The sequence below is a fragment of the Heloderma suspectum genome, chromosome 3 (assembly GCF_057233095.1).
Source record: "Heloderma suspectum isolate Gila_16-S chromosome 3, 16-S_ref, whole genome shotgun sequence".
Lineage (NCBI taxonomy): Eukaryota > Metazoa > Chordata > Lepidosauria > Squamata > Helodermatidae > Heloderma > Heloderma suspectum.
Window position 1 is genome coordinate 327,051,181 of NC_139460.1, and position 144,179 is coordinate 327,195,359.

General features: G+C 47.9%; 1 protein-coding gene across 1 annotated transcript; it reads left to right on the forward strand.

The window, feature by feature from the left end:
- Window positions 1-462: 462 nt before the first annotated feature.
- TPRG1 (tumor protein p63 regulated 1) lies at window positions 463-66,477 on the forward strand. Its single transcript, XM_084847803.1, has 6 exons — window positions 463-572; window positions 17,769-17,978; window positions 21,720-21,811; window positions 27,206-27,382; window positions 55,381-55,534; window positions 64,722-66,477. The coding sequence occupies exons 2-6, from the start codon at window positions 17,778-17,780 to the stop codon at window positions 64,914-64,916; spliced, it is 819 nt and encodes a 272-aa protein (XP_084703929.1). The 5' UTR covers window positions 463-572; window positions 17,769-17,777; the 3' UTR covers window positions 64,917-66,477.
- Window positions 66,478-144,179: the final 77,702 nt, after the last annotated feature.

Below are 144,179 nucleotides of genomic sequence, written 5' to 3' on the forward strand. Positions count from 1 at the left end.
AAAGGGGGGGAGCAAGCAGAGCTGGCTATGACGGTGGTGAGAAGGTCGATCCAGCGAGTCAGGGGGCCCACTGGGGGAGTCTTGCCCAAGGGCCTCCCAAAACCTGGGGCCAGCACTGACTTTGGCTGCCTGCTGTCTGCACGGCGAGAGCAATATTGCAAAGGTGCGCTCGCTGAGAAGACCTATGGACATTTACATGCAAACACCCTTCAGCTGGTAGAAACCAGGACGTTGCTTTCTGTTGCTCCTGAACTCCACCCTGCAAACTAAACAGACCGACTCGGGTTCCGCCCTTTCCACTTATGGCCCATGATGCACCCCGGCTGTCAGTAAGGCCTTTAGCACTTGCGGAGCTTTCAAAAAGAAAGTGAGAAAGGCAAACACTCCTCCCTCCTGGCTGCGAGATAACAGCCCACCCCGCCCATTCCCAGCAGTTTCTGCACTTCTTCCTCTGGCCTCCCTGACCAGACAGCGCGGTCGGGCCAGGTAACCTGAGCCTTTGTCCTGCTGTGTGGGGGGTCAACGCTGTGCTAGGGGCTTGCAAAGAATCCCCTCGAGTGCATCTGAGACAGGTAAGGGCTGCCTGGAACCCTCGTCCTTGCGATTGCTGTGCAAGGACTTCTCCCACGGCAGGGGGAAACTGGCTCAAAGTTAGTAGGGAAAGGGGGGAGTGTGTGTGCGTGAGCGAGAGACCTGTTTCAAAAGCACCGCAGTCTTCACTCTGATCCTGGAACAGCTGTCGCTACATGGATTCTCCCCTCCCAATACATTTATTTGTAATGGGGTTATTTTCTTTTCTCCTCACAACGACCCAGTGAGCTCGGTTAAGCTGAGATACAGTGGGTTATGCTGAACCCACACCATGAGGTTCCATGAAAGTTGTCTAGGCAGCTCTGTTGGTCCGTCAGAGGGGGGAAAATACCCAAATCTACAGTAGGATAATACCTTTCTTAGGATCAAGGAAAATGCCATAAAGTAATAAGCAAGCTTCTGAGTTCCCCAGAGCTCTTCTTCAGACTGTTTATTATGCAAAACGGGAAATGCTCGGGGTGGGGAAGGAAAAGCTAAGCATGGTGGAAAGTTCTGCAGTTTGTAAAAGTCCTAAGATGGGGTGCAGGATATGTTATGCAGAAGTAATTAAGTTAGACCGAGCTGGGTGCAAAAGCTAGGGTGGCTGTATGTCCTTCTTTATACAGGACGGTCCTCTGTTTGAAGGGCTGTCCAGTCTGAGTCTGGTTTAAACTAGGGATATACGAAAGTCACTTACCTTTCCCTGGATTCTGTTCATGGTGGGGGGGGAGGCATTCCGTCCCTCCCCCCGGAATCCTGGATGGGGGGGAGGCGATCTGGTCCTCCCCCCCAAAATCCTCGACGGACGGCTGTGCTCCATGGCGGCTTCGCTGACCTGCCGGCCAGGCCAGGGCTGTCCACAGCCGGATTTCCGGCCGCAGTGGCAGCTGGGTAAACAAAAAACGGAGTACGCAAATGGCGGCGGCTACGGCTGCCTCAATTTGCGTTCCTTATTTTTCGCCGTCTTAGTCTACGTAAATATTTACGTAGACTATGATGGCGAAAATAAAGGGGAATGCAAATAGCGTAGTGGGTGCTATTTGTGTCCCTTTTTGATTCGCCGTCTTAGTCTACGTCAATATTTATGTAGGCTAAAATGGCAAATCAGAAAGGGACGCAAATAGCACCCACTACGCTATTTGCATTCCCCTTTATTTTCGCCGTAATAGTCTCCATAAATATTTACGTAGACTAAGACGGCAAAAAATAAGGACCGCAAATGGAGGCGGCCGTAGCCACCGCCATTTGCGTACTTTTTTTTTTTACCGGGATGTGATAGGCTACGTAAGTCTTTACGTAGCCTATCACGTCTCTGTAAAAAAAAAAAACCCAAACGCCAAACTGCAAATGGCAGCGGCAGCTGGTCGGAAGACCAGCCACTGAAGCCGCCACTGCCAGAGCCGCTGCCGGAGCCGCCGCCACCACCGCCCGGAACATCCGCCCCAGGTAAGTCTCATCCTGGGGGGGATCCACGGAGGGGCAGCTGGGTGGCAGGCCGTTCCGCCACAGATTTTGGGGGGCCGAATGCACTGGCATTTGGCCTCACTGAGATCCGTGGCGGAATTCTCTGACATCCCTAGTTTAAACTCAAAGAACCATAAGGAGGGAGAGCAGAGCAGGGCCTTGAATGTGCCCATCATCAGTTAGCACACAGGTCACCTGGTCACAATTCCCACACTGTGGTGAGATGTACTGTATTTGTGTATTTCTATATCTATTTAAATTATAATAATTTTTTATAAATTTGCATCGATGCATATAAATGAGCAAATGCAAATGGGTGTCATCTTTCTTGGTGATACATACCTTCTTTTGGGGTGACTTTCAAGTAGCCACGCTATGGAAATATGGTTTTTCACCAATCAGCAAAGTTAGTAGCTGAGTGGGGATTTGAATATGGGTCTTCCCGGTCCAAAAAATTTGGAGCACCAACTCTTGTCCTGTGCAGGTCTTCTTTTTAACTTTAAGAACAAAGGTACAGGCTGGCCAACTTGAGATCATGTGTCTAAAATGGCTCCATTCTGCTCGCAACATACTCTATTGCTGTCATTGGTTTCCAGCTCATGTGAAGATGGTTCCAGTTGGGGGGGTGCCCTCTGTGAGGGGACTGTGTCTCTGTTGGGTTCTTTACAGCGGAAGCTGTAGCTAGTTCCCAAAACAGACATTAGATGCTTGCAGGCTGGGTCTGACTAGGTCTTGGTTTTGTCCCGAAGCATAACATTGCTGCCCCAAACTTTGCACAAGTGATGGGGACATTGATTGGAGTCCAAAGCATGGAACCAATATGCCTTCTCCTTGTGCAGCACTTGCTGCCACAACTGATGTCATTGTGGCCACCACCATTTTCATGCTCCCCGAAATGCTTCCCTCCATACACCTGCTCACCGAACACTTTGATCCTACTCTTGCTATGCTAAGGTATGAAGATGGCATACCCCTCAATTATTCACAGTCTTCCCCCATGGTGGCCTGAGGTACCAGGATCATAACACCTGACCCCCGTGTTCCTCAGGGCTCATGAACCGGGATGTGCGAATAGCAGCAGGGGAGAAATTCATTCAGTTTGCATTTTAGTACAAATTTATGTAATTTTGAACTTTTAAACCACAATGCAAACCAAAAGTATGTTATCCGAAAATCACCCTTCTCTGAATTTTGCAACAAGAGTTTTCCAATTTAAAAAAATGCTTACCAAAATGTGAAAATAACATTCAAATGTAGTGAAAATAATATTTAAAAATACATTATATTAGGAAACAGGCTAGCAAAAATGTGTGTATTAGGCAAAAATGCATACCAAAGTTCATGTATGAGGATCACTATGCACCAAAATGCATGAAGTTTCATTCCAACTGTAAAAAAAAGAAAAGAAAAAAAAGACCTCTCAACATTCAGGACAAACCAAAGTTATGACTGGAAGAAAGGGAAACTGAGATAAAGTGAAATTGACAGATTCATCCAATCCTTGGTTCTCCAGAGCAGAATTACGGCTTCAAGGGGGAAGTGGGCTTCTCGCCCTGCAGGGGGGGAAGGAGGCAGGGGGACAACCTGTGAGGGAGGGCAGCAGGGCTCCTGAGCCAGCGTGGCGTAGCGCTCGGAGTGCTGGCCTACGGGTGGCGGGACTCCGAGGCCTGGCTCCAAAGTGCCAGATAGCTATGATGCTTACCTGGTGCCTTGCTCTACTTGCTGTCTCTCTGACTGTCTCTAACTGACCTCACAGGGTTGTTGTGAAGATTAAAGGGAGGGTCCATGTAGGCCCACCTGCCTTCAGGATTAAAATGTAATAAAGTAAATACATTTAATGTAATAATTTAATTGTATAAAAGACAGCTATTCCAGGAAATGCAGCTTTTCACACACACCTGCGTGAGAAGCTGCAGTGCTTAGAATTCCCCCTTTGACAGAGTTCATCATCAGGGCTGCAATAGTAACTGACCTCCGGGCTTTTATTCCTCTCCCTGGGCCCACCAGGGCCCAAGGGGCAGGGCTGTGACCCAGCACCTCCAGGACCACTCCCAGCCATCAGCTGTCGTGCAGGATGCACGGGGGGCAAGGCGAGGAGAATCCGTGGGTATCTTAGCCCCTACCCTGTAGCCGCACTTCCATAAGCAGGCCCATCTGAACCCAAAGGCGCAGGTCTTCTCTCTTGAATTCCACGTTCTTTCGGCAGGAGGAGGCCAGATTGCCTTGTCAGGAGCTCACTCTTGCCAAGCCCGGGATGCCCTGTGCATTGAATATTAACTAATGGGAGCAAAATGTTGCTGCCCGTCCTCCCTAGGCAATATCGCTAAGTAGTTCCCCTCCAGGGTCCCAGCGAGTGCCAGGGGAGCCTGTGGGGAGGTCAGTGCGACTTTGCAGCAATGGTCCCCGAGCGATGCCCAGAAGACCCACCCTGCTCCTCAGGAGCAGCGAAATCATTGACTGAGGGTGGTCTCCTTAGGAATGCACGGGGAGGGGACGGAGGGGAGGGGCGCTGCCTCTCACCTGGCCGGGTTGTTATGGAGCTGTGGCCTGCAACAGGCGAGACAGTGAGGGTGGCCAGGACAGGTGCCCTACTTTATGGAGGGCCGTCCGCTGTTTGAAGAGCTATATAATAGAGGGCAGTCCTATAATAGAGGAGGGCAGTCCTCTGTTTGAAGGGCTGTCCAGTCCAAGTCCTGTTTAAAGTAAATAAAAACCAAACACACAACACACCAAAACACCCCCCCACACACACACACACACATACACACAAACACACATGAGGGGAGAGCAGCAGGGGCCTTGGAGGTGCCCATGAACAGTTAACACCCGGACAACAGCAGACTGAGCAAGGTGCAGAGGTCAGCTGGTCACAGTCTTCCACATTATGGTGGGATGCATTATGTTTCTATTTAAATTATAGCCATACTTCCTAAATTTGCATATACACATGTGTGCAAATGTTATTCAAAGTCGTGTCCTCTTTTGCCCTCTTTTTCTAGTGGCCACTCGAAGAAGAAGGGTTCTTGTTTTCTATGCGCAGGGAACATTTGTGTCCTGCATGCCCTTACTTGCAGGCCGAAGGGTACAACCCAGAGTGAGAACTGGGTTCTGGTTTAGCACCAACAGAGCACTCCTATGACACATGTATGGTGTAGAAGTGAGGGAGACCTATGCTGGGCTGTGCAGGGGGGGGGGGATCTTTTAAATGATTAAAATGGGCAGCTGTTAGAGGAGGCGGGAAATGAGGTTGAGCCCCAGAACCTATTTTCACTGTGCCAGGACTCAGCTATGGAATGTGGAGGGGGAATCATAGGGAGGGTGACAGCACCCCAGAGCAGGTGCAGAGTGCCTTGTCAGTGTGGCTAAGCGAGCCCACTGGGTAGGGAGGACTCCCAGTTCAAAAGGTGTAGGTTCAGCAAATAACCACTGGGATAGAAGCTCACTGTTTACCCCAGGGGTAATCAACTCCCAAGGGATGGAACCGGATCAACTAAGAACCTTGCCAATGAAGGGCTTGTAATGATGACCGAGGACACCCGAGGCTCCCGATTTAGTTCCCCGGGTGCAGCCTCTTGCTCCCTGTTTCAGGTGTGCCTACAGAGAATGATGGAGTTCAGCCCTCTCTGTGTGCCTAGCCGGGTCCTCAAGTGAGGCCACTGATAGGACGAGAGACATCATGACGTATGAAGCGTTCCCATCGCCTGAGATGCTGGGGCTGAACCTGAGCCCTTCTGCATGCAAAGCAGATGTGCCTTGAAATGCGAGTAAGAACAGAGGCGTCGTTGTCTTCTGTTCTGTGTAGCTTTAGTCAGAGTCATGTGCCCTGGAGCAAGAACAAGCTGATTTCTATAAACTGAATAGACGATGGAAAAACAAACACTGCATATATTTTGGTCATTATGTGTTTGCTGGCCACAGGATGGGCAAGAATCAATGGGCCGCACAACTGCCTCGCCACCACCCTTGGCCACCGTAAACCCTGCTCAATCTGTCACCAGGCTTCTGAAGACTTCACCAGGCATTGCCATCAGTTGCTAAGTTTCTGGCCCATGAGGACTAGAAGCATTTGTGAAAAAGCCAAAATGGTAATAGAAACATCTACAGTTGTGTGGCAGGACTGCAGCAATGTGGAATTTGCATGATATTGATTTAGTCTCCTGTAGCCTGTAAGCAGATTAGAAAGCGCAGCACATTAAGTGGTTGATCACGTAAATAAAGTTGTTGAAATAAGCAAATGGTGGTATTCTGCCAGCCACTGAAACAGGGGCTGGAAGTGAGACTGCAACTGACCTTGATGCACTTAAACAGTGGAGTGCACATTAATATGAGCATACATAATACTGGCTCTTATAGAATAAATCAGGGGGTACAAGATTAAGTGCGCCTATATCCTTCTAATCCACTATCCTTTTCTCCCAGTGAGTTTGGCCTATCCACATGTAATCCGTGCTACTGTCTCTTTAAAATAGCGGGCAATCAGTTTATTTCCTTGTTTTCAGACAGGGTAGGGATGGGGGAGATGGCTGTTTGATCTGCAGTGCATCAGAGAGCAAGCGAGTCATGGCGCATGGCAGTGTGAACGCTACTCCCATATTATCAACCTCCTCAGCCAGCTCAGCTGGTTGCAGCAAAAGGAGCAAGCCACGCACGGGAGGGGGCCTGAGGCCCGGAGCCTGTTGCCTGGCATTGCTGCTGACTTGTTTGCAGGGCTACAGCTTCATGGGAAATGCAGCAGTGAGAGGAACCACACCCAGTGTGGTGAGCAACAATAGGTGTACTCACCCGAGCTCACAAGTGTCGGATTTTCCATTGTGGCACCCCAGTTGTTAAACGCTCCTCTCCCCAAGAAAGGCTTGCTTGATGCCCGCATTGTGGTCTTTTTGGTGTCCGGTGAGGACCTTCTTATTCTCCCAGGCATTTTAGGCTTTCAGTTTTTGCTGTTTTTAAATCTGTCATTGTGTTTTTAAATGGTTGCACAGCTGCTGGTTTTTACTTTGGTTTTTAGACTGTAGTTTAAACTTTTAAATGTTTAAATTATGTTTAATTGTGCTGCATTTCCTGGTTTTAGAACTGCTCAAGAGCTTCGGCTATTGGGCAGCATAGAAATCTAAGAAATAAATAAAACAAACTGAGCCTCCTTCCCCACCCCTGAAATATTGGAGGGAAAATAGCACAGTTTTTCCAAACCCAATTCTGAATTCTGCGACCCTTCCTGTGCTTCTAATGGCATTCTGAAGGGCGCAAGGAGGTTTCTAAGTCCTCGCACCCACGAGACTCCAGACACTTCCCCTTCCCCTTGCTCTTCCCTGGCATGTCCTGGCAGCAGTACGACCCGAGGCCCGCTCTCCCAGGGATGCTACATCCCTTTCAGCTCTCCCTCACCACTGCCACTTTTGCTGCAGCGGCTCCGGGCGGCCCTACCCCTAGGCAGAGCGAGACAGAGGGGAGGATGCTGTCCATCGCCAGTGCTAGAGAAAGATTCGGCTCCCAGGCCAGCCAGCTTTTGCACATGGCATGCAAGGGGCGCCATCTTGTTCTTCACCTCAGGCAGAAAAATGGCCTGGGCTTTGCTGTGTTGACACAAAACCAGGGGACAAGCAGGCATCTTTTCACTTTTTTTTAACATGGGGGGTGGGGTGCGCTGTCACCTCAGGAAACCAGTGGCAAAAACTGTTTAAATAAAAGCAAGGATGGGAAAAAGTTGAAAAACAAGAAAAAGGAGAAGCCTCGACTGCTACTCTCTGCTAAAAATCTAGGTCCCCCACCCCTGAAAGACCTTCAGAGTTTCTCCAACTCACCTGAGAATGTGAAGAAAGTGTTCCTGCCCGTTCTCAGCTTGAGAATGTGGCTGAGAAAGTGGGGAGGCATTTCTTGATCAACCTGAACAAGTTGGGAAAATGTGTATCCTGAATTTCACTGGCATCACTAGTTAGGAGAGGAGAAAATGGTTTGCATTGTCGTTCATCGTCGCTAAGCCTTCGCGCTGGATATTGAGTATGCCGGGTCTCCCTCTGTTAGAATTTTCTGCACGTTCTTTGAAAGGGGAGTACTAACATCCATAGGATTGCACCTAAGTGTTTCATTTTAAATAAGAGAGCCAGTCTGGTGTAGTGGTTCGAGTGCTGGACTGGGAGCCAGGAGAGCCGGGTTCTAGTCCCCACTTGGCCATGGAAGCTCACTGGGTGACTTTGGGCCAGTCACAGACTCTCAGCCCAACCCACCTCACAGGGTTGTTGTTGTGAAAATGGAGAGGAGGAGGATAATGTAAGCTGCCTTGGGTTCCTTGCAAGAGGAAAAAAGGTGGGATACAAATGCAATAAATAAATAAATAATGATAATAATAATAGACCTAGTTTTCTATGCTGGGCAGGATGATGGTGATCTGGGTGTGGAGGAACTTTCTGTTATTCCATTGTCATGGACAGATCACTACCTGGTGGGTTTAGACTCACTGGAACCCAGCGCCTCTGCAGGGGTGGGGGTCCACCCCAGGAGGCTGATGGATCCGGATGGTTTCCTGATGGCTCTCGGGGATTTTCCTGCTGCCTCGGCAGGCGATCCTGTCGAAGCCCTGGCGGATCTCTGGAACAGGGAAATGGCCAGGGCGGGGGCACAATCGCGCCTGAGCGCCCCCTCTCACGGAGCGGAGCCAGACCAGCGCCCTGGCTCTCCGGGGAACCGCCGGCGATGAAGCGAAGGAGGCGGAGACTGGAGCGACATTGGCGGAAAACCCAGAATGGGTGCGATCGAACACGGGCTAGAGCTTACCTGAAAGCCTACTCCGTGGCAGTGAGGGCAGCAAAGAAGTCTTTCTTTTCTGCCACCATTGCATCTGCAGGGAGCTGGCCAGCGGACCTGTTTCGAGTGGCCAGGGGTCTTCTACATCCTGGCCCATGTGATGAAAATGCCGACCACTCGACAGCCTGCTGTGAACAATTTGCCCAGCACTTTGCTGATAAAATCGCTCAGATCCATTCTGACTTGGATGCTGTAGTTGATGCAGATCCTGTGGATGTCACTTTGGCTCCTGCTTGTTCGGTGTTGATGGATTCTTTTCAATTTGTACAGCCCGAGGATGTGGACAGGATTCTTGGAGCAGTGAGAGCCACCACGTGTATGCTGGGTCCTTGCCCCTCCTTGCTTATTAAAGAGGCCAGAGGAGGACTGGCTGAGTGGACAACGGGAGTGGTTAATGCCTCTCTGGAACAAGGCATTGTTCCGTTATGCTTAAAAGAGGCGGTTGTGAGACCTCTGTTGAAGAAGCCTTCCCTGAATCCCACCGTACTCGATAACTATTGTCCAGTCCCTAATGTACCATGTTTGGGCAAGGTATTAGAGCGTGTGGTGACCTCCCAGCCCCAGGGGTTCCTGGATGAAATGGATTATCTTGATCCATTTCAATCTGGTTTCAGGCCTGGGTGTGGGATAGAGACAGCTTTGGTCGCCTTGGTGGATGACCTACACCGGGAACTGGACAGGGGGAGTGTGTCCCTGTTAGTTCTGCTGGGCCTCTCAGCGGCATTCGATACCATCAACCATGGTATTCTTCTGGGATGCCTCACTGGGATGGGACTTGGGGGTACTGTTTTACAGTGGCTCCATTCCTTCCTAGCAGGACGAACTCAGACGGTGGCGTTGGGGGATGCCTGTTAGACTACGTGGCCGTTAGCTTGTGGGGTCCCTCAGGGTTCTGTTCTGTCCCACATGCTATTTAATATCTACATGAAACCGCTGGGGGAGGTTGTCCAGAGTTTTGGAGTTCGGTGCCACCAATATGCTGATGACGCCCAGCTCTACTTCTACTTTCCATCAGATTCCAAGGAAGCTGTTTCTGTCCTTAACCAGTGCTTGGCATCAGTAATGGACTGGATGAGGGAGAATAAATTGAAGCTTAATCCAGACAAGGCAGAGGTGCTCCTGGTCAGTCAAAAGGCAGATCAGGGAAGAGGGATTCAGCCTGTGTGGGATGAGGTTGCACTCCCCGAAGACTCAGGTTCGCAGTTTGGGGTGCTCCTGGATTCAGCCCTAAGCTCAGGTTTCAGCGGTGGCCAGGAGTGCTTTTGCACAGTTACAACTAGTGCACCAAGTGTGCCCGTTGCTGGAGATGTCTGATCTGGCCACGGTGACACGTCTAGGGATGGTGGAGAATTCCGCCACGGATTCCAGTGAGGCCAGATTCTAAAGAATATTTACGTAGGCTAGAACAGCGAAAAATAAAGGAACGCAAATAGTGTCCACTATGCTATTTGCATTCCCCTTTTTTTTTGCCGTTTTATTTTACATAAATATTTATGTAAGATAACTCAGCGAAAAATAGGTAACGCAAATGGCAGCCGCCGTAGCCGCTGCCATTTGCGTACGCTGCGTGTTTTTGTTTTTGTTTTTCAGGTTAGCCGTGATAGGCTACGTAAATTCTTACATAGCCTATCATGGTTGTCTGGCTGGATGCAAAAGGCAGCCGCTATGACGGCCGCCATTTGCGTCCGCACCGGGCCGTCCACGGCTGGAAATCCGGCTGCGGACGGCCCTGGCTGGCTGCTCTGCAGCCTGGCCGCAGAGCGGAGCCGGCCGTCAAGGATTCCGGGGGGGGGGGGGAGGACCAGATCGCCTCCCTCCCCGTCAAGGATTCCGCGGGGAGGGACGGAGCAAAGGTAAGTGAGTTTCGTACATCCCTAGACACGTCTTAGTTACATCCTGTTTGGATTTCTGCAATACGCTCAATGTGGGACTGCCTATGAAGAGTGTTCGGAAACTGCAGTTGGTCCAAAGAGCTGCTGCCAGACTGTTGACTGGGGCTGGCTACAGGGAGCATACAACTCCCTTGTTAAAACAGCTTCACTGGCTTCCAGTCTGTTCCAAGGCACAATTCAAAGTGCTGGCTATGACCTATAAAGCCCTATACGGCTCCAGTCCAGCTTATCTGAAAGACCGTATCCTCCCTTATGAACCTGCCCATGTCCTAAGATCCTCTGGGGAGGCCCTTCTCTCAGTCCCACCACTGTCACAGGCATGTTTGGTGGGAACCCAGGAGAGGGCCTTCTCAGTGGCTGCCCCATGCCCTTCCCAGGGAGGCTGTGATGGCTCCCTCCTTGATGTGTTTCCAGAGGCAGGCTAGAACATTCTTGTTCCAGCAGGCCTTTGGGAAATAGTTGGAACCCGGGGGTGAGCTGCTAAAATATTGTTTTAAAACACTGTTTTAAAATGCTGTTTTGATGTTTTTAATATAATTTTCATTGTATTGTTGTTTAATTATATTTTAACTTTGCATATTTTCATATGTTTTAATGTTTGTAAGCTGCCTTGTGTCCCAGTATTGGGGAAAAGGCAGGGTATAAATATAATAATAATAATAATAATAATAATGCTGAAGTGCGGGTTCTCGTCCTGACAGTCTCCCTAGCCATTACCATGCCCCCAAGTGGAGTCCAAATATGCAGGCAGCCGAGTCGATCCATATCAATAAAGCAGTTCTAGCTGTTTTCATTTCTAGCAGGAGCAGGTCTTCGGAAAAGCGAACGGATGTCAATTGCCCATTCAAGACCAGGCCACCCCAGCATGACAACAGGGAACAATGCCTCGTTACTGGGAAAATTCATTTCCCCCCAGCTGCTCTGAGAATTGCAGCTGAGCTCAGAGGGAACAGGGAAGTCTGGCAGGGGTGGCAGATGGCCTCAGCGTCCCTGCTGTATTGCTCTGGGGTCCTCATTCTGTCACAGCCCAGTCAAAATAGATACTTTTAGATTAAACAAAGCCACGCATTTATTTATTTATTCATTCATTCATTCATTCATTTCATTTCTATACTGCCTAATAGCCGAAGCGCTCTGAGTGGTTCACAGAAATTAAAGCCACAGAGTGCAACATAAAACAAGATAAAATATAAAATCTTAAAACCACAGTATAACAATACAACCAGAATAAAACCTAGCAGCAATGCAGAGATTTAAAATACAGATTAAAAACACCAGAGCTCAAAGACCAAGAAGCTAAAATGCTAAAATACGGGGAGAATAAAAAGGTCGTCTCCTGGTGCCGGAAGGAGAACAATTTGTGCAAAAGGATGGCCGTTTATTGATACAAAATGGATGCCGAATATTTATGTAAAGAAAGCTCACATCTCTTTCCAGCTAACCTAGGTGTCATAGCTGGGTATCTATTGGGGGGCCCATAATAGACAGAAGCCGTTCCTAGGGCCACAAAAGTTTCTCCAGGCCAGCTGTGAAGCGAGACCAAATTGACTGCATTGTTCTCAAGCTTATACAGCCCTTCTTGAAGGTTCTCAAAGCATCCCAGCCTGGGAAACTAATTGCCTCTCCTGCGAGTAGGGATGTACGAAAGTCACTTACCGTTTTGCAGATCTGCTTCACGGTGGGGGGGGGGAGGCGCTCCATCCCTCCCCCCGGAATCCTCGACCGGCCGGCTGTGCTCCGTGGCAGCTCCGCGGAGCAGCCGGCCAGGCCCAGGCCAGAGCCGTCCACAGCTGGATTTCTGGCCGCGGAGGGCTCTGGGTAAAACAAAAAAACCCGCGTACGCAAATGGCAGTGGCTACAGCCGCCACCATTTGCGTTCCTTATTTTTGGCCATCTTAGTCTACGTAAATATTTACGTAGACTATTACGGCGAAAATAAAGGGGAACGCAAATAGGGCCTGCTACGTTATTTGCGTTCCAATTTATTTTGGCCGTAATAGTCTACGTAAATATTTACACAGACTAAGACGGCCAAAAATAAGGAATGCAAATGGCAGCAGCCATAGCCGCTGCCATTTGTGTACGCGTTTGTTTGTTTTTTAGCCTGCTGTGATAGGCTACGTAAATACTTATGTAGCCTATCATGGCCTCCGCAGGGACGCAAAAGGCGCCCTTGCGTTAGCCGTGATAGGCTACGTATGTATTTACGTAGCCTATCACGGCATGAAAGAGGAAGCGAATGGTGGCCGCAGGGCAGCCGCCATTCTCAAGCCCGTGCCGACGGGAGCAGGTAAGTGCTCCATTTCGCACTATTTTCATGGGGTGGGGGCTTCGTGCCGCCCGACTTTCGTGGGTTGGGGGAGGCGGGGGCTTCGTTCCACAATGGATTTCAGGGGGCCGAATGCACAGTGCATTCGGCCTCACCAAGATCCGTTGCGGAATTCTCTGACATCCCTACCTGCGAGAGAGAGGCCTCAACACTCCAACTTTGGAGTGAAAACCCCCCAGCTCATGGGTGAGATAAGACACTACTCCCCATCTCAGAAGGGTGATGTAACCAGGCGTATGTACTTTTGTTGACATATGGAACTGCACTTACTTGATATCAGTTAAAACTATACAAGAGGCCCCATCAGGAGCCTACCTTTTGGTTAGCTAAAATCCGCTCACTATGTTAGCCTACACAGGTCTCTATTTAACACACTATACAAGACACAACCATGGCAGCTCACTAAGCCTCTCACCAGCTCTTCTGGCCAAAGCCACTATACCTGCTAATCAAAAACCTGTTAGTGCTGTGTCATAAGAACATAAGAATGTAAGAACATAAGAATGTAAGAACATAAGAAGAGCCACGCTGGATCAGACCAAGGGTCCACCTAATCCATCATTCTGTTCACATAGTGGCCAACCAGCTGTCGACCAGGAAGCCACAAGCACGGCATGAGTGCAACAGCTCCCTCCCACCATGTTCCCCAGCAACTGGTGTACACAGGCTCACTGCCTCTGGTACTGGAGGGAGCACATAGCCATCAGGACTAGTAGCCAGTGATAGCCTTTTCCTCCAGGAATTTGTCCAATCCCTTTTTACAGCCATCTAAGTTGGTGGCCATCACTGTATCCTGAGGTAGCGAATTTCATAGTTTAACGATGTGCTGTGTGAAGAAGCCCTTCCTTTTATCTGTCCTGAATCTCCCACCAATCAGCTTCATAGGATGACCTCATTGGGTTCTAGTATTTTTACAGAGGGAGAAAAATGTCTCCCTCTCCACATTCTCCACACCATGCATAATTTTGTAGACCTCTATCATGCCTCCCCTTACCCTCCTTTTCTCCAAGCTGAACAATCCCAGCTGTTGTAACTAGGGATGTTGGAAAAATCCTCCATGGACCCCAATGAGGGGTCCCTCCATGGACCCCATGATCCCGAAGTCCGTGGAGGATCGGATCTCCTACCTTGTCCGGCAGGGCGAAGTCGTCGCCGGTGGATCCTCCCTGCCGCCGGCTCCGAAGCCCCAGCGATATGGCCACCATGGCCGTATTGCTGGCTGCACGGATTGACTGAGGATGCAAATGGCGTTTGGGACGCCATTTGTGGCCGTGAAGGCATTAGTTTAAGGCAAATACAGCCATTTACAGCTGCATTTACCTTAAACTAAGGCCTTTACGGCCGCAAATGGAGTCCCGCATGCCATTTGCATCTGGAGACTCACCCTGCCTACCCCAGTGATACAGCCAAGGCGGCCGTATCGCTGGGGCTTTGGAGCCGGCCGGTGGCTCTGCGGAATCACTGCAGAGTGGAGCCGGCCGAAGAGGATTCTGGGGGGGAGGAATGGATCACCTCCCCCCCTGCGGACCCCCCCCCCTCGGAATGGCAGGTAAGCGTTCCGGCCATCCCTAGTAGCAGCCTTCCCTCATAGGGGAGATGCTCCAGCCCCTCGATCATTTTAGTGGCCCTTTTTTTTGTGTTCCTGTGAGCTCTGCCTCCCCTAGACCACTGGTCATCTACCACCGCCACTACCCTGTTGCCTCTGAGTTTAGCCGCAATCCTCACAGTATCTCGAGGGGTGGGCATGGATTCTCCCAGCAACAATGTATTGCTCCCTGTTGTAATGCAAAGTATTTTGGGGTGGCTTGGTCTGGAATGGGCAATTAAGACCATGAGGTTTACAAAAGACCTACCCCTGGTGGGGATGAAAACTCCTAAACCTGGTTTGTTGATGGTGAGATAAAATGTTTCTCCCTGGTGCAGGGAACAGAAACTCCTGTGGAAACTCCTGAGCTGGGAGCTTGAGATGATAAACAAACAAACAAATAAAAAATAAGAAATAAGAAATAAAAAATAAAAAAATAAATTCTCATGCTATCTCAGCCAAAGTCCAACATGCTAACCATTTCACTGCCTTTTGCCAGCTCACTATTCTATCACTGTCAGCTGATCCTAATAAATTGGGTACGATGCTATATAGACACACAAACATAAATGTGGATCAACAGAGCTGCCTGGGGCTTTGGACTCTCCTTGTGCGGCTAGCTATAGGGATTGATAGAATTAGATTGACTCTTCCAACCTTTCCTCTGCCTCTAAACTGCTGCATGTAACATGGCAGTAAGGTTGGACAGACTCAACCTCTGTCCGTGGTCGTCGCTGGCTGTTCGCCAAGCCAATGGCCATGCCCACTCACCGCAGCGCGTGTGAGCCCCTGGACCATTCACACCTGTAATGTTGAGTAAATGGCCCCTTTATGGCTGCCTTTTACTCAACAGTACTTTTGCAGAGAAATCCAAGCTGCCATTTTTATGCAAAGTGCCGGCTCACTGAGGGAACAGGCAGCCACCGGGTGCTCACCTACCATGTGAGCACCCAGCAAACAGGTCTGTTAAGTGGCCACAGCTTGGCGAGCAGGATCCAGGAGGGCAAGCAGGAGGAGTCCACCACACTCTACCCCGCTCTCGGACTCCCGCAACATTCCTACATTGCAGCCGTGCTGGGTGGAGTGTGCACACTTGACAGAGAACTACCGCCAATCTTCAGTGTGCCTGTATTATACATTGCTCTCCAAATATTTTTGTCTCATCCACAGATTTTCATTGTCCTTTGGAAAAAAAAAAGTAATATGTGAATAAGCCTTAGGAATGCAATCCTCTGCATGTTTATGCATAAGCAAGTCCCACTCTGTCCAATGACACTTATCCCAGATAACTATGCATACGATTTCAGCCTTGCACACTAGTTTATATACCTGCCCAAGCTGGAAAATGTAAAAGATGTCCCCTTCTCCCTTTGTCAGTATTTTTGTTGTCACTTGCTCATTCAGCATCAGGCAGGGACTTAAGGAAAATACATTCAGCAAGCAATTTAGCAGAAGCAATTTAGTGGTCAGGGTGGAGGTTAAGCATTTTTTTTCTAAACTGTTTTGCTTGTGTGTGTGGGTGGGTGTGGGTGTGTATGAAAGTGGGACTAAATGTTTCCCCCGACCCCAACCACCACTTATGGATGCTGCTGGATTTAGCATGGCTGGCTGGGGCGTGCTGGGAATTATAGGCCTTTTTTTCTGTCTAAACATGCATAGGATTGTGCCTTTAGACATTTAGAAAAATTAAGAGAAAACACTGCATTTAGCAAGCTAATTCATAATGTTTCTTCAAGTTGTAACTGTTCCTGCATACTACATTTTATAATAGAAAACTGAAAATAGCAAAATTCCAGATCGCTATTTTAAAAATAACAACCTGATTGCCTGATTTTCTAATGGATAAATTCTGTATTGGCTCTGCCAATGATACAAAAAAGTGTAACTTAAAAATTGGGGAGATCAGAGGCAAGTGAATCCTTGACTTACCCATTTGTCTCTTTGCTTCCTGTGTCCCTTTGCTGTCCTGTCCTCGAAGGACGTTCCCGGTGGGGGGGAGGCGCTTCACTGGTCCCCCCGCGAAGTTCCGGCTGGGGGGGGGAGGCTTCCCGCCTCGGCCCAGCCGAAATTCAGGCCAGGGGGGAGGCTTCCCGCCACGCCCGGCCGCGAACGCGAAAGTTAAAAAAACAAACAAAACGCCCCCTGATAGGCTACGTGACGATTCACGTAGCCTATCACGGCTAGATCTGCAAAGTCAGCCGTGATAGGCTACGTCAATCGTCACGTAGCCTATCACGGGTGACTTTTAAAAAAAAAAGGAAAAAGTGTGTACGGATAATGGCGGCCCCCATAGGGAGCCGCCATTCGCGTTCCTTATTTAGTCGCTGTAGTCTACGTAAATGTTTACGTAGACTACGGCGAAAATAAGGGCAACGCAAATAGCGTTGCCCTTATTTAGTCGCCGTAGTCTACGTAAATCTTTACGTAGACTACAGCGACCAAATAAGGAACGGGAATGGTGGCTCCCTATGGGGGCCGCCATTATCCGTACACACTTTTTTCTTTTTTTTTTAAAGTCACCCGTGATAGGCTACGTGACGATTGACGTAGCCTATCACGGCTGACTTTGCAAATCTAGCTGTGATAGGCTACGTGAATCGTCACGTAGCCTATCAGGGGGCGTTTTTTTTTCTTTCATTGCAATGGCGGCGGCGGCAGCCGGTCGAAAGACCGGCTGCCGCTCCCGCCCCGCTCGAACACCCGCCGAACCGCCGGCCGGACCCGCCGCCGGGAGGGACATTCGGCGAAGGTAAGTCCCGTCCCGGGGGGGTGCGGGGGGCGGGGGGGCGGAGGATTTCTCCCCGAAACGTGTTCGGGGGGCCGAACACGTTGGCGCTCGGCCCCCCGAAGTTTCGGGGAGAAATTCTCCGCCAACCCTAGGGTAGAGAACACTTTTCAGCTGGAGAGCTCATGGCTAATCTTCCGGGGCACATGCCAGTGGTGGCTGTGGCCAAAGCATGCACTCATATACCCATACATGTACACCCATACATACTTATGCACACAATCATAGACATCCTCACATAACATCCAGCGTCTCACACATAAAGCACACAGATAAACAGACTGCCAGTGGAGGCAGGTGAGGTAACCATGTTAACCTTTGGGGCTGCTTTTGCTTGGCTTTAAGGCTGTCAAAATGTCAGCTGGTGGAAACGACCAGGAGTTCCAGACCGTGGAAATGCAAAAGGATCTGGAAGAGAGGGACAAAGGGAATCATGGTGCTAAAAATCTTGCAGCAGCAACTCCCATCAATGCTCCATCATCTACTTCTAAGACCATTCTCTACCCACGACGTTGTGCTGACCCATACGACTCAAGGAAGTATTTTGTCTCAAGGGTGAGTCAAGCCAATGGCACTAATGGTCCTACTTAGGCCTGCACAACAAGGCAGAGAAGAGAAAGGTGAAAGAATGCTGCTCTAGATGCCACTGTTGCAGGGATGTTCTGCCTTCTGTTTTGCATGGTCTGCTCTTATTTGGGACCAGTCAACTCATGATCCACCAATGTGTTTTAAATTTACAAAGTCAGAATGCACACACACAGTCTTTGCAAAGTTAAGACGTAACTTGTTTGGTGTTAAGCGCTCCTGAATTTGAACTCTTGCTTAAGAAGATAAGAAGTCAGGGCCAGCTCTACTATTAGGCAGAGTGAGGTGGCTGCTGAGGCAGTTGATCTTGGGTATCATTAAAAGGCAGCAAACTGATACATAATTTATTATCATTATATTTTTACTGCTAGGGAAGGGGAGATGGGTTTGTGGGATCTTCTGCCTCAGATGCCAAAAGAAGCTGGCTGGCCTTGGGGGCAGGAGGCACTATTTGCTGCTCTCCCTCAGGCAGCAAATCTCTGAGATCAGCCCTGTAATAAGCATGTTGTGGAATCCAAGCTCCACAAAGATAGACACATATCTAAAGCAGCCTTCTCCAACCTTGGGTCCCCAGAAGTAGTTGGACTATGACCCCCATCATCTGTGACCATTGGCCTTGCTGGTGGGGATGATGGGAGTTGTAATCCAATGACCACTCAGGTCCCAAGGTTGGGAAAGTCAGGCGTAAAATGTTGTGATGTGGATGTGGCTTTGACAGACATGCGCTGCATTCTGAGAAGCGATGTCCATTGCTATGAAATCTGGCCCTTTGGGGCTCACTGGGCTTCCATGGTGTGCCTGACTCAGCTTACTTTTGCAAACTGAACGATGCAGTTTCCCAAATTTATATTATTTGCGAAAATTTCAGCTGAAAATTGTGCAAATGTGTGCAATTACAGCTGAAATTTGTGCAGAAAAATTTACACAAAAAAGGTAATCCTGCCAGCTGGCCCAGCTCATTCCTGAACAAGTCAAGCCAGCTGGCGAAGACAGAATGGAGTGTGGGGGGCCAAGATGATGAAAGCTCATGGAGCTCCACCCCTAACTGGATTCCTCTGACATCCCTAATTCTGAGACATTTGTTTTCAGGGCAGCATGTATATGTCAAGACCACTTCCATCACACCTGGAAGGTCCATCTGTCTTTGCGAGCAATGGGCGAGCCCCCTAGGGATGGGTGAAGGAGCGATGCTCGAGGTTGCCCAGATTCTCTGGTCTTGCTGCTCATCTCATGCCCGATTCCCTTTTGTGTTTGCGATCGCAGCTCCCTCTGCATGAATGGGAAAATTAAATTGCACAGATCAAGCAGCGATCGAATGTGAAATTTGCTCAACTTTCCCCAGGTCTTTCCCTTAAACTTATGCAAATATCCTAAATGTACGCACATTTCCTAAATTTCCTCCGTAGACTACAGTGGGCCTGATTCAGTCTAGGGGGGAAATTTGCTCCAATTACAAAAACCGCGCAAATGAACATGAGCACATGTTTGGAAATTTAGGAACATTTTCGGCAGACCCATGCTTACATTTGAAGTTGCGAACAGAGCATACTCACATATTTTGTGAGCAAAAAGGAAATCCTCCTACATCACTAGAATCACCGCCTCACAAGCCATTCCTTGCAAGTACTCAAAAATCCCTTGAGAGGTTTTGTGAGTATTCCCTAGGAGTGCTTGTAAACACTGAGATGGCATATTGTTAGATGAACAGAGCCCTTCACAAGCAATGCCCGCTCCCCCAAAAACCCTTACTGGTGTGAGGGAGGGGGGTGACTGGTGGTGGCAGGGAGTCCAGGTCACTGCCAAATGGCAGGCAGGCCCATGGGCCAGATCCAGAATGTGAAAGCAAGGCTCTGAAGACGCTAGTTGGAACAGTTATTTCCTGCTACATCAAGGGAGTTGTAGTTTCCTTTGGGACTGGCAGAGCTGGGCAATCTTTCCCACTTTTGGTGATCCCTTCCTGCGATGGTAAGTGTGATGAGGGTTTCTTGAAAAATGGTGGGGGGAACTGGCAAAGGAAGGGGCCTCTGCAACCCTTTTTCAGGGATCAATCAGACTTAGTTCTTCTGGGCTGACACAAAATAGGTCAGACTCCCCCCACCCATTGGTGGGGTATAATTTTTGAGCCCCTGTCTGCAACTTGAGTACTCGCTCCTGCCTGGTCATAATGTAGCTTTCTTGGCAAGGAAGGACCCCATTAGCCAGCAGTTTCTTAGTTTCTTGTCCCCTCCCCAACCTTCTACCTGCCCAAAAGCAGTTTGGAGGTTACAGCTGTAGCTGCTGCCTGCCACTATTGTAAATAGCCAGAGGACACCTAGAATTAAGCCAGGGTGGGTCACTTTTGGCCAACAACTCCCATCAGCCCTAGCAAACCAAACCAATAGTGAGGGGTCATTACAGAGGTTGGCTCTAAACTGGGGAGTGGGCCATAGTCATTACCCTAAGATCATAGAATCATAGAATAGTAGGGTTGGAAGGGGCCTACAAGACCATCAAGTCCAACCCCCAGAAGGGTGTGAAATTCATTGGGTTCATATTTTAATGCAAGATTACCTAATTCTCACCTCCCAGAACCAAACGCAGCCCTGAATGCAAGCTGACGTTGGAAATCCACACATTTCTGAGTTTGTGATTGTGTTTCGCAAAACAACAAAATGTGTGTGACAACATGTACACACTTGGAAAGTGTGCAAAGAAAAATGTGTGCATTTCTAAAACGCACTCTGCTCAGTGGGTGCATATGTTCAAAATGCATACATCTCAAAATAAAATGAGAATGGATACAAATTTCTGTGTGGTGAGAAAGAAAAGCTCCCACAAGAACTCTGACAAGATCGAACTTGAGAGATTCACCCATTCCTACCTCATTCTTATGAGCCCCACCATACACAGTCCTCCCCTAGGGGCTTCCCGACCCAATGTAGCTTGCAAACAGCTCCTCTGAGAAAGGACGGCATCAGATCCCTGCTCTTTGCAGCACCTCAAGCAATTCCGAAACTGTATACATTTAAAAGCCCAGTAGCAGGATTTTAGCAGAGGCCATTTGGCCTGCTTCATGACAAAGGGCAGGGGGGTTGCAGCTAGGGATGGCAGCGGCATGCTGGTTGTGGAGTACTAACTCAGGGTTGCTCCTTTATGTAGGTATGTATGAGAATTTTATTTTTGCTCCCCAGAATTGAAGCATGCCCTGTTTGAAGCTCTGAGGGCGAGCACATGTCCACCAAAAATATTTGCAAATTGTCAAACACGTGCTCGCGTTCATCTTGTTCCCGATTCCCAGTTAGATTTGCACAAATTTCCTCTGTAGACTGATTTAGCATCTGGAGGAAAGTTATGCAAATTAGGAAATGTGCATAAATGTGGGAAAACTTGCGTAAATCTCCCATCTGATTGCTGTTTGATTTGTGCAAGTTTCCTGGGCTCACAGAGTGAGCAGTGATCACAAACATGAACAGAAATTGGGCACAAGACAAGTGGTGAGACTATGTTAGGAGAATCTTGGCCATCTTGAACATCACTCATTCACCCATCTCTACCTTTATGCTGCCTTCTTCTCCACAGTGGGCAGTCTGTACTGGTAAAGGCCAGTAGTGGCACGAGGGGAAAAATGTGGGACATGGGCTGGCCCCAACAAAAGAAAAGAAACCATGTTCTTCACTCTTGCATTCTTTTCCTCTAGTCCCCTTTCTCATCTTCCTTTCCCTTATTTTTTAGCCTGGAGCCTTTGACCAAGCTATGGATGATCTGAAGGCCCATGTGGTTGCGAACATGGGAGAAACAGCTCACAGCTTCTGGTTATTGACTGAGTAAGCACCTTTGGGAATGTTCTTGTTAAAAAAAAAATCCCCTACCAAAGCACTTTTTCAACATTTGCAGATTTTTACCCCCTGCATCCAGTGTTGCCAACCAACTAGACTATTCCCAGTTTGACCAGTAACTAGGGATGTCAGAGAATTCCACCATGGATCTCGGTGAGGCCGAAAGAATGCCAGTGCATTCGGCCCCCCAAACTCCATGGCGGAATGGCCTGCCCCCCCGCCCCCCCGCAGATCCCCCCCGGGACAAGACTTACCTGTGGCGGATCTTCCGGGCAGCGGTGGCTCCGGCAGCGGCAGCTGGTCTTCTGACCGGCTGCCGCCACCGCCATTTCCAGGCTTGTGTAAAAAAAAAAAAAAAAAAAGACGTGATAGGCTACGTAAAGATTTACGTAGCCTATCATGGCTAGGTTAAAACAAAAACAAAAACGACGTGATAGGCTACGTAAATCTTTACGTAGCCTATCATGGTTGGGTGGGTTAAAAAAAAAAAAACCGCGTACACAAATGGTGGCAGCTACGGCCGCTGCCATTTGCGTTCCTTCTTTTTACCGTCTTAATCTACGTAAATATTTACATAGACTATGACGGCGAAAATCAAGGGGAACGCAAATAGCGTAGCGGGCGCTATTTGCGTCCCCTTTTGATTCGCTGTTTTAGCCTATGTAAAGATTTACGTAGGCTAAAACGGTGAATGAAAAAGGGATGCAAATACCGCCCGCTACGCTATTTGAGTTCCCCTTTATTTTCGCCGTCATAGTCTACGTAAATATTTACGTAGATTAAGATGGCCAAAAAGAAGGAACGCAAATGGCGGTGGCCGTAGCCACCGCCATTTGCATACGCGTTTTTTTGTGTTTTTTTTACCCAGAGCCCTCCGCGGCCGGAAATCCAGCTGCGGACGGCTCTGGCCTGGCTGGGCCTGGCCGGCTGCTCTGCGGAGCTGCCGCGGAGCACAGCCGGCCGTTCGAGGATTCCGGGGGGAGGGACGGAGCACCTCCCCCCCCGGCGAGGATTCCGGGGGAAGGGATGGAACGCCTCCCCCCCCACCATAAACATAATCCACAAACAGGTAAGTCACTTTCGTACATCCCTACCAGTAACAGCTAGGTTGTGTCAGATGTTCAGGACTCTGATCTTCAGCTCTGCTTTGTCTTTGATCAACCACCATATCCTGCCTTTACAGTTTTGCCAGATTATCAATTTGGAATCGCCTCTCCCTACATCACACACCCAAGTCATTTTGCTCAGAGCTCCTGAGTTTTTTTGCTCACATGGTGGGGAAAGGAATTTGCAGGGGTGTTGCTGACAGCCCATCTCCACACTCTACGCCTCCCACCCCTTAATCTATACAGATGTATGTAAGCATCATGGCACATCTGATTCTTCCATGGCCTGTCAAAAATAATTTAGCGATGGAATTAGAAAGGGCTTCAATGCCATGGTACATAAGTCAACTACGAGGCTGAGGTAAAGAATTTTAGGACACCATTTTAAATCAGCCCTAAATTACACTCTCTTTTTGCCCACCTCCATACACAGACAAAGGTACACACACACACACACACACACACACACAGATATGCGCACGCACATACGTGCGCGCACACACACGCACACCAGACATACATGAGTCTAAATTTAGCTTGTAAGCTCCTTGGGGCTGAGACCAGTGTATAGAAAGTATATGACCCACTGTGTCTATCCATTTGATTACTAAGTATGGACTCCATATATACTTATATATGGAGTCTATACTTAGACTCCATATATAATATATATGTATATAATTATATACTCCATATATACTTATACTTTAATATATACTTATATTAAAGTATAACACCATGCTTTGTTATATTTTCATCTCATCCCTTCCCTTCAGTATCTTTCCCTCCCCTACACCGTCTAAATTTAGATGTTAAGCTCCTCAGGGAAGCTGCTGTTCTTGCTTCTGTTACTATGCAGAGAGGCACGTAAACTCTCTGCAGAGTAAATAATATGAATAACAAAAATAAATAATAAAAATCCCCCCCAACTATATGATCTTCTTATGGTACCTGCAAAACTCCTCAGTGATGCACAGTTGTTATTGCTGATTTTTGTTGTTTTTAATTAAAATTTAGCAGTTTCCTTTCTACAGGAAACAAGTCCTCAAGGCAATGTACAACAACGATTAGAAGGAACACCTTCGGAGCTGTGTTTTCTCCGAAGACCATGTAATTATAAACCACACACATCTCAAACGGTCACACATAACGAGATACAAAAAGGGCAGTAGATATGTACCAGGTGTAAAAGCTGACGGTAGGCTTGTAGGATTCCTTGCCGTCTAAAATTCTCTCTCTGCGCTGCCACCTAGTGGCTACATAGTGAGTTTGGTCTTAGAAGTAAGAACCGAAGGTTCTGCTATTTTACACGCATGCCGATGAGTTTGAATTGTGCTTCCGACGTCTGAATTTTATAAGGCAGAAGTAAAGAAGAACTTGAATTCCTGGAAAAATGAGCTTTCATTAAAAAGAAAGAAAAGGATTTTAGTAATATCTGCATCCTTGATTAACATAATAATAATAATGATGACGATGATGAAAAATGTGCCATCGGTGTGCATGGCACTTTGCAGAGTGATACAGGGATGGGGAAATGAGTGATGTCCAAGATCTCTAGGGTTCTTTAAACGTGATCTTGCCACTCACCTCGTGCCTGATTTTCCAAAAGGAAAATTGCACAAACTGAGCAGTGATCAAACATGAAATTTCTCGCAAATGTCCCCCAAATTGCGTAAATTAGGAAATTTTGCACAAATATCCTCAAATTGTGCAAATTGCCTAATCTGTGCAACTTTCCATCATAGATTAAAGCAAGACCGATTCAATCTGCAGGGGAAATATGTGCCAATTAGGAAATTTGCACAAAATCACACTGGGAAGTTGCGCAAATCAAACATGAGCACATGTATGGCAATTTGTGAATATTTTCGGCAGACATGTGCTCGTGATTGAAACTGGGCTTTGAAAAGGGCATGCTCACATATTTTGTGAGCAAAATAAAATTCGCATACATCCCTAGAGTGATAAAAGCAAAGGTTAGGCTCCTGCCCCAGTGAAATTACAATCTGAATTTCAGTGGAGGGGGAAGGTAAGAGGCAAGAGAAAGAGCACAAGCAGATTCAGCTTACACATATACACATTTTGTTTCCGTTTGGAAGAAGGACTTAGTTTTTGAAAGCTTCTCAGAAGATGCAGGCTTTACACTGGGGTCTGGAGAGTTACTTAATTATGCAAAAAGGGATGGGGGGAGAAAATCAGGGATAGGGGAGATGTTTTTTCAGCCTGAATTCAAATGCAGATTTACCTAATTTTGTATTTTCAAACCACTATCCAAATTGAAACTCACTTCTCCCTCAGAATTTGCTCTTCTCCAAATTTTGCATTGGAGTTCTCCAATCAAAACATGCATCCAAAACTATGTATAGTAGGGAAAATAACATTCCAGAATGCATTGTATTTGGAAAATTGCTTGCCCCAAAATGTGCATACCAGTAAGAATACATATCTGAGGAGAAATGTGCACAAAAATGCTTATGAATTTTCATGTAAACTTTAAAAACATCTCCAAGTTCAAGATGAACCAGTCTTAAAACTAGCGATATTCTCAGAGTTTGTGATGAACCAAACATATGATTGGAAAAATGAGAAACCAGCACTGACAGATTCATCCATCTCTAATGAATATGAATCCACATCAGAGCAAAGAATACTAACTTTACATATAAATTGATGGGGTCCAAGCTAGTTGTGACTGACCAAGAAAGGGGTCTTGGGGTCATGGTGGATAGCTTGAGGAAAATGTCCACCCAGCGTGTGGCCACCGTGAAAAAGGCAAATTCCATCTTAGGGATCATTAGGAAAGTGGTTGATAATAAAACTGCCAATGGTGTAATGCCTTTACACAAATCCACAGTGCAACCACATTTGGAATAATGCGTACTGTTCTGTACCATATCTCAAAAGGGTATTGCGGAGCTGGAAAAGAGGCAGCAGAAAAGGGCAACCAAAATGATCAAAGGGCTGGAGCAAATCCCCTATGAAGAAAGGTTATAATATTTCTCCCGCTTTTTTTTTTTAGTTTAGAAAAAAGACTAGTATGGGGAGACATGACAGAGATTTGTGAAATTATGCCTGGTGTGGAGAAAGTGAATAGGGAGACGTTTTTCTCCCTTCTCATAATACCGGAAATGGAAGTCATCTGATCAAGCTGAATGGTGAGAAATTCAGGACAGATAAACTTCAGGACTTCTTCATACAGTACATAGTTAAACTATGGAATTCAATACCACAATGTGGTCTTGGATGGGTGGATGGTTTTAAAGTTGGACAGCTTTAAAACTAAAGGGTATAGACAAATTCATGGAAGACAAGGCTATCAATGGATACTGGTCATGATGGCTATATGCCACCTCCAGGATCAGAGACAATACACCTATGCACACCAGTTGCTGGGGAACATGGGCGGGATGGTGCTGTTGCACTCATGCCCTGCTTGTGGGTTTCCCATGGGCAGCTGGTTGGCCGCTGTGTGAACCAAATGCTGGACTGGATGGACCCTGGTCTGATCCAACAGGGCTCTTCTTATGTTCTTAAAGGAACATTATGTATCCATAGTTCAGTGTTAGTGTACATGCTTAGACTGCACGATGCCCACCCAGGTTCCATCCCTGGCATCTCTAATTAACAGATTCGGTAGCAGGTGATGTGGATAAGCCTTTGGCCTGATCCAGCAGGGCTCTTCTGTTGTCCTTATGTTCATATCAAATTGGTAGTCCGGTCTCCACTTCTGTATACCATAAAATCCTTTAAAATATTGTTTAAAAAATAATAATCTAGCATAGCTGATTTGAAAATGCTGATTTCTGAGAATGAACCATCTTTCCCAGTATAACAACTTAAAAGGGGGTTGTGGGAAGGGTCAGTTTTTACAAAGCCTCAAAAGGCTACTGAACATGTGGCATTACACCGAGTCAGACTGTTGGCCCATCTAGCTCAGTTCTGTCTACTCTGATTTAGTAGCAGTTCATAAGAACATAAGAATAGTAATTAAATACATTAGTACTGAACCCCAGACTTTGAAGCACTCGAATCCCTGGGCCTGGCTAGGTAAATCTCTCAATTTTGCTTTCTCTCACGTTCAATTTTTTAAAAATCTCAAATCCTTCCCATACCAAATATGACGAAGTTTGCAAATTTCAGTAAATTGTCATCAGACATGAACTGGGATGAAATTCTTACCCATCCCCCTGAGATTCCCATCCCATGTCAAACCCATTCCTGCCTTGGTCTACTGAAGGTCAACCATGCTGATAGTCCTCTTCCTGCCCCATTGTAGGATAGACCATTGGAACAATGAGAGGGAGCGTGTCGTAGTGATCACAGACTCTACCCTCCTGGTCTGCAAATATGACTTCATCATGTTAAAGTGCCTTGAACTGCAGAGGGTCCCCCTCAATTACATTCACCGCATCTGCGAGGGTTCCTTCACCTTTCCGGAGAGGTCGTTGGACAGGTGAGGCACAGTTGCTGGGGCCCAGCATGATTCTGATGGTGGATTGTGGTGGTTTCAACCTGCTTTTGCTGCATGATTGTTGTTACACCACTGCTGACTGTTCAGTGGTGTCCTGGTGTTTGCTCAGTTTTTTCCCATTGTAAGGTTGACATGCACGATGCACCTCTTAAGGCTTAGTAACTGTCCATAAGAGCTTTAAGCTAAGAGATGCTGTGTGTGTGTATGTGCGTGTGTGTGTGTTGTATTCATGGCCCTACACATTTTGTCATCAGCCCCATCCACCACTGGAATGGGGCGCCCAAGAGCTTCTCTGTTGTTGTTGTTGTTGTTGTTGTTACTACTACTACTCCTATTACTATTATTACTACTACTATTATTAATGTATTAATCAATTACATTTCTATACTGCCCCATAGCTGAAGCTCTCTGGGTGGTTTACAAAAATTGTTGTTGTTGTTGTTGTGCAGTCGTTAAGTCATATCCGACTCTTCATGACCCCATGGACCATAGCACGCAGGCCTTCCTGTCCTCCGCTCTCTCCCAGAGTGTGCTCAAATTCATATTCATTGCATCGGTGATGCTATCTAGCCATCATCCTCTACTGTCCCCTTCTCCTTTTGCCTTCAATCTTTCCCAGCATCAGGGTCTTTTCCAGGGAGTTTTCTCTTTGCATTAGGTGGCCAAAATATTTGAGCTTCAGCTTCAGTATCTGTCCTTCCAATGAGCACTCAGGGTTGATTTCCTTTAGGATGGACTGATTTGACCTCCTTGCAGTCCAGGCGACTCGTAAGAGTCTTCTCCATCACCACAGTTTGAAAGCATCAATTCTTCAGCGCTCAGCCTTCCTTATAGTCCAGTTCTCACAGCCGTACGTTGCTACTGGGAAAACCATAGCTTTGATTAGACGAATCTTTGTCGGCAAGGTGATGTCTCTGCTTCTTACTATGCTGTCTAGGTTTGCCATAGCTTTCCTCCCAAGGAGCAAGCGTCTTTTAATTTCATGGCTACAGTCACCGTCTGCAGGGATCTTGGAGCCCAAGAAAGTAAAATCTGTCACTGCTTCCATTTCTTCCCCGTCTATATGCCAGGAAGTGATGGGGCCAGATGCCATGATCTTAGTCTTTTTAATGTTGAGTTTCAAACCAGCTTTTGCACTCTCACCCTCAACAAGAGGCTCTTTAGATCTTCTTCACTTTCTGCCATTAGGGTGGTATCATCTGCGTATCTGAGGTTGTTGATAATTCTCCCGGCAATCTTAATTGCCGGGAGAATTCATGTGTTCATGAATTCATGAACCTGTGATTCATCCAACCCGGCGTTTCTCATGATGTACTCTGCATATAAGTTAAATAAGCAGGGTGACAATATGCAGCCTTGTCGTACTCCTTTCCCAATTTTGAACCAATCGGTTGTTCCATGTCCAGTTCTTACTGTTGCTTCTTGTTGACCCTCATACAGGTTTCTCAGGAGACAGGTAAGGTGGTCTGGTACTCCCATCTCTTTAAGAATTTGCCACAGTTTGTTGTGATCCACACAATCAAAGGCTTTAGTGTAGTCAGTGAAGCAGAAATAGACTTTTTCTGGAATTCTCTTGCTTTCTCCATGATCCAGCGAATGTTGGCGATTTGATCTCTAGTTCTTCTGCCTCTTCGAAACCCAGCTTGTACTTCCGGTAGTTCTCGGTTCACATACTGCTGAAGCCTAGCTTGTAGGATTTTGAGCATCACCTTGCTGGCATGTGAAATGAGCACAATTGTATGGTAGTTTGAACACTCTTTGGCGTTGCCCTTCTTTGGCATTGGAATGTAAACTGACCTTTTCCAGTCTTGTGGCCACTGTGGAGTGTTCCAAATTTGTTGGCATATTGAGTACAGCACTTCAACAGCATCATCTTTTAGGATTTTAAATAGCTCAGCTGGAATACTGTCATCTCCGCTAGCTTTGTTGTTAGTCATGCTTCCTAAGGCCCACTTGACTTCACTCTCGAGGATGTCCAGCTCAAGTTCCGTGACGGCACTATCATGGCTATCAGGGACATTCAGATCTTTCCTGTATAGTTCTTCTGTGTATTCTTGCCACCTCTTCTTAATCTCATCTGCTTCTGTTAGGTCCCTGCCTTCTTTGTCCTTTATCACGCCCGTCTTTGCACAAAACGTTCCCTTGAGATCTCCAATTTTCTTGAAGAGATCTCTAGTCTTTCCCATTCTATTGTTTTCCTCGATTTCTTTGCATTGTTCATTTAAGAAGGCCTTCTTGTCTCTCCTTGCTATTCTCTGGAACTCTGCATTCAGTTGGGTATATCTTCCTCTTTCCCCCTTGCTTTTCGCTTCCCTTCTTTCCTCAGCTACTCGGAAAGCCTCATCAGACTTTGCTTTCTTGCATTTCTTTTTCTTTGGGATGGATTGAGTTGCTGCCTCCTGAACAGTGTTACGGACCTCCATCCATAGTTCCTCAGGCACTCTGTCTATCAGGTCTAATCCCTTAAATCTATTCCTCACTTCCACTGTATATTCATAAGGGATATGATTTAGGTCATATCTGAATGGTTTAGTGGTTTTCCCTACGTTCTTCAATTTAAGCCGAAATTTTGCAATAAGAAGCTCATGATCTGAGCCACAGTCAGCTCCAGGTTTTGTTTTTACTGACTGTATAGAGCTTCTCCATTTTTGGCTGCAAAGGACATAATCAATCTGATTTCGATATTGACCATCTGGTAATGTCCATGTGTAGAGTCGCCTCTTGTGCTGTTGGAAACGAGTGTTTGCTATGATCAGCATGTTCTCTTGGCAAAATTCTATCAGCCTTTGTCCTGCTTCATTTTGTACACCAAGGCCATGCTTGCCTGTTATCCTGGTTATTTTTTGGCTTCCTACTTTAGCATTACAATCCCCTATGATGAAGAGGACATCTTTTTTGGTGTTAGTTCTAGAAGGTGTTGTAGGTCTTCATAGAACCGATCAACCTCAGCTTCTTCGGCCTCAGTGGTTGGGGCGTAGACTTGAATTACTGTGATGCTGAATGGTTTGCCTTGGATTCGTACTGAGATCATTCTATCATTTTTGAGATTGTACCCCAGTACTGCTTTTCCCACCCTTTTGTTGACTATGAGTATCACTCCATTTCTTCTAAGGGATTCTTGTCCACAGTAGTAGATATGATGGTCACCTGAATTAAATTCGCCCATGCCTGTCCATTTTAGTTCGCTGATTCCCAAGATGTTGATGTTCAATCTTGCCATCTCATGTTTGACCAGCTCCAGCTTACCTTGATTCATTGATCTGACATTCCAGGGTCCTAAACAATATTGTTCTTTACAGCATCGGATTTTCTTTTCACCACCAGACACATCCACAGCTGAGTGTCCTTTCGGCTTTGGCCCAGCCGCTTCACTCTTTCTGGCGCTACTTGGAAATACCCTCTGCTCTTCCCCAGTAGTATATTGGACACCTTCCAACCTGAGGGGTTCATCTTCCGGCATCATATCTTTTAGCCTTGTGATATGTTCCATGGGGTTTTCTTGGCAAGAATACTGGAGTGGGTTGCCATTTCCTTCTCCAGTGGACCACATTTTGTCAGAACTCTCCACCGTGACCTATCCGTCTTGGGTGGCCCTGCACGGCATAGCTTATGGCTTCACTGACTTACACAAGCCCCTTTGCCACAACAAGGCAGTGATCCATGAAGGGGCTTACAAAAATTAATAACCATTAAAGTTACATTATACATATAAACAGACAGCATGCACACAAGGACAACATATCTAAAATATTTTTTAAATTAATCTTTTATTGTGAATTTTTATAAAACAAAACAAACTGAAAACATTACAAAACTTAAAAAAAAGAATGAAATAAAAATATAACAACATATTCAAAACCCTCAGTTTCTAACATTACAATATTCGAGGGGAAAAAAAGGGAAGGGAAGAAAAAGGTTAGACATAAACTTCAGTAAAAGCAGACCAAATATCCACATATAAGTCCATTTGCAAGTTACACCTATATACCACTCTTTCAAATGTTGCTAGTGTTGTTAAATCTTCAGTCCATTGTGTCATAGGTGGTGAGCTTTTATCTTTCCAATATCATAGTATCAGTCTTTTAGCAACCAAAAGGGCGTGAAAAATCCATTTATGCTGACCATGTGTTACATTCCAAGACGTGGTTAAGTAATTTAAGAGAACATTTACATCACTAAATATTAAAGAGCTTTCCAATTCAAAATGTATCCGTGCATACAATAACTTCCTCCCAAAAAGTGTTGGCCATTGGGCATTTCCAAAACATACGAATAAAAGAAGCATTGACTGCATTACACCTCCAACAATTAGCTGAATTTGACAAGCCTTTGCTAAAAAGATGTTGTGGCATCCAATAGACCCGAAACAAGAGCTTTTGCTGAATAAGGCGTAACCGAAGATCCATTGAAATGTCCGGTACAGATGCCAAAATGGCAGACCATTGATTAAGCAAAATAGGACTCTTTATCTTTGAGAAATCATGGAGGACGGGTGACGTGCCAGATGACTGGAGGAGGGCTAATGTTGTCCCTATCTTCAAAAAGGGCAAAAGGAGGACCTAGCAACTACAGACCAGTCAGTCTGACATCAATCCCTGGGACAATTCTGGAGCAGATGATAAAGCAATCCATCTGGAAGCACCTTGAAAACAATGCAGTGATTACTCGAAGCCAACATGGATTTATCAAGAACAAATCCTGCCAGATTAATCTGATCTCATTTTGGATCAGGTCACTTCCCTTGTGGACTGTGGCAATGCTGTAGACATAATGTACCTTGACTTAAGCAAAGCTTTTGACACAGTGTCCCATGATATCCTGATGAGCAAACTAGCTCAAAGAGGGCTAGATGAAACAAGTATCAGGTGGATCCACAGTTGGCTACAGAATCGGACTCAAAAAGTGCTTATCAATGGGACCTTCTCAAACTGGGGAGAGGCTCAGTCCTGGGCCCAGTGCTCTTCAACATTTGTATTAATGCCTTGGAGGAGGAGGTGCAGGGAATGCTGATCAAATTTACAAATGACACAAAGTTGGGCGGGATAGCTAATACCCTGGAAGACAGAAACAGAATACGAAGTGATCTTGAGAGGCTGGAGCACTGGGCAGAAAACAACAGAATGACATTTAATAGGGATCAATGCCAAGTTCTGTACCTAGGAAAAAGAAACCAAATGCATAGTTACAAGATGGGGGATACATGGCTCAACAACACTACAAGCAAGAAGTATCTTGGAATTGTTGTCGATCACACAAGCTGAATGTGAGCCAACAATGTGATCTGGTTGCAAAAAAGGCAAATGCTATTTTGGGCTGCATTAACAGAAGTATAGTTTCCAAATCCTGGGAAGTACTAGTTCCCCTCTACTCAGCACTGGTTAGGTCTCATCTGGAGTACCGTGTCCAGTTCTGGGCACCACACTTTAAGAAGGATGCAGACAAGCTGGAGAGGGTTCAGAGGAGGGCAACAAAGATGATCAGGGGACTGGAAACAAAGCCCTATGAGGAGAGACTGAAAGAACTGGGCATGTTTAGCCTTTAGAAGAGAAGACTGAGGGTAGGGATGTACGAAAGTCAAGGGTGACATTCACGGTGGGGAGGAGGCGCTCCGTCCGTCCCCCTGAAATTCTCTCCAGCCGGCTCCACTCCGCGGAGATTCTGCAGAGCCACCAGCCAGGGCCACCCGCAGCAGGACATCCGGCCACTGGGCAGCCTGCAGGGACGCAAATGGCGGCTGCCGTAGCCGCCGCCGTTTGCGTCCCTGTATTTTACCATGATAGGCTACGTAAATATTTACATAGCCTATCACAGCAAAAAAAAAAAAAAACAGCAAGCGCAAATGCTACGGCAGCCGCCATTTGCATTCCCTTTTTTTTTGCCGTGATAGGCTACGTAAATACTTAGCAGCCTATCACAGCCTCCGCAGGGACGCAAATGGCGTCCCTGCATTAGCTGTGATAGGCTACGTAAGTATTTATGTAGCCTGTCACGGCTATAATGAAGAAGCGCATGGCGGCCGCAGACGTGGCCACCATTCGCAAAGCAGCGCGAACAGCAGCAGGTAACTGCTCCGTTTTGCGCGCCTTTCACGGGGTGGGGGGTGGGGGGCTTCGTTCCGCCACGGATTTCGGGGGGCCGAATGCACTGGCATTCAACCTCACCAAGATCCATGGCGGAATTCTCTGAGATCCCTAACTGAGGGCTGATAGGATAGCGTTCTTCCAGAACTTGAAAGGTTGTCACAGAGAGGAAGCCAGCATCTCTTCTCGATCATCCCAGAATGCAGGAGACGGAATAATGGGCTCAAGTTACAGGAAGCCAGATTCCGGCTGAACATCAGGAGAAACCTCCTGACTGTTCAAGCAATATGACAATGGAACCCGTTACCTAGGGAGGCGGTGGGCTCTCCCACACTGGAGGTGTTCAAGACGAGGCTGGACAGCCATCTGTCAGGGATGCTCTGACTTGGATTCCTGCATTGAGCAGGGGGTTGGACTCGATGGCCTTATAGGCCACTTCCAACCCTACTATTTGATGATTGTAGGATTCTAGGACATTCCAATTCCCTGTTCTATTCCTGCATGTGTGTGTGTGCATGTGTGTGTGTGTGTGTGTGTGCGCGTGCACTGTTGCTAAGGCTGCTTGTGGCTCTGCAAGAGACCCTCAGTTCTGGCTCCTAGCCCCTGGGCTTAACCATGAGAACAAGGCGAGTGCCCTGGCAGGAACAGTCGCTGCACAGGGGTCAGTAACTGGTGTCCCCAATCAAAATCTGACACCCGCCCCTGAGCGATGCCATGCGGCCTCTTAATTCCCAGTCTTAGAGGGAAAATGGGAGTGTGGATAAGCAACCTCTGTGGCAATGGGCTTTAGTGGCGGGGGGCGTGGCGCTTTGGCCCACCTGCCCCTCATTGAAGTGGCCCTCGGCCAAGCCACAGTGAGTGCAGCTCGTCAGGAGGAGTGAGGCTCTCCATACAGTGGGGCAGCCTCTCCCAGATTCCACTCCCAACGTTTTCTGGGTTTATCTGCAGTAATTATATCCTATTAGAGGTATCACAAGACTGTGTGTGTGTTCATAATACAGGTTCTTTAAGAAAATAATTACTAAGCATCTTCTGAATGGCTGCACGTGAATGGTGCTGGCAAGTCTGGACACATCTCGCATTCCAGTTGTTGAAGAGCCTTCCTTGTATTTGTTTCCAGCATCCAAGACCTCGTGCCTCGTGTTGTTGTTGCTGTCCGTTTTCCTTTCAAAGGCCTGACTGCTGTATATTTTTAGGCATCTCACTACAGTCCTTTCCGGTGAGAGGTGCCCAGATTGCAAACAGGGGTTCACTCACCAGACCCTTATGCAGGCAGTCCCCAGTTCAGTGGTGGTGGTGCTGGACGTGCTGCTTGGCAGCTGGACTGAGTCAGGAGAGATCCTCCTTTCCAGAGGAGCACCTGTGTGAATCCAGCATGACCCAAGCTGCCACGAGTCTTGTGTGGCAATGGGAAGGCAAGCAAGACTGGTGGGGGCACCCACTTTTGTGTGTCGTAGAATCGTAGGGTTGGAAGGGGCCTACAAGGCCATCGGAGGGCCCATCAGAGGCAAGGTGTGAAGCGTTCTCCAAGGGGTTATCCTCAAGAAACGGCTCTCTTTCCCAAGATGTGGGAGGGGCCGTGGCTCCATGGCAGAGCCCCTGCTGTGCATGCAGAAGGTCCTGGGTTTGATCCCCAGCAGCATCTCCAGGTAGGGGGGGGAATTCCTGCCTGAAACCTGGGGAGCTGGGCCAACTGTTGTAGTGGGAGAGAAGTTGATAATGGAACACCCATCCTACTCCCGAGCAGTGGGGCATTCCAGGGGCAATGCCACAGAGTCCAGTTTCCTTTGGATGAGAAAGTGCAGAAGACCTCAGGAGGTTTAGGGTACAAGATGCTTTTTGATGTCTTCTCAAAAGCTGAGGAATCTTTCTCCCCAGCTTTTGGAATTCAATGCCCAGAGCTGGCGCCAAGGGTGGGCGTGGTTGGGCATGTGCCAAGGGCCCACACCCCAGCAGGGCCTACTGCAAAGAGCCCCCTGGAGTTGCTCCTCCTCTTCACATTGCAACCTGCCTGTTCACCTGCCTCTCGCTCTGGCCCAGACAATGGTGGTGAGAAAGCACTGCAGACTCACTGGGGGAGAGGGCCCATTGAGGGTGTCTTGCCCAAGGGCTCACAAAAACCTGGATCCAGCCCTAGCAACACGCATCTTGGAGAGGTTGAAACATGGCAACCTCTCCAAGCTCCAAGCTCTTCCAAAAGCAGGGGAGCAAGATTCCCCAGTGCTCACAAAGGTGCCAGCTCTCAGGGCTTGGTCTGAGGGCACACAGTGCAACTACTTGGCTGAAGCTAAGCTGGATGGAGTCTAGTCTGTGCTTGGGTGGGAGACTGCCATCCTGGCCATGTATTCTGTTTTGACTACAGGGAAAAACAGGGGTCCTCAAACTTCTTGTGTCAGTGTCTCTTTATAGAAAAATATAAGCTCAAAAGGCCCATCCCTGCCCCATGGAGCTTTCAGTCTAACATTTGACTATGGTGGGAGCCAATGAAGAGCCAAAGGTAGGAAAGAAATAGCCCAAGCTCTCAGAGTGACATAGATAATAAACACAAACACAATAAAAACGATGATAAAACACATTAATTGCACAATCCTATGCATGTTTAGACAGAAAAATGTCCTACCACTCCCTGGCCATGCTGGCTACAAATGCTGGGAGTTGTAAACATGCATAGGATTGCACCCTAAAAGTATTTAAGGGTGTAATCCTATGCCCCCTAGACAAAGTCTGGGGGACATGGGATTTTTCAGCTTCTGGGCTCCCCTGCCCCAACCCTCATCGCCCGCGTGGTTCTCTCTGCACCAGCTACATCTCCACATTCAGAAATGGAGCAGGAGATGGCAAAAAGTGGGTGGTCCTCCTAGCAGGGAGGGGAAGTGACTGCGGAAGCCATAGCACGCAGCTTCCTATGTGCCACGCAGCCTCTCCCCCCCCCCCATGCTCCGAAGCTCCCCAGCTAGACAGGTGAAATCACCTGTCTAGCCATAAATGCAGGGTGACCAGATGGCCAGACCATGGAGGCAAGGATCCCCTCCACACTCTGCCCACCCTGCATTGGCTAGTCGCCAGCCTCCAAGTTTGGAGGCTGATTACTGTCTCCATTGGATTGTGCCCTAAAAGAACATAAGAGCAGCAACAGTAATTTAAAAGTAGTTTTTTAAAAGAGAGGTAAATATCAAAATAGCAGCTAAAACATGGGAAAAGATTATATTAAAGTCAACATTTAAAAACATTTGTTTTTAAAGCCAGGGAGAAAAAAAAGGTCTTTTCCTGGCACCAAAAAGTCGGTGCTGGGAGGACCTCTCTAGGGAGGGCATGCCACAATTTAGGGGCCACCAGAGAAAGGGCCCACTCATGAGTAGCCACCTGTCGGACCTCAGTATGTGGGGTCCCTTGGAGCAGGGCCTCAGGTGATGATCCCAGGACATAGGCAGGGATATATGGGAAGAGTGTGAGCAAGCACAGTTACATGCACGTGGACCTCATTAGAACCTAAGAAGAGCCGTGCTAGACTTAGGCATGTACAAGAATCTCATTTCATTCGCAAATCACTCGAAAATGCCCCATTCTTCTTCACAATCCCAAGCACAAACGGAAGCACGTGTTCTCTGAAAATGTTCACAAATTCCTGAACTTGTGTTTGCATTCACAGAATGTGCATGTTAAAAGGCGCCCTTTTAAAAATGCACCCTTTTAAGCATGTGCATTTCACACTTTAGTCAATGGGGAAAAGGGCTCGCTTTTGTGAAATGCACACTTTCCGTGTTTGCAATGCACACTTTCCCCATTCGGACATCAACACCAACAAAAAGCAGGTCACGAATGAGAAGGAACACGAGCTGCACTGAGCTTAGAAGGGAAGTTTGGAGACTCTGGGGGAGCATCCCTGGTTTTCCCATCCCTAGCTGGGCTCTCAAAGTTTTTGAGTCTTGTCCAGCACTGTGCTTCCCACAATGGCCAGCCAAATAGCTCTTAGAAGCCTCCAAGCAGAACAGGAAGGCAGTTTCCCTCCCCTGCTGCAACTCCCTGTATTCAGTGGTATACTGCCTCTGAGCATGGGGGCTTTATGAAGCCTCATCTCCCTTCCCTCCCACACTACAAAACAGTCACACTAGTGGTGCCATACAACTCTTGTTCCCTTTGGTGGGTGGAAAGGAGAGCCGGGGGGTTACTGATAGATCCAAAGGCAATTCGCTGGAGGTCACATTTCCCAAATCGCTCTGCCCATCTCCTGCCAGTCAGAATCTCATTGTTGACTCTCCTTGGGGCATGCCCAAGCTTGGCTCTCGAGGACTGAGGCCAAGCTGGTGGAATGGTTGTGGCCGTGTTGTGCTAAGGCGAGCGAGAACGATGGGCACCTGTCCACATCATGCAGAGGAAGCATTGTGTTTCGCACACCTGCCTGCTGAGAACGGAGTACAGTGGGGAGATTAGCTTATTTAAACACTTCACCTCATTTTGGAGGTGGCCTTGGCCTGACCTGTTCTGCCGGGAAATGGGTTCAAAATGGAGATACATTTGGCAAACCTTCCTAGCTGGGCACAACTGGTGACTCTGAGGGCTGGACCTCCTTGCTGTAGAAGACCTGGGTTCAAATGTGAGCCAGGCCACGGATGAACTGAACTGTCCTTGCTGGATCTGTTTGCCTCTCTCGGCCCCAACCGTGGGTATCTTTATATGGTATGGCAGCTTTCCCCAACCTGGTGCCTCATAGATGTGTTGGACTGCAACTCCCATCATCCCCAGCGAGTGCAGGGCAGCCTCCATGCCACACATGTGTCTCTCGGTAACTGCCACCTAGGAGTTACCACACAAGATCACTGGAGCAAGCTGAAGAGCTAAAGTAGGATCTATTCTCATTATTATTATTATCATCATCATCATCTTCATTATTATTTCTATAATAATATAGACTCTTACGAGTCCCCCGGACTGCAAGGAGGTCAAATCAGTCCATCCTAAAGGAAATCAACCCTGAGTGCTCATTGGAAGGACAGATACTGAAGCTGAAGCTCCAATATTTTGGCCACCTAATGCGAAGAGAAAACTCTCTGGAAAAGCCCCTGATGCTGGGAAAGACTGAAGGCAAAAGGAGAACGGGACGGCAGAGGATGAGATGGCTAGATAGCATCACCGATGCAATGAACATGGACTTGAGCACGCTCCGGGAGAGAGCGCAGGACAGGAAGGCCTGGCGTGCTGTGGTCCATGGGGTCACGAAGAGTCGGACACGACTGAACGACTGAACAACAACAATATAATAACATAGCCTATGGACACATAGACTTAGGCACAAGATTCATGACTCTATTTTGCATATAAGTCTATGGGCACATCCTCCCGATCGTCTTTTTTTTTTTTTTTAAGACATGGCAATCAGCAGGGACAGGGAGGAGGCGAATGGCTCTGGCTGGCAGGAGGGAAGGTAAGTGGCCCCCAAGCCAGTTTCCCCCCACCCCCGGAATCCGAGCGGAGCAGAACCACTCTGGAGGATTCCAGGGCGGGAGGAACGGATCGCCTCCCCCCACCATGGATTCCCCACCGGAACAGACGGTGGGGAATCCATACACCCCTACAATAACCCTGGTCAGATCTTCATTCCACACAGAGACCAGGGACTCGACAGGGTCGGCGGCAGCACCAGCCAAGAAACCCCCCCCAAGGCATTTTGGAATTGCAATTTGGAATTGCATCAGTCTTCGGGGGTGGACCATCTTAATTGTCCGCCACCTGTGGAGGTGGGTAGTAGCCACGATACTAGCCATGACCAGAGAGTGATCCGTCCATGACAATGTGGAGACAGATAGAACGTCCACCCATGGATCATTCTCCTGATTGGAGCAGATGATCAAATCGAGCATGTGACCAGCTTCATGTGTTGGCCCCTTGACCACCTAGGACAGGCTCATGGTTGTCATGGTTGCCATGAACTGCTGGGCTGCACCTGGCAAGCTGGACCTGAGGGGGATGTTGAAGTTGCCCAGGACTAAAAGCCTGGGTGACTCCAACACCAGCTCCGAGAAAAGTTCTGTGAGCTCAGTTAGGGACCCTGTTAGGTAGCGAGGTGGCCAGTACACTAACAGAATCCGCAATCTGTTCCTAGTCCCGAGGCTAAGGTATACACACTCGATGTGATCCAGTGTGCCCATACAGGCCCGCTTATCTCCCCCAGCCAAGTCTCCATAATGCATGCCAGGTCAGCCTTTTCAGCCAAGATTAAATCATGGATGGTTGCGATCTTATTCTGGACTGACCTGGCATTGCAAAGGAGCAGGCAAAGATTCTGTGGGTGGCTTGGCCCGCTCCCCAAGGTACCTAGGCTGACAGGGCAACCAGAAGGCCAGATAGGTGCAATGTACCTGCCCTCCCTTCTCCTATGAATTTTTGTTCTGCCAGCACCATATCTCCCCATGCCCCCCCCCACACTGTTCTTGCCTACCCTACACACGTAATGCTGATGTTGGCTCAGAGAAGACATCAAATGCAGCAACATTCAGCAGAACAAAACAGTCAAGCCAAACATCCCATCTCTCACCTGGAATGTACACCTAATACTCCCCACCCATCTCTCACCTGGGGGGCGGGGAGCACAATTCAATACTAGCAGGGTCTCACCCCGGGGTATAAAATCACTTCCCTCTCACCTCAGCAGGGTCTCACCTTCCCTCAAAATAATAAAGAGCCTAACTGGAAAACAAACAAAACTAACTGCATCATCATACAGTGCCAAACAAAGAACCAGTCCCTATGTCCATCCCTCCTGGTCAGGCAAAGCTATCATAACCAGCTAGTATAATTTAACGAAGTGTCTTGTGCCATCTCAAAGACTAACAAATGTATTCTGGCATAAGCTTTCACAGACTATAGACCACTTCATCAGATACATAGAGTATTATGGAGAGTTTCAGGTTTATATACAGTTAGGGATGTCACGGGAGTCTGGCTAGGGCTCAAAGCCTGGCGAGAAATTGTTGCCTTGGCCCCCCAGACACCAGTCCATGAATCCCCGTGGTTGCCTGGCTTGGTGTGCACCAAGCTGGACAGGCATGTGGCTGCCCACTTCCTCAGGGAGCCTCCATTTTGTGAGAATTGGCAGCTCATCCTTGTTTGCAAATGTCCATCTGAGCAAATGGCAGCCATAAACAGCCCATTTATGCAAGATTACAGGAGTAAATGGATTCCTGCACTGAGCAGGGGGTTGGACTCGATGGTCTTGTAGGCCCCTTCCAACCTTACTATTCTATGATGCTATGAAACGGGCCATTTACACCTATAATCTTTCATAAATGGTCCCTTTATAGCTGCCATTTGTGCAGATGGACATTGACAAACAAGGGCGAGCCACCATTTCTTCACAAAATGGCAGCTCAGCGAGGAAGTGGGCGGCCACGTGCCACTCACCAGGCACTTGCGGACCGCCCAGCTGAGTCCATGGCACAGCGAACATGGGTGGGTGGCTGGCTGAGGTCCAGTGAGCAGCATGTGACCTGGAGCCTGCTGAGTTTGACCATGCCTACGTGCAATACGTGTGGTGCTGGTGTGGAGGAATTGTAAACAGTGAGGTCAGAGAAGGACATTAAATGCAGTATGATAAAAACAACAACACCTTTATCCCGATTCAAGCCTCTGGTGACAGAATGAAACTGCTTATGAATTCTAACTCTGCCCTCTCATAGAATCATAGAATAGTAGGGTTGGAAGGGGCCTATGAGACCATCGAGTCCAGCCCCCTGCTCAGTGCAGGAATAGAGGTCAGAGCATCCCTGGCAGATGGCTGCCCAGCCTCGTCTTGAATGCCTCCAGTGTGGGAGAGCCCACCGCCTCCCTAGGGAATGGGTTCCATTGTCGCATTGCTGTAACAGTCAGGAGGTTTTTCCTGATGTTCAGCCAGAACCTGGCTCCCTGTAACTTGAGTCCATTATTCTGTGTCCTGCACTCTGGCATGATCGAGAAGAGATCCTGGCCTTCCTCTCTGCGACAGCCTTTCAAGTATTTGAAGAGCGCTATCTATCTCCCCTCAGTCTTCTTTTCTCAAGGCTAAACATGCCCAGGCCTTTCAGTCTCTCCTCACTAGGGATGTATGGATCCCCTTACCTGGGGTCCATGGGAGGGTCCGCAGGCCGGGGGAGGTGATCCTCTTCCCCCCCCCCGGAATCCTCCCCAGCCGGCTGTGCTCCGTGGGGAGTCCGCGGAGCCGCCGGCCAGCTCCGTCCACTGCCAGACTTCCGGCCGCGGCCGGTCTGTGGATGCAAATGGCGTCTGGTGTAGCGGACACCATTTGCGTCCCTGCCATTGGCCATGATTGGCTATGTAAATATTTATGTAGCCTATCACGGCCAACAGCAGGGACACAAATGGCGTCCACTACGCCATTTGTGTCCCTGCTCTTTGCCATGATAGGCTACATAAATATTTACATAGCCAATCACGGCCAATGGCAGGGACGTAAATGGCATCCGCTATGCCAGACACCATTTTGTTCCGCAGCCCAGCAGCGGATGGCTGTGGAACAAACACGGTGACCTGGACCAGCTGCTGCCAGGTAGGTTCCGTCCCGGGGGGATTTCGGGGGGGTTGCGGGGGCGTAGTCTGTTCCGCCATGGACTCCGGGGTGCCGGATTCCAAAGAATCCAGCCTCATTGGAGTATGTGGCAGATTTTGTCTGCCATCCCTACTTCTCACAGGGCTTTGTTTCCAGGCCCCTGATCATCTCTGTTGCCCTCCTCTGAACCCTCTCCAGCTTGTCTGCATCCTTCTTAAAGTGCAGTGCCCAGAACTGGACACAATACTCCAGATGAGGCCTAACCAGTGCCGAGTAGAGGGGAACTAGTACTTTATGTAATCTCTCTTTGAAATTTCTTTACTCTACACTACAGTGGCTGCTTTAAGGTAAGTGACAGAGTGTCCTGGAAGGCTGAAGTGATCTCCCACTGGTTTTTGAATATTGCCATCTCCAATGTCAGATTTGTGTCAATTTATTCTTTCCCATAGAGACTGATCTGTTTGCCCTATGTAGAATTCAAAGATGGCCAGAGATAAGAATGAGAGATGGCTGAGTTAGAATTCATCAACAGGTTTAATTCTGTCACCAGGGCCTTGAATCAGGAAAAAAGAGGTTTTATCTCTTCCCCAGGCTCTGCCCTCAGTTGCAATGTTGTGCATGCCATGGCAGAGTTTCGGAACACCCTCTGAAGGAGGAGAGGTCTCCACATAGGTACTGGTCTGGTGCTAGGGAATTGGCTGTTTTCTATGCCGTTGAGAGGAGAGTGCTTGCCACGTTGGCAAAGGAGTGGTTGCTGCAGGCAGATCACGAATGGGAATCGCCTATTAAAACTGAGAATTATCTATGAAGAATAATTGGAGAGGTTTGAAAGTCAGAAAGCGGTGGGAGCTTGGTACCACCCATTATTCCACAGATGTGGCCATGGTGTTCCAGAAGAGCCATAACACTGCCGGGCCATGAGCTCATGTGCTTAAGGGAGGGTGGGTGAGTCTCCACTGATTTTCGGACAGGCCATTTGGCAAGGCAGCTTTCCATCGCCACCACTGAGTTTCACTCCATCTTTCAGCAGGTGGCACTCTTTCCTCTGAAGAGAGTTGGGATGGATTGGACATCCCAAAGGGAAATTCCCATGGTAGAGAATGATCGTGCTGTCAGGGGTTACTTCCAGGCAGCATGTACAACAACCAGTTTCCCCTTGATTTGTCCTTGAGGATTGCACGGCTCTAAATATTCACCCCAGAGAGGGAGAGGGAGAATATTCTAAACCTGGGGATCATTTGCTGGCTGAGATCCTTCTGCATGTTGGAAGGGATGCAGGATTCTTATCCTTACACAACCCAATACTGTAAGGTTGCCTTAAGCTGCCACCCCAAGGAATCCTGAATCAACAGTCCAAGAGTCCTCACCTGCCCACCCCAGTCCTGTGTGACAGCCTTCCCAAACCTGGCATACTCCAGATGTGTAGGACCGCAACTCCCTGCATTTCCAGCCAGCATGACCAATGGCTGGCTGGGGATTATGGGAGTTGCGGTCCAACACATCTGGAGGGCACTGGGTTGGGAAGCCTGCAGTATGGCATCATCAGAGATTCGAGGAGGGTGGCAACCGTCAGAGTGAACCCTATTTCATGGCCCAGCTTAGAACTTCAAGTGTCCCCCAAGTATTGGGAAGGGCCCACAGCTGGATGGTAGAGCACATGCTTTAGTCCCCCACCCACCCCCAGTGCCAGTCTCCAGATACTCCTGTTAAAAGCAGCCCAGGGAGCAAGGATGGGGAAGTCCACACTCTGCCTGAGACTTTAGAGCAGAGGTAGCCTCCAGAAGTTGCTGGACGGCAACTTCCATCAACCCTAGTCAGCAATGGTGAAGGAGGATTGGAGCTGCAGTCCAACAACATCTGGAGAACCACACAATGCCCACCCCTCTCTTTGTCACCTGCTGCCAGTCCAAGTAGTCTTTGTGAAGATTGTCAGGCCAATGGTCTGATTCTAGATGACACATGTTCCAGGGATGGGCCAACAAGCAACATTTGAGACAGCCAGGATTCACTGAATATCGTCTCGCCACTTGTTTTGTACTTGATTCCTGTTTGCGTCTGTGATCGCTGCTTGCTCTGGGCACATGGGAAACCTGTGCAAAGTGTGCAGCGATTGAATGGGAGATTTGCACAAGTTCCTCCAAAACTGTGCAAATTTCATAACTTGCACAACTTTCCTCCATAGACTAAAGTGAAGCTGATTCAGTCTATGGAGGAAATTTGCACAAGTTAGGACATTTGCACAAATTGAACTAGGGATCAGAAACGAGACAAACGTGAGCACATGTTTGACAGTTTAGGAATATTTTCGTTATGGACATGTGCTCGTGCTTGCACTTGGAGCTTCAAACAGAGCATTTTGTGAGCAAACATGAAAATCTCATGCATCCCTAACATATTCACCTATTCAGAAGAGAAGCAGTGTGTGCACAGGCAAAAGGCTCCAGATTCGATCTCTGCCATCTTCAGGTAGAGTTCGGAAAAAAGAAACCCTCCTGCCTAAAACGCTAGAGAGCCCTTGCTGCCAGTCAGTGTCAGCAATACTGGGCTAGCTGGCCCAAGAGTCTGACAGTATAAGGCAGCTTCGTAACCTGTGAGCAAACCAGCAATGAGCCTTGTTTGTGAGATGTTTGATATGTTGCATCCGAATGGCAATTCCAAAAGAGAGATCTGAATTCTCCCAAATGCAGTAGGTTTCCATATCAGCTGTAGCCAAATATCCTCTCCACCTTACTTCCTATTAATGCCAGTGCCCCCCTGAGGTGGTCTCTTTGCTTGGGACATTTTGATCAGTGTTTTGTTCCAGGAGTGATGGGTGGTGGAGGAATCTGAGTTGATGGGAAAGGGGAGAGGGCAGCATCTGATGATGATTCAACTTCATGATGATTCAGGGATCTGCTCTTCTGTCAGTTGTGGCACGGGGCGGGGTGATGGTGTAGCTGGGATGTCCTGGATTGGCTGTGCCCTTCTAAACATGTTTGGTCTTGATTGTCAAGTCAATGTAAATCTCCGAGCAGAGGGAAGGAGCTGCTGTCACATTGAAAGGGAAAATGCATCTGGAAGCCAATTTTGTGGGTTGGTGCTGGATGGATTGTGTTTTTTCATCTTCTTCCTGATTGCAAATTAAAAACAAAGAAAAAGAAAAACCCCAACCCAAGATCTCAAATGATGATCTAGTTAAATACCCTCCTTGCTTGTTCCAGGCAGCACTTGAGTCATGTTGATTATTTAGGGTGTGCATTCTGTGCCTTCAGGGGATTGGTGTGTTCCTACCAGCCCAGCCCAGGCAGAAGAAATACCAAATAAGTCCCCTGGGGATGTCTGACTGCAGCTCTCTTCCTTTATACCTGGCAGGAGGCATGCCCCCCCCTCCGCGGTGCAGGACACAGCCTTTCGAATCGATGCTGATGGCCTGAGCTTTTTGCCAGCTCTGTCTGGTGGGGAAAAGCTGCTGTTGTTGCTGTTGTGTTTAATCAGATGGACATCTAACAATCACCCACTCTCACCCTCTCTTCCCCACCCCTGCGGAAGGCACCTCCCTCCAGCCATGCAGGACTTATGGAAGGTGCCCGGGCGGGTGTTGAAGAGTTGTTGTTGGGCAGCCATTCAGCATGCTCCACGCCCCTTGTACATGGGAACCTCCCTGCTGCTGGGTCAGGCTAGCTGGGGATGCTGGGATTTGTAGTTCAAAACATCTGGAGGGCACCAGTTTGGGGAGAGCTGGACCAGCTACAACACGGGGGGCCTTTCTCAGCCCTGGTACCTGAGATCCCTTTTCAACTGGAGAGGCCAAGGGTTGTCCCTGGGACCTTCTGCATGGCAAAGTGGGCTCCCTACCCTAAGCCCTCCTCTGCTAATCCACGCATGTCTTGTTTTATTTTAAACCACAGGAAATACATGGTCAGGAATGCAAGCTCTGTTGCAGAATTCAGCTTTCTCCCAGTCTGGTGCCCTCCGGATGTGTCCGGCTAATCTTCTGTCACCTCTGTGCTGGAAATGGAGGATGGGGGTTGCAGTCCAACACATCTAAAGGGCAGCAGGTTGGGTAAGGGTGGCACAATTCCAAACTGGCTGATACTGCTTCAGCCCAAAAAATAGCCACTGTTCATTAATAACCAACCTCCCCCATTATGGGCAAAACACGACAACCTCCATCCTTGCATTACCTGCAACCTTTCCAACGTTCAGTGTGAGAAACAGCACTCTTCCCATTCCTTTGCTGTCCTAGGAGATTTGCAACAAGGCCTTGAGAGGCATCTTGCAGAGGGGAGGAGGACATCTACATAGTTCCGCAATAGCACGCAGGATTGGCATGTACACAGTCCCAGGTTTGATTCCCAGGATCTCTAGTCAGACCTGAGATCCTGTAGAGCCAATGGCCATCAGGACAGACATGGGCCAACGGTCTGACTCGATATTAGGCACTTCCTTAGACTAGATGCTGCTGATCTGAGCGCACTTTCATTTAAATCGGGAGTGGTGCAGGGACGTGCGGCAAACAGTGGTAGATTGACTTGGTGAAGGTTTCTTTGAGACTCTAGACTTGCATCCCCACTCTCTCCAGATTACAACAGCCCATGTCATTAATTCACTCCATTCATTCATTTATTACACTTCTATACTGCCGATAGCCAGAGTTCTCCTGGAGGTTTACAAAGATTAAAAACCTTAAAATACAGTATTATACATAGTATGAAAACCATTTACATACGAACTTATAAACAGGCAGTGCATGCACTCACACACGTACACACACACCCCTAACAATTTTAACAATCAACCATCAGAAATCCAGGACCTGAAATAAAAACCTTATCATATGCTGCCCAATTCCTGTGAACAGAGGAAGGTCTTAACCTGGCACCGAAAAGATAACAATGTTGGTACCAGGCGGGTCTCGCTGGGGAGATTGTTCCATAATTGGGGGGGGGCACCACCAAGAAGTCCCTCTCCCTTATTGTCACCTTCTGATCTTCCCTCGGAGGAGGTACCTGGAGGAGGGTCTTAGATACTGAGCATAGTATATGTGTAGGTTCCTGCCAGGAGAGGCTCTCTGTCAGGTATTGCGATCCTGAGCTGTGTAAGGCTTTATCGGTCAAAACCAGCACCTTGAACTGGGCTCAAAAGGACACAGGCAACCAGTGCAAGCAGCCAGAATCAGTGTTATATGTTCAGACTTACTTGTCCCTATTATCAATCTGGTCTCTGCATTTTGCAGAAGCAGCAGCTTCTGAACCATCTTTAAAGGCAGCCCCATGTAGAGCACATTGCAGTAATCTAACCTGGAGGTTAACAGAGCATGGATGACTGATGCCAGGTTATTCCTGTCCAGATAGGGGCATAGCTGGGCCACCAGCTGAAATTGGAGGAAGGCACTGCATGCCTCTGAGGCCACCTGAGCCTCAAGTGTCCAATTGGATCATATCTAGTGATGCCACCAAATTTTGTAATTAGTCAGCTCTTTGGTCACACTTTGCTTGTTCGTAAAGCTTTTTTTTTTTTTAACGAGCTGGACTGGCATTTTATGAATTTGCAGTTATGTTTGGAATTGATCACAAGCTTCTGAGCCTGCACAGTCTGTATATGAACAACGCGATTTCCACGCATGTGCTGAGCTGGTTGAATTAACGCTTTCTCTCTCTTTTTTTGCTCATGGTAAACTGTGATGACATCACATTTCTCCCTTACTCTCGTTGGATCAGATCTGGGTTCTTGTTGACCTTAGAGTACTTTGTTTTGTTTTGTTTTGTAAGTGAACACACACTTTACTTACTGCTGGGGTAGGTGCAGTGTTTCTAAGAAAGGCCATGCAAAAACAGCCCATCAGGGACAGGGTACATAACATGGTGATGCATGATGTCATGATGCACTTTGCATTTCCAAACTTCAGCTCCCAAGATGCACTTTGATATTGCGCATGCACAAAAGCTTGTATATGTGTAACAAGAGTACATTTTAGAACTCTCATCCGAGCTGGGTGAGTTTGTTATTATCCAAGGAAATAATGAATTCACCTGGGGTAGGTTTGCCTTTCACTAATCATATTATCTCCCAGTAATTTATTTTACGTATGTATGTATGTATGTATGTATGTATTAAATGTATTAATCACTCATCTAGCTGGTCACCCAGCCACTCTGGGCGATGTACAATAATAAAAACAGTTTAAAACAATACAATTCTACATTAAAAACATCATATTTCTAAAATTACCCTAACCCACCCCAAATGCCTGCCTGAACAACCAAGTTTTTAATGCATGGCAGAAGCTCATTAAAGAGGGGGCATGGCAGAGTTCCCTAGGGAGGGAGGTCCACAGAGTGGGGGCCACCACGGAGAATGTGATTGCACCAAGATTTTTGCTACCACAGGAGGACAATCGCTTTTATGCATCATTACCTTGGATGTGACTTGAGCACGCTCCGGGAGAGAGCGCAGGACAGGAAGGCCTGGCGTGCTGTGGTCCATGGGGTCACAAAGAGTCAGACATGACTGAACGACTGAACAACAACAACCACCTTGGATGTGGGGAGATAGACACATATATATGAAGTACGGAAAGAAATGGAAGCTGCTGGAAATGGTGCATGTCATGCAGCAATGTTAAGAATTTCTCTGAGCTCAACTGGAAGGAAAGCAGAAAGGAATGCAGGATACAGTGAACCCACATCAGCAAGACAGAATGCGGGGAAATTGCTCAACCCAATCACCATCTCTGCGATTGCTTATGAGTGTCTTGAACAATCCTGGTCTTATACAATGGCCAGGCTGCAAAGACACACAATCACAGAGAGAGATTCCTCTTGGCCTTGGGACTCGCAACTTCCCTCCCAATAATCTAGCAAAGCCATGTTAATTAGTAGCTGTTGATATTAATTTGCTTAACTTCCAAACCCCTTTGTTTACTTATAGTTGCCTGTTAGAAACCCTCCTAAAGCATCTTGCAGTCACAGGAATATACAGATGCTGGGCACTGGGCAGAAACCATGCAAACCCCCAGCCTGAAATGCTTTCCCTAAGTGAGTTATCTCCTGAAATCATGTGAGTAATTAAGAGGACACAAAGGAGAGACTCGAAAATCCTGATGGGATTATCACAGCCAAGCAGCAGCAGGGCATTGTCTGCAATGCTGCCTTTAGGGTCGACAACAGCAGCAGTAGCAACAGAGCCTACAGGAATGACACACTTGGCTCCTTATTAGGAGAGGGGATATCTATCTTGGATAGTCACCAGTCAGACCAGAGCTGGTTATTGTGAATTTTCCCATAACTATGTTGAGGATGCACTAATGAAACAGAAATGGGAATTCCTAGAGGAGAGGCTTGTGGGGGCCGAGATAATGATTATCAGCACCATTGGCCAAATCAGAATCTCAAGAGCTCCTAGAACCATGCACCATCAGCTTCAGCAGCACTAGGCCGACTTCCAACTACTCCTTTTCAGACCCTGTTTTAGCCCATTGGATGGATTCCCACTGACAGTAGTATTATCTGGACTGAAGCCTAACAGGGCTCTAGAACAGCGGTGGGGAACCAGGGGTGAGGGGAATCTGATCTCAATGGCCATGCCACCTTTCACAACTACCAATTGTCTGATGGTTTTCCTGGCTTTTGTACAATGTGTTCCCAAATCTAAAAGGTTGGCGTGCCTCTCCTAAGGCTCAGTGACTGGCAGGAAGAGCTTCAAGCTAAAATATGCTGGCATTTGGAACATTTTGTTCCCTGTTCCCTGTTCCCTTTTGTCTTTGGCCCCACCCATCACTGGAATGTGGCCCCCGAGAGCTTCTCTAAAATTCAATTCAGCCCCCGGGTGGAAAGAGGTTCCCCACCCCTGGTCTAGAATCTGGGACATATCAGACAGACATTTAGCATGAGCACCTGCCTGCACACCCCTCACTCAGCTCCGGTCAACCAAAGAAAATATGGGCAGACCAGCCAGGAAGCCTCCTAACAGCTATAGGCCAGAATAGGCCATGTGCTACTCCTTAGCCACTATAAAAACTGCCAAGTCAGGTTTGCTCACTGGGCTGTGTCACGGGGAGATAATGCTGCTCTTGGGAGGTTCTTTGTGATTGTACACTCTCTCTTTGTGCCTCTCTGCCTCTCTCTCAAAAGAAACTAGGGCTACCAGGCTTGACCATGCATCCATCCAGGTCTGAGGGGAGGCTTGGCAAGGTGATCTTTGGTGCGCCTCCTTTCTCCTATATCAATGGGGGACCAGCCATGGATTTACCTGGTGGTAGCAGAAGTGGGCAGCCATTTTTATTTCCCACAATGCCCAGGAGCATCCAATACAGCTTTGCCTTGGAGCACTGTTGGAGACTAACATGGCCACCCATCACTGTTCCCACCAGGTAAGCCCAAAGCTTGGGGCTCAGAGCAGCCATCCATGCTGGAGGGCCCGGAACGGGTGATGGGGCTCCAGTAGCTTCTAATGCCATCTCTCTCTCAATCTCTCTCTCTCCCACCCACCCCCCCCCATTTTATTTACAAACCCTTAACTCAAGGATTAATGCAATTTACCTCTCTGGAGCAACTCCTGTTCATTTCCGCAAGACCTAAGCCAGAGAGACCTCCAGTGAGTTATACCTCATAGCTTAGATCCATCTACCTCCTGCTTAACTGCCTCAAGTATCACCTGAAACCCACTCCCCAAAGCAGCCACTTCACCTTACCTCATGGCAGGCATGTATCTGTAAAAATGGCTGCCGCACAAAGACAAACATGGCACCTAGGCCAAGAAGTAAGTCCTTGGGTACCTGGGGTTGGGTAAAGCCAAAGGGCTTGTTTTTAATTCTTGGCAGGTATGAAAATGGAGGATGGAAAGTATATCATCTCATTATAGACACAGCACCAATATGGAGGTGGTGTCAGTTCCGGTATGGGGAGAGGAGAAAGATTGTGGAGAGGAAATTAGGCCTGCCCAGGATATGTTGGGCTTGTGAGTCCCTCGGGCTTCATTAATTCCAGCTTTGTCTCTCTCTGAGGGGGAAAAATACCCTCTTCAAAAGCATGAATAACATCTCACTAAGTCGCTAGTAAAGCTCTCTCTTCATTTCCCACTTTGATTTTGTGATGGTACTTATGTTGCCTTGTAAACTGGGCCACTAAGCACTGTAATTATCATTTTTTCTGGCTGCGTCGCTTGGCGGGTGTAACCTCCGTAGCATCTCTCAGAGTTTTATCGCCCCAGAAGGTGGAATCTATGCATGAGAAAAGGGGTGGGGGGAGAGAGAAGTAAGAAAATTTAAGAATTACCACTTATTAACCAAAAGAGACTAAAGACAAAACCATGAAAACTGTAATTGTGGCATTTAGTGCTGATTCCAATTCTGCAGATTTCTCTTTCTGGATTCCGAGATTAGCATATCTATTAAAATGTAATATGTCTCAGGTATCTCGGTTTTTCCGTACACACTGTGCACATTTGGAAATCCTGATTGGAGAATCATGGAGTATTTGGTACATAGAGAAGCATATTTCAGATTGCCCAGTATTCTGACAATGCAACAGCTATGTACTCCGCAATATAGCTCAAGCTCAGCTCCTTTGCCAGCTTTGCCTGTGCTTTGCCACATAGCTGAGCTCCTCGGTGGTCTCTACAAAGTTACATTGTGCAGGTTAATATTTTTTGGACTGCTGTGGCAGCTCTTGTCTTAATGCAGAGGGTGCAGGGTTGAGTGGTCCTATGAGTTTGACCATTTTGTTTTCCAAGTGCACAACCAAGAACAAATAGTTAACCTGGTTAGGCCTGAAGCTTTGGGGAAGGTTTTGATTGGGAGCCAGGTGACTCCCTGGAACATATAAAGGCAGCACCTGCTTTGGGGGGTTGGAACAGCTTGAGGCCATGGATAGAATGGTAAACATGCTCAGAAAAGAGGAAGAAAGAACACCTCTTTTAGCCTGATTCAGTGCCAGCGTCTAAGGGGACTGCCTTGTCATTATGGAAAAGGCTTCACCTGATGTCATTCAAATCAGCAAACCTCACCAGCACTCACTTGCCCACCAAGGTGCCAACTTTCCACTTCCTTTGTGTCAACAGTACATAAACAAATATGGAGAGCAGAGGTCTGTGTTGCTGGGAATGGACAGCCTTTGTGTGTGTTTTCTTGGGCTTTCCATTCCTCCGCCTTTTCAAAGGCCTGCCCTGTGTCAATTTCTGCTCTGCCTCCGTGTTTGCTCTCCTTTTCTTTTGGTGTACTTACATGCCCAGCCTCCTGAGCAAGAACAAGTGTCTGTGTTTCCTTGTAAATCTTGGCGTGCCGCCTCGGGCTACATTTTTAATTCGCTCTCTGAGGTTTGAGAGGAGGAGGAGGAGAGACTCAAGCAGACAAAGAGGACAGAAGCCTTCTTTCGTCAATGGGACTGTTTCCTTGGGCCTCCTGGAGCTCTAGGTTGGGGAATAAACATTTGCAAGAATAATGTGCAGGACTTGGGGGGTGATTGGTGAAGGAAGGACCTCTGCAGAGAAGGAAATGTGTTCTTGGTGACCCTATTTCTCTGATGAGTCTATTCGATTTTAATTTCCACTTTAATGACTTCTCTTTTGTGGGCCATTATTGCCTCCAGTACATTTGTCCGTGGCTCAGTAGTTGTGCCCATTCTTGTCAACAGCAAAGGTGCTGATGTTGCATTTGGAATCTCAGAGGACACAGCCCAGGGACTGATCACATGCAAGGCCCTTTCTGCTGAGTCAGACTCAGAACATTAGTCTGTCTAGCCCAGTGTTATCTATACTGACCAGCTGTGTGTCTCGAAGGAAGCAGTCCTGCTGCCTGAAGAGATGAGGAAGTGAACTTGGGTGGATTTAGGTGGAGAGGTCAGGAGGTGAACTTCAGGATCCTAAGGACATAAGAAAAGTCCAGATGGATCAGACCAGGGGTCCATCTAGCCCAGCATTCTGTTCACACAGTGGCCAACGAGCCACCCGTGGGAAACCCACAAGAAGGACATGAGTGCAACAGCACCCTTCTATATCCAAAGGTTGTGTTCCACCACTGAACTGTGATTCATGCAGAAAGATTCTTGTTCATCCACAGAGACCATAAATAAGACACATTACTTCAGTTTTAAAAAGCCTGCACTGGCTGCCTATTCATGTCTGGGCCCAATTCAAGGTCGCTTTAAAAAGGGTATTGAACCTGAGGCACATGGGCCAAGGGTCTTTTGAGATTCCAGCACCCCTGTTGTACTCCAGCCTGATGCCCTCCAGATGTGACGGAATACAGTTCTCATTATCTGTTGTAGTCCAACATATCTAGAGAGTACCAACTTGGGAAAACTTCAGAATATACGAAGGGAGAGCGTCTTGAGTCTTGAAGTGCTCCATTTTGGGATCTAGCAAGGGAGCAGGAGAAGTCTCTCTGTCTTGTTTTGCTTTCCATCTGTCTATAGAGCCAGGTGCTTTCTGAACAGAAAAGCCAGCCCTTGAGCATTCTTTGTCCCTGCAGTGCCTTTGCTTTCCCTGTTTCAGAAGTTGGGACCCTGGGATGGAGTCGTGTGTTTAATGATCACTGCAGGGAGGGAGAAATGGGGATTTATTTAATTTTCACAGACAATACAAACTCAAGCCAGAGTTTTGGCACCCACAGCAGAGGTGTTTAGGAGGCTTTCAGTAATTATATTTGAAATGGGAAACCTGATCTTTTTGTCTTTCCCCCCCATATGTCTAATCTGTCTCTTTTTAAAGATTAGAGTGTTCTAAAGAAAAATTTAAAAAGCAGCAGCAATTGTTTTCAAAGTGTACCTACTAATACATTTTTTTTAAAAGACAGGCAATCTCCCCCCCCCCCCCCGCTCTGTACACACTTTAAACCAACAGTTGAGTCTGGTTCCTTCAGATTTGTGAGTTCCCATAATGTCTTCTCAAATGCCAGCAACTCAGACATTCAGTGTATCCAGTCACTACTAGTAACTTCACAACCCCCTCATCTCAAGATGGTGTCTGTCTCACCTAGCTATGGATCCAGCTGGCAGTTTGGGGAAGATCTATTTTTGGGGCCCAATTTGAGGGTCCCATGAAGTGCTCTGATGTGGGGCCTTCAGGTCCGCTTGGTGTGCCCACTAAGCCTGCCAGGGCCTTGATGATGCCTCCAAGCTGGCGATGCATATCCTGACATAGATCGGGGTCTCCACAAAGCAGAGGTGGGGAGCAGTGATGCAGGTTGGAGGGTGGAGGGCTCAAATTCTCCCATGCATTTGTGTTGTTTCCAGGAGAGATGAACATCACGGGGTCTTCCACCTTGGACATACTGTACCTGTGTGGGAGCTGAGGCCTCCCATCCCTCCTGGCATGGATTGTGATGATTAATGTAACTTTGCAGAGTACCAAGATCAAGTGCATTTTGTGGGATGGGTGGTAGGAGCAGGATGGCCACTTGTGAATCACCTCAAAAGTGGACAAAAGAGGACACTGATTGACGTTCAGTGTGCATAAAGGTGCAATCCTATGCACGTTTAGATAGAAAAAAAGTCCTACAACTTCCAGCACTCCCCAGCCAGCATTTTAAAAAATGTATTAGTAGGTACACTTTGAAAACAATTGCTGCTGCTTTTTAATTTTTTTCTTTAGAACACTCTAATCTTTAAAAAGAGACAGATTAGATGTATGGGGAGGGGGAGACAAAAAGATCAGGTTTCCCATTTCAAGTATAATTATAGAAAGCATGGCTGGCTGGGGAATGCTGGGAGTTGTAGGACTTTTTCTGTCTAAACATGCATAGGATTGTGCCCTAAGCTAATTTCTATGTATAGATACAACTTTAGAAATAATCATTAAAAATTAAATAGAAATATAGTACATCTCAACACAATGTGGAAGACTGTGACCGGACCAAGTGCCCTGTGTGCCTTGCTTGCTCAGTCTGCTGTCCAGGTGCTGTTGGTTGGCTACTTCAAGACCTTTTAGCTCTTCTATCTGATGGCTCTGCATCTCTATATTGGACTTGGTCTGGACATTCCTTCAAACAGAGAACACTTTCAAAATAGAGGATGGTCCTCTGGCAGCCCTTCAAATAGAGGACTGCCCTCTATAAAAGAGGACACATGGCCACCCTATCCCTGTTCCCTCCTGCAGCTCCTCTTTACTGGTGCAGCTACAAAGGAGAGCAGTGAGTGAGGGCATCTCCCACAGAACCTCCACTAAGAAGTGAACATGTTCCCCAAAGGTCTCACACAACATGAGTGGTGTAACCTACTCCTGAGACAATTCCCTTCCACCACCTGTGGGGTATTTCCATATCAGTACCATCTCATGGCTTCTCTGGAGTCCCACAGACCTCGGGTCCATGTTCCACCAGCAGAGTCCCTACCTCTCTGGCTGGCTGCTAAAAAATGTCTCACCTGTTGAAATGTTTTGCTTTTTAGGAGAGAAGGACAAGGCCTGCGGATCTTCTGGGACAAACTGCGAGAACCAACATTCCTGTCACGGTGGAACCCCTGGTCCACAGATGTTCCTTACACAACATTCACAGAACATCCAGTGAAGAACATCAGCCAGAGGTTTAGCACCATCTGTCAGGTGGGCTGTAGGAGGACAAGTTAACAAGATGATGGTAAAATGGTGGGGGCTGGGGGAGTAGGAAGGTATAGTTAACAAATACCCCATTTTTTAACTCCCATGATTACCCTAAGGTAAAGTATTAATTTGGTTATACCTGTTGGCTTTGGGGTTATGTCCTGGGTAATTTCAGGCAAATCAAGGGACAGTTACTTACTGCTCATAATGTGACTTTTAGGACTTCTTCTGCTATTCACAGAGTCTTGGTGTTTTGTTTTTTTAAAAAAGTTAACAACAACATCAATATTACTTCTATCCCGCATGTCCAATAAGGAGCTCAGGAGAACAGAGATGGTCACCATGCCATCTTATCTTTAGAACAGCCCCTTCCCTCAGCTGCTTTTGGTAGAGCTGCACAAATTGTGGCTGTAATTTGCACAAATATCTATTTGTGCAAATTATGGCAGACACACACACACACACAGCAAAAAGTCTTTGGAATTTGGGGAAAACCTTCAGCTCAGCTCACAAATGCAGGCCAGTCAGACATGCTGCAGAACTCTGATGAGCCCCAAAAGGGCCAGATGGTGACAGACATCCCTAGTCTTGGATCTTTCTTATTGATTGTTTAAAAATTACTTAGATATATATGTGCCTGTCCGTGTGTTGTTTATGTATATGCTTATATGTAAACGGGTTTTTATATTATGTATATCTTTGTAAACCACCCAGAGAGCTTTGGCTATTGGGTGGTATAGAAATGTAGTAAAAGAATGAATGACTAGAGGACCCCTTCAAACAGAGGACTGTCCTGTGTAAAAGAGGACACATGGCCATCCTACAGAGCATGCATGCATATATATAGACAAGGCCTGCCAAAAAATTGCAAAATGGAAAAACATGGGGGAGATGGGGGGGCTGCAGTAGAGGTGGTGGGTGTCAGGTGATCATGGTGTGAAACTGAGATTATTCAATACTGGAATCCTTGTCCCTTAATGTAAACAGGAAGTGAGCAGTAAGCGCTTCCCTCTCCCTGTGGAGTGAAACATGAACTCCGCAGCCGAGGATTTCAAACCACACTTGTTCAGGTCATAAACAATATTTTCTCCTCCCCAAATTATCTCCCCATCTGCACTCCTGCTGATAAAATGTTAGTAATTGGATCCCCTTGTGGAAAATACATTCAGAGCAAGCGGGGAGTTGTTTGTTCGTCTCAAAGCCCTTTCATCCAGCTCTGGGGAACATTTGAGCGTTGTCCCTTTTTAGTTTTTCTTCTTCGTCTCATGTGTGTAGTGGTGGTGTGAGGTGTGTTGGTGCGGGGGGAGCAGAAGAGTTTCTTTTGCTTTAATGGGATGGGAAGGATTTCTTGCACAAGTGATTTCCAACAAAACATCCGATTCAGAAAGAATGAAATCTGTTCATGCTTCAAGTGATGAAGGAACTGTTAAGAATCTAGCAGACTCCAAGGGCAAGCAGTACCATTTCTGGTATTCTGGGCACACCCCCTAACATAATCTTCCCCTACATGGCAGTTAACCCCCCCCGGGGGGGGGAATACTTTTCCCATTGGTTTGGGATGATCTGGGACAGGGTGCAAATGAATGGAAGAGTTTATTTCATTTGAGGTTATTTGGATGAGCAATTAATTAGGGTTGTGCACTGGAGCCAAATTCCGAGCCAAAGCAGGGTGCTTTGGGCCACTTCAAGCTGCACTTGCAATGGCTCATAATTGGCCCCAGAGCAACCTGAAGCAGGTCAGGTCACTACAAAGTGCTTGGGCGTGCTTCACAGCGATCCTGAAGCCCAGCTGCTCAACTGCTCCTCCCCCCAGCTGTGCCCTCCCACCCCCCAGCTTTCCAAGCCCACTGCTCCATACCTGGACCCTCAGGATGCATGCTGGCAGCTGGCAGTCTCTTGGAGGGAGTCACCATTGCGACTCCCTCTAGCTCTCTGTGCAAATGGCGTCCATAAGGTTGCTTATGTCTGTAACGTTACGTAGATGAATACATTTACACCCCCATTTACACAAGATTCAGTTTCTGGAAAGAGAGGACGTCACCAAAATGGCGACTCTCTTGAAGAGGCCAATGTTGTGCATCCCAATATCCTCTTTCCCATAGTGGCGAAACTGCCTCTGATACTGGAGGTGATATATAGTCATCATGACTAGTCACCACCGATAACTTGATCCTCCATGAATGTGTCTAGGGCCTAGGCAATTTAAGCTGCTGGCCATCACCATATCTTTTGCAGTGAATTCTGTGGTTTGCCTTGCTGCCTGTGTACTGTGTGAACAAGGACTTCCTTTTATCTGTCCTGAATCTCCTACTATTCAGCTCCATTGAATGACCATGGGTTCTGGTATTATGAAAGAGCGTATACACCTCTCTCTATCCGCTTTCTCCACACATCACTTAATTTTACATCTCTGTCATGCTCCCCTTACTCACATTTTTTTTCTAAACTAAAAAGCCCATGATAGCCTTTCTTCGTAGGGGAGTTGCCCCAGCACCTTGATCATTTTTCTTTCCCCTTTCTGCGCTTTTCCCAACTCTACAATATCCTTTTTTAGGTATGAAGTTAGGATTTTTTGCCCCACTTTAGATGTGAAAATGAACTGGAAGTGAATGCAAATTCAATTTAGATTGAATTTCATTTGTGTTTTATTGCCCAGTCACCCAGTTTGGGAAGGTCCTTTTGGAGTTCCTGGCAATCCTTTTTAGTTTATACTGCCCTAAACTATTATTGTAGTTTTGAGTAACCCTCAGGCATTCTGGAGCTACTTGACCCTCTTGACTTTCCCTTTCAACTTTGTTTTACCAATCCCCTCATTTTAGAGAAGTTTCTTCTTTTGAATAAGGATGTCATGAGAATCCACTGGGGTGGGGGGAGGAGTTTTGACCCCACTTGCTGAATTGCTCTCCTGGACACCGCTTGCCAAACTGTGGAGTGCTCACAGACCCACTTGACAAGCACCCCGCAGCTTGGCAAGGGCCTGGCGGCTGCCCGTCCTTCCTAGCGATCCACCATTGTGTGCAACAATGGCGGCTCAGGGGCTTCCAGGTAGGTAATGTTGTGTAATTGCTGGCTTAAAGGCCTATTTACATGATATTACAGCTGTGAATGCAGCATTCACACCTGTCTTGTTGCATAGAAGGGGACTTTACAGCCTCCAAGTACGCAACATTACCTACCTGTAAGCTCCTGAGCCGCCATTATTGCGCACAACAGCGGATTGCTAGGGAGGACGGGCAGCCCTGCGGCCTTGCCGGGTGCTTGCCAGGCCATGCCGAAGCTAGTGTGGTGGTGCAAGGAGGGGTGGGCAGCAGCAGCGGCTTGGTGAGCACCTGATGAAGCCGGACATGGGTGAGTCTGTCCCTACTTTTGAAGTCAAATGTGATTGTGCTAGATTTCTTGGCAATTGTCCTCTGTGTGTGTGCGTGTGTGTGTGCATGCTCGCTGAACCTGATAGTACTGTGGCCACTGCTTCCAATTGGTTCAGTAACACTTACGCCTTGCACCAGGTTGTGGCAGCATTTAGGATTAATCCCAGGTTTTCCTCCCCTCTGGTCAGTTCCACAGCCAACTGTTCTGGAGCATAGTCATTTAAGGGTATCTAGAAATGTTACCTCTTTCATGACTAGAACATGCATTTAACCAGTCTATGTGATAGTAATTGAAATCACCCATTACTACAACACTTTGGATGTCTCCCTGATTTCATTTTCCATGTCAAGATCACCTTGACCTTTGTGGTCAGGGGGGTGATTGTGTTGCTATTAATAATTCCTGTTTGGATGCTCAGAAAATTTTTTTCACCCTCTTCCCCTAGAGATAATTCATCCTGATCCAGGATGCTCCCCAGCTCCTGTCAGCTTTTACACAGGGGTAGGGATGTATGAGACATTTGTCCCTGTTCTCAAATTGTGCAAACACGTCCCATTCACAACCCTGAACATGAGCAAAAGTGTAATTCTTGGGAAATTTTTGCAATTTCCGTAGCTTGTGTTTGAAAGTGCCCACTTCTGAAAATGCCCAGTTCCCCCCATGGATGAAAAGTGCACATTTGGGGTACATGCTTGGAAAAGCGTGCATTTTTTTTTCTGTTTGAAAATGTGCACTTTTCCTATTTGAAAAAAAAAATGCTCATGTTCGGGAGTGAGAACAAGGTGAGACAAGCAACAAGGTAGAAAGTTGAGAACCTCGATTAGCTCGAACGTCGCTCATTCTCCTATCCCCACCCAGGGGTCAGTTTAAAAGCTGCCCTGCCACCTTTTTTTAACGCTAAGCACCAGCAGTCTGGTGCCATTTTGGTTCAAGTGGAGCCTGTCCTTTTGTAAAGGCCCAGCTTGTCTCAAAACATTCCTTGTGCCTAACAGATCTGAGCTCCTCCTCTCTACACAGCTACACCCCTGTCTCATCCACAAATGGAGATGTCTCAGCTCCACCTGTCTGTCTTACCCTGCATGTGGAACAGGCAGTTTATGTACATGAGTGAATGGGGCTGTCAATGGTGTGTGTGTGTCTGTGTGAAAGGGCTCTGGGCAGGGACACTGGAGCCACATGCCAGCAGGGCTTGTTGTAGCACCGCCCACCTTGGGCTGTGGCTCCACCCACTGCTGGCATGCACTCCACATCCTGCTTGCCTGCATCCAACCTGGCCCTGGGGGTGGAAAAGGGGCCCCACTTACCGTTCTACTCTGGGGTCTGCTGGCGGGGGGAGGCGATCCGTCCCTCCCCCCAGAATCCTCCCCGGCCGGTTCTGCTCCATGGCAAGCCTGCGGAGCCACCAGCCAGGGCAGCCTGCAGCCGGATTTCCATCCGCTGCCGGGCTGCGGCTGCAAATGGCGTCCAGCGTAGGGCCCTTGGCCGTGATTGGCTATGTAAAAACTTACGTAGCCAATCAGAAAAAGAGTGGGGACGCCAGCTGCGGAAGGAAGAGGACGGACCCAGACCAGCCGGTGCCAGGTAGGGTCCGTCCCGACCAGGCTTAGCAGGGTGGCGGGGGGGCAGTCCGTTCCGCCACGGACTCCGGGGGGGCGGATTCTAAGGAATCCAGCCTCCTTGGAGTACGTGGCGGATTTCTCCGCCATCCCTACTCCTGTTGTAACGCTTTGGTCATAGAGGCCTTCCCCAGCTGCAGGCAGGCTGCTGCGTGGCTTGAGGTTTCACCCATTAACAACTCCATGGAATGACAACTCAGTCGGTGGTTTTGGCCCGTGCCCAGGCTGTGACTCATTACTGCCTGTGGTCAACAGCAGAATGACCACCAGATTTCCACCCAAAACAGGATTTCAAGGTGAATTTGGAGGCTCATTTCAAGGAGAGCAAACAGAAGTCTGATAAGAAGAGTGAGATTGGGGTGGGGTGGGGTGGGGCTGAAGGTGTCTGCACTTGTCCAGTGGTGGGCCCCTTGCTCCAGAACTCCCTCTCTCCAGAGGACATCTGCCTCTGTCCTTCCTTTCTATGGCTTAGAAAGCATCTGGAGGCTGTTTTTAAAAAAATCACACACCTTCCTCCAAGTGCTTTAAGAGATCCGTTCTATGCTGGACAGAACAGAGGCCTAAGAGAAGGAGAGCATGAGGCCATGGAAAAAGAGGATTACAGAACACAGGGGAGTGCTGGAAGGAGGGGTGCAGAAGGCAAGGTTTATGGGATGTAAGAACTGGGGAAATGTGCTGAACAGGCAGAGAGGAGGATGTGACTGCAACTGTGGGGCGTGAGCGTGAAGAGGCAATGTGGGGCCTGACATTCAAAGCACTCTCTACTTTCTGGAGAGTGTCTGCCTCATATCCTGGTGCCTGATATTGTCAAGGAAAACCCCAGGTTTCATTCAGGATAGTCCCTCGACACACCTGTCTCCAAAGATTTACATTTGCCGATGACAAATCCATGACCTTTCTGTGATGGCAGCATACATTAAGAGGCTGACCTAATTTCTCATTCCAGGGATGTATTGACCAAATTGTTCACACCTTTCTACACAGTTTTCCCAGTTTTTTTCCCCTGGTATCCTTTGAATGTCTGTTGCTTGCGCTGGCTACCTCCAGCATTTATTGGCATGATCACCTCCTATACTGTGTTGCACGTGTGGCAGTGAAGCCACTGATTCCAACAGGCCCAGCTGGGGTGTGATGATGGCACAGAATCATAGAATCATAGAATAGTAGGGCTGGAAAGGGCCCACAAGGCCATCGAGTCCAACCCCCTGCTCAATGCAGGAATCCAAGTCAGAGCATCCCTAAAGTCCATGACCTTCCAGCTGCTCAGAGAACAAACCTTTCAGAACGTTTGCAGTCCAACTTCTGTGAGGGAAAGGAAAGCGGCTGCTGGGATTAAAACCTCACAAAGGCCCTAGGGGCAGAAGTGGCTTTGTGAGGCAGGCTGAGGACTAGGAGATTGGGAAGACAAAGGGTCTAGCGCAGTATTGTCGACACTGACTGGCAGCAGCTCTCCAGGGTTTCATAGAATCACAGAATCATAGAACCATAGGGTTGGAGGGGGCCTACAAGACCATCAAGTCCAACCCCCTGCTCAGTGCAGGAAGCCTGATTCCCAGGCAGTCTCCCATCCAAGTCCTAACCAGGGCTGACCCTGCTTAGCTTTGAGTCTAGAGGAAAGCTGGGAAGAAACACCACATCATGTTTCAGACAGAGATTTTTCCCAGCCCTACCTGGAGATGCTGCCAAGGACCGAACCTGGGACCTTCTGCTTGCAAAGCAAAGTAGGGGCTCTACCACTACAGCCCTTCCCTCAAAGAGTGGAATTGGGGGCTTTGTGACCCACATTGATTGGAACTAACCTGGACATTCTATTTCATTTATTATTTGTTTATGGGTCCCTGCATTAAGGCATTTGCGATCTACATGCAGACTTTGAAGGGATGTTTATGTGTGTATGAAGAGGCAACAGTAATAGCAGGTTGGTTGTGAGCAACTTTGCTCTGTTTCCATCAAAATACATCCAGCCTCTTCTTCCCCATGTGTGTCTCTCTCTGTTTATCCTCGAGATCTTGGCAGCGTTCCACGGGGTCCGTCCGTCTGCCTGTGGTGTAACACAACCCCTTTGTGTCCCTGGCATTCTGAGAATGCCTCGGTGTGTTAGAAGTCACTCCCGGGGCTACTTTTAATCCTTGATCTCTGAGCGGGTACATAAAGTGCCGGCATCTTTCGCATGCGTAAGAAATGGATCTCGAGAGCTTGGCAGCTCCCGAGACCTCCAGAGCTGGAATGAAAAATCTTTAAAGCCCACCCTCCCCTGCTGGGTCTGTGTTATATTTCTAGTGGAGGGAGCAGTGTTTTGGGGGGAGAGGGGCAGTGGCGGTGCTGGAGGATGAGAGAAAGATGCCAGTTCCTAGCCACTCGTGGGGAGTTTATGGGGATTCAGTTACCAATGTTATTTGCTGCGGTCGGACGGTCAAGCATGCGCTAGCGATCCTTGGCAGGTTGTTGCTTTCCTTTCCTCGTCTGGTCATGGAGCAAGTGTGGTGCACAGAATGCTCCCAGCAGCTGGCTGGATTTCACCATTCCCCACTGTGTAGGTTATATCGTGGGAGGTGGGCACCCTTCATCCCCTTGCCCCCCCATTTCCCAGAGTGGTTCCCCAAGATTTCCAAGCCAGCTCAGTTTCCTCATGCTGAGGGAGCGCTAGAGCTCCCTGTACTGTTTTTGGAGTCTCATCTGTTTTTAATGCGCTAATATACAGTTCTAGCAGGAGGTCAGCAAGTAGGTGCACAAGCTGGCAGAAAGCACCAACAGCTCAGTGCTCGCTCAGATATGAAGGTTGAAAATGTTTTCCCAGAATGCTGCAAGAGTCAGTAAAGCTCTCCTGGACTAGACTAGAGCACTTCCTTCCCACCACCTGTTGTAACTGCCATTGGCTCTCCAGGCTGTCAGGCAGAGGGCTTTTCCCCATCTTGCTACCTGAGGAGATCCTTTAAGTCAGGGGTGCACAACCTTTTCAGGCCTGAGGGCCGCTTCTGGTGTCAGCTGGGCGGGCTGCGTATGTGTACACGTTCACATGTATACCCAGAGGGCTCCTTCACATGGAGCTTTTATCCTGTGATTGAGATGGCTCCATCACGGGCTCTTTACATGACACCATGATCATTTTGCGGGATTTTTACATGACACCATGATCATTCAAGGCGCCTCCTGCACTAAATACCCTTTGTTCCGTTTTTAAATAGATTGCAGATAATGAGCTATCAAATTACCCTGTTGTGTTCCGCTTCAGTTTCCTCTGTGAAAAGAGTAAAAGTGGCAAGAAGAGGAGCGAGATCAGTGAAAGATAACAGAAGACTCAGATACAGGGAGAAGGAGGGGGCAAGGGGTGGGGGGACAGGAAGCACGTGAAAAAGGGAGTCGTTGTGATCCTGCCTTTAAAATGGAAGCAGAAAGCCCCATTTTAAATGCAGGATTTGAGGCTGGTGCAGAGATGCCCAGAGAGGGGATGGGCTGTTTCAATTTTGCTGAGGGAGAGAGGGGGCTTAAACCTTCTCATTCCCTTTGCACCCTGAGTTGGGACTGCAGCTTTCCTACCACCATGATCAGCCCTGACCAGCTAGGCTGCAGGGAAAACTGGGAGGGGCACCTGTAGGCTTAGCGGGCCAGATGGAGAGTGGTGGAAGGCCACTTGCGGGCCATGGGTTGTACACCCCTGCTTTAAGTGGAGGTGCTGAAGCACTCAGCCTGATAAGATGCAAAGTTGCCACTGAGCTGGGGGTGGGGCCTCTCTCCTAAAAAGCACTCAATGCTACTTTACACCGAGTCAGTCCATCGGACATCGACTGATTGGTGCTGGCTCTCCGGGGCTGCCAGGCAGAAGGTCTTTGCCAGCCCTGCTAAATGAGCATCTTTCAGAAGTGCCAGGGACGGAACGGAGGAGGAGGTGACACTTTCAGCTTGCAAAGCAGGTGCTCTACCCTGGAGCTGTGATGATGACTCCACATAAAGCCACCTTCCCCAGCCTGGCACCCTGCAGATGTGTTAGACTATAACTTCCATCACCCACCAGCCCAGCATGCTGAACTGGTGGGTGATGGAAGTTGTAGTCTAACACAGCTGGACGGTGCCAAGTTGGGAAGGCTGACATACATAATAATTACTGATGCTACATGATGCCAAACTAATAATGAACCTGCCTGTTGCTTTGTCTGCTAGAAAAAAATTAGCCACTCCGGCTTAATGCTGCTCTTGCTCTCCGCCAGATATCCACATTCATGGCTCAATTGGTGCAAGCTGTTCAGAATGCCCAAAGAAAGGATCCTGCGCCTGGCAGAACCGACGGAGTTGTGGTGATGAACGAGCCCATCCTTATCCAGACCTACACGGGGCTGATGTCTTTCCTCGGGAACCGAAACAAGCTGGGTTATTCCCTTGCTCGGGGGAGTTTTGGCTTTTGAAGTATGGCATGATGGGGATTTTTCTGAGGTGGTGATTTGTTTTTCCCCCCTACAACTTGAAATGTTGCTAAACAGGATGGGTGCGTATTAATTCATGGCTGAGAGGCACCTTGCATCTCCTGGAATGGCCAAGCTTCCTTTTGAAGGCTGAAGGCAGGGGTGGGGGAACCTATGGCCTGCCAGACTTTGTCAGACTTCAACTCCCATCAGCCAGCATCAGCAAAGGTCAGGGTTGAGGGGTGTTGTAGTCCAACAACGTTTGGAGGGCCACAGCTTCCCTTGGCATGCAGGAATTAACCACTTGGGCTCAGAGCATTGTGCATAATTCGGAAATGCGGCATGCAAATAGACATCATGACGAAGTTGATGCTCTCCTGTTGACATGAATGGTGGCTGTGATGAAGCGGGCCAGCTGCCATTCATTTTGAAAGTGCTTGTTGCAGGATCACCTACCAGTCAATCCTGCTCTTCAGCTGAAATTGTGCATTTCTCTTTTTCTGTAAATCCTGCCCACCCCCCGCTATCAGTACCATGTATCTGCCAACACTTTGGTATACTAAAAGGTGGCTAGATTCAGTCAAATGCATATTAAAGTAGAACTTTTGTTGGACTGTACCATTTCAGGCTACACCTGAGTTTGAGGTTGTCTGTTTAAACCCTTCCCTGCACATAGAAAAGTAGCTTTTGAGGAATGACTGCTGAGATTTGCTCTATCCCCCATTTACAGTTTTCCTATGTGCAGTAAAGGGTGTCTTTCTTTCTTTCTTTTTCTTTTTGTTTGTTTGTTAGGGGAACATTAAAGTTCCATAGCCCATTGCTGCAGGCTGAACTGGAACACCCTTGGACAAGGCTATTTTTTAAAACTTGCATAATAAAGATGTCACCAAGTTAACCCTACACACACACACACACACAAACACACACACATACACACACAGTGTTGGAGAGACACTTGACAGCCTCATATTGACAGAATGATGTGCATGTGAAGTCATTAGTTGTTGTGGTTGTTGCTGTTGTTAATGATAATACTACCCAAGTCTCCAAATATCCTAAAATAATTGTTAAGTGTAAATTACCTATTTACACTAATGGGTTGTGAATTGTTATTGTCCCATTAGTTTCACTAACTTGTCCTTTGCTACAAGGACACTGTCCAAGAGAGAAATTTGTGTTCAAGGGTGGGGTTTACTGCTTTTATGTCAGGAACTGATTTTCTTAATAAGAAGGGAGGTTTAAAAAACATTTTCCTTAATTTGGGACACTTCATATTCCCTCTGCTGCAAGTGCCATATGGCTGACACTAGGTATTTTCACATGTGAGACTTAAATATGCTTTTATTTAAATCGGACTGTACAGCAAAAGTAAAATCTGCATTGAAATGATACATCCAAGTTCTAAAAAAAGAAAAGAAAAAATGACCTGGCCAAGTATTTCAGCCAACACGGATAAGTGGTATTAAATGAATCCACAAAGGCTTTACTTTGGAAATGACAGAACTACCTTGCCTTTGTCCATTGCAATTTCCTAAGATAAATAAAATTATTTTCTTCCGTTCTAGCTGCAGCTCTAACGGTTTCTTTTTTGATCCAGAACGGTGATCACACCACACTCCTTTCACTCTGACAATGTTATTATATGTTATTCTGTGTTGTTTTGTGCATTATTAATGTGCATGGTGCTTTAAGTGTAATAGTAAATAAGAGAAGTCTCTGCCCTGAGGAGCTTTCAAACCTAAGTATAGAAGACAAGAGGCAATGGAGGCAGAGAGGGAAAGGAGGAGGGGGAGTTGAGGGCAACAGGGAAAGAATAATAAATCATAGAATAGTAGGGTTGGAAGGGGGCTACAAGGCCATCGAGTCCAACCCCCTGCTCAATGCAGGAATCCAAGTCAAAGCATCCCTGACAGATGGCTGTCCAGCCTCGTCTTGAACGCCTCCAGTATGGGAGAGCCTAAGGAACTGGTTCCATTGTCGTATTGCTCTAACAGTCAGGACGTTTTTCCTGATGTTCAGCTGGAATCTGGCTTCCTGTAACTTGAGGCCATGATTCCGTGTCCTGCACTCTGGGATGATCAAGAAGAGATCTCTGGCCTTCCTCTCTGTGACAACCTTTCAGGTACTTGAAGAGTGCTATCCTATCTCCCCTCAGTCTTCTCTTCTTCTCAAGGCTAAACATGCCCAGTTCTTTCAGTCTCTCCTCATAGGGCTTTGTTTCCAGTCCCCTGATCATCTTTGTTGCCCTCCTCTGAACCCTCTCCAGTTTGTCTGCATCCTTCTGAAAGGGTGGTGCCCAGAACTGGACACAGTACTCCAGATGAGGCCTAACCAGTGCTGAGTAGAGGGGAACTAGTACTTCCTGGGATTTGGAAGTTATGCTTCTCTTAATGCAGCCCAAAATAGCATTTGCCTTTTTTGCAGCCACATCACATTGTTGGCTCATATTCAGCTTGTGATCGACAACAATTCCAAGATCCTTCTCGCTTGTAGTGTTGTTGAGCCACGTATCCCCCATCTTGTAACTGTGCATTTGGTTTCTTTTTCCTAGGTGCAGAACTTGGCATTTATCCCTATTAAATGTCATTCCATTGTTTTCTGCCCAGCACTCCAGTCTATCCAGATCACTTTGAATTTTGTTTCTGTCTTCCAAAGTATTAGCTATCCCACCCAATTTTGTGTCATCTGCAAATTTGTTCAGCATTCCCTGCACCTCCTCCTCCAAGTCATTAATAAAAATGTTGAAGAGCACTGGGCCCAGGACTGAGCCCTGCGGTACCCCACTCGTTACCTCTCCCCAGTTTGAGAAGGTCCCATTGATAAGCACTCTTTAAGTCCGATTCTGTAGCCAACTGTGGATCCACCGGATCGTTGTTTCATCTAGCCCAGTTTGAGCTAGTTTGCTCATCAGGATATTGTGGGGCACTTTGTTGAAAGCTTTGCTGAAGTCGAGGTATATTATGTCTACAGCATTCCCACGGTCCACAAGGGAGGTTACTTGATCAAAAAATGAGATCAGATTCATCTGGCAGGACTTGTTCTTGACAAATCCATGTTGGCTTCGAGTAATCACGGCATTGTTTTCAAGGTGCTTACAGATGGATTGCTTTATCATCTGCTCCAGAATTTCCCAGGGATGGATGTCAGACTGGTCTGTAGTTCCCAGGTTCCTCCTTTTTACCCTTTTTGAAGATAGGGACAACATTAGCCCTCCTCCAGTCATCAGGCACTTCACTCGTCCTCCATGATTTCTCAAAGAGAATAGACAGCAGTTCTGAGAGTTCTTCTGAACATGTGTTCAGTTCAACTACACGTACTTAAACTTAGTTTTTACGGTAGGAATGAGGACTGTAAGGGGCTATGAGAAAGGTTGCATGGAAATGTTGAGCTTTGAAGAAGGATTTGTAGGAAAAGAGAGAGGTGGCATTCTCGGAGGCAGTTCCAGGCATATGGGACAGTCAGTGAGAACGGGAGGCATTGTTTGAATCATAGAATAGTAGGGTTGGAAGGGGCCTACAAGGTCATCGAGTCCAACCCCCTGCTCAATGCAGGAATCCAAGTCGGAGCATCCCTGAGAGATGGCTGTCCAGCCTCGTCTTGAAGGCCTCCAGTGTGGGAGAGCCCACCACCTCCCTAGGGAATGGGTTCCCTTGTCGTATTGCTCTAACAGTCAGGAAGTTTCTCCTGATGTTCAGCCAGAATCTGGCATCTTGGAACTTGAGCCCACGATTCCATGTCCTGTACTCTGGGATGATCGAGAAGAGATCCTGGCCTTTCTCTCTGTGACAGCCTTTCAAGTACTTGAAAGCGCTATCCTATCTCCCCTCAGTCTTCTCTTCTCAAGGCTAAACATGCCCAGTTCTTTCAGTCTCTCTTCATAGGGCTTTGTTTCCAGGCCCCTGATCACCTTTGTTGCCCTCCTCTGAACCCTCTCCAGTTTGTCTGCATCCTTCTTCAAATAAAGTGCCCAGAACTGGACACAGTACTCCAGATGAGGCCCAACCAGTGCTGAGTAGAGGGGAACTAGTACTTCCCGGGAATTGGAAGCTATGCTTCTCTTACAGCAGCCCAAAATAGCATTGGCCTATTTTGCAGCCACATCACATTGTTGGCTCATATTCAGCTTGTGATCGACAACAATTCCAAGATCCTTCTCACTTGTAGTGTTGTTGAGCCACATATCCCCCATCTTGTAACTGTGCATTTGGTTTCTTTTCCCTAGGTGCAGAATGTGGCATTTATCCCTATTAAATGTCATTCTGTTGTTTTCTGCCCAGTGCTCCAGTCTATCAAGATCACTTTGAATTTTGTTTCTGTCTTCCAGGGTATTAGCAGGAGTAGCAAGAGTTCTTTGCATGGCTAAGGGTGGTGGAACTGGATGAACAAAGCTCATGGACAGGGATATATTGGGATAAGAACATAAGAAGAGCCTTGCTGGATCACACCAAGGGTCCATCTAGCGCAGCATTCAGTTAACCCAGACTACCCAGCTGTTGACAGGAAACCCAGAAGCAGGACATGAGTGCAACAGAACCCTCCCACCCATGTTCCCCAGCAACTGGTGCACATAGGCATACTGCCTCTGATACTGGAGGTAGCATATAGTCATCAGGACTTGTAGCCATTGATAGCCTTCTCCTCCATGAATTTGTCTAACCCCCTTTTAAAGCTATTCAAATTGCTGGCCATCACTACGTCTTGAGGTTGCGAATCCCATAGTTTGACTATGTGCTGTGTGAAGTCCTTCCTTTTATCTGTCCTGAATCTCCCAGTAATCAGAGTCATGGGATGACCCCATGTTCTGATGATGGGAGATAGAATAGGGATATATGAGAAATTACTCCATCAGATTTTAAGGGGGCAGATTTTCCAATCTACATACCCTGAAAACAGACACAGACCAGATGCATATTGCATTTTTATTATTTATTTTTATTTATTATTTAATTTATTAATCGCCCATCTGGCTGGTCACCCAGCCACTCTGGGCGATGTACAACATACAATAAAACAATAAAATTCTACAATAAAAACATTTTCTAAAATACCCTAACCCACCCCAAATGCCTGCCTGAACAGCCACGTTTTTAATGCACGACGGAAGCTCATTAAAGAGGGGGCATGACGGAGTTCCCTAGGGAGGGAGTTCCACAGAGTGGGGGCCACTACAGAAAAGGCCCTCTCCCTTGTCCCCACCAGTCTAGCTGTCCTGGCTGATGGGACAGAGAGAAGGCCATCCAAGGCTGATCTTGTTAAGCGGCCTGTCTGGTGCTGCTGGAGGTGCTCCTTAGATTTCATTCAGAAATCTATACAGGACTTGTGATATGTTCCACAGAAGAGGAAAACTGTGACCAATAAAATGCACACATTTGAGAAGTGTGCAAAGAAAATCGTATGCATTTCAAAAATGTATGCAAACATGCTTTAGTAAATGGGTGGAAGCATATAAAAATGTGTACAATTTGAAAACTGTGCACAAAACTGCACAAATGTTTAAAATCTGCACACACACACACACACAATCCACATGGGGCCAGCATGAAACATCCTGCATCCCCACCTTGTTTCTGTGCTTCCTTATTCCCACACACACATGAACTCACGTGTATACATGTCACAACAAACACGAGACTCAACAGGCCTTTGCCTGAGGTGTAGGGCACACACAGAGGACATATGCACTGTGCTCTAATCAAGTGCTACTTCTAAAATGAGGAAATTAGCTCAAACAACCATTGAAGTCCAAAAGAGTAAACTTATCTTTCACAGACACACACATTACAATAGAGAAAAATGGCTTGGTTGGTATAGTATACTAGTTCTAATAGGCGCAAAATAGAGAGAGAGATTCAGGGAATTAGTGTTTGCAAAATAAGGGGTGGAAAAAGGTGCTAATGGCAGGGCAGGGGACTGGGATGCTGAATGCCCAGAGAAAGCTCAGGTGCTGGTACAGTGGTGGGCTGCAGGGGTGAAAATAGATGGATTTAAAGAAGAAAAGTGACAGAAGAAAAGTGACTGTTTTACTTACCTGTCTTCAGAGATAGGTGAGCCCAACAACTTCATTTCCTGGTTAGTCACAAATAGCTGGAAAAAAAATAACATGCACCACATTATCAATAAACATCCAAAGGAAGTGTCTTACAACAGGCAACAATGGAGAGAACAAACGGAAGCTTAGCCCTTATTAGGAACCCTGGAGCCAACACAATTGAATGTAATGGAATTTAGGTGAAGAGCCATAAAATGGGACTTAAAATTCCAAATAAGATGGATAAATTGATTATGCTTGGCTCAAGACTTCAGGAATCAGTTTCCTAATGCTCTAGGTTCCCTGCTTGAGTGCTACAGCTGGACTCACAACCAACAACTCATGCCTCAGTACAGTAGAAGATAATTAATTACCAATATTTAAAACAAAAGATACCATGAGGATTGCCCAGGTAGTCTCTGAACCTGTTGACCTGTCTAGGTGGTGAGAACACTCTAGGATCAGGCCATCTTTCTTGCCAAGGCTCTGGATTGGCCAATTTAAACCTTCGTAGGTTAGCTGGCTGGGTGGTGACTTGGCAATGAGCTGGCATTTGCATGTTTCCATTTTTCCGTGGGAGAAACTCCCTTTCATCTAATAAATGGTGGAAGCACATACACAATTGTTCCAACTCTGGTGCAACCTTCCAGGCCATTATTCTTGTTAGTAGCAGCTGTCCATGCCTGCATCTCTGCTGCTGTTTCCAGAACAAACTGGATTCTTGCGCCAAGATATCAAGGTCACGTCAATGAATATACCAAGCACAGCTACATGGGGACAGACAGACAGCAAACCTGAAAGCTTCTGTAACATCCTGGCTGGGTTTGTGACAGCGTGCAAAACAAAGGGACTTGTGCAAGACGGACCACCCTTTAGTTGTGAGCAGGAAGTGGCCAAAGCCTGAAAGGAATAAAGTGGGGGCTGTGAGCAGGAAGAACGCTGCAATGGTCCATAGTGGGCCAACAGATCGCTAGAGCCAACCAAATTAACTGCAAAGATACCTTTGCTTGGGTACTCTCTTGGGCACTCAACAGAAGCAGCAGCAGGAGGAGGATTACTTATGTATTTAACATATTTCTTGGCCATTTTTCAGGGCAGAAGCTCTCCCAAGGCAACGTACAGTAATCAAACACATAAAAAAGAACCACCACCAGCAGCAGCTAGAGAGCCCTAGAAAAGCTAAGATTCCATGGAAGGGAAATGGCTGCAATAGCTCAGGGCCTGTCTGAGTTGTTTTGCTGACTCAAGCCAGGTCCTGTATGCTCCCAGAGGTACACCCAGACCTGCCCCCCCGATCATCCCCCATGAAAATTTCAGTGGTTCCTGCAGCCCCCCCTTCAGAACCCGCGCGGCTTCCTTGGTGCCAGTGCTGGCAACGGTTCAGCCTGTGGCATTTGGAGAGCATCAACACAAAGTCCCTCTTGATTTTTTTAAAACGTAGCAACCCAGGCCACTCCTCTGCTAATAATCTGGGTGTTTTCACAAAGGCCTTCTATCCATCTCTGTGTTCCTTAGGCCTCCCATTCGCATTGAACACCTGCACTGGCTCAGGAGTGCATTTTAGGGGACGGCCGGGAGAGGGGGTGGGGGCGGGGAATGGAGCAGGGGTTTTATTTCTACTTTGTATCCCACCTTGACAAACACACAGCTGTGAGAGAGGCTGAAGAGTCTTCCAGTTGGCTTTGGGTGTGAAAGTGACCTGAACACTCCTGTTTCGAGAGGATCAGCGGAGGCCGGTGGCTCTGATTTCAGTGGGGTTGTTAATCTGCTCTGGGTTTCAGTCAGAACCAGCCAGAGCTCTAAAGGAGCTATCCAAGGTGCTGAGCCCTAGCTCCCAAATAGGTTTAACACCCTGGACAGTTCCCTCAGCGGTCCGGCTGGTTCTGCCTGAAACCCAGAATGAATTCGCATCCCCACCAGAATTGGAGCCGCCACCCTCCACTGGGAAGGTCTCCATCAAGCGCCTGAAGCTGTTCTATCTTTTCCAGGGAGTGCCTGGCTGCTGGCAAACCCACACCTTGTTTCCAACCCTTCTCCCCCGCCCCTTTCCAAGCAACAGGCTTTCCTAGCTCCACAGTCCTGTGGGCAGATGCAAAGCAAGACAAGCATAGGGCAGGACCCCCGGCTTCCTGGAACCCACAGGGACGGGCTACGCAACTCCAGGCAAATCCATGATGCTCGACTGAATGACTCGCTCCGATGACTATCACCTCTCTAAAGCGTTTCTTGCCACGAGTCTGTGAACATCTAAGAGAAACCACAGGTGTACTGTTTAGTCAGTAACATCCTGTCTCCTTGGCATGGTGACAAATGCAGGGAAGGAATCGGGCAAATAAGAGCAACAAGTTTGGAGATTATGCAGAGCATACTTTTATGAGCATCACACTCATAATATCTAGGAGTGTCAGGCTTTTGACTGAATTTGTTTTGCTGCATCGTGTAAACTGTTATTCACATGCGATTCTGTTCTCCCCTGCTTGCTTGCTTGCTTTGGTTGATGCTGTATGATTTTATTGTGTCTTCTTGGTTGTACCCCACTTTGGGATTATTTTATAGTGAAAAGTGCATATTACACTTTGTACATATCAGGGACTGAGCTAGGAACCCAAAAGTTCACGATTCAAGTCTTGCCTCCGCTGTGAACCCATCAAGTTGTAGTAGTGAAGCCACTCTCTTCTGGTCTCACCTTTTCATCTCTACAATACAGGGATGCTACGGACATACCTTTCAGGGTTGCTTTAAGGTAATGTGAAGTGCTCTGAACTGGCCCATCTTATAGGGTCGTTGTAAGGATTACACCAATGTAACATGAATCACTTTGAACACCCTAAGGCCTCGATCCTAAATGCACCGGGACTCTGGGGCACCAGGACAGATGCCCAAGAATACTGGGTGCTTACGATGGCCCTGCTGAGGCTTGAAGCTAGTTGGCAAGAAGCAGCCTAAGGGAGCTGCAAGGGTGTGGTATTGGCTTCTGGAGGGCTGATGCCATTTCAAGACTTCTGCTAATGCTTCTCTGCCCAGCCTATATATTTGCAGGAACAAACTGATAACACACACACACACACACACAAAATTCTGGGCGGTTGCATCAGCGCCATAGCACTGGGAAATGGAAGAGTCCCAGCCAAATGGTTCAGAGGCAGATCCAACATTCAAATTGGCAACAGTGGCGTAATGTTGCTGCAATCCCAACCCATCCCTCTTCTCAGCACCTGCTTTGCCGCCTCCACGCCGGCAAAGACAGTCGGCCTTTCCCTTGAGGAAAAGATGGGGCCACTCCCTTCCCTCCTGAGCTTACAGGAATTGTCTTGGCCTGAGTCACCCTTGGCATGAGGTAGGCCCTGTTGCCTTGGAAACAAGGCCTAGGCGGCACCAGCTGCAGCACTCAGCCTAGGTCTAACAATATGCCAGGATGAGGGCAAGGCCTGACACCCAGTTCCCAAAGCTTTTCTCAGAGAGTGGGTTGGGGCCTCTGCTGTTCCTCATCTGCCTGGCCTTCCTGCAACGGTGCCATGATTGGACCACGCATGGATCAGACAAATGGAAATGGCTCACTTTGGGGGGCTTGTTTGCTTTGCACCCACACTAGACTTTCCAACCATACCTGTTTAAGAAGTTTTTTCCCCCATTCTGTACACCAGACTTTCTGTGTGTACCCACAGACTTCATACTTGATTGTCATAATGCATGGTGGGAGCCGGGGAGGGAGGAAGCCTTGAGTTCAGTTCAGCCTGGCGGGTCATAAGTTGTAGCAATCTGGGCCAGGGTAAACGGGCGCTTGTCTGGAAGAATTTTTTTCGTGAGCACAACGTCCTGCGGGCATGAAGAAGATACCTTCTTCTACACAAAAGTACAGAAGTCCTCGCTTGTGTCTGGACACTATACAAACAAAACCAAGAATCCTCCTCCCAATCTAAATTAAAGGCAAAAGGCACAAAACTAAAAGGTCATATATCTCGATATCGATATCGATATCTATTTATCGATGTAGTGCTTTCCCACTACAAAGCATCTGGGATCCCAGGTAGGCACTGCAGCAGCAGCAGCAGCAGCAGCAAGAAGAAGAAGAAGAAGAAGAAGAAGAAGAAGAAGAAGAAGAAGAAGAAGAAGAAGAAGAAGTCCACATAGTATATCTGCATATGGACATGTGTTGTGTCCGGGGGCGGTGGGGCAGTCTCTACCAATCTTACAAAAGGGCCTCTACTAAAGGGACCATGTCATGGAAGGCGTGGGCAGCTTGTTGCCCTCCAGATGTTTGTGGCCTAAAACAACTGTCAGTCCTAGTCAGAATAATCAATGATGAAGGATGATGGGAGCTGTAGGCCAAAATACCTGGAGTGGTGAAGAGGACCAAAGGGCCAAATGCTTCACAAAAAGATGGGGCTTGAGAAGGGATTTGAAAGAAGAGACTGCCCAAATGATAACACAGGATCCTTTCGCAGATTAAAGTTGTTAAAGATACATCTTAAAATGATGTGGGTTTTTTAGGTATAGAAGGAGATGATAAATATCTGAAGGCAGATAACTCCAACTGCAAGGGAGATGCTGCAGCAGACCTGCTTAGGGCATGTCCTCTGAGAAATTCTGGCAGTCTTAGCAAAATCCTTTTGCCTTCACTCAGAATTCCTCAGATTGTTTGCTTGATGAGAAAATCTGAAATCTGCTTAGAATTTCAGTCCAGGCAAAATTCCATGGCTTCTCTAAAACCATCCTAGTGAAAATGAAATCCGAACATTCTCATTTGGTACCAGATCTAACAACTTTACATGGGTAGGATAAGGCTTTTACATGTAACAGAAGGAGGTGAGAATGAGATGGTAGAGTCCAGAGTGGTGTAATGGACTGTACCACTTAAGAATGTAGGTGGATTGCATTTTAAAGCTCCCTTAATTAAAAGCAATGCATTTTAAAAACCCTGCAAGTAGAAAATTAGCACATCGGCATGCAGACTAAGTTAATCTTCCTCTGCAGTGTGCTAAATTTTGACTTGCTGGAGATTTTTTTTAAGTGCAGGGATCACTCAGAAGTGGTATACCCTACCTGTATGTATGTATGTATTTAATATATTTATATACCACTTACCATATTTTTTAAAAAAAATCTTCAGTGCTTTGTGAATTCTGATAGGAAATTATTGTTTAGAAATCCACTTTTTGAGAGAAAATGCATTTAGAGTTAGTATTTTAAGAGAAAATACCTTTAAATCTCTGTGTTTAAATAGCCATTTAAATGCATGCTTCTGTGCAGATTTTTTTTTAAAAAATTGAGGATTCATGTAGAAATAGGACAGAATAGACCTATGGATGACCTATGAATGAACATATGTGTAAGTGACATAAGAACATAAAAAGAGCCCTGCTGGATTAGACCAAGGGTCCATCTAGTCCAGCATTCTCTTCACACAGTGGCCAACCAGCTGTTGACCAGGAACCCACAAGCAGGACATAAGTACATCAGCACCCTCCAACCCACATTCCCCAGCAACTGGTGCACATAGGCATACTGCCTCTGATACTGGAGGTAGCATATAGCCATCAGGACTTGTAGCCATTGATAGCCTTCTCCTCCATGAATTTGTCTAACCCCCTTTCAAAGCCATCCAAACTGGTGGCCATCACTGCAGCTTTTGGTAGTTAATTCCATAGTTTTAACTATGTAAATGACTTTTAAACTTTTTATATTGTATTTTAATGTTTTAACTTCTGTAAACCATCCAGAGAGCTTTGGCTATGGGGCGGTATAGAAATGTAATCAATCAATAAATAAGCAAGCAAGCAAGCACTAATATGGTTGAATACACAGGGATTTGAACACAGATTTTTAAGAGCTAAGCACTCAACGCCCCGAGCCTGGATGGAAGACTCCGTCAGTTTTAATTTCCCCCACATTGATTTTTTTTTAATTGTCCCAAATATGGAGAACATTGTGATTTTTTGTAAATTCTTATCAGACCTGAACAGAAAAAAAATTATCACGCATCCCTAGAAACAGACTGATTCATCCATCTCTAAGATCCAGTCCACCACTGCTTCCTCCTGCTTCATGGGCAGACCAGGCCTGAGTTTAGAAATCCTGATACTGATGGAGTTCGCTCACCCGTCCCCAACCTGCTGCCTCCAGGGGTGGGAGAGAAAGCAGATTTGAAGATCCCTCTTCAGGTGGGGGGGGGGGGCAGGATTCCTCATCTTTTGTAAGCAGTGTCCATTTGCTTCTTCTCTCCCTCCCCTCTTTCATTTAGTTTAGATTTCCTCTTTCGAATCTTCATCAGCTTTCTCCATTTCTTTGGCCCAGTGACAAAAGTGCCAGTTAACAAGCTGGTCCAACTGTCTCCAAGCATCCCAACAATGAATGCCTTCCAAAATAGGTCCGGCCAGGAGGGAGAGCATCCAAGTGCCTTCATGTTGCCAGGCCTGAAATTCTGGGAATGTGGGCCTGGATGGGCCAGTCCTTCAACGCCTCTCACTAATTAAACCCCTATGTCTATAGTTAGCTGTTCACAGGCCCAGTTTGCCTGGGGCCAGGCGCTTTTGCAAAGCTCCGTTAGAGGCATCCACCTCCAGGCAGCGACGAGTGAAGCTTTCGCACAACACTTACAACACGGACATACATAATTAAGTCATTTCTTCTCCTGGGGCTGGGGACAGAGGCTGAATTCCCAAAGGCAATGCTGGCGTGGTGCTCAAGGGACAGGTTGTCCAGCTAGGGTTGGCTTACATGTAATCCGTTCCTAATGGCTTTTGCACCTCACAGCAAGCCATTTGAATGGGACAGTTTAAATCTATTTTAAAAAGGCGAGGAGAGTAGGCATGTCCCTGGCATTTGGTCCAGTGAAGGAAGAAACAAGGGCCTGCCGGAGCATTTCATGGGGGACCTGTACAAGAGGCATGGGCAAGATTTAGACCCTGGCCCTTTTAATTCACAGAACTATGGGTGGACCACGGTCCACTTAAGTTTAAGCCAGCTAAATCTTTCCTAGGAAAGGCAGTTGGGGGAGTCTGATGTTCCTTGTCCACTGAAATCACATAATGCCCACTGCTGCAGTTACCGAGGGTGGCCATTTGCAAACCACCAACAAAGAGAACAAACGAAGGCTCAGATTTGCAGGGAGTTGTAGGACTTTTTTCTGCCTAAACGTGCATAGGATTGCACCCTAAGCTAATTTATGCGTATAGATGCAAATTTAGAAATAATTTTTTTAAGTTAAATAGAATTTCCCCCCAAAGAGGAAATGCAACATCAGAAAAGAGGACAAAAGAGGGCACCAATCTGCATATCATTTGCATGTGTAAATTTATATGTATAGGTGCAAATTTAGAAATAATAACTGTAATTTAAATAGAAATACAAGACATCCCACCATAGTGGAGAAGACTGACAAGGTGACCTGTGTGCCAGCTGCTCAGTCTGCTGTCCACCCAGGTTTTGTTGATGGGGAACTTGAAGGCCCTTTAGTTCTTCCATCTGAGGGTTCTGTATCTATAAACTGGACTTAGACTGGAGAGCCCTTCAAATAGAAGACACCTTCTAAATAGACGTCAGTTCTCTGGTAGCCCTTCAAATAGAGGACTGTCCTCTGTAAAAGAGGACACATGGTCACTCTGGTTACCACTTAGAGATGTGAGAATCAGCAGAACTTCAGCTCGCCAAAGTTCTCCTAATTCCAACTCAAAGCTCGTTCTGCCTCTAATCTGTATCAGATTACAAACTTTGTTTTTTTTTCCTTTTTGCATGAAAATCTGTGCATATTTTTCCAAATATGTGCATCAATTGTGCTCATGCTGGAATGTATGCATTCTTTTCCCATTGATGAAAGTGCATCTGTGTGCATTTTTCAAAAGTACACATTTTTGATGCACATTTTTCAAATGTACGCATGCTGTCAAACACAGTTTTTTGGGTCCACGAATTACACTGCAAGCTTGGATGTGTATCGGCTTCAACCCCATTGGTGTCCGTGTTCAGTCTGGAAGATGCGAACTGGGTAAATCCTGATCAAATATGAACTGAAACAATTTCTCATTCGTCCCTAATACCACCATTTAACATTCATGGGACACCAGCAGTGTTCCAAGCACGGTACCAAAGAGCCACACTCATTGCTCTGGAGAGCTTACGAATTACGATCTATATCAGAGCTGCTACTGGATTTTGTCTAGTGCAACCTTTTGAGGGGAATTTCAACGTTCCGGCTTGGGTGAGACATAAAGTAGCAACATACCTAAGGGCTGGAGTTGCACAGACTTCTCTTTTCTACTTTAGATGGACAAAACAGGAAGAAAATGGGAGGCAGGCTAGATGGACAGAGTGTTATGGGGTGGGTTTGTGATAGACCCAGGTAGCTGTTCAGTGGAAGAGAAGAGTGAAGCCATGGTTAGTAGGGAAAAGGCCTGGTTAAAGATTAAGGATGTGTGGAACCTCTCCTAAGAAATTTCTCCAGTCTTCTCAAAAAGCATTAGGTTTCCCTTTACATGTCCCGGACGTCCCTCCCAATCTGGAACCTCCAAATTCAACTCGGAATTTCCTCATAGGTGGAATATGGTGGCAATTCGAATCCTTGGTCTGACCAACTTTGTTTGCTGGATGGAGAATTTCTTCTCCAACCCTGGACTCCCAACAACATCCAGGGCATTTCAGTCCCACAGCACAGCCTAACAATGGCCATTCGTGTTTTCTGTTGGTTCCAGGGAGGGATGTGCTCAACCCACCTGAAAATTTGCTCAACAGCTTTCTTTTTTGTTTTCCTTGAAATCTCTCCCAGGTTTTATCTCAGCAGGAACCAGCAAATTTTCCTGTAAATTTTGCTCCTGGTGAAATTGGGCAGCCATTCTATTAAAGATGAGAGTCTTCAAGGGGGCATGAAGAAGAAGGAAGAAGCAAGTTAGGAGAGATGGCTCCAGAGATCACAGCAGACGGCATGGCAGAAGACAAGGCAGGGCTGGGAGGAAGGCTGGAGGAGGTGGCAAGGGATGGCATGTCTCTCGAGAGAATAACAGGAACTCATTAGATTTGGGGTCTCTCATACGGTGCCCATGGGCATCAATGTAAACTACAGACACCCCTCTTGGCACCCGCCACGCTTTCTGCCCCACCCCCATTTTTTATTTTATTTCTTAAGATTGTTTTAAAATTATTTATTTTTTAACTGGGACACTGGCCTGCTGCAAAATGAAGTGCTGACCTCCAGCTTTATATGGGTTCAAAAGAGTGGTTTTGGTTTTGGAGTACATGACCCACAGCTGATGTGGACCTAGGGTCTTGGCCAACTTACTTTTTTTTGAGTCCCACCAGTTTGCCATCTGGGAAATGAATGTATTGTAACTGGCCATGCCCACCATGGCAGCCATTTTATGCATGAGCAAGCCCCAGCAGCCATTTTGTGAGAGTGCCCACAACACTCATTCAAATATGCTCACTGACCCAAAAAGGTTGGGGGCCCCTCCACTAGACAGATAAACAGACAGAGGTATTTATGTACTGTGAAATACCTTGGCCAGGATCCAAAGAACCATTCAGCTACTTCTGCACACCCTGATGCCCAGTTCAGAGACAGAAGCTGAGGTATGAAAGAGGAGAGGAGGGTTAAACAAACCCAAGATTTTGGGGAGCTCCATTTGAAGCCACATGTTCGATCTGACTCTGAGATCTGCCAGCATAATCCTCTGTGATGTGGGGCTTGGAGATTAAGGGCAATCCCATGGGTAGCACCCTCACAAGATGGAAGCCTCTGAACTCAGAGGCTTCCGTGTATCCAGTGCCCTGCTGGGCTAAAGCCAGCAGGGTGGAAGGAGCAGCAGAGGGGATTTTCACCTCCCTGTCCTCTGATTCTTGCATTTTTCACTGAACAGGCTTTTGTGCCCATCTAGTTACAGTGCTTAAGATTAGGAGGGAAGGAGGCTGGAAGAGGCTCAGGAAAGCTCATATCCTGGCTCCTCCGGTCTCCTCCCCTTCCCATCCACCAGAACACCCTTCCCCCCCCCTCTCTAACGTACATTTTCTCACCTTGGAGGCCAGCTGGTGTAGTTCTTTCCACATCAGCTGCAAGGGGGTGGGGGATCAGATCTCCAACTCCCCCTTCTGAGGTTGGAGCACCCTGAGACAATGTCTAGGGGCCACAGGCCTACTCCCTAAAAGGGGTTGCGCTGGGATCTGATTTAACTTGAATTGGCTTGGAATAAGATAAGCTACTTCTGGGCTGAGCCTGGCTTATTCCACGCCTATCTGTGGAGAACTGAGAGGGTGGGTGGGCACATAGACTTATATGCAAAAAGTGCTGTGGATCACCCATATACCCTAGTTTCACAGCACTATTTTGTGTATAAGTCTATGAGCAAGCATTGCCGATCGCCATGTTTTTTAAAAACGTGGCGATTGGGATAATGACGAACGGGCCTGGTAAGTTGCGGGCAGCTTACCGAGTGCGGAGTGGGGGGTCGACTGCAGCCTGGAGGGCCAGCGAGTGGGGGAGAGCTTGGTGGGCGCAGCTCAGGGGGCACAAGCGCCAGCGGTCCGAAGGATTTGCGGACTGAAACGGGCGCCTGCGCCATCCCTATTTAGAGTGCAGTGCCATCAGTATGCTGGCACACAATTCTATCTCTCTTTCTCATCAGCTCCAGGTGAAGCAGTAGAAGTGCTTGATCAGTGCCTGGTAACAGACAAGATGAGGGCCAATAAACTGAAGCTCAATCCAGGAAAGACAGAGATTTTGCTGGTGGGTGGTTCATCTCTGGCACCGACACAAGCTCTCCTAGGGATATCGCGGGAGTCTGAGAGGGGTGTGGAGTCCAGTGGGCTCTCCGACACTCAGCCTCCCAGACCCCACTCACTGAGCTGCCGCCCTTACTGGCTGAGCCGTCATGTGGTCCGCAAGCACCCAGCAGCCACTCATTCCCTCAGTGAGCCGCTATTTTGCAAAAAAATGGTGCTCGGGTTTTTCTGTAAATATAGGGATGTACAAAAGACCCATCTTCTGTTCTAGGGGGGGTCTGCGGGGGGGAGGCTCCTCCCCCCGGAATCTGTCCAGAATGGCTCCCCTCTGCCTTGATCAGGCGGAGCCGGTCGCCTGCTCTGCATCCCTGACAAATGTCGATACGGCCAGCAGCCATTGCCGTACTGCTGTAAGTCAGTCTCTGGACGCAACAGGCGTAGTGGGAGCTATTTGTGGCTGTAAAGCTGGTAGATTAGCCTAAATGCAGCCATTTACAGCTGCATTTAGGTTAATTTACCAGCTTTACAGCCGCAAATGGCATCCACCACCACGCCATTTGCGTCCCTGTTTTTTGATGTGATAGGGTACACAAATATTTGTGTAGCCTATCGCATGAATAGGAATTTCCACTACGCCATTTGCATCCCTGTTCATGCGATAGGCTACACAAATATTTGCATAGCCTATCACATAAAAAAACAGGGACGCAAATGGCATAGTGGATGCCGTTTGCGGCCGTAAAGCTGGTAGATTAACCTAAATGCAGCCGTAAGTGGCTGCATTTAGGCTAATCTACCAGCTTTACGGCTGCAAATGGCACCCACTACGCCTTTTGCATCCAGAGACTGACTTACAGCGATACGGCACGGCAATGGCTGCCGGCTGTATCGACATTCATCAGGGACGCGGAGCAGGTGGCTGGCTCTGCAGGATCAAGGCGGAGTGGAGCTGGCCTGGACAGATTCCGTGGGGAGACAGAGGTGAGTGCTCCATTCTGCCACAGGCCCCAATGGGGCTGGATTCTTGGAATCCAGCCTCATTGGGGTCCGTAGCGGAATTCTCCCCCATCCCTATGTAAATGTAATGTTACATAAATGGCGGCCATAAAGGAGCCATTTACTCAACATTACAGGCATAAGGACAGGAGGAGGCATGGATGGAGGTGAGTCCATCCATCCCTAAGCTCGCCCGCTACCTAAGGTGGTTGAGCAAACATGTGCTGGCATCTCCAGTTCATCGCCCTCTCACCCACTTCATTGCCAGCTCAATACCCCCACCCTATCCCACCCCATTGCTCTGAGCCAGGCATGGGGTCTTCAGTACAGGAAATCTCCTGGGACACCACTCCCACAATGCCTGGCTCAGGGGAGGGACCCCCTCCATGGGCCATACTGCACACTGCTTATATGTTAAATAGCGTGGGGGATAAGGTCAGTCCAAGAGCTGTGGTGTTGACCAAAAATCCCTCAGCACTGCCTTCTGAGATCGCCCTTCCAAGAAGGACTGGAGCCACTGTAAAACAGAGTCTCCCAGTCCCACCTCAGGCAGATGCCTCAGAAGGATACTGTGGTCAATGGTATCGAAAGTCCCCAAACGGTCCAGCAGAACTAACAGGGTAACATTCCCTCTGTCCAGTTCCTAGCATAGAGCATCCACCAAGGCAACCAAAGCAATCTCTGTCTGTCCCATATCCAGGGCTGGAGCCAGATTGAAATGGGTCTAGGTAATCCTTCTCATCCAGAAATCCCTGGAGCTGAGAAGCCACCACATGCTCCAGCACGTTGCCCAAGAATGGAATATGGGAGACCAGGTGGCAATTATCCAACATAGTGGGGTTCAGGGAGTTTAAGAAACAAACAAACGAAGGTCTTAGCTCTGCTTTCTTAAGGCAAGACAGAATCATACCGTGTAAAGAGGCATTGACCACTGCCCTTACCCACTCAGCCAATCCCCCGCCCCCTGCCGCCACTTTTATAAGCCAGGAAGGGCAAGGGTCCAGCACACAAGTGACAGGCCTCCCCTCTCCAAGGATCCTGTCCACATCGTCAGGCTGTACAAATGGAAAAGTATCAATTGTAACTGGAAGTGCAGGAGCCAAAGTTACATTCACTGGATCTGCATCAATTGTGGCATCCAAGTCGGCATGGATACGGTTGATTTTATCTGCAAAGTGTTGTGCAAATTGGTCACAGTGGGCTATCGAGTGGTCCACCTCTTCTTTTTGCAGGCCAGAGCCTGGGGCCTCTGACCACCTGAAAAAGCACCACTGTGCAATTCTGAGCAGATGCAATGGTGGCAGAGAAGTACGATTTCTTCATCACCCTCATTGCCATGGAGTAGGCTTTCAAATGAACTCTAGCCCGGGTTCAACCAGATTCATTCCAAGTTCTCTGCCAGCATTGCTCTTGTCAATGTCACACTTGTTTCATCACCCATAGTACCCTGGAAAGTCAAGGGGCTTGTTTGGCTCCAGTCGTAAAGCCCCAGTTGTGTGCTTCCAGGGAGTAAATACAGCAATCTAGCTGCTTCACCCATTCTCAGTCTGCACCTGCGGCTGCCTGCTTTCCCCCCACTGAGAATCTGTAGCATCTTTTTTCTCACTGAGAAAATTGGAGCTGTGCTGTTTCAAGTGCTAGCTATCTAGCAAGAGGAGGCGGCCAGAGGAGCGGGAGCCTGCAGCCCTGGTATTTCGCTGTATCAATATGGTGATATGGTGAAAACTAAAAAAATGCAGGAGAGGGAGGTGAGGAGGTGGCCAGCAGAGGCAGAAGCAGCCGCACTAGCAGAGGGAGACAATGCCAGCCAGCCCTTTCCTTCTGTTCAGAGAAGCAGAGAAGTAACACCAGCATCACAGAAGTGCATAATCACTAGGGCTGTGCACCACTTTGGTCCAAAGCCCGAATAACAAGTTGAAGTGGGCTACTTTGGAGGTGCCTCCCCGTGATCCGAGGCAGAGCAGAACAGCATCAAGACACCCCAAAGCAAAGCGGCTTGTATACAAAGAGCCTCGTCCGACTCGATGATTCGTTCTGAGCAGCCCAGACAGCCTGGCACCAAAAGTATCAACTTGAGAAAGTTCTGCGAGGGGTTGAGGAGGAGGAGGAGGAGGAGGGAAGGAGCTTTGGCAAATGGAAACTCTAGTTGCCAAATCAGGGCTGAACATAACCCAGTAATCTCCAATCAGTGGCAGTGGTGGAGGAGAGGGGGAAGACAATAACTGGAGAAAAACAGCTGCATTTCAGAGATGGAGATCATTCTGGTGGTATTATTTAGGGATGTGAGAACCCACCCCCATCCATCCACGTTCTCTGGATGCCTGCCCAGCCCCTGTTCCACTCACCATTCCCTCCGCCTCTGCTGCAATCGCCATGTTTTTTAAAAACATGGCAATTGGAAGTCTATGTCCACATAGACTTATACACAAAAAGCACTGTGAATCTTGAGTATATGGGTGATTCACAGCATTTTTAGAGTATAAGTCTATGTGTGCACATAGACTTATACGCAAAAAGTGAGGTGAATTACCCAGGCAGGAGGAGGAGGAGGCACGGTGCATGCCCCAGCCGCTAGCCATCTCCTCCTCATGAGCAGGAGCATGGGGCATGCCCCAGCCACTAGCTAGCCATCTCCTCCTCATGAGCAGGAGATGGCTAACAGTCCTTGACAGCCAAGCAGGCAAGAGGAGGAGGAGGCGTGGGGCTGAGAGGCAGAGCTCTTTGCTTTGAGTTTTTGTGGGAAAAAATCAAATTTCAGCTGTACCTAGCACAAAAAGCACTGGGCCAAACTGTCTGAAATTTGGCAGGTGGGATCCCTTCCATGGGTGCAGAGGGCCCCCCATGTTTCATGTATTTATCATGAAAACTGAAAAAAGGTATGATCATCTGTGTTTTCCCATGCAAGTCAATGGGAAAACACCCAAACTGAATGATCTGGATATCTGAATCTCGCTTTGGATTCGGATCCAAGTCAAAGTGGATGGGGTCCAAATCGCTCTGAGTCGACACGGGGCTGATTTGGAGGGTCCAAAGCAGCACTCGAAGCAAAGCAGGCAGTCCTTGCACAGCCCTAATTATTCTAACTCTCAATGGGGCAGGCTGGGAAATGGAGGCTGGTTATTCCCACTGGTGAAAAGGAAGCCCAGTTAGGGATGTACGGATTCCCCACCATCCGTTCTGGTGGGGAATCCGCCCGGGGGGGGGAGGCAAGCTGTTCCTCCCCCCCCTCAGAATCCTCCGGAGTGGTTCTGCTCCGTGAGGATTCTGCGGAGCCACCCAGCTTGAGGGCCGCTTACCTGGTCCTGGACCCATTCACCTCCGCGCCGATTGCCATGTTGCTTTTTTTTTTTTAAAGGCGATTGGCAGGATGTGCCCATAGACTTATATGCAAAATAGAGCCGTGAAATCTTGCATATAAGTCTGTGTGTCCATTATATGCAAGATTCACGGCTCTATTTTGCGTATAAGTCTATGGGCACATCCTGCTGATCGCCTTTTTTTCTTTTTTTTAAAATGGCGATTGGCACGGAGGCGAATGGCTCCAGTTAAGCAAGCAGCCAAGAGCCGTTCCACGCGGAATCCTCCTGGAGTGGAGGTAAGTGCGGCCATCCTGCTGCGGATTCCGGATTCCAAAGGATCCGGCTCATTTGAATTTGCAGCAGATTTCTCTAACATCCTAAGCCCAGTGCAATTCTGAAGGCATGGAAGAGCGCTTTAGTGCTTTGATGAGTTGGAAAGGCAGGCTAGTTACTCTAGTTACCTAAGTTACCAAGCTCACACAGCCAGGTGAAAGACAGCCCCCTCGGAATGCCCGATCATACTGAATTGAAAGCGGAGGGGTGGGCACACAGCACCCGAACTGCAGGGGAGCCGAATTAAAGAAAAACAACGGAGTGAAAGTACACTGCAAAAATCCGGTTTCCCCACAGATAAATGCCAGGATGGCTGCGGACTGGCCATAACGTCATGTGCCACAAAGGACCTCCAAACAATCCCAACCTGCAGCAAATTCTTATGAAGATAGGCCCCTGTATGGTGGTTGCTTTCCCATTCACTGATCTGGCATTCAGCAGCAGTACCTTCAACTCAAGGGGAACTTACAAGCTAAATTTCAACTTAGGGAAAACAACAGAGGAAGGGGAAGGAAATGGAGGCAGAGGCAAAAAGGGGAAGGAGGATTTGAGATTACTATAGTAGTACAAGAGGAGAAGTTCATGCTCCAAGAAGCAACCTAAAATTCAAAGGGTATAACTGCATTTTGGAAACAAAAGGAAAAAAGAAGAGAACGTCCATGGTGACAGACATTTTTAACTGACTCGGGGCCCTCTGTTCCACCCTTCTTCATAAAATATTACAGCAGAATTGCAAAAAAAATCATAGTGCTGGGGGATCTCATCCAAGTTGCATAACATGAATGCCAGCCAACTCTGCGGTTTTTATAAGGGCTTAATTACAAAGGATCTTAAAAAAGAAGAAGTTAGTATTTGCCTGGTTTCAGAAAAGGGCTGGGCGATCTGACATTTTACTCAGAGGGCTCCCTTCCTCTCGTAAACACAGAATATAAAGATCTAACACCAGGAAAACAACAGGTTTTGCTTGGGGTGGGAAGATGGAGCCCTTAGAGACAGGCTGGGTGGTGAGCAACCGGAGAGGTGGGGGAGCTGAGCACAGGATTTTTATTTTGCTTTTCGCAGTCTCTTTTTATAATCCATGCTCAAGTTTTTCTCAAGACCTTTGAGCGAGTATTTTGCTTGCATGGGTTGGTGGATTTGCTAGAAGAGAGCTTTGCAGCTATAATTATATTTCTGTGATTCCAAAACAAAGAGATGATGGTGTGTCAATTTCAAAGAGCAAAGCCATTGCGGCGGAGAAGATGGTTCTCTTCTGTGTGCGCACACACATCAAAGCACCCATCCCGCTACTATTTGATGTGGAAGGGAAGACTAGAGGATCCACAGCTTTGCTCCAATATGAACAATGTGCCTGAAGATGTGGGTTGAAACGATTTAATAAATAAAAAAAAGCCTCAGGGCGCTCACATGGATAGCTCTGCTTACAGAAGTCTTAGGGCCAAAAGAACCATTACTTTAAATCTGTGTCTAGCAACTAGGTCTTTTTCCCCATTTTTATTCTAGACTAGGTGCAGGCTCCCCCTGTCTGGAGTGTGACCGTAGTGTGGAGGGTGGGTGGGTGGGTGGCGGCTTTTAAGAACTGGATCAAGGTGTTGCACCTCCTCTAGAGGAAAAAGGGGGGAACATAGCTGCTAGACACAGATTTCAAGTAATGGCTGTTTGAGGTCTTAAGAGTCCAGGATTATATAGTTGAAAGGGATCCTGAATCTCTTTCCGCTCACAGGCACTGGGCTGAAAGGGACCCGTGAAAGGCCGTTCAGACCAATCCCCAAGCCATAACGATACATAAAATACATGAAGTCCAGGTCCAATCTTAATCCAGAAGGGGGAAAAACTGTGCCCCATAACAAAATACTGTGGAACACTGATTTAAGGAAATATACTTTTAAGGGAGGAACTCGAAGGGTTCTACCGTTAAAGGTGCCTTAAAATAATTTTAAATAAATGTAAAACATATACTCCGCCAGTGAGCTACAGGCCTTTCCCTACACTAGTAAGAGGCAGGGACCACTGGTTATTTGAGATGTTGGTGTTGACAGTTCTCCAAGGCCTCCAGCAGAGACCATTGTCAGATTTCTTTCTCACCTAAGTTCCTTGGAACTGGAGGTGCTGCGGACCGGAAGGGGGGCATTCATCATGCAAGGAAGATGTGCTCTGCCTCTGAGCGATTTCCCCTCCCTATGCCCTCAACTAAGTTTTTTTTTTTAGTGTTCTTTTTCACTCTTCTCTGTCTCTCTCTCTGTCTCTGTCTCTGTCTCTCTCTCTCGGCCAAAGCAGACGTTACTTTAAACACATAACTAGAACCTCGGGGGGGGGGGGTTCATTGTTACTCTAGAGTAGGTGCAGAGGCCCTGATCTTTATCTTAAAAGCCCTGCTATCCCCCATTCTGGAGTGCCAATCCAGATCAGAGCCCCTGCAACTAGTCTACAGTAATAATGAAAAATAGGTATAGCTAAATACAAATTTAAAGCAATGTCTGTTTTGACCCCCCCCCCCCGAAAAAATGTATCAAATTGAGAAAGCGAATGGAAGTTTGGTTTGGATATACAGCGTCAAACAAGCCTGATCTTCCAAATAAACACATCATGTTTGTTCAGTCGTTTGAATCTTGGAACCCAAAGCTGAAAGCCTAAGAAGTCCCAGGAGGGCAATTTGATTCTGGAATCCACATAGGCTCGCAACTTTTTCTTTCCTGGCCTTCAGAAATCTCGGTGCCACGACGGAGGGGGAGCCAGCAGTGCCAAGGAGGAAAAACTCACCCAAGGCTGTGTTCTTGGCTTGCCTGTTTTTTTCCTGAAAGGTCACTGTGACCCAGCCACAAAATGATGCATGGACTTGAATTCTCCAGAGGTGTATGCACGTGTGCATGTACTTGTCAGAGATCCAAGTGAGATTCCCTCTTGCAGAATGCTTGGGCCAGTTCATAAAACCTAAATGCTGACAACCTTACATCAGCCCCCCCCCCCCCGAGTGCAAGGAGAGATTTTTATCACTTCTTCAGTTTTCAAGACATCCACATCATTCTTCTCCTGCTGCAGCTGACTTCCACTTGCGTCAACCCAAGCGCAAAGACAGAGTGGCATTTTGCCAAGGGAGGGGGTTTCCTCAGGCCCTGGTCTTGAACACAGGAAACCGCCTTATCCTGAGTCAGACTATTCGTCCATCAAGCTGAGCACTGTCTACTCGGACTGGCAGTAGTGTGGCCAAGTGTCCCACTTCACAGGGGACAGTATCTGAAGGCCTGCTCAGCCCATTTCCGGCTTCAACCTAAGGAGACATTACAAGGGAGACCAGGGGCCACAGACTGTGCAGGCACACAGCCTTCCCCACTCGTGCGAGGGGTCTTGTATTTCTTGCATTTACACGGTAGTCCTTATTTCTAAAGTTGCATCTCTACATAGTACATATACATCAGCATAGTCAAATTGTATGCACATCTTTCACTATGTCATCTTCTCTCCTTCTTTTGTGTGTGTGATGCATAAGTGGCCACCCTAGGAAACCTAGGAAGCTGCCTTATACCGAGTCAGAGCATGGGTCCATCAAGCCCAGTCCTGTGTCGACACTGACTGGCAGCAGCGGCTCTCCAGGGCTGCAGCAGGCAGGAGTTTTTCTTGCCCTCCCTGAAGATGCTGGCAGTTGAATTTGGGACCCCCTGCATAGAAAGCAGGGCTCTCCCACTGAGCAATAACACCTTCTTCATGGTTTGGTCCCACAATCGCTTTTCAGCATCAGGGATCAGCACTAAAACATGTAATGTGACAAAAAAAGGTGCCACTGAGTATATGCAGAGTGCATTTTCCACATCACTGAACAAAGACCATCTTCCTAGTCTGGCTTAAAGGGAACCAAGATTTCTACATCAGATGGCTGTGGAGGTTTGTCCCGACCCTGGTACCTTTCCTTTAGTTGTGTCATCCTGTGTGAATTTACCCAGAACCAAACCCCACTGCTTTCAGCCAGACATGTTCCCAAGTAAGTTCCTACAGCAATTTAGCCATGCAGCGCAATCCTATAGATTTTTACTTTGAAATCATTCCACTATGTTTAATGGGGCTTACTTCCAGGAAAAAGTATACCGCATAGCAGCCTTTGTCATTTAGCATCACCTTAACCATTGTGAGGTGAGTCAAACAAAAAGTGAGCAAGCAACGTGATGAACTCCTTGGCAATGTGAGAATCTGAACCCAGCTCTCCCCGGACCCGCCTCCCTCACACCCAACGACTTTGATTGCATACCTGCCTTACACTAAACCTGAACGTGGGCATCTTATTCTTAGCAGAGTTCGTCCTTCCCTGGCTGTGCTGTAGGTGAAGTGAATTATGTATGTATGTATGTATTGCATTTATATCCCGCCTTTGAATGATAGTCGCTTGGCTACTGAAGGAGCTTTGTGAACAAGTGGGCTCTTGAATCTGGGGGGGTACCTTTTGTAGGGAGAGGCCTGCTTAAACCATGGGTGCAGAACCTCTTTCAGCCCAAGGCCAGGGCAGAATTCCAATTTGGGGGGGGGGCATTTCAGTGGTGGGCAAAAGGGGTGGGCCAAAGTTAAAATACCAACATCTTTTAGCTTCAAGCTCTCACTGACACTAGCCAAGTCTTCGGAGAGGCATTTCAACCTTTTAGAATGGGGGGGGGGAACTGCACAAAACCCAGGAAACCCCCAAATGGTTGGTGGTTGGGGAAAATGGGGTGGAGCCAAGGGATGGGGGGCAGGCCTTCTGGGGACCACAGAAGTGCTGGATTTAGCCTGCAGGCATTAGGATCTGCAGCGCCCCTGCTTAAAGCCGTGCCTTTGACCTCATAACTTTCCCCCTCCCCATTCCTAGGTATGTGGTTAGTCAGTGATGACTGAAATGTATCCCATGAAGAACTTATTATTTTCCCAAGCTTTTTATTCCTCCAGTTTTTTGTTTTAAATGTGTTATTGTATTTTTAGATTTTTACCCTGCTGGTGGTTTTTACTCTGGTTTTTGTTGTTGTTGTTCAGTCATTAAGTCGTGTCCGACTCTTCGTGACCCCATGGACCATAGCCCGCCAGGCCTTCCTGTCCTCCGCTCTCTCTCGGAGCGTGCTCAAGTCATACTCTGGTTTTTACTTTCATTTTATTCTGTTTTAAGGTTTTTAGTGGGCAATCCTATGCACGTTTAGACAGAAGAAAGTCATCCCCCCCCCATCTTTTCCATCTAAACATGCATTGGACTGCGCCCTTAAAGTTTTATATTTTTTATCATGTCATATTTTAATCGCCATAATTTGGGGGAACTGCCCAGAGAGCTTTGGCAGTAATAAATAAATAAAAATAAAAATAGATGTGTGGGACTTGCTGAGCCCTGTGCATCAGAGCTTGAGGAGCCCTGCTCTTAATTCATCTCCAGTTAAACTGGCGTTTATTTCTTTAAAGGAAATCCTCTTTCAAAATGTAAATGTATGCTGGGCCTGAGATGTCAGTCTGGCCACCATCTTGGCAGGGCTTGAGTTTTTCTGATTGTGCTTTGGTGTCATCACTGAGAGATGTTTGCAAGTGGCTTTCTGTGAAAAGGTGAGGCTACGCCTGGGTTGGCTTTCTTCCCCTCGCCAGCTGCTCTTTTCTTCTCCTTTCCCTTGTTTTCCTGGCTCTCTCTCCAGGGTCACTGTGATGCCAAGCTGTGCCTCCCGCTTCGGAAGGACACTGTGTAACCGTGCAGGCTGCTACATGCCAAGGCAATGGGGCATGGTGTTTGCGGCAAGCCCAGAACACAAAAATGTGGGGAGGACCGGTGCGTCTTTGGAGCTCTTGCTGTTGCACTCTTCTTAAGCATTTGCCCAATGCTGCGTCCAAATGCCACTCCTGTCCCATTCACATGCCAATATGGGCTTGTGATGGCTCTCAAACCATTGATATATTTGCTGTGTTCAGTCAGCTTGATGCACAGAAATTTTGGAGAAGGACGAGACAGGACTGCAGGGAGGATCTCAAATGGGGACATCTGGGTCTAAGCACAAGCCGCCCCAGGATGCAAATTCCAGTGTGGCTGAGTATCATAAGAACATCAGAAGAGCCATGCTGGATCAGACCAAGGTCCATCTAGTCCGGCATTCTGTTCACACAGCAGCCGACCAGCTGCCCACAGGAAACCCACAAGCAGGACAGGAGTGCAGCAGCACCCTCCCACCCATGTTCCCCAGCAACTGGTGTACAGAGGCATACAGCCTCTGGTACCGGAGGCAGCATATAGCCATCAGGACTAGTAGCCATCAGGACTGATCCTCCATGAATTTGTTGAATCCAAAAAGCCATCCAAATTGGTGGCCATCGCTACATCTTGTGGTAGTGAAATCCATAGTAAGTATGCACTGTGTAAAGAAGTCCTTCCTTGGATCTGTCCCGATCCTCCCACCAATCAGTTTCATGGGGGGGGGGGGCTACTGGGTTCTAGTGTTATGAGGGAGAAAAATGTCTCCCTGTCAACTTTCTCCACACCAATCATAATGTTGTACACCTCTGCCATGTCTCCCCTTACTCTCCTTATTTCTAAGCTAAATAATCCCAGGCGTTGGTAGCGTCTCCTCGGACTTAGACTGGGGAGACCTGGGCCAGTATTCAGCGTGACAGTGCCGCTCACGCAAATGACATTGCACTCGCCCACATAACCTCTAGCACAATGCCAGTAGCACTTGCTGGCATTATGTAGAGGTCACTTACACTAGCGCAAGATGGTCCGCTGTAGCGGTAGTGTCGTATGGGCTATTGCCCCTGCGTTTTAAATTCCTCCTGAACCCTGAGGCTGACTGGGTGGCTCAGGAAAGATTCTCTCTCCTTCTCCCCCCTCGCTCCATTCCCATGCGCCCCCCCATCTCAGCCTAACCTGACTCACAAGATTATTGTGAGGAGAAAAGGGTGGGGCCACCTTAGTGCTGGCCTGACCACCTCGGAGGAACGGTGAGCAAATGTTATCCGTTGATAAAATAAACGGATATTTTATATTAGTCACGTCAGGGCAGAGACGTGACTAATCGAACGAAGAATCGTGGAATTGACAGGGCCCCGTGGCACGAGTGGAGGCTTTCCTCCCAATGCAAATGGCAGCTTTCATTGAGTCATGGAGCTAGAAGGGGCCATTTTGGCCACTGAGTCCAGCCCCCTGCTCAGCTTTGAGCTGGGTGTGTGTGTGTGAGGGGTTGTTGGGCCCAAGGCAGGGGGGGAAAGGTTAAACCCCCTTCATCCCAGTGCTGTTCTCACCCTGGTTTGTATTTATGTATCTAAAATATGCACAGGACTTGCATTCATGCAATTGTCCCCTCTAGTTTGGCCGTCAGTTATCAGCACAGCAAATTACTGTTAAACCACTTTAAGGTGATAGTGTAGATAACATGCCTCTAGTATTTGTCAATATTACCATTTTATTCCGAGCTATAGCGGAACCTGCCATATGCCATGTCAGCCCCTTAGTCCATCGAGCCCAGTATTGTCGACACTGTCTGGCTGCAGTGGCTCTCCGGGTTTTTTAGGCAGGATTCCTCCCTAGAGTTGCTGGGGACTGAACCTGGGAACTTCTGTATGCAATAGCGATGTCCGCCGCTGTGGAATCTGGCTCTTTTTGGGTTCGACGGACTCCCAGCAAGCACCTGACTCGGTTCACATGTGTGGGCCTAGCCACAGGGCTTTTCCTGAAACCTGGGAACTTGGGGGGGGGGGGGGTTGGAGATCCACAGTTTCCATTTAGCTATCATCCACATAAGCTGTTGATAGATCCATCCTCTCCAGCTTTGTCTAATTTCCTTATATGGCTTTAAAAGGGGCATACGCACTTTCAGAGAGAAAAGGTCACTCTGCAGCTATTAGCTATGTTAGCTAAGTGGAGCCTCCAGGGTCAGCAGCAGTATACCTCTGAATACTAGCTGCTTTGGGAGCGTGCATGGGGGTGGGGGAGTTCCCTGCTTGCAAGTTAGTTTTCTGGAGGAAGCTGGACTAAATGGCCTCTCTTGGTCTGACCCAGCAAGTCTCTTCCAACATCCTTCTTTCATTCCACTGTTTCCTTATAACATTCCATAATACCTTATTAAAACTTCACAGCCTGCTTCTTGCATGAATATTTGGCTCATGTTGCACCGGAATGTAAATACCCTGGTATGACTGAAACTACAGGCATCGCTGGAGTGTCGCGAGGGAGCTAGATTTAGAGTGAGAACAGAAACTTAACTGACACAGGAGAACTAGAAAGTGAAGTTTTCATTAACTTTAAGGCCCTGTAATGCCCCCACCCCCACAAACTGGCTGCTTGTGCTAATCCTCTTCTATCTGTCCTCTGGGCTTTATATGGTCCTAAACTTAACATATAGGGGTTATTTTTATCTATGGAATAGGGTGTGAATAAATTCTAAGAATGTTTGTCTGTGTGTCTTGACATTTCTAAGTTTTACTATAATTGTTTTGCACACACATGACCCGTGCCACTTTTAATGTTTGCCCAATCTCAGACTTACACATTCTGAGGGGTTTAATTCCACCACCACCCGCATTAGTAGTTTATTCTAGGTGACCCAGAAAGAAACATAGCAGGTTTTGTCTTAGGAACCTAAGGGGGAAAAGGGCAATCATACAAACTAAATGATGGAGCTTTTTTTTTTTTTTTTTTTAAGTGCTTTACATGTTGTAAACCATCTTGTGGTTTGGGGGGTGGAGTGGGAGAAAGGGGCAAAAACAAGATGGAAAGATTTCTTAAAAAAAAAAAAAATACTATGCCCAAAGGAACTGGGTTAAAGAAAATGGTCTGTAGTAGACGGATTAGATTTAGAGCAGCCTTCCCCAATCTGGTGCCCTCCTGCAGGCACAGGGATGATGGTACATATAGTCCAGCACATCTGTAAGGCCCCAGACTGGGAAGGACTGATTTAGAAGCATCTGTGAGTGGACTTCCCATCTCTTTAAACATTTTTAAGCTTCTCCCACCGCCTTTTATTTGGATTGGGACCCTGGTGCAGGAAGGGAGGGTGCAAGCCTTTTCCTCTTCCACCATGTTTACAGTGCAATCATCCCACCACCACCACTGCCTGAAGCATGTATATTTGCCCCACTAGGGAAAATGTTAAAGTACTTGTAGGTTTTCCCTGATGGGACAAATAGCAACTTGGGGTGAACTGAAGGTGGGAGTTATACTGGGAAAACGGCGTAACGTGAAATACGCAAACCCTCCTTCCCCAGCACCGCAGTCCTGATCTAATCTTCCCTCCCCGCCCCCTCTCTGCAACTGATTTCTAGAAGGAAAGAGATGGGAGGCTCGATCACACATGTCCATGTAGCATCTTGTCTCGTTTGGCCCTTAGACGGGGAATTTCTGAGTTCAACGCCTGGCTCAGCCATGGAGGTTTGGGCCACTCGCTGTTTCTCGGCCACCCACTGTCTCTCAGGGTTGTCACTCAGGCAGATAAAATAGTGGGGTGAGGAGAGACCAGGTACACCAATCTGAGCTCCTTGGATTAAAAAAATGTAACTGATCAATGAATCGCTCCAGTTAACCCTGATGCTGAATTTTGCCCACAAGAAGGCAACACTCCCATCGCATCTCTGGGAACACTCCTCTGGGCGCACGGCACGCTCAGCACCACCCCGGCTCAGACCCTCATGTGGGGTGCTCGCCAAACGCCAGCTCTCCCCTGGGTCATTTGAGGTCACAGGTAATGTGAGTGACAATCTATCCCAGTTGGCTTGTCCTTCTGGCTGGAGCGTAAACACACCCCACCTGTCACAAGTATGCGCGCCGCCCGCCCGCCCTCCACATCTTTCCAGCATTGCTTGCATTTGCAGGACACTTGCCCCCCTCCCCACAAGTTCCTCCCCCATCCAGCTGGGGCCCTGCACTGCATCTGCTCTGCACACAGGTGCAGCCCCTGTTATTCTGCCAGTCTGACACTCTTCAACACCCCCCCCCCCCCGCTGGCCCAGAACACCTCCCTTTGCAGATCAAAATACCCCATGTTTCTTTAATTTATTTACCAGGCAGCTGTCAATGTTGTGTCTGGGTCACTGAAGAGCGTGCTGGAGGATGGCGTGATCCATGGAAACGCCTCTAAACAGCCAATACTTGTAGAAACCAACACACACAAGCCACCAACAGACCTGGCTTGCTGCACCCCGCAAAATCCCCATCCATGACCTCCTACTCTCATGGAAGGATGCCTCTCTAAACACGCTCCATCTCTTGGGCAAAAGCTAAGGCACAGGGGCGGGGCGGCCGGCAGCAGAAGCCCAAAGGCTAGGATGATGGGCAGGGCAGTCATGCAGCTTGTTCTTGTTTTTCAGGTGAGCCATTTCATTGGGAACAAACGTTATCAATAAGAAGGCACCTGGCCAGCAAGCCCAACACAGACGCCTCTCCCCTGCCCCACACCTTCCAGCAGGACATCGAAAGCAAGCATCAGTGTGGAGCAGCTGATAAAGTCCTGGACCAGATACAGAGTGATGTGGATCCAGCACCCCATTCAGCCATACAACTCATTGGGTAACCTTGAGGCAGTCACCATCTCTCAGCTTGTCCTACCTCACAGAGTTGTTGTGAGACTAACAGTGGGGAGGAAAGTACTATCATGTACCCTTGATTGCATATGCCTGCATGCACCAATCTGTGCATGTGTGTTCAACACGGGGGTTGAACCTCAGGCCCGTGGGCCAAACCCAACTGAGCTGGGGTCCTCTGGAGTTCCCAAGATGGCCACGCCTCGTCCCCTGGCTATTGCCCCTTTCCCCCAACTGTTGATAGTTTGGTGACTTCATGGATTTTGTGCAGTCCCCCCCCCCCCCGCCACCCATTCTACTAGGTTGCAATGCCTCTCCTAAGGCTTAGTTCACAGAAGCCTAGAATCACAGATTTGGAAGGGGGCATTTTGGTAGTACATGATAGTCCAAACCCCTCCTCAGTGCAGGAATCCAGTGTAAAGCAATCCTGACACATTTATTTACTTATTCATTCGTTTCATTTCTATACCGCTCAATACCCAAAGCTCTCTGGGAGGTAGGGATGTACGAAAGTCACTTACCTTTTCGCAGCTTGGATTCGCAATGTGGGGGAGGCGCTCCGTCCCACCCCCTGGAATCCTCCCTGGGCCGGCTCTGCTCCGTGGCGGCTCCGCAGAGCCGCCGGCCAGGGCCGTCCGCAGCTGGAGTTCCAGCCACAGCCGGCTGCTGCATACGCAAATGGCGGCCACCGTAGCAGCCGCCATTTGCGTCCTGCCAGGCTGCCGTGATAGGCTACGTAAGTATTTACGTAGCCTATCACGGTAAAGGCAGCCACGCAACTGGCGGCCACTATGCCATTTGCGTAGCTGCCTCTTTACCGTGAAAGGCTACGTCAATACTTACGTAGCCTATCACGGAAAGAGCAGCGGCGCAAACAGCATAGTGGCCTCCATTTGCGCCCCTGCTCTTTGCCGTGATAGGCTACGTAAATACTTACGTAGCCTATCACGGCAGCCTGGCAGGATGCAAATGGCGGCTGCAGCAACCAGCCAAGAGACCAGCTGCCGCTGCCGCCACCAGAGCCACCGCCAGAGCTGCTGCCACCGGAACATCCGCCCCAGGTAAACTTCGTCCCGGGGGGGGATTCCGCGGGGTGGCGGGGGGTGGGAGGCCACCACAGGTTTCGGGGGCGCCACTGGCATTCGGCCTCACTGAAATCCATGGCAGAATTCTCTGCCGTGCCTACTGGGAGGTTCACAAAAATTAAAACCACAGAGTGCAGCATAAAACAATATGAAATATGAAAGCTTAAAACCACAATATAACAGTACAACCAGAATAAAACCTAGCAGCAATGCAGAGATTTAAAATATAGATTTAAAACAACAGAACTAAAAGATTGGAAGCTAAAATGCTAAAATACTGAGAGAATAAAAATGTCTTCACCTGGCACTGAAAGGAGTACAACATAGGCACCAGGCGAACCTCTCTAGGGAGCTCATTCCACAGCCAGGGTGCCACAGCAGAAAAGGCCCTCCTCCTGGTAGCCACCTGCCTCACTTCCTTTGGCAGAGGCTCATGGAGAAGAACCCCTGAAGATGATCTTAGGGTCCAGGCAGGTACATATGGAAGGAGGCAATCCTTCAGATAACCTTCCCCAAGCCATTTAGGGCTTTGAATGTTTATACCAGCACTTTGAGTCCATCCCGGAAATTTATTTATTTATTTATTTCTATACCGCCCAATAGCCGAAGCTCTCTGGGCGGTTCACAAAAATGGTCTGGCAGCCAGTGGAGCTGGAAAAGTACTGGCGTAATGTGATCTCGTTGGCCAGTCCCTATGAACAATCTCACTGCCCTATTTTGGACTAGCTGAAGTTTCCAGACTGTTTTCAAAGGCAGCTCCAATCCCTCCATGTATAACGCATTGCAGTAATCCAGATGAGAAGTTACCAGAGCTGGCAGAAGTTACCTCCAGTGACAGAGAGCCCACCTTGCTGGCATTTTTTGTATTTAGGCCACACCCCTTTTGCCACTGACCCCACCCCCTTTTGCATTTGGCCTCACCCACGACTGGAATGTGGCCCCCAAGAGCTGATCTGAAAGAGAATTTGGCCCTGGGGCTGAAGGAGGGCCCCCACCACCCCTGCTTACGACTTTGAATCCAGAGTCACGGTGTGCTGCTGGAGTCAGTTCGACTATGAAGAGCAAATGAGCGACAGACACAAGCCAAGGCTTCAGTCAAAGGAGAGATGCTCCATGGCAAGACAGAGGAAGGCTGATTAGTGTGCAACTTGGGTACAGAACAGAAGAGTCCATTAGATAAGCAGCGCTCAGTTTGGGCATGGAGCTTATTTGGGGAATTGCCCCACAGAAAGGGCAATGACATAGCAAGGACAGGCCAAGTGTCGCGAAGAAGCATTCACGCACACCCAAGAAGGACTGGGGAGGGGCTGGGGAGCTGCAGGAGGTCCAGGAGGCCTAAATGCGACGGGGCCAACTTGGAGGAGCATCTTCTGCCATGATGCGTAAGTGGTCACCTGGACTGGAGGCTGCATTGCAAAACCACCTTCTGTCTTGCCATCATGTGTCTGTGCAGCCTCATTATGAACACAATGTGGAGGGAGAGCCGCCAAAATGAACACTTTCACACCCCAAATCCTGGTCTAGACTAACAAGACATTCTGGAATTCAATATTCAAGTCCCAGAAGTCGTGGCCAAACTTTTACAGCCTTGCACAGCATCAGCTGAGTTTGAGTGCCAGGAATTTACACGTAAGAGGTTGCTTTATGCTGAGACCACTTGCAAGGTGAGAAAACCAAACATTCATTCCTGTTTGTTGCAAAAAGTCCCAGACTGAGTAACCAGTGCCAAAGTCCTCTCTCTATGCTGGATCTCAGTGGATGGTGATTTATTTATAAACCCAAAGGGGATGGATTAGCCACAAGGCGAATTATGTTGTGGAGTAGGGCACCTATAGAGAGGGACTGCAGAAGTGTGAGCTCTCTTTTTTAATATATTTTATCCGTCTTCCAAATTATTGGAACAGACATTCTAAGTGATTCTTCATACATTTTATTCCCCTCTTCCATACCCAGAAAGATTTGCTGTTTAAGTTTAGTAGGGGCAGAGAAACGAAGAACTCTATGAGGCCTAGAAAAACAAAACTGTAATCTAATGGATGCAGTGATGTCCTTGGCCCTGTGAGATGCTTGTACCCTTGCTCCGCTGTGATGCACACTGGATAAATGGAGGATAAAATGGAATGAGCCCTAGTCTCCTTGGAGGAAGGATGGGACACAAATGAGATAGATCACATTAGCCTGCAGACAGTAAAAACTAAAACTGAAACAGGCACTGCCAGGCTTTGGCGCGAGAGGCGGGACAGGGGACACGGAGCACTGCATGGAGAACAGCCCAAGTGCAACCCTTGGCATCTTCAGTTGTAAGCATCTCAGGGGGCAGAGGTGGGGAAAACCCCTGATGGAGCCCCTGGAGCAGGCTTTCCCAACCTGGCTCCCCCCAGATGTGTTGGACTACAGCTCCCATCAACCCCAGCCAGAACAGGCTGGGGTGATGGGAGTTGTACTCGGGCGAAGGCAAAATGACAGGCCGCTGGGTGTGTGCATTAATAATAACCACGCATATCCTGGATCTGAGCCTTGAGATTGAATCCAGGTTCCGAGGCCAAGCCTGGCTCAAATTAAGGCTAAACTGTGAAACATCTCGGGCGTCCCGGTCATTCCAGGCACTCTAAAAATGGGATAGATGGTTTGCATTCCTGAGAATGTTATGGAATCTTAATCCGTTCTGCTATAACTGAAATAGTTTCAGCAACTAGAGAAACTGGGCGGGGTGGAGAGAAGGACCAAGGTGAACTTTCAGCCTTCCAGTTCTCAGAGTCCAGTGGGGAAAGTGAGCATGTGCTTTGCTTCTCCTCCCTCCCCCCTCCTTCTTTATCCAGTACTTAATGGGGTGGGGGGGCTTTTCGTCATGGGTACCTTCTGACTGGGAGAGCCCACAACACTAACGGAAAGTCTACAGACGATGGGCTTGGAGTTGGTGACTTGTGTTCAAGCAACAGGCTTACAGCTTGTCCTGGAGAGAATAAATCACACTATCCCAGCCTCAGTTCTCCACCTGTAAAATAGGCAGAACAAGTAGAACCTGCAACAAATGTTGCAGTGTATCCTTACTTCCTAGCAGGAAAGCTGTTCAGGGTCACTTCCAGCCAGCCATGTCCTCCTCCAGTATAGTCTATTCCAGTCTCCCTCCCCACCCCCAGTTCCCAGCACACACTCAACATTCCATCCCATTGGGGGGGGGGGTAGGATTTATTTTTAAAGGATGTGTTGCCCATCTTGGGGTCTACATGAGAATGCTGATACCTCCCCCTTGTTTCTCAGTGGCCCCTGTTTTGGCTGCGTAGTCATCAGCACTCACCATCTGAGTTCGCTATTAGGGGAGGGACAATAAAACAGGCGCAATACCTGGGTTATTGTGAATACGGGATGGCAAGACAGCGACGCCAGGTTCACAGACACACGGACAGAATGCAAGAGGATCAGGCCACAGGCCCATCTCGTCCAGCACCTCTTGAAGGTGCTACTAACCACATCAATGGGAGCTTCCCTCCCAGGTTTGTGGGAGGGGGGTATTCTTGGGCTTGGGTGAGGTGTGGGGGGGTAACATTCCGCCACTGTGTGCAATGGTCCCAGTCCTGTTCGGGTCCAACCGCGATGCCTATTTAAATGTTTTAAAGGATGCCTGTTCATTGCTTACACCTGATTAAGGTCAGGTCTAGTTTGTCCCAGGGGTTGACATCTTTTCACTCTATTAACTTTGGCTCACTGCCATTCCTCCTGGCCCTGTATTCAGGCTCACTAAACATGTGTTAGCAGAAGCCTCTATGGAGCCAGAAGAAAATAGAGCTGAAGGGATTTTTTCAATAAAAGACTTGATTAATTTTCCAAAACAAAATTAAACAAACCAACAGTAAGAACTAAAGAGCTGAAGGGCTTTTGAATCCAACAGTTTGCTTAAACAGAGATAACGGGTGGTTCGGATAGAACAGGGGGGTTCCTGATCCCTTCCCAAGCCTCTGGTAGACTCCTGGGCTGGGGGTGGAGCTCGGGCAGAGCCAGAGGCAGGGCTGAGACTGAGGGAGCCCAAGTGTTCTCAGGCTGGATGAGCAACACCCGCGGGTCAGGGTGAAGCACTAAGTGTGATCAAGGCCACCATGACAGAACTTGGGATTTTCTAGCAAACCTGTTCACTCTTACACAGCCTTCCCCAACCAGATGTCTTCCAGATGTGTTGGACTGCAACTCCCATCATTCCCAGCCAGCACATCTGGAGGGGGCCAGGCTGAGAGCGGCTGCTCTGGCCCCCAAGGAACTATCTCTCGTTCCACTTGGAGGTCAGCCTGTGAAGCTGATCAGACCAAGGTTCACAACAGGAACGACATACCTCTTCATGCCAACCAATGTGCAATTCAGTTATGGAATACCTGAGCACATAGAATCATAGAATAGCAGGGTTGGGAGGGGCCTACAAGACCATCGCATCCAGCCCCCTGCTCAGTGCAGGAATCCATGGCGAAGCGACATTCACATGCTCACAGTGTAATTTTAACGTTACACAGTGTGTAAGGGAATTCATTGCTGCAAGGTACAGTGATGATTAGATGGCTTCAAAGAGGATTGGAAAAATCCATGGGGGAGGAACTAGAGGTCTATCAATGGCAACTAGCTATGATAACTGAATGGGGCATTATATAGAATCACAGAATGTTAGAGCTGGAAGGACCTCGGAGGTCATCTAGTCCAGCCCCCTGCTCAAGGCAGGCTCTGCACTGCAGGGTGCAGCTACAGCATCCTTGACAGATGGCTGTCCAGCTTCTGCTTAAATAACTCCAGTGAAGAAGAACCCACCACCTCCTGTGGCTATCTGTTCCACTGCTGAACAGTTCCCACAGCTAGGAAGTTTCTCCTACTATTTAGCCAAAATCTGCTTCCCTGCAATTTCCACCCATTGGTTCTAGTCCTGCCCTCTGGAGCAACAGAGATGAAGTCTGCCCCATCTTCTGCATGGCAGCCTTTCAGATGTTTGAAGACCACTATCACGTCTCCCTTAAACTTATCTTTGCCAGGCTAAACATACCCAGCTCTTCCAACTGTTCCTTTTAGGACTTGGGTTTCCAGACTCCTCACCATCCTGGCTGCTCTTCTCTGGATGTGCTCCAGGTTGTCTACGCCCTTCTTAAAATGGGGTGCCCAGAACTGGACACGGTACTCCAAATGTGGCCTGACTTATGCAGAATAGAGCGGAACACTTCGTTCCCATGATCTGGGTGCTTCTGTTAATGCAGCCAGATACTGGGGGGGGGGGGACGGGACGGGACAGTGGGATCGCCCTCCCTTTCACACCCTGCTTGTGAGCTTCCAGATGTGTCTGACTGGCATTTGTTGGGAACAGGGCGTGAGGAGGACTAAACAGACGTGTGCAGTCTAATTGAGCCTAGCCGCTCCGCTGTTCTTGTACTCTAGCTGCCAAAGAGGTGGATCTGGACAATTTTCCCCATGTGTATTGGGCATGTGTTAGGTACAGTCAGGTCCAACAGCAACTGGGTGCAAGCTGTACGAAAAACGGTACAGGACATCCCGATTTCATAAGCACATCTGGAGGGTTTGGACTCAGAGTAACGTTCTGTGCTGGCATCCCCAGAAGAGCAACATTGTTGCAATCCATGAAGCTGGGGGCGAGTCATTTCGATCCCACTGCCACCACATCTCAGATACTTTCCAGTGAAGGCAATGACCTCATGGGAGGTCTCTCCCACCCCCTGCTCCAGTGGGCTTGTTGATTTAGTCATTTCTGCCTTGTTTGTGGCCAGCGTGGCTGTGGGAAAACCCCACCACAAACCCTTTGGTAGTGTAGATCTAATTTAATCCTGACCAGCTGCAAGCATGATGTCAACATCCGTTTTTTGGTTTAGGTTCTCTCGGGATGGATTTTTTCTTTTCATTTCACACTACCTCATATTCTAGATTGCTTTTTAGGAGATCTCTCGCATTTGGCCTCCATTTTGTAGACAGCCTGGCTGTCATTAGTCTCAAGAGCCATATCAGCTTTTTAAAAAAAAACTGTGCTTTGCACCCTTTGGTAAGAAAGCCCATGGATGGGTTTATCCTCACAACAACTCTGTAAAGTGGTCTGAGGGGGAGTGCTTTGCCTGAAGTCACTCATTTTCTTCAGGGCTGAGTGGGGATTTGAACCCTGAACTCCCATATCCAAGTCCACCACACTGAAGTCTACACCACAAAGCCTCTGAGCATGGACCTCTGGAATCCTGGGAGGCAAAGGGACATCGGAGAAATGAATCCTTCACAGAAATGAAAGGCTGGCTTTAGAGCAGGGCTCCACAACGTTTTGGCCCCAAGGGCTGCATCTGGGCTGTGCTGCAGGGCTGGGGGCCACGCATGGATATGCATGCACACGCAGACAAACACACGCACACGTGAATGTTATTCTCACCAATTTGGACATTTTCCCACCAAGCATACAAGGCACAGCTTAATTCTGTGCATGACTACTCAGAAGAAGGCCCCAGTGAAACAGTTTTCAGGCATGGAAAGCACAGCTCAGTTCTACTCAGAAGTAAACACATGCAGGCACATTGTGACCCTAATATTGATAGTTGTCCCAGCACTGCTAACAGCAGTGCTCATTCTTCTCCCACAGCAGGGAAAAGAGGATGGGGCCCGCCAAACCCGCTGTCGAGGGTCTCAGGCTGTGCTCCCCTGCTTTAGGAGAACAGCCTCCATCTTGGCCCAAGGTATTTAGCTCCAAACAATGGGAGAAGCCGTTGGACTAACGACTTTTTGGTTGCTGTTGTCAGAAAACAGCGATGTCCCGGCTATTTTTCAATTTTGCAATTTGTCACATGAAGAACAGCTCCAGACTTGGCTTCCAGTCAAGAGATCTATCAGAAGAAGCAACCTCATCCTGTATTCTGCATTTGTGGGGTTCTGGAACCTCTGTCACATGACCAGATGTGACGCCTGGGTTCCTAAATCAATTGTTGTGTAGACAACTGAATTGCTTAGGCCTGTCCCTTTTTTTTCTCACAGAAGTTGGTGACCTTGAGAGACACTGATTGGCGGGAGCTTCAAGTCAGACAGAAGTACTTCTTCCTGCCATCTGTAATTCATTTGTGGAACTCATTGCAACAAGTTCTAAATGCGAAGAGAAAACTCCCTGGAAGAGACCCTGATGCTGGGAAAGATTGAAGGCAAAAGGAGAAGGGGACGGCAGAGGATGAGATGGCTGGATAGCATCACCGATGCAATGAATATGGACTTGAGCACACTCTGGGAGAGAGCGCAGGACAGGAAGGTCTGGCGTGCCGTGGTCCATGGGGTCACGAAGAGTCGGACACGACTGAACAACTGAACAACAACAACAACAGTAGTAGCCACAATAGCTAAATGAAACCTCCAAGCGCAGAAGCAGTGTACCTCTGAATAGCCAGGCTTAGGGGACAAACGGTAGCAGGGGAGGCACCCCTTCATCCTCTGCTTGTGAAATTCCCCCCTTCAGCATTGTGCTAGGACAACCTTCACCTGCTGAAATTGCGGGGGGGGGGGGCAGTGATATAAGGAGTGCTGAACTCTGCACATGACTGTGAACAACCAGGGTTCAAGTTCAATTGGGTTCAGTTCTGGCATCTTTTGCCAATGGAAGGGCCAGACATTTGCACATAACGGGTCATAAGATATCAAAGGCACGTCTTTGGGCACAAATGGCCAGGGGGGGCGGCGGAGGGCGGGGCTTGCACGGAATAATCACAAGTAGCCTTCACATACCTACACCAGATAGGTATATCTGTCAGGCAGCCTTGCAACCTGGAACCTTAAAAATAGATATGTGTGAGAAATGCAGACATCATTCTGTTTCCAATTGCATTTTTCATAGAAAATCCATCTCATTCAAAGTTCACCCAGTTTACACTGCTGTTCATTCAGCACTGTCAGCTACTGAATTGAGGTATCACCTGTAGATATTCTTGCATGGATGTGTTTCACATGCAGTTACAGTTGGACAAATCTGTCACGGCCTTGAGAGGGTTCCACCTTAAAGGCAGCCTAAAAGTAATTTAAAATAAATGAATATATTTTGGTTTCTCTGAGTTTCTCATTTTTCCAATCTTAGGTTCATTTGTCCCACTTCTGCATGTGTTTGCAATTTTTTAATTAAAAATCTGAATCAACATGTGTACGTATTTTGTAGTCATTTCTCCTAGTACAGCTATTTTTGTACACAATTTTGCTTAGTATGTGCATTTATGCCAGCAGTTTTCTTACATATAATGCATTTTTCACAAATAAATGCATTTCTTTCTTTGCTCTTTTCCTTTGTATTATTCCATTCTTTGTGCACACTTTTCGATTGGAGCAAAAGCCCTGCAAAAGTGCAACTGCAAACACCACAGAGTAATAGCTGCATTTTGGTTTCCCCATTCATTCAGGAAGTGTGAATAATTAGGTAGGCCCATGCTAAAATACAGACGGAACCCGTTTCTCCCCTGTGCCTATCTGCAGGCACACTACCTCAGTGGGCTGATTGTTGGAAGGCTGTGTGTGCGTGTTTCTTGTAAGAATGGAAATGGTTTCTTTCAAAAGTGACAAAATATCAAGAACACAATCTATAGCCCCACCATATCCTCTACTCCCCCTCCTTTGCATACCGCTTTGAATGTGGGAATTTCCTGTAATTGACACACACACCATTAAAACAAATTATGATTTGGAGCATGAATGCTGCGATCTCTCGCAAATGCACATATTGCAGGAATATAGGGACCTGTGACACTGACCGGCAGCAGCAACTCTCCAGGTTTTCAGACAGGAGTTTTTCTAGCCCTGCCTGGAGATGCTGCCAGGGATTGAACCCGGGATCTTCTGTGTGCCATGCAGGGGCTCTGCCCACTGGGCCACTGCCACTGACGTTTTTCATGTGAGCAGATGTTTCAAAAGATTGGTGAATTTTGGAGCAGCTTTTCACTCAAACTATTTTTTCAACATGCCAGATTGTTCTTTTGCTTGTTAATTGGACCTGAGGCATAGGAGTTTTACAAAACTTTGATATCATACTGGTTGTCCATTGTGGCTTTTAAAAACCTCTATCTGTAGTTCAGTGGGACCTGCCATATATTAAAATGCAGATTTGGTGGCCAAGGGTGCAAGATAGGAATTGCTTTGCATATTTTATTTTAGTTTTAAAACGGAGCTGTCCAACAACTTTTATGGGGCTTTTTTGCTTTCTGTCCATTTTCACATCTAAAAATTATTTGGTTGCGATGTGGCAAACCGCAAAGCACAGCCCAGTAAAAAATAGTCAACAGGCTGGAGCAGGGCAGGGGCGGGGGGAGTAATAGCCGCCCCAGTGACGATTGGCATGGCGGGACTTCCAGATGGAGCGGAAAACCCTTGCCTGCCCATGAGCCAGTGGTAGCCGCCGGCATCTCACTGTTTACAACAGGGGCCTTGAACTTTTTTCAGCCTACAGGCCAAATTAAATTTCGGAGAAGGTCTCAGGGGCCACATTCCACTGGTTGGCACGGGCAAAGTCAAAAGGGATGGAGCCAAAAAATACCAGCATATCTTAGCTTAAAGCTCCTTCTGACACAAATCAACCTTAGGAGAGGGTTTCCCTTTTTAAGGCGGGGGAACTGCACAAAAACGGGGAAACCACCAAACAATTGAAGTGGTGGAAAGGGGTTGTGGCCAGGGAAAGGAGTGAGGCGTTCGGGAGAACCTGAGAGGGCTCAATTGGGACCCCAGGTGGGCTGGATTTGACCCCCTGACCTGAGGTTCTGCACCCCTGGCATACAAGTTGCTGTGCAATCCCTTGCCTCATTCTGTACTCACACCAGCAATACAAGGTAGGCCCAAGTTGAGAAACAGTGGCTTACATAAAGCCCCTATTTGATATTCATAGCATGAGATGATGGCCACGATCTTAGATGGCTTTTTTTTAATTAAAAATGAGACCAATTCAGGGGAGGGAGATCTATTAGTGGCTGCAAGCCATGTTAGCTAAATGGCACCTGCCATCAAGAGCAGGAATAAAAGGTAAGTTCTCCCAACGGAGGAGTGTGAATAGTGGGGTCCCACAGGGGTCTGTATTGGGACCAATGCTTTTTAACTTGTTTATCCATGATCTGGAATTAGGAGTGAGCGGTGAAATGGCCAAGTTTGTGGATGACACCCAATTATTTAGGGTGGTTAAAACAAAAAGAGACTGTGAAGAGCTCCAAAAGGATCTCTCCAAACTGGGAGAACGGGCATCCAAATGGCAAATGCAGGATAATGTAAGCAACTGTAGAGTGATGCACACTGGGGCAAAAAATCCCAACTTCAAGTATATGCTGATGGGAACTGCGCTAGAGGTGACTGACCAAGACAAAGATTTGGGGGCGTGGTGGACAGCTTGATGAAAATGTCAGAATGACAACTGATGTTAAAAAAAAGAAAAGGCAAGCTCCATGTTTATGTTAGGCATAATTAGGATTAGGAATATACAGGGAAGAATTATTCTTATTCTTACAGGGAAGAATAAGATGTGAAGCCCACCCAAGAAATATTGCTAGTTCAGTCAATACTCCTTGGCAAGGGTGTCTACCTCTTTCAGCCCGAGGGCCAAATGCCATTTTGGAGATTTATTTTATTTATTATTATTAAATTTATTAATCGCCCATCTGGCTGGTCACCCAGCCACTCTGGGTGATGTACAACGTACAATAAAACAGTTTAAAACAATAAAATTCTACAATAAAAACATTTTCTAAAATACCCTAACCCACCCCAAATGCCTGCCTGAACAACCATGTTTTTTTGCATGACGGAAACTCATTAAAGAGGGGGCATGGCGGAGTTCCCTAGGGAGGGAGTTCCACAGAGTGGGGGCCACCAGAGAAAAGGCCCTCTCCCTCGTCCCCACCAGTCTAGCTGTCCTGGCTGATGGGACAGAGAGAAGGCCATCCGAGGCTGATCTTGTTAAGCGGCCTGTCTGGTGCTGCTGGAGGCGCTCGTTAAGATAGGCTGGGCCGGAACCATATAGGGTTTTAAAGGTCAAAACCAACACCTTGAATTTGGCCCGGAAAACAACTGGTAGCCAGTGAACTCGTGCGACCTCGGTCTTGTCGGGGTTCAGCTTCAGCTTATTCCTCCCCATCCAGCCACTCACCGTCTCCAGACATTTGGACAGGGATTCTACGGCCAACCTTGGTGAAGATTTGAATGAGAGGTAGAGCTGCGTGTCATCCGCATATTCATGACACCGCACCCCAAACCTCCTGATGATAGCCCCCAGCAGCTTCACATAGATGTTAAATGGCATCGAGGAGAGGATGGAACCCTGTGGCACCCCACAAGTGAGTGGCCACGGTCCGAAACCTCCTCTCCCAGTGCTACCCTCTGGTACCTGCCGGAGAGGAATGACCGGAACCACCGCAATACGGTGTCTCCAATGCCCAACCCCTCCAGGCGGTCCAGGAGGATACCGTGGTCAACGGTATCAAAAGCCGCTGAGAGGTCGGGGAGAACAAGGAAGGAGCATTCACCCCTATCCAGAGCACTCCTCATATCATCTACCAAGGCGACCAAGGCCGTTTCTCTCCCATGCCCAAGCCTGAAGCCCGACTGAAATGGGTCTAGATAATCAGTTTCTTCCAAGTGATGCTCTCAGGAGCCACATCCCAGTGGTGGGCGGAGCCAAAGAGGAAAGCGGGTGGAAGCAAAGGGTAGGGACAGGCCCCGAAGACCAGAACTACCAGCATCTTTTCGCTTGAAGGTGCCTTGGGAGAAGAGGCATCTCAACCTTTTTGAATGAGGGAAACACCACGCGAAAGCGAGGAAACCACCCAATGATCAGTGGTTGCAGTAAAAGGGATGGGTCCAGGGAAAGGGGAGTGGCTTTCTGGGGCCCAGATATAGCCTGCGGGCCTAAGGTTCCACACCCCTGCTCGTGTGGATTGATGCCCTTGTAATTCCTCATATATTTTGCAACAAATTTTGCTTTCTTTGAATTTCAGTGAGAGAACCCTGGAGAAATTCCACTAGTCTTCTTGCAAGGCTTCTAGCTTCTTTCAAAATCCCTTGTTTTATTTTATTTTATTCTATTTATTCTGAAGAGAAACTCCCCAATGCAGTTAGAATTTCACTTTAAACGTTAAGTGGCAATTCTGCTGTGCCCTTCTGGTTGTTTGCAGCGATCCGTGGGCTTCCAGGCACGCTCACTGCTCTCATGTTGCTACAAGAAGGAAACAAGAACATTTCTGGTGAAGTAATTAGCTGTTTCCATTGCAGTCTCTGTCATAGGATAATTGTGTGCTTTTAAGTACTGCTTGGTACTGAAATGTAACAATTATGGGTATCATTACCTGGATATACCTGGACTTGTAAGTATTTTTATGGGGCAGCATTCCCATTCCATGGATGTGCATGAATCTGCCCGTTTGTTCAGGTCATCTTCAGATGAAGCCCTTTTCCTTGGAGGTCAGGTGGATTTCTTTTCGGAACAGGGCCTCCTCTGCTGTTGCCCCTTGTTTGCGGAATGCTCTCCCCAGCGATGTTTGCAAGGGGCCCTCATTGACATCCTTTGGGTGTCAGGCCTCTTGGGTGTTCTAAAGCCATTGGCCACCTTGGGTTGTGACAGTCCTTTTTTAAAATATGTCTGCTGCTCTGGAATGCAGCTTTCTGGATTGTTGCAGTTGTTGCTTTTATGATGTTTTTATTTTATTTATTTTTTAATGTGAGCTGCCTTGAATATTAATTGAAATGGGAAGGCGGGGCATTCATTTTGAAAATGAAATAAAATAGCTCAAGGTCATTCCAACTCAAGCAGTGCAGCTCTGCTCGTCCCGCTGCCTGCTGATTGGCAAGAAGGAAGAGCGCTCCTGTCCTGTGGGGCGTACCTGAGCTGGTTCAGCTCTCATGGGCCAATCCTCTGAAGGGTCCAGAACACATCTAGATGGCACCAGGTTGGGGAGGGCTGCCAGAAAACATGCTCCAGTGAAACGGACTCTAGTTCATAGGGATGGGGGAGAAAACAGACCCCAGTGAGGCCGGATCCAAAAGAATCCGGCCCCCCGGAGTCTGTGGAGGATCGGAAGACTTCCCTCCGCCGCCACGAGTAATCCTCGCCGGCTAGATCCTCCCCGCCGGCCGGCTCCGAAGTGCCAGCAATACGGCTGCCATTGCGGTATCGCTGGTGGGCCAGATTGACTGCGGCCGCAAATGGCGTCTGGGACATTTAACGTGCGTCCGGTAAGGGGGTTTCGTACACCCCTACTAGTTCAGTAGAATCCCCTCCTATGTGGCATCAACTTTTCCACGTAACTTCAATCACTCAATCAATACAACTGACTGATTGTACAACTGGTATATTGTACAACTGATTTCACTTCAGGGAAAGCTAATTCTCCATTTTTAGATTTTTACAACATTTAAGTTTTAATATAATATTCCCCCGCCCCAGCAAATTAAATTATCAATCATTCTTGCCATTTTTGTAATATCCCAGGCATATGGGGATTGGCATTGTGTGTGTGTGTGTATACACACACACACACACACACACACATAAGAGGAAAGACCCCTGTTTCCCAACACCAGGGGTAGGGATGCTGGAGAAATCGACTGCAGACTCCAATGAAGCCAGATTCCCAAGAATCTGACCTTCGTGGTCCACAGTGGACTACCCCCCCTTTCCTGTGTATCCTCAGATTTCATGTGGGGCGGCTCTCTGTCTTTCTAGAAGGTGTGATAGGGAAAATTACATTTACATTAGCCTCTCATGGGTAGGGATGTGCGAACTCACCCCCGTCCAGGTTCTCCAGACTCCTACCCAGCACCTGCCCCTGCTTGCCAGGCCCTCCCCTGCTCGGCAAGCAGCTCACACTCACCCCAACAACCTCGTTGAGCACCACAATCACCATTTTTTAAAAAAAGAAAACGGCGATAGCAAAGATGTGCATGTTTTCGTATGCATTAAAATGTGCATTTCTCTGCATGCGCAAATATGCACATTTTTGCAATTGCTGTTTTATTTCTCAGAAAATGGCAACTGCAAAGCTCAATGAGGCCACCAAGGTGAGCGCAGGCCATTTGTCAAGTGCATGATTCCCGGGCTGAATTGCACGCCCGCGTCATCCTTCATTGCAGGGAAATTATGGCCATAATTGGTGTATTTTACGCCATTTGAGGCTGTAAAGCACTTACTTCTAGCTAAATTGCAACATAATTAGATTATGATTATTGTTGTTTCCTTTTCACACAAAAATGTGTACGGATTTCTCAAAATGTGCACATCAATTGCACACATTTTTTAAATGTACACATTTTTCTCCCACTGACTAACATGTGGTATTAAAAATGGGTGAACGAGCAAAGTTTGAGGTCACTAGGATTCTCCAAACATTGTCTTCCTGCTTCTCTTGTGCCCAATTCATGTTTGCATTTGCGATCACTGCTCACTCTGTGTGAATGGGAAACTTGTGCAAATCGAGCAGCAATTGAACACGATATTTGCACAAATCTCCTCAAATGTGTGCAAATCTCCCCAAATTTCTGCACATTTCTATTTGCAGAACTTTCCTCCATAGACTAAAGCGGGGCTGATTCAGTCTACTGAGGAAATTTGTGCAAACTAGGAAATTTCTGCAAATCAAACTAGGAATCAGGAACAAGACGAATGTGACCATGTGTTCAACAATATACGAATGTTTTGGGGGAACACATGCTTGCACTTACTCTCGCATCTGGAGCTTTGAACAGGACGTCGTTGCATGTTTTGCAAGCAAAAACGAAATCCTCATACATCCCTATGTTGTATGAATTTTTCAAATGGACACATTTTCCACCATTCGCATTGCAAGCTCGGAAACATCTGGATTTGGATCGCAGGTTGCATTTGGGTCTGCATTAGATTCCAGGAGGTGCTGACTCATTAAATTCTGCTCAGAAACAAACTAAAATGAATTTCTCATGTATCTCTGTTCTACCCGCCTTCCCCAACAGCAGGAGCCATGTGTCCCACATATCGGGGATTCAGTCATCCCCACATGCAGGTAATCTCTCTCTCAACCATGGCCACTGCTGGCCAAACAACACAGGAGCACAGGATTGCAGCCTGTATGCATGAGCAGAACTCCACACAGAGAGTTTCACTACAGCACCCAAGGGGGAAGGGGTGCATACACTCACAGTCCCTGCAGTTTCCCCCCACCCCGTGGGGTGGCAGAGTGAGGCATGAGCACTGGCTGAGCACCCAGGGGACACCACTCCCTCTCCTCTGACACCTCCTGCTGTGCACTCAGCTGCTGGTTATTGTTTATTGCTCTCTCTCTCTCTCTCTCTTAACTTGATCTCCACAGGTCACTCTCCCACAGTGACAGGATCCATCCCATACTATCATGCAGGCCATCAGGGAGACCCACCCCATGACCAGCAGCAGACGCCAGGTTGTGGGGAAGGATCCCGCAGGGTCAGTATGATCTGGCTCTGGTTGGCCTCAGGATGGGACTGGGGAGGGCAGGGAGTTTGATGGGCTCAGAGCCAAGGTTCCCTCCTCTCTGTGCTTATTCAGGCTCCCCAGATGGTGAGGGGGCAGGCAGGGTGCACAAGTGGGCCAAAAGGGCCAGTTGGCCCATGTAGTGCTTTGCCCATGCAGTGTTGGCCCTGATTGGCTTGGCTGTGCCCACAGGTAGGAGGCCCCCATCTTTTCTATTGTGTGGTTGTACTCTGGATTTGAACACAGGATACCTTGCGTGTAAAGCAAGTGCTGTTCTGCCCAGCAAGGTCTCCTCCTGCAGGCCCTGTGCCCCGGAGTCTGTGACGGTGTCTTGGGGCTGGGGGCAGGGAGTAGACAAACATGCCCCATGGTGTGTCTGCTGCCTGCCTGCTGCTGCTGTGGCCTAGGGGTGAGGGCTCTGTGGTGTTTGTATTGTGGGTTCAAGCCCCAGGAACTGCCTGCCTTTGTCCTTGGTGTGACTTTTGTTTAGCCAGGCATGCAAAGTGAGTGTGGGGGGGGGCAGACCTTCATTCCCCCCTGGTGGGACTCCAGTGCCCACCTCCTGCTTCCCAGCCCCTTGCCCTGTGCCAGACTTCCCCAAGCTGGCACCCTCCAGGTGGGTTGGGATACAACCCCCAGCATGCCCCAGCCAGCATGGCTGGCTGGGGCATGCTGGGAGTTGTACCCTGACCCATCTGGAGAGGGCCGGCTTGGGGAAGTCTGCCATATGCAGTGAAACACTGGGGGCTGCTGCTGTCAGTGTGTGCCCCTGCATGCTCTGGGTGGGTGTCCCAGTCCCTCCCCTTGACTTCTCGTTCTCGCCCAAAGAATCATTCCTCCCTGGGTAGGTCTTGAATCCATGCCCGAGCAGGGCTGCATGTGCTCTCTGCAGCTGAGCTGACCTGTCCAGGAAGTGCTGTTCTGTGCTGTATAGTGATGCAGAGGTGTGCTGGGTGCCTTTTCCCCTTGCTGTGGGTTCATTGGCTTCCTCTGTGTGGGCAGTATGTGGGTCACTGGGACAGTCCCAATTGGTGGTATTTCTCACAGATGCTGGGGGCCTGTTTGCCATTTATTACATCATTTTTGTATTTTCTGGGTTGTGTGTTTTCCCCTCCCAAGTTGAGTATGTGGCAGATGCCACCGCTGTTCCAGTGGTGTAGCAGAGCAGAGGAACACTTCACTTACTGCACTCCTGCTTATGAGCTTTCCACAGGCATCTGGCCGGCCACTGTGTGAACAGAATGCTGGACTGGATGGACTCTAATTCAGCAGGGCTCTTCTGATGTGCTCTTCAACATTTGTATTAATGACTTGGAGGAGGAGGCACAGGGAATGCTAATCAAATTTGCAGATGACACAAAATTGGGCGGGATAGCGAATACCCTGGAAGACAGAAACAAAATTCAAAGTGATCTTGATAGATTGGAGCACTGGGCTGAAAACAACAGAATGACATTTAATAGGGATAAATGCCAAGTTCTGCACCTAGGAAAAAGGAACCAAATGCACAGTTCCAAGACGGGGGATACATGGCTCAACAACGCTACAAGTGAGAAGGATCTTGGAATTGTTGTCGATCACAAGCTGAATATGAGCCAACGATGTGCTGTGGCTGCAAAAAAGGCCACTGCTATTTGGGGCTGCATTAATAGAAGCATCGCTTCCAAATCCCGGGAAGTACTAGTTCCCCTTTCCTCAGCACTGGTTAGGCCTCATCTGGAGTCCTGTGTCCAGTTCTGGGCACCACACTTTAAGAATGATGCGGACAAACTGGAGAGGGTTCAGAGGAGGGCAACAAAGATGATCAGGGGACTGGAAACAAAGCCCTATGAAGACAGACTGAAAGAACTGGGCATGTTTAGCCTGGAGAAGAGAAGACTGAGGGGAGATAGGATAGCGCTCTTCAAGTACTTGAAAGGTTGTCACAGAGAGGAAGGCCAGGATCTCTTCTCGATCATCCCAGAGTGCAGGACACGGAATCATGGGCTCAAGTTACAGGAAGTGAGATTCCAGCTGAACACCAAGAAAAACGTCCTGACTGTCAGAGCAATACGACAATGGAACCGATTACCTGGGGAGGTGGTGGGCTCTCCCACACTGGAGGCGTTCAAGACGAGGCTGGACAGCCATCTTTCAGGGATGCTCTGACTTGGATTCCTGCATTGAGCAGGGAGTTGGACTCGATGGCCTTGTAGGCCCCTTCCAACCCTACTATTCTATGATTCTATGATGTTCTTCTGTCCCCACCCCGCAGCGGATTCCATCGTGGGACTCTAAGATGCAACCCATTCTAGATTGTTCTTATTAGCGCTGTTCCACAAATTTGTCCCACATTTTTTTTAACCATTCTCATTCAATTTGATAGAAAAGATGTTGCTCTCAAAAAAAATTTAAAGGAAGAGAAATTTCGGAGAAATTCTCATGGGCTGAGTCTGGGGCTCTTCTGCTTACCTTACTCGTGAGGTGGCTGAGGAGTGTGCATGAGTGTCCTGTCTGTCACTGTACAGTAAGGTCTGTGGCAGCCGGCAGCCTCCTCGGCTTCCCGCACTTCAGTTAAAGCCATCATGAGGAAGACCTCGGGAGGCAACTCCTCCCATGGGTTTTTTTTTCCAGTCCAGGAAGTGCAGGTGGCCTGGGAGGCTGCAGAGCAACAGGAAGGTGTGTGACGCACAGAGAGAAAACACACACAGCCCCTCGGCCACCTCGCAGTGATTAGGGCAGCTCAAAGGTACCACCAAAAGAAATCCAAAGTTCTGCCTCAGAAACATGGAAGCCTCAATGTGGTTGATGCTGTTGCCACTTGCAGAAGCAGTGCAATGAACCCAAAACCCTCAGGAAAAAAGAAAGAGGCCACAACCCTTGTCAATAGTGAGCCCTCTCTGTGAGAAACTGTTGGAGAATTTCGCTCCCCCTACCCAGCAGACATTGGGTGAAAACGTCCCCTCAATTTCTCTGCCCACAAATAGGCTGGAGCGGTTTGAGAGGCCCTTCGTGCACAGCTCTAGGTCTTATGTCCCTGTTAGCAAGAGTGGCTGAATAACGGAGCCCATGAAGCGAAGGCTTGGCAAAGCAGACTTTGCTTGGTTGCACACACTGGCGCAAGAACTGGACTTCTGCTGCACAAGAGGCCCTGAGGGAAGTGGCAAAAACACCATTGGCTCCACCTTGCTCGTGGGCAGTGTTTCTGCATGGACCCAGGGGGCCAATGAGCTCTGCCCCTCGGAGACCCTCGCCACGACATCCCCAACACTCTCAGGGCGGATTAAGCCTTTGGTGAAACTTCCCATTAGCGTGATCTCCTGCCATCACTATTCCAACAGTTCACACACACACATACACACACACACAAACCGACACAGGGTGTGTATAGATGTCAAATAGGGTGTTAAAATAGGGTGTTAAAATAAATACGTCCCACCTGATTGCCGGACATCTTTCATTCCATTGTCCACTCATGAATGGAATTGGATTTTTTTAAATGGATGCACAAGAATTGTATTCCTGTTTGCAAATGTGCATTTGCGGTAATGTACACTTGCGCTGAGGTGCATTTGTGCAAATCCCCCCAAGTGAAATCAGGTCCACAAGTCCACAGAATCTGCACAACTTGGAAAAAGTTGGTCCGCTGCAGGATCCGCAGGTTGGATTCATAGCAACCTGAACTCATATGAATCTGTTGCGGATTTCTCTGACATCCCTAATCTGCAATTGCTCTTTATTTTTTTATTTAAGAAAATTTAACTCTGCTTTTACCCTCCCAAAAAGTAGCTTGCCAGGTATAAAAATTAATAGACAATCATTCATATTATCAAGTTAAAAGCTGCAGCAAGCACAGAAAAAACAAAACTAACAGTCCATAAATGGAATTACGCAATTCCCAAAGTTCCAGTGCCTCCAGGTTCAAGATGCTGCTGTGTCTTTGGGTTGTGAATAGGGATGGATGAGCACATCTCTGTCTGGGACCAGGGGAGCTTGATGAACTTCCCCCCGCAGCTCACGCAGCCTGGGCCTGCTCAGCGAGCTTCCTTGCTTACCCTGCCTGCCCGCAAGCTGCCCCTCTTCCTCGCACCGGCTGTCAAGGGGAAAAGGGCCTCAGTCAGCAGCCACTCCCCAGCCTCTCATCCTGGCCTCCAGCAGGTCGGGGGGGGGGGAGAAGAAGAAACATGCCTCCTTCTTCCCTCCACCCCTACAGCAAGGTGGCAGCAAGGGACAAGCTGGTCGTTTTCTCTAAGGACAGGAAAACTTACGGAAAACGACCAGCCTGTCCCATGCCACTGCCACTTTAGCAAGGATGGAGGAAGGAGGAGAGGCGCTGCCTTTTCCCCCTCTCCTTGTAAGGGAGTGAGCACCTGAGCTCTTGCCCGACTCAGCACGCCGCAAGTCGGGCAAGAGCTCAGGTCCGCAAACTGGTGTCCAGGGGCCAAACTCGCAACTTCTCGCTGGGCTTTCAGCCCCAACCGGACGCTCGTGCCATCCCTAGTTGTGAATCATTTGATATAACTTATGGGTTTCATATGTTTTAAGTATTCCTAAATACTTTCCAGGAGATATAATCCATTGCTATCATACAGGCTAGCAAGCTGATTTTTAAAAATGCTTGGCTAATTTAATCCCATTGCTATTAAAGGCAACATCGGGTTGGATCCAGGCTTTCTCATACCTAGAATAGACGCATTGAAATCAATGGGACTTAAGTCCCATTGATTTCAAATGGTCTACTCTAAATATGACAAAGTCTGGATCCATACTGTTTACTTGAGTGGGGCTTCCAGGTAAGTGGGTATAGGAGTGCAGCCTTCCTTTCCCATTGTAGCCAGTGGGGCTTGACTGGTTTTCCCCCCATAGCCATTTCTAGTTCAATTGTCAAAATCATAATACTGCAGAATGGTTGAAGTACAGAACACCCTTGGTGTGTGTCCTCCTCTAGAAACAATTATCTCCAATAGTAAACCATTTCTATAGAGCTTAGTGGTCATACTGGCATAACATAATGCAGGCTGCAGCCCTTTGCATACCCACACTTGGATTGCAAACAGAGCATATTCTGATGATCTGCAAATGAAAACAAAATTCCCATTCATCCCTTTGAAATAAGGTGGCATTGCTGGGCCCAAACTGAGGTTTATCCAGAACTGCTAAATGCCCCTCGCAGTGCTATAAATAAGCCCACCGTTTTTGGAGAACAACTGGTCCTTGACTCCGTCCCCTGCCCTCTGTAATAAAGTACCTAGCTCCTTGAGTGTTATATTTTCAGTTTCCTGCCTTCTAAAAGCCCTTGCTGATTTGAATCAGTATATCTATTTATGAATGCATTCGATCTCTTACCAAGAAGCAGAATCATATTTGTGTGTGTGTGTGTGTGTGTGTGTGTACTGGAAATGGCCAAATAACCCATGTTTTCCCCACAAGCAAATGTGTGTTTTAAAAACTTATTATGGCACAATCCTATGCATGTTTAGACAGAAAAAAGTCCTACAACTTCCAGCATTCCGGGACTTTCTTCTGTCTAACCATGCATGGGATCTCACCCTTAAGTACATAAGGAAAATGTCCTGTGATATTGGCCACTAGAGGGCAGCATGACTAAAACCATGCTGTGTCCTGTTCCTCCTAGAATCAGAAAATGATTAAAGGCTGTAAGTGTCCTTCCTTGTTGACTGACTGACTGACTTATTTATTTATTTGGACTGGCAGCAGCTCTTCATGTTTTCAAGCAAGAGTCTTTCCCAGGCCTCCCTGGGGATGAAAGAATCATTGCATCTGAGACTTTCTGCATGCAAAGCTGGTGCTTGATTAGGAATCACTGAGAATTTCACTGGGTTTGCATTTTTATGTGAACTTACTCAATTCATTGGTGCTGGAGAAGACTGGTGCTGGAGAAGACTCTTACAAGTCCCCCGGACTGCAAGGAGGTCAAATCAGTCCATCCTAAAGGAAATCAACCCTGACTGCTCATTAGAAGGACAGATACTGAAGCTGAAGCTCAAAAATTTTGGCCACCTAATGCAAAGAGAAAAGTCACTGGAAAAGACCCTGATGCTGGGAAGGATTGAAGGCAAAAAGAGAAGGGGACAGCAGAGGATGAGATGGCTAGATAGCATCACCGATACAATGAATATGGACTTGAGCACACTCCGGGAGAGAGCGGAGGACAGGAAGGCCTGGCGTGCTATGGTCCATGGGGTCACGAAGAGTCGGACACGACTTAACGACTGAACAGCAACAACAGTCAATTCATGTTTCCTGAACCAATCATGAAGTGCTACGCAGTTGTGACCCGAAATCCACACTTTCCGGAAGATTGCGCCAAAGTTCTGAAAATTTAGAAATTGCTCACTCAATATGTGTGTAACAGGGGAAAATATGCACAACTTCGCTTCTTCCTATGGGAGAGAAATGCATACATTTTAAAAAAATGTTCAACTGGGAAAATGTGCATACAAAGATACCCATGTTTTGTGGATTTCTTTTTGAAGAATTCACAGATCGATATGGAAACCGGATGGAATGAATTTGAGTGCGGAAATCTGACCACCTGGTTGGAAACAGACTTGACAGAATCACCCATCTCTGTGTTCAACAGGCCTTCCCCACAGAAGGGTCCCCACTGATCATAATTCCCCACTGATCAAATTCTTTTGTTCAGGAGGCCTTAGAGGACGGTGTTCGGAAACAGCTGCTTTGGGGAAACTGTTCTGTCTCCAGTTCACTGTCAATGCTGCAATGCACGAGTCCCATAAAGGACTTACATACCCAGTGGGCACATCTTCTAGTATAAAATAATTCCTGGGTTAAAAATACCAAGCCACATGCTGTTCCATGCTTTGCAGCAGCCAGCTTGTATTCAGTCACCAGTGCCACAGCCCCGGCAGCGCCGCAGCGGCCACACAAAACCTGTGACCTCGTAACAGGTGTGCTCATCGTCTTTTCCTCCCAGGGTCTGAATGGAACGAAGGAAGTCTTGTGTAAATCTGCTCTGTCTGTGTTTTGCAGATTGCAGGCGCCTTTCATTCTGTCATCTGCTCATTGATGGAATCGGATCTTTGGTACGAGAATGGTCTTTGTTTGCAAATATGCATCACCACTAACACGCCCTTGCGCTAATGCACATTTTTGCAAATCCCCCCCACACTAAAAATCCTGGTCTGCAAGTCTGCAGAATCCACACAACTTAGAAAGAGCCGGTCTGCTGTGGAACCCGAAAATCAGATTCACAGAAATCCAATCTCATTTGACTCTGTAGTGGATTTCCCTGACATCCCTAGTCAAAGGTCTGCTCAAAGCCATCTCTGCTAAGTGCAGTGCACCCAGATAGTTCTTCTGGATATCCGTTATACTAAAATGGATTCTGGGGGCGGGGGTGGGGGAGGTTGAAGGTATAATGCGGCCTTCCTCAACCCTGTGCCCTATAGATGAGTTGGACTACAATTCCCATCATTCCCAGTCAGCATGGGAAAGGAGAACAGAGCAGGGGCCTTGAAGTTGCCCATCCAGAGTTAATGCATGGACAGGCCCTTCCTCAGGCCCTTCCTCCTGGTCACTCCCACCCGCTTGCTAGACAGGCAGAGAGCCGGGGAGCAAGGAGGCCATGGAGGCATCTGCTGATGTAGAGACCTGCCTTCACTGTGTCCACTGAGAATTCTGGTCTGGTGTTTAAGTTTACAGATTAAAAAATGAAACAGTTTAAGCCATGTTGGGCCCTGTGAACGATTCCAAAATCCACCGCCAGGCATTGCCTTTATTGGGATCAGCCAGTCATTGTGGGCGAGGTCTTGAGTCTCCAGAGCTCTCTAGGGTTTTTATTTTAATCTGATTTTTGTGTTTGTGTTTTTGTTTTTAAACAGGACTTTTCTTCTTCCTTTAGTCTTTCTAAGCCAAGCTTCCCCAACCTGGTGCTTTCCAGATGTGTTGGACTACAATGCCCCACATCTCCCCAGCTGAGAGTTGTCATCCAACACATCTGGAGGGCACCTGATTGGGGAAGGCTGTTCTAAGCATTTATTCCAACAAAGAGGAGAATAATAATGATCGCAGCCAAAAACACAATGGCCACTGAGTCTGACCACTGCCACCAGCAACCACTCTCAGTGAAAGAGCAGAAAGTAAAGACCAGGTATTGAAACAAACACTTGCTGAAATAAATGACAGACCTACAGATTCTAAACTGGGAGATCAGTGGGGTTGGGAGGGGCAGGGTGAATGCTCTCCTTTGGGGTATGCAAAACATGAGGCCCTGTGGTGTATGAATGCTGCCTGGATGGGTATTTTTAAAATGTTTTCCCTGCTTGTTGCCAGATGGAGTAAATAACTCCATGCCTCTTAGCATTTGGGTTGCCTTTAGGATGCTTCTCGATGGCAGGATGTGCATTGGTACCTCCTGCATGCACCTGGTCTGGTCCACCAGTATAGTGGTTCAGCCTCACTGCAAGGTAATGTGCCTTGCTTTGGCTATTGTGAAAAGGAGATTCTTCTTGCCTCCCCCAGTACTCTGACGGACTGTACCTCCCCAAGCGTCTACACTTGGTCAGCGATGAATTTGACCCAAGAAGATGTCATTTGAGGAACAGCTGGGAGTCAGATTTCTCCAGATGGGCTGGCCTTAAACTGTTCATTACCTCAGGATGCTCCAGGGTGTGGGATTGCTGGCGGAGCTTAAATACTCTGAGCAGCACCGAACACAGCACAAATGACAACATAAATTATGTTGCACTAGTGCAAACTTTGCACGCATAATCCCAATAGTGTTAGATGGCGCACTGATTTCCTCAGGTAATTGGTGCACCACCTAATAATTTTGGTGTTGTGCTAGAGCAGTTTATGCTGGTGTATGGATATAGGAAGATTTAGTTTATGTTCACAAATCATGTGAACATGTCCTGTTCACAGCCCTGAACGCAAACACAAGCAGGTGAGCACATTCTCCAAAAATGTTCGCAAATTCCCAAACTTGCATTCACATTCCAAAAATACAAATACTTAAAAATGCACACATTAACAAGAGTGCGTTTTTGCAAAAATGTGCATTTTCATGCTTTAGTCTATCGGGGGGAAGTTCACATTTTTGTGCAGGTTTTCCCCATCAAACAAATTTTTAAAAACATGCAGTGGAATATGGGAAATGACATGAGCCAAGCTTCAAGCTGATGCTGGGAGAACTTCGGTGACCATGAAAATCGCTTGTTCATCCGTGCCTATGCTACACAATGTCATTTACATTGGACACTGCCCTCTTATTTGCAACAGTGCTGGCTGAAGCGGCAACTTCAGTATTTTTGGCTACCATACTGTTCTGCAGGCCTGGGTCAGTGGCCCACTTCGCCAGACAACCTGATCCTTAGGAAGCCCTGCGTACACTACGACAATGTCACCAGTCTTAACCGTAATTATTCTGGCTGTCCTCAAAATTCCTTAGATGTTTCGCCTGTGGGAATCCCCAACTTCTGTTGGGTTCGGGTATGATGAGAGAGGGAGAAAAACATTTCTGCACCATGCATAATTTTATGCACCTCTATCATGTGCTCCATCATAAATGCACATCGATTCAATGGGATTGTTTAAGCTTGTTGAGATTCCTCTCAGTGAAGTGGAAAGTGTGAAATAAATATGTGGAGTCTCTGCTTTAAGCACATAACTTTTAAATATGATTCCCACCCCCAGCCCTCAGATAAGTGCAACTGTAGGGAATTTTTTTTTTAACCACATTATGATTGCAAAATTTAGTTAGGGCTGCAGAGAGCAAATAAAATTGACTCATGAGCCAGATTGCTCATCTCCCATGCACATAGCTCTCAAGAGACGGAATATAAAATATTGACATACATAGTTCATGTTGTGTGTTAAGTGCTGTTGCACTCATGTTCTACATGTGGGGTTCCCAGTCTACAGCTGGTTGGCCGCTGTGTGAAGAGAATACTGGACCAGATGAACCCTTGGTCTGATCCAGCAGGGCTCTTCTGATGTTCTTAAGTCTTAATAAACAAACTTAAATGAATACTTTTGCATCTAAATAGACTTTGACACTGAAAGTTTATTATGATTCATTAATTTGTTATCAATAATAATTAATACTTGTATTTAGGGATGTACGAAACTTACTTACCTTTGCTCCGTCCCTCCCCGCAGAATCCTCGACGGGGGGGAGGCGATCCGGTCCTCCCCCCTGGAACATCGATGGCCGGCTCCGCTCCGCGGCCAGGCCACGGAGCAGCCGGCCAGGGCCATCCGCCGCCGGATTTCTGGCCGCGGACGGCCTGGTGTGGACACAAATGGCAGCCGCCGTAGCGGCCGCCATTTGCGTCCAGCCAGACAACCATGATAAGCTACGTAAGAATTTATGTAGCTTATCACGGCTAACCTAAAAAAAAAAAAAGCGTATGCAAATGGCGGCAGCTACAGCGGCCGCCATTTGAGTTCCCTATTTTTCGCTGATTTATCTTACATAAATATTTACGTAAGATAAAACGGCGGAAAAAAAGGGGAACGCAAATAGCGTAGCGGACGCTATTTGCGTTCCTTTCTTTTTCGCTGTTCTAACCTTTATGCATATTTACGTAGTCTAGAATGGCAAAAAATAAAGGAACGCAAATAGCGTCCACTACGCTATTTGCGTTCCCCTTTTTTTGCCGTTTTATCTTGTGTAAATATTTACATAAGATAAATCGGCGAAAAATAGGGATCGTAAATGGCAGCCACCGTAGCCGCCGCCATTTGCGTACATCTTTTTTTTGGGGGGGTAGGTTAGCCGTGATAGGCTACATAAATTCGTACGTAGCCTATCACGGTTGTCTGGTTGGACGCAAATGGTGGCCGCTACATTGGCTGCCATTTGCGTCCGCACCAGGCCATCCGCAGCTGGAAATCCGGCTGCAGACGGCCCTGGCCGGCTGCTCCGCGGCCTGGCTGCAGAGTGGAGCTGGCCGTCGAGGATTCCGGGGGGGAGGACTACGCTATTTGCGTTCCCCTTTTTTTTCGCCGTTTTATCTTACGTAAATATTTACGTAAGATAAATGGGCGAAAAATAGGGGGGGAATGGCGTAGCCTATCACGGTCCAAGGACAGCAATGGCGGCGGCAGCAGCCCTGCCACAGCCGGCCAGGAGACCAACCGCCGCCTCCGCCGAATCCGCCCCAGGTAAATGCCATCCCAGGGGGATTCCGCGGGGGGGGGGCGGGGGGCAGGAGGCCGTTCCGCCATGGATTCCGCGGGGCTAGATTCTAAAGAATCCGGCCTCACTGGAATCCATGGCGGAATTCTCTGCCATCCCTACTTGTATTGCACTAATAACCAATTGATAAAAACAGTTGTTCACAGCACAAGTACACCATCACCTCCTGCAGAGCTGTCGAATCTTTTTCAGCCCAAGGGCCAAAATCCATTTCAGAGAAGCTCTCTGGGGCCACATGCCAGTGGCAGGCGGGGCCAAAAGCAAAAGGGGTGGGGCCAAAAATTCTTGCATATTTGAATTAAAGCTCTTACTGCCAGTACGTGGGGTCCCAAGACATGGTCTGAAGGCACCTGAGGCAGCCCCCTTGCTGAAGCTAAGCAGGTCTGGGTCTGGTCAGTGCTTGGAGGGGAGACACCCCCCCCCCCGGAACCATATGTAGCCACCTTGAGTTCCACAATGAAAGAAAGGTGGGATAGAAGTGTAATAAATAAATACATACATAAAATAAAATAAAATAAGCCTTAACCTTTCAGAGTGTGTGTGGAGTAGGGGGAGGCATGGCACAAAAGTGAGGAAAGCACCAAATGACAGGTGAGGGGTGAAAGGGGGGGCGGGTGGAGGGGCGTGGCCATCTGGGGAGCCCTCAAGGGCCAGAGTATGGCCCCAGGTGTGTTGAATTTGCCCCCTGTGACTGAGGTTCTGCACCCCTGAGCTATTGGATGCCTCTCATGTATTTTTTCCTAATAAAATGGGTGTCTAATTATTTTTTTTAAAAGAATCAGTCTTTAACACTGATCACTAGCTGAGAGCACGGGGGGGGGAGGCATGACCAATGGGGATTTAGAAAGGAAGAGTTTGCGGATGCATCATTGCAGGACCTCCTGCAAGCTAGAGAGGGGGTTGCTTCTCCAGAGAATTGGTGGCTGGAAAATGGGGCTGTCCATCTTCTGCACTTTCCTCCCCGCCCCTCCTGAAAATGGTGGCTGAGCCCTCAGTGAAGTCCTTCCAGTGCAGCAGGAGGAGTTGTGGAGGGGGCAGGTTCTGAAGTGCTGTTCTGTTGCTTGTATTTTTCAGAGTTTGCTGAAGGCCAAGACAGGATATGAATCAGACAAAGAAGGAAAGATTGATTGGTGGCTGCCTTGGGGTCTGTCAGAGTTGAATTTCTCGTTCTCAGACTAAGAAATTTCTAGAGGACTGTTAATCTTCAGCTGCTTCCCAAAAGGAGATGTCATTTGTGAGGCGGGGGGCGGGCAGGGAGGAGTGCTGATCATAGGTCAAGTGCCATCTTCTTCTTTTTAAACTTAGCACCGAGAAAGCTGCAATGAAATCCCAGGGCTGAAGCAGCAGAGAGTGGAACAGCCTTCTGAGGAGGTTGGCTGCAGCAGGTGGGCAGACTTTGCTAGGGTGGCCAGGTGTCCTCTTTTACAGAGGACAGTCCTCTATTTGAAAGGCTGCCAGAGGACCACCCTCTGCTTTGAAGGTGTCCTCTATTTCAATGGCTGTCCAGTCCAAGTCCAGTTTAAAGATAAAGAACCGTCAGATGGAAGAGCTAAAGGATCTTGAAGTTGCCCACCTGCAGGCTGCAGCACCTGGACAGCAGACTGAGCAGCAGGCACACAGGTCACCTCCCTCCCGGAATCCATGTTGACACCCAGAAGCTTCAGAGCTAATGCGCAGAAGTCCCACAGGAAGTCTCCACTTCTGGCTACAAGCGGGAGACTGAACATTTGCACATCCCCAGAGATAAAATACTCCCTTTACATACACACCAGCAAGTCAGGGAGAAGGTTCTAAGCTTGCCTACTGTGGTAGCCATGTGTCCTACTTTACAGAGGACTGTCCAAAGCCTGTTTGAAGAGAAAGAACTATAAGAGGGGAGACCAGCGCAGGGATCTTGAAGATGCCCATTAACAGTTAACACCTGGACGACAGCTGATAAAGCAGGTCACCTGGCCACAGTCTTCACCACTATACTGTATTTTTATTTACATTATCATAATGATTTCAAAATTTGAATCTATACATACGAATTATGTCTGTGGGTCTGTGGGTTGGGTGCTGTTTTTATTCTGTAGTTATGTTTTTATTCTATCTTATTGTTTTCATCTATTTAAAATTGCTTTGTGAGCCACCTCAGGTGCCATCTTTCAGTAGAAATTTGGGGTATAAATCAAATAAATGCATAACGTATAAAAATTGTATGCAAATCCATGTCCTCTTTTGACCTCTTCATAGAATCATAGAACAGTAGGGTTGGAAGGGTCCTACAAGACCATTGAGTCCAACCCCCTGCTCAGTGCAGGAATCCAAGTCAAAGCATCCCTGACAGATGGCTGTCCAGCCTCATCTTGAATGCCTCCAGGGTGGGAGAGCCCACCGCCTCCCCAGGTAATTGGTTCCATTGCCATATTGCTCTAACAGTCAGGATGTTTCTCCTGAAGTTCAGCCGGAATCCGGCTTCCTGTAACTTGAGCCCATTATTCCGTGTCCTGCACTCTGGGATGAGGGAGAAGAGATGCTGGCCTTCCTCTCTGGGACAACCTTTCAAGTACTTGAAGGGTGCTATCCTATCTCCCCTCAGTCGTCTCTTCTCAAGGCTGAACATGCCCAGTTCTTTCAGTCTCTCTTCTTGGGGATGCATGTCCTCTTTTTTGGCAATTCACAAGTGGTCACCCTAGCTGTGCACTTGCAGGCAAAGTTCCCACAACCAAGCTCGCCATTGCCTCTCCCAGTTGCAATAACTGCTGGTTTCCCCTTTGATACAAGTTAGAACATCAGAAGAGCCCTGCTGGATCAGACCAAGGGTCCACCTAGTCCAGTATGCTGTTCACACAGTGGCCAAGCAGATGTCCACCAGGAACCGACAAGCAGGACATGACCGCAACAGCACCGTTTTGCTTATCTTCACCAGCAACTGGTGTACGTAGGCATATTGCCTCTGGTACTGGAGGTAGGACATAGCCATCACGACTGGTAGCCACTGATAGCCTTCTCCTCCAGGAATTTGTCCAACCCCCTTTTAAAGCCATCCAAGTTGGTGGCCATCACAACATCCTGTGGGAGCAAATTCCATAGTTTAACTATGTGCTGTGTGAAGAAGGACATCTGTTTATCTGTCCTGAATGTCCCACCAATCAGCTTCATGGGAGGACCCCACTGGGTTCTAGTATCATGAGGGAGAGGGAAAATGTCTCCCTCTCCACATTCTCCACACCAGGCATAATTCTGTACACCTCTATCATGTCTCCCCTTACCTCCTTTTCTGCAAGTTAAACAATCCCAGCTGTCATAACCTTCCCTCAGAGGGGAGATGCTCCAGCCCCTTGATCATTTTAGTTGCCCTTTTCTGCACTTTTTCCAGCTGTACAATATCCATTTTTCAGGTGTGGTGACCAGAACTGTACACAGTATTCTAAGTGTGGTCACACCACAGATTTGTATATTCCTAACATGCAGTTTGCCTTTTTATTTTTATTTTTTTTACAGCACACCGCGTTGACATTTTCCTCGCGCTCTCCACCACAACCCCAAGATCTCTTTCTTGGTCAGTCACTGCTAGCTCAGAGCCCATCAGGTTACATTTGAAGTTGGGATTTTGTGCCCCAACACGCATCACTTCACCTTTGCTTCCATTGAACCACATTTGCCATTTGGACACCTGTTCTCCCAGTTTGGGGAGACCCTTTTGGAGGTCCTCGCAATCCCTTTTTGTTTTAACCACCCAAAATAATTTGGTGTCATCAGCAAACTTGGCCACTTCACTGCTCACTCCTAATTCCAGATCATTTTCATTTATGAGCAAGTTGAAAAGCCTTGGTCCCAGTACAGACCCCTGTGTGCCCAGTGAACACATGCAGAGGGAGATCATCCCGCCAGGCCTTCCTCCTGCTGCTGCAGTAGCCGGTGGCCAAGCAGAGCTGGTAAACTGATGCTTTAAATCACCCATCAACTCCTTTATTCCCCTCCACCCTTGCTAATGGCACTGGGGGTGGGGGAGGCCAACCCCCCCCCCACCAGCTTCATTAACATGGTGCCGTCCAGTTTTGCCACAGACCTTGATCTTTGACATAGCTATTCTGGGTTTGTCCTGCTTTTTTCTTTTTTTGCTCCTCACATCAGCAAACCGTGTGCTGCTTTGTTTGTGCTGGGGCTCACCAGGGCTCAGCCCCAGCATCTGTTCTCCAAGCTAGGGCTTGCATTTGGCTCTTGTTTATTTATTACATTTATTGACTGGTTTGAAGTCTAGATTCTCAGAGCAGCTGCAAAAGGGTAAAATACTATGGCATAAATTGATACAAATGCTAGACAGTCTTGCACAACACAGCAGATCACATTCCAGCATAACACCAAAAGGTCCAGCCAAATAAGAAAGGTGTTTGAACAGCACTGAGAAGAAAACAGCGACAACAAAAGGAGAATCTCCCTGGAGAGAAAGCTCCAAAGATGGGCTGCACAACCGACAAAGCCCTCTCTCTGCTTACCACCCACCTTACTTCAGATTGATTGGGCAGCAGGCGGGGGCGGCGGGGGCGGGGAGGAGACACAGCAGGGCATCAGAGGCTGACCATAATATCCAGGCAGGCTCATATGAACTGAGAGCAGATGACGGTGTCCTTGAGCAGGTGCAGAGTGTTCCCTCCACCACTGCCACCAAGTACCTATTGAAGAGAAATGGTGAGCATTCCATTTGGTTCATTGTTTTTTTTTCATAAGAACATAGTGAACTCTCCATATTTCCTCATATTCAGGATGGAAAGAACTTGAGAGGTTTTAAAAAAAATGAATGTGGGAGAAAGCAAAGCTGACAAAATCGTCCATCCAGGCAGAGGGGTCTGAGCAATGATGTTGGAGAAATCTGAAACAAATTAAAATGACTGAAAATGTCTATGAATTTGACCTGTTGATTCCGCAAGGGACCCACATTTTCCAAGTCGTGCAAATTCCACAGACGCGCAGGCCATTTTTTACTTTACTGAATTGTACGCAAATAACAATCACTAATATATATGCCTTTTTAAAAAAAAAAGAAAAAAAGCACAAGTTATATACATCTCTGATCTCTTTTCAACCTCTGCTCTGATTTTAGTGCATCCTGCTCATTGATTGCATGCTGAGCAAAGAAAAATATGCAAAATGTTACGTGCCAGCAAAAGTTACCTACGCTGTGTAAATTACCTTTTTCTGTTCTTTTCTTTTTCTTTGTTGGCATGCTTTTCTGAAGGGGGAGAAAAAATCTGAGACCGTCAATGAGGCGATGCTGGAATGAAAGATGCCTGACAACCACACAAGGAACAGATTAAGCAAAATCCGTACATCCCTGGCTTTGAGCGCTTCGCTCTCAAAAGTCCAGGTTTGTGCCATGTCAGTGCTGAATTAGGGTTGATGCCTCTGTTTTCTGACAGGCTCCTCATCTGTAACAGCTGCATGGCAGGGAGGAACATCATGGTCCGATCCATGCTGGGTGTAGCTGTATTTGACCTACTGAATTTGATCCATACAGATGGGTGAGAATTTCATTTGGTTCATTGTTTGAACTTATTGGAATCCATGAATTTCTTCATAACCAGGCCCAAAAGAACTTGAGGTTTTTTTGTTAAAAAAATAAACGTGGGAAATAGCAAAACTGACAGACTTGTCTATTCTTACTATTGAGTCCCGCACAACAGGGATGTGTGTAAAAGTCAGAAGTGCAGATCAGAAGGGTGGGTGGGAGTTTCCAGACAGACTTCAACCCCATCACCTCTTTTTTTCTAGAAGATAATCACAGGGGCTGTACATTCCACCTAGCCACGGTATGTTAGCAGTCTATAAATATTGCTAATAAAAAATTACAACAATATCTAAAGTAGGGCTGTTGAAGAAATCTGCAACAGTTTCAAATGTGTTCGGATTTCTATGAAACCAACATGCCGCACACTGGCATAGCACAACTGCGCATCAGCCCTAAGACACACTTGCACAAGTGAAATGAAATTCTCATACATCCATAAAAAAATCTAATTCCATCAATCAGCGGGTGATGGAACAAAAGATGCCTGAGAATCTGTGAAACACAAGCAGAATGGATTTAACACAATCCATACATCCCTAATCTACAGAGACATGGCCTGATCCTGATGAAGGTGCCAACAGCTCAGGGTGGAACTAAGTTTGCAAAGACAATCAGGGGTCTTCCCAAGACTTGGTTTCCCTGGCAAGCCAAATGGCGATTGGCATTGACCCAAAACGTGCTTAATTTATGTATTTTATTTTATCTAAACAAATTCTTGGCCACATTTTAGGGCAGAAGCTGTCCCAAGATGGCTCACAGCAATAAAATACATAAAAACAGTTAGAATATTAAAACGCATCATCCCTCCCCCACACCAAGCCAGGCTCAAAAACTGGAAGTGAGACCAGAGGGGGATGGGATCAAGATGCTTGAAGAATTTGCGCTTTGCAAGTTGTGTTGAGAATGGAGCTGATCCACAACTCCTGGACTAATGTGCTGATCAGAATGTAAGGATCCTTCACATTTTGCACCTCTCTGAATTCCACAGTGTAGTCCTCACCTTTAAAAAAAAACATACAAAAACACATTTAAAAATGTGTGTTGTTGTTGTTGTTCAGTCGTGTCCGACTCTTCGTGACCCCATGGACCATAGCACGCCAGGCCTTCCTGTCCTGCGCTCTCTCCCGGAGCATGCTCAAGTTCATATTCATTGCATCCGTGATGCTATCTAGCCATCTCATCCTCTGCCGTCCCCTTCTCCTTTTGCCTTCAGTCTTTCCCAGCATCAGGGTCTTTTCCAGGGAGTTTTCTCTTCGCATTAGGTGGCCAAAATATTGGAGCTTCAGCTTCAGTCTCTGTCCTTCCAATGAGCACTCAGGGTTGATTTCCTTTAGGATGGACTGATTTGACCTCCTTGCAGTCCGGGGGACTCGTAAGAGTCTTCTCCAGCACCACAGTTCGAAAGCATCAATTCTTCAGCGCTCAGCCTTCCTTATAGTCCAGCTCTCACAGCCATACATTACTACTGGGAAAACCATAGCTTTGATTAGACAGACCTTTGTTGGCAAGGCGATGTCTCTGCTATTTACTATGCTGTCTAGGTTGGCCATAGCTTTCCTCCCAAGGAGCAAGCGTCTTTTAATTTCATGGCTACAGTCACTGTCTGCGGTGATCTTGGAGCCCAAGAAAGTAAAATCTGTCACTGCTTCCATTTCTTCCCCTTCCATATGCCAGGAAGTGATGGGGCCAGATGCCATGATCTTCGTTTTTTTAATGTTGAGTTTCAAACCAGCTTTTGCACTCTCCTCTTTCACCCTCAACAAGAGGCTCTTTAGATCCTCTTCGCTTTCTGCCATTAGGGTGGTATCGTCTGCATATCGGAGGTTGTTGATAATTCTCCCAGCAATCTTAATTCCGACCTCTGATTCATCCAACCCAGCATTTCTCATGATGTACTCTGCATATAAGTTAAATAAGCAGGGTGACAATATGCAGCCTTGTCGTACTCCTTTCCCAATTTTGAACCAATCGGTTGTTCCATGTCTGGTTCTTACTGTTGCTTCTTGACCCTCGTACAGGTTTCTCAGGAGACAGGTAAGGTGGTCTGGTACTCCCATCACTTTCAGAATTTGCCACAGTTTGTTGTGATCCACACAATCAAAGGCTTTAGCGTAGTCAATGAAGCAGAAAGAGACGTTCTTCTGGAATTCTCTTGCTTTCTCCATGATGCAGCGAATGTTGGCGATTTGATCTCTAGTTCCTCTGCCTCTTCGAAACCCAGCTTGTACTTCCGGTAGTTCTCGGTTCGCATACTGCTGAAGCCTAGCTTGTAGGATTTTGAGCATCACCTTGCTGGCATGTGAAATGAGCACAATTGTGCGGTAGTTTGAACACTCTTTGGCGTTGCCCTTCTTTGGAATTGGAATGTAAACTGACCTTTTCCAGTCTTGTGGCCACTGTTGAGTGTTCCAGATTTGTTGGCATATTGAATGCAGCACTTTAACAGCATCATCTTTTAGGATTTTAAATAGCTCGGCTGGAATACTGTCATCTCCGCTAGCTTTGTTGTTACTAATGCTTCCTAAGGCCCACTTGACTTCACTCTCTAGGATGTCCGGCTCAAGTTCAGTGACCGCACTATTATGGCTATCAGGGACATTCAGATCTTTCCTGTATAGTTCTTCTGTGTATTCTTGCCACCTCTTCTTAATCTCATCTGCTTCTGTTAGGTCCCTGCCTTCTTTGTCCTTTATCATGCCCGTCTTTGCACAAAACGTTCCCTTGAGATCTCTGATTTTCTTGAAGAGATCTCTAGTCTTTCCCATTCTGTTGTTTTCCTCGATTTCTTTGCATTGTTCATTTAAGAAGGCCTTCTTGTCTCTCCTTGCTATTCTCTGGAGCTCTGCATTCAGTTGGGTATATCTTCCCCTTTCTCCCTTGCGATAAAAATGTTAGAGATGCATACTTTGAGATAAAATGCGTTATAAATGTGTATCTTGGGAGAAAATAGGATCAAAATATGTATTTAAATATGAATTTTCATGCGGATTTTTTTTTAAAAAAATCACAGATTGATGTGGAAATGGGATGGGATGGACTTAGGAGTAATCACCTTTGAAACTGATATGGACTGGGAATACACAGAGCGATCCATCCCTGGTGTGGGATGGGGATGAGGACATAGAAGGGGCAAAGCACCCCACTCTCCAGCCCCCTCTACAGTAAGCCTCTTCCAGCCAGAGGGGCAAATTCCATTTCAGAGAAGCTCTTGGGGCCACATTGCAGTGGTGGGTGCTGCCAAAGGCAAAAGGGGTGGCACAAAAATACCCAAAATACCAGCATACTTCAGCTTCCAGTTCTTCCCTCCAGCACCTAAGCTTTAGGCAGCTATGTAGTCCTGGCAGGTCACACCGGGTCTTCGCTCCTGTGCTTTTGTTGGAGCCGGGTCCCAGCCGGGTCCCAGCATGCTGCTGCTGCTGCGGGGGCAGACGCAGCAGGAGGAGAGAGCAGAGGAAGGGAAGGCGGGCAGCTGGTGGCTGCCCCTCGCCTACCACGCAGAGCCGCTCAGACAAAGGAGGCAAGAGAGGGAGCCTGAGGGAGCTCTTCAGCCCAAGGTCAGCGGCTCCCCTCCTCAGCGGGGAGGAGGAAGAAAAGAGGCATGGGGACCAAAGCCACCTCCCCTCTCCTCGGCGCCCCCTATTCTCCTCCTCAGCCCTCGGCTTCTCCGCCTTCCACCCCCTGAGCAGCTGCCACGCCTCACCACTCGACCACCCCCAGCCAGCCCCACAGTTTCCTGCCCCTTTCCCCACCCTGCTGCCTGTCCCCGCTCCGTGCGTGCATTCCAGGCAGGCTGCATAAGGCTTGCCACCACTCTCTTCTCCTCCGCTGCCCTCCTCGTCCTGCAGCACCAGCCACCCGCTCAGGGCTGCTGCTGCTGGCCATGGCAGCAGGAGTGGGGGGGGCACTGCCACCATGGTCTGTTGCTCATGCCTAGCATGGGGCTTGCTGTGTGGGGGAGAGGGGTTCTGGTGGGCTCGATGTGCAGATGTCAGCAGGGGAGACATCTTAGCACCACGCAGGGAAGACTTTTCACGTGCTGTTTTTTTGCACATCAGGTTTGTCTTTCAAGATGCAGGAGGGGGCCTGGGGTTGGATCCAACCTCTCTGGCTGACAGTAGGATCCTAGGCCTGTTTACTCAGAAGTAAGTCCCAATATGTTTAATGGAGTTTATTCCCCTAGCGAGTGTAGTTACACTTCTGGCCTTGTAGGGCAATCCTACTTGTCTATTCAGAAGTACCATCATGGTCAATGGGATTTACTCCGAAATAAGCATGTCTAGGATTGCCACCTTAAAGTTGTTGTTGTTGTTGTTGTTGTTCAGTCGTTCAGTCATGTCCGACTCTTCGTGACCCCATGGACCATAGCACGCCAGGCCTTCCTGTCCTCCGCTCTCTCCCGGAGTGTGCTCAAGTCCATATTCATTGCATTGGTGATGCTATCTAGCCATCTCATCCTCTGCCGTCCCCTTCTCCTTTTGCCTTCAATTCTTCCCAGCATCAGGGTCTTTTCCAGGGAGTTTTCTCTTTGCATTAGGTGGCCAAAATATTTGAGCTTCAGCTTCAGAATCTGTCCTTCCAATGAGCACTCAGGGTTGATCTCCTTTAGGATTGACTGATTTGACCTCCTTGCAGTCCAGGGGACTCGTAAGAGTCTTCTCCAGCACCACAGTTCGAAAGCATCGATTCTTCGGTGCTCAGCCTTCCTGATAGTCCAGCTCTCACAGTCATCTCACAGTCAAGAGGACGTGGCCATCTCAGGAGCCGCAGAGGGCCAAGGGTTCTGCACACCTGCTGTACATGTTGCTTCAGCAAGGGCAGGTTCCATAAGGCACCTTTGCTAAGATTACAGGTTACCCCGCCTTTACTCTCAAAGAAGGCATGTCTCTCTATTTATTTATTTATTTGAGTTGTTCTCTGCCTTTTAACCAAGAAATGGCACTCAAGGTGGCTTACAGACACAATTAAAGCAGATTAACACTATACATTAATACATTGACCTAGAATAAAACATAACAATTGCAAAATAACAAAACAGCACCCAAGCAGACCCACTTTCAAGGCAAAGGCTTTCTTGAATAAGGCGATTTTTTTCTGCCACCAGAAGGATGGCTGAGAGAGAGCAAACCTAGCCTCCCTTGGGAGGGAGTCCCACAGCCTGGGAGTGGTCACCGAAAAGGCTCTCCCTCAGTTCACCACCAAACACGCCTCTAAAGTAGGGATGTTGTGGAAATCTGGGGAGGGAGGGGAGAGTCTGGTGGACACCCCCACTCAGACCCTTGAACACCAGTCCATAGACCCCCAAGCTTGCCTGACATGGCGTGCACCGAGTTGGGCAAGCTCGGGCATCCCATCGCCCTGCGAGCCGCCATTCTGGAGAAAATCATGAGTGAGCTACATATGTAAATCACGATTTTGTGCATAATGGCAGCTGTAAATAGCATTATTTATGCAACATAGAAGGCATAAATGGTCTAATAAATGGCAGCACATAGGGCAGTGGGATGCTGGGCACCACTCGCTGGGCACCACCCGCAGACCATCCGGCAGCTCACCATCTGCCCTGAACAGTGTCGGGAGGCTGGCGGGGGTCCAGTGAGCAGGGCGCGAGGCAGCAGCGGGTGAGTTGGGCCATCCTTACTCTGAAGGTGGCAGTCTTGAAAGAAGGGCCTCTCCAGAGGGTCTTAAGAACCAGGAAGGCTCCTATGGGAGAAGGATGTCTTTCAGGCCTGGTCCCAAACCATATGGGGCTTTATAGGTCATAACCAGCATTTAGGGATGTCGGAGAAATCCTCCATGGACCCCAATGAGGCTGGATTCTATTGAATCCGGCCCCCGGAAGTCCATGGAGGATCAGATCGCCTCCCTCCGCCTCCCTCTTGAAGTCCTTGCCAGCGGATCCTGCCTGCCGCCGGCTCCAAAGCCCCAGAGATACGACCTCCATTGCCATATCACTGGCTGGACTGACAAACTGTGGATGCAAATGGCATCTGACATAGCGGACGCCATTTGCATCCCTGCTCTTTCATGTTATAAGCTACATAAATCTTTACATAGCCTATTGCGTGAAGGAACAGGGACACAAATACGCCATTTGCATCCCTGTTCCTTTGAGCGATGGACTACATAAAGATTTACGTAGCCTATCACGGCAAAGAGCAGGAGCGCAAATGGCGTAGCGGCCGCCATTTGCACCCGTGCTCTTTGCCGTGATAGGCTATGTAAGTATTTACGTAGCCTATCATGGCAAAAGGCAGCCATGCAAATGGCAGGCGCTACGATGGCTGCCATTTGCGGCCGCAGCGGCCTGGCAGCGGCCAGGAGACCAGCCGCCGACGCTGCCGACGCATCCGACACCAGGTAAGTTCCGTCCCGGGGGGATTCCACAGGGTGGCGGGGGGGGAGGCCATTCCGCCAGGGATTCCAGGGGGCCAGATTCTTTAGTCCGTGGCCGAATTCTCTGACATCCCTACCTGGAATGGCAAAATCCTCTGCAACTGGACCCAAAGAACTCATGATGTTCCCACAGTTTAGGTTTAGGTTTTCCTGTGTGGATAAATTTGACTTGGAACAAAGGTAGAGTGAAGAAAACACAAACCCTTGTGTCGTCCCCCCCCCCGAGATAAGCCCTGAGCTTTTCCCCACGACACTGTTCGCTGCAGCCCGCTCCTTTCAGCCTGACCGCTGTCTCCCTCAGCACACACGGAGGTCTTACAGCTCGGGGCTCTCCATCCATCTGTCAGGAGCACCAACTGGTGACAGCATCGTCCTGGGAAGGCGGCTGTGGAGGGGACACGGACAAATAAGGCCAGGTTTGTAGGGCTGAGGATGTTGAAGCATCCTTATATTTATACCCACTCACGCCTGCTCACGAGCATTTTACAGTGACTTCAGGGGACCGCCAGTGGGGACTTTCCACCTGAATTAGGCTGCTGGACACGTCCCAGAAAAGGTAATGCATCCTGTATGACTGAAGTGTATGGTTGTCTGGGATACTGGAGGAATCTGCCATGGAGTCAAATGAGTTTGGATTTCGATGGATCCGACCTGAGGATTCCTCAGCAGACTGGCTTTTTCCACAGATTCTGTGGAATTGCAGGCTGGTTTTTTACTGTTGGTGGGGATTTGCAAAAGCATGCATTAGTGTTAATGTGCAGTCGCACAATGAGCATTAGCACAAGTGTGCACTTGTGCACATGAAATGAGATTCTCACACATCCCTGAAAAATCCAATTCCATCAATGAGTGGATGATGGAATGAAAGATGCCTGGCAATCCAGAAAACACAGGCGGAACAGATTTAACGAAATCCATACATCCCTATGGTTATCCTCAGATGGGACACCTCTGTGCCTAAAGGAAATCTGAGTGCATTTGGGATGGAATATTATGCTGTGCTAAACGTATATGGACAAAAGGCTGTATCATGATTTGTAAAGACCCCCACCCCACCCCAACACACACACACATACACAAAGCCCTTCTTAATTATGTGACACACTGGTAAAGAACAATGGTTGGTTCATCTTTATTTACTGAACAGGCGTTTTGGGGAGCATTATAAAGCAGAGCAAAATGTGCTACAGTTTTACAGCTTGTCATTTATTTATTTATTTTGCAAGGGCTGCCATTTTCTTTTTCTGATAATATTCCAGAAAGACACCGTTGGGAAAAGTAGTGGCTGTCAGGTGGTGAAAATTGAAGTAAGAAAATAACGGGAATGGGAGTTAACTGCCACCACCCTGCCACTAATAGTAAGTCAGAAACCTTGAAATATTTTTCTCCTCTACCCCCAAATAGCCCCAAGTTCCAAGGATCCCTTTCCTCCTCCAATTCAAGCCAAAGAGAAGTTTCGTTTCATCATTAACTAGGACTGTTCCACATTTTCTAATATTCAGCAATGGTCTGAGGGAGAGAAAACTGTATTGAAAACCCTGATTGGTTGCCTTTGGGGGGGGTACCATGTTCACCCAACAGCTGTTTACAGCTGCTTCTTTCTCCGCTCTGCACCTTTTGATGGTGTCTTCCTCCTCCTCCTGAGGTGATCCCAGCCAATAAGGAATCACACAGACGATGTCACATCACATGCAACCACAGAGAGATTTGGTTGCATGACAATGACCCAACAATAGTTTCCTGAACTGGCCAGGAGGCATGGGGGGAGGGGAGGGGGCCATGGCTCAGTGGCAGAGCACCTGCTTGGCATGCAGAATGTCCCAGGTTCAATCCCCAGGAACTCCAGGTAGGGCTAGGAAGGAATCCTGCCTGAGACCCTGGAGAGCTGCCGCCAGTCAGGTGGCAGCAATACTGGGCTAGATGAAGCGAAGGTCTGACTCAGTAGAAGGCAGCTTCCTGTGGTCACCTGGGCGATCCTGGCCAATCAGGAAGGTGAGGGCAAACGAAGCCTATTCAGGACAGTTCTTTCTGGAGAGATGAAGATGCCATAGGGATGTCGAAGGAATCCATCCAGGGGTGAAGTTCACTGAGCTTTCATCAGCTTGCCCCCTGGATTTTGGCCTGCTTGCCTGCTAGCTGGCCCAACTTGATGCAGATTGAGTCTGGCCAGCTTGCAGATTTTTGTGGGTTTGGTGTTTTTTTTCCCCAAAAAATGTGAAGAAGTTCCTGAATTCCAGGGAAAGTCCTTGGCTTGGCTCCCAAATGCAAGCTGAGCTGTATGGGCAGCAGGGATCCGTTGGGCTCCTGAAGGGCTGGATTTGGAAATGACGGACATCCCTAGTTTGTTGTTTTGTTACTGATCTTCAAAAATGTGCAGACAGCACCTCTGGAGGCAAATAGCAGTGGTGGGGGGTGCAGTTTTTTGGCAGGAAACTTGGTGAGGGGGTCCCACTCTTTTTCTGGTATGAGAGACTGGCTGGGTCTCTTACGACTGGCAAAAGTCACATGGACCAATTATTTGCTGCTAGCAATATAGGGCTTTGAATAGGGGTGAATGCGCCTTCCTTATTCTCCTCAACCTCTCAGCAGCTTTTGATACCATTGACCACAGTATTACAGTGGTTCCAGTCCTTCCTCTCCAGCAGGTACCAGAGGGTAGCACGGGGAGAGGAGGTTTCGGACCCGTGGCCACTCACTTGTGGGGTGCCACAGGGTTCCATCCTGTCCCCGATGCTATTTAACATCTATGTGAAGCCGCTGGGGGCTATCATCAGGAGGTTTGGGGTGCGGTGTCATTAAAATGCGGATGACATGCAGCTTTGCCTCTCATTCAAATCTTCACCAAGGTTGGCTGTAGAATCCCTGTCCAAATACCTGGAGACGGTGAGTGGCTGGATGGGGAGCAATACGCTGAAGCTTAACCTTGACAATACCGAGGTACTTCTGGTGGGAGACAAGAGGAGGTTGGGGGATGTTGACCTGGTGTTGAATGGGGTACGGCTACCCTTGAAAGACCAGGTCCGCAGCCTGGGGGTCATTTTGGACTCCCAGCTGTCCATGGAGGCTCAGGTGTCAGCCGTGAGCCGGACAGCGCTGTATCAACTCCATCTGATACGGTGGCTGCACCCCTTCCTTCCCGACCATCTGCTCCCATCAGTAATACATCCCTGTTCTCCTCTCATTTAGACTACTGTAATATGCTCTACGTGGGGCTACCCCTGAAGACAGTTTGGAAGCTGCAGCTGGTGCAGGACGCGGCGGCTCGCCTGATTAAAGGCAGCCACCGGCGAGATCACATCACTCTGGTGCTGAAGGAGTTGCACTGGTTACCAGTTGTTTTCCAGGCCAAATTCAAGGTGTTGGTTTTGACCTTTAAAACCCTATATGGTTCCGGCCCAGCCTATCTCAAGGAGCACCTCCAGCAACACCAGACAGGCTGCTTAACAATATCAGCCTCGGATGGCCTTCTCTCTGTCCCATCAGCCAGGACAGCTAGGCTGCTGAAGATGAGGGAGAGGGCCTTCTCTGTAGTGGCCCTACTCTGTGGAACTCCCTCCCCAGGGAACTCCGCCATGCCCCCTCTTGAATGAGCTTCCGCCATGTGTTGAAAACTTGGTTGTTCAGGCAGGCATTTGAGGTGGGCTAGGTTAAGATGCTGAACTGCAGACCGGAAGGTCGGCAGGACAGCAGTTCGAGACCCGGGTGCTGCTGCGTGATGGAGTGAGCTCCCGTCTTCAGTCCCAGCTTCTGCCAACCTAGCAGTTCGAAAGCAAGAAATTGCAAGTAGATAAATAGGTACTGCTTCGGCGGGAAAGGTAACAGCGTTCCGTGAACCTCAGTGTTCAGTCATGCCAGCCACATGACCACGGAAGCATCTTCGAACAGCGCTGGCTCTTCAGCTTAGAAATGGAGATGAGCACCACAACCTAGAGTCGGACACGACTGGTTGGGGACAACTTTACCTTTTTTTTAGGGAAATTTTAGAAATATGATGTTTTAAAGTAGAATTTTATTGTTTTAATATTGTATTGCTGTACATCGCCCAGAGTAACCGGGTGACCAACCAGATGGGTGATGAAGAAATTCAATAAATAGATAGGTAGATAGATAGATAGACAGACAGACAGACAGACAGATAGATAGATAGATGATAGAATTCTGCAGACATCGTCTATCGTTTTGGAATGCTTCCCATCCAACCCTTCTCCCACCTCTCTCTCTCTCTCTCTCTCTCTCTCTCTCTCTCCCCACACACACTCACACACACAGAGAGAGAGAGAGAGAGAGAGAGAGAGAGAGAGAGAATTTACAAATGTATAAAGAGTACACACATGCTCCTGTGTTCAGATATCAATTACCATGATTAGGATCAGGAGGCTATTTTGTTCCCAGGTAAAATTGCTAGAAAATTTGGAGTTTTGTGCTTTGTCCTGGAGCATCTGGATTGCCTAATGAAAAATCAAGATGCAACTAGGGATGGCGGAGAATTCTGCCATGGGCTCCAATAAGCCTGGATTCTTTAGAATCCGGCCCTCTGGAGTCCGTGGCGGAACGGACCACTCCTCTCCACTACCCCGCGAAATTCTCCCCGGATGGACCCTACCTGCCGCCGGCCAGTCTGGGTCCGTCCGCTGCCGTCCGCTGCCCCTGTCTGTGGCCGCAAATGGCATCTGGTGTAGCAGACGCCATTTGCATCCCTGCTTTAGCCATGATAGGCTACGTAAATATTTATATAGCCTATCACAGCTAAAGCAGGGACACAAATGGCATCTGCTACGCCAGATGCCATCTGCGGCCACAGACCGGCAGCGAACAGAAGTCCGGCTGTAGCCGCGGAGGATTCTGGGGGGAGGGAGGGATTGCCTCCCCCTCCATGGATGCCCCAAACCGGAATGGTGAGTGGGGTTTGTATACCCCTAAATGCAACATTTTCTTCATCCTCTGCTTGTACATTCGTTTGCTATGCACTTACCTTCCTCCAGCGCCTCAGCTCTTTGGTTGTGACCTGCCCTGGTGTGGACTGCATAAGCGGATCGGTGGGGAACCCAGAGGCCAGAGGCTTCTGCTTTGGAGAGAGGCCAGGGTGTGGACTAGATGGCCTCTGGGTATATTCCATTGTTAAGGTTTTATGTCAGTGTGATGTAGTTCCTTAGTGTGGCATCTTATGTGAGCTCCACAGCTGATTTTATTATTGGGAAGATTCTGCTGTGGCTTCCCTCCTCCTGATATTTTACATGTTACATTTCAGATCGTTTCATTCCATTCTAAATATAGCATCACCCACACCAAGTCCTTTGCATAGGAAGATATAAAAAGCCAGAAAAAGACATGAGCTTCTCAAGGCCAGGCCTGCCTCATGGGTTGTGAATCCCCCATCATTGTCCTTGTCTGAGTCACATCTCTTTGGGGACGATGCTGTCACCCTTAGGAGAGTCACAGCACATGAGCAGGCAATGATCCCTAGCAACAGGTACAGCGTCTTGTCTTTGGCTAGTTCCTTCCCGCGCTTGTTTGCCCTTCTTTGGCCAATATTTAGCAAACAAAATTTGCTGTGCCATGGTTACCTGCCAGCCGCTGCATGACACACTTTCTTCTTAAGATGGGCAGGGGGATGTTAAAGCAAAAGGAATGGCAAAGTTGAGGTACCCCTGCAACGCTGCCTGAGACAAATTCAAAGGAAATTTGGAGGAAAGGAAAGGTTCCTCATTACAGACCCCTAGAGGGACGCTGCTTTCGCTGGCGTTTGCATGGCAGACTGTAGCGGGGTGGTTTGCCATTGCCTTCCCCAGTCTTGACTACCTTTCTCCCAGCAAGCTGGATGCTCATTTTAACGACCTCGGAAAGATGGAAGGCTGAGTCGACCTGAGCCTGCTACCCGGGGCCCACTTCCGCTGGTCTCGAACTCAGGTCGTGGGGAGAGTTTCGGTTGCAATACTGCCGCCTTCCACTCTGCGCCATGGTGTTTGGAAGGGAGTACAGCAGCTTTCCCCGACCTGGTGCCCTCCACTTGTGTTGCACTTTAATTCCCACCAACCAGCAGGGCCAATGGCAATACTGAGAGTGCTAGTCCAAAACATGGGGAGGACATCAGATTGGGAAAGGCTGGAGCAGAGCCATTTCTTGTTGAAGAAACACACACAACAAAATACAACCCAAAGGTATTTCTTTTCTTCTTTTCTTTTTCAAGATTCCTTTGGCATGTCATCTTATGCTGCATTATTCTTCATTTACAAGCTACTTTTATGGCCAAAGGTCCAAAGAGCAACGTACACAAACGTCGAAATACAGCAAGGCTCAGTGCTGGGCCCAGCGCTCCTCAACATTTTTATTAATGACTTGGATAAGGAGGCGCAGGGAATGCCTGTCAAATTTGCAGATGACACAAAATTGGGCGGGATAGCAAATACCCTGGAAGACAGAAACAGAATTCAAAGTGATCTTGAGAGGCTGGAGCAATGGGCAGAAAACAACAGAATGACATTTAATAGGGATAAATGCCAAGTTCTGCACCTAGGAAAAAGAAACCAAAAGCACAGTTACAAGATGGGGGATACGTGGCTCAACAATACTATAAGCGAGAAGGATCCTGGAATTGTTGTCGATCACAAGCTGAATATGAGCCAACAATGTGATATGGCTGCAAAAAAGGCCAATGCTCTTTTGGGCTGCATTAATAGAAGCATAGCTTCCAAATCCCGGGAAGTACTAGTTCCCCCCTACTCAGCACTGGTTAGGCCTCATCTGGAGTACTGTGTCCAGTTCTGGGCACCGCACTTTAAGAAGGATGCAGACAAACTGGAGAGGGTTCAGAGGAGGGCAACAAGGATGATCAGGGGATGGGAAGCAAAGCCCTATGAAGAGAGACGGAAAGAACTGTGCATGTTTAGGAGGGAAGAGAAGACTGAGGGGAGGTACGATAGTGCTCTTCAAGAACTTCAAAGGTTGTCCCAGACAGGAAGGCCAGCATCTCTTCTCGATCACCCCAGAGTACAAGGAATAATGGGCTCAAGGTCCAGGAAGCCAGATTCCGGCTGAACATCAGGAAAAACGTCTTGACTGTTAGAGCAATACAACAGTGGAACCAATTCCCTGGGGAGGTGGTGGGCTCTCCCACACTGGAGGCCTTCAAGACGAGGCTGGACAGCCATCTGTCAGGGATGCTCTGACTTGGATTCCTGCATTGAGCAGGGGGTTGGACTCGATGGCCTTGTAGGCCCCTTCCAACCCTACTGTTCTATGAGTCTATGACTATTCTATGAAATAAGAACTATATAATAACATTATGAAAAAAGCAAATCAATAGGCAGCTGTTCTACCAATACTCCAAATCAAGCACTGCTACTAATGAAGGAGGGAATAAAAAACAGCAAGCATGATAAAGGCAAATTGTGTGTGTGTGTGTGTGTGTGTGTACATAGATATAAATATAGATATAGATATGGAGATGGAGAGACAGAGACAGAGACAGAGAGGTAGAGGTAGAGATAGAGATAGAGATAGAGATAGAGATAGAGACAGACATATAATTTCAGAAAGAAAAATCTGAACTCTGAATCTTCTGTGTCTCTGTCAGACAGAAAAAAATGGAAGATGCCAAACTCAGCCCCTGCGGAAGGGAGCTCTACTGCCCAAGCCCCGCAGCTGAGGAGGCCCGTTCTTCATATCCAGCAGAATAGCCAGAATCACCTCAGATACTGGCAGGGCGCAGGCGGCAGCAGCTCCATCTGCATCTTCTTCCCTGACGGTGGCACAGACTCTTTATGTGGCATTAGGGTGGCCACTT

Bases quoted from the DNA above. Each gene is read 5' to 3' on its own strand.
- TPRG1 (XM_084847803.1), top strand. From the start codon at position 17,778: ATGTCAGCTGGTGGAAACGACCAGGAGTTCCAGACCGTGGAAATGCAA. The intron at 17,979-21,719 runs GTGAGTCAAGCC...CTTATTTTTTAG, and splicing joins GGAAGTATTTTGTCTCAAGG to CCTGGAGCCTTTGACCAAGC. The intron at 55,535-64,721 runs GTGGGCTGTAGG...GCTCTCCGCCAG, and splicing joins GGTTTAGCACCATCTGTCAG to ATATCCACATTCATGGCTCA.